Below are 143,814 nucleotides of genomic sequence, written 5' to 3' on the forward strand. Positions count from 1 at the left end.
CGCCCTTGTTCTAGAAACGTCTTGTTTGCTGTGTCTGTCGGACAGCCTGGGGATGTGGAGTAGCTCTCTGTGGATACGGGTCTGAGGTAGTGTTTGGGAGACAAGAGGGACGGGGGGCTCCTGAAGCTGGAATGGGAGGGTCTGAGCCCTAGAAGAGCAGGGGGCAGCCCGGAGGCATCTCCATGGCAACTGAGGCTTCCAGGATGCCCGGGCTAATGGCCTGCTCTCCAGGCTGGGAGGGAATTGTTGCCGGGCGTCCTTGGGAACCACGTGCCGGCTCCAAGTCTCAGGGTGACCTGGAGCACACTGGCCCTCAGGCCCTACTGCCCCTGTGGGTCAAGGTCCTTCTCCCACTTCACTTGACCGCATCAGGGCAGGACTCCTCTCTGCCGCCAGCCAGCCGGTCCTCTAGCTGCTGCAAGCCGCTAGTTACAGCTCTGCAAGTTCCTTCACTACAAATCCATTAACTTGGAAGGAGCTATGGTGCACCTCCTATGCGTGGTGGTCTGGGATGCGGGATCCCACCTCCCACAGGAGAGGGGGCACCCAGGAGGGCCCTGCCCAGACGGGAGCAGCCAGGGAAGGGGTATGGAAGGACTGAACTCAAGCTGGGTCCTGGAGGATGAGGAGGAATGAAGCAAGGAGAGCAGAGGCAGGGGGACCAGTGTCCTTTGGGGGTGGGGGGCGGGACGGGGCTGGGGCATGGCGGACAGCGAGAGGGGGAGGGGAGGGCCTCGCGGTAAAGCTTTCAGGGAAGCCCGTCCACCGTTTGTGACCCCATCTTACCCTCCCTCCCCTTTCTCCACAGGAGAACCGATGTCCTTCAAGGGCGCCCGGCTCAGCATGAGGAAAAGAGGGAACGGCACGCCGGACAGCATCCGGACCCTGTACTCCAGCGCGTCTCGCAGCACAGACGTGTCCTACAGCGAGAGCGTGAGTTCAGCCTTGCCCCCCAACCCGCTGTTATGTCAGAAAGCATCACTTTGCAACTAGGATTCTTTGGGGACCAATACTCCTTCTTTAAAAAGATCATATCTCAACATATGGCATTTCGTTCTGTGGATTATTTTTGTCGAACATAGAGGCATTTTCTTTTCTGTGTAGTTTTTCAAACATTCCTGTTTTGAAGGTTGTGGCTGTAACCTTAAGTTGCTAAAGAATGCACTTGTTTTTGGCCTTTTTAAAAAAATAGCAGTGTTAATTTCTGCTGTAGAGCAAAGTGATTCAGTTACACATATATATACCTGCTTTTTCATATGGTTTTCCATTACTGTTTATTACAGGAGACTGGATATAGTTCCCTGTGCTGTACAGTAGGACCTTGTTGTTTATCCATTCAAGAATGCACTTGTTAACTGACTTTTATGAAATCCTAAATACTGCACTTTTAATATTCCTTTTATTATTTAATGCTTGGTGTTCTTGCTTCCATCCCTGTGGGTTCACCTTGGAAGTGATTCTTCTTTTTTTTTTTTTTTTAAACATCTTTATTGGAGTATAATTGCTTTACAATGGTGTGTTAGTTTCTGCTTTATAACAAAGTGAATCAGTTATACATATACATATGTTCCCATATCTCTTCCCTCTTGCATCTCCCTCCCTCCCACCCTCCCTATCCCACCCCTCTAGGTGGTCACAAAGCACCGAGCTGATCTCCCTGTGCTATGCGGCTGCTTCCCACTAGCTATCTATTTTACATTTGGTAGTGTATATATGTCCATGCCACTCTCTCACCCTGTCACATCTCACCCCTCCCCCTCCCCATATCCTCAAGTCCATTCTCTAGTAGGTCTATGTCTTTATTCCCGTCTTGCCACTAGGTTCTTCATGACCTTTTTTTTTTTCCCTTAGATTCCATATATATGTGTTAGCATACTGTATTTGTTTTTCTCTTTCTGACTTACTTCACTCTGTATGACAGACTCTAACTCCATCCACCTCATTACAAATACCTCCATTTCATTTCTTTTTATGGCTGAGTAATATTCCAGTGTATATATGTGCCACATCTTCTTTATCCATTCATCCGATGATGGACACTTAGGTTGCTTCCATGTCCTGGCTATTGTAAATAGAGCTGCAATGAACATTTTGGTACATGACTCTTTTTGAATTATGGTTTTCTCAGGGTATATGCCCAGTAGTGGGATTGCTGGGTCATATGGTAGTTCTATTTTTAGTTTTTTAAGGAACCTCCATACTGTTCTCCATAGTGGCTGTATCAATTTACATTCCCACCAACAGTGCAAGAGTATTCCCTTTTCTCCACACCCTCTCCAGCATTTATTGTTTCTAGATTTTTTGATGATGGCCATTCTGACCGGTGTGAGATGATACCTCATTGTAGTTTTGATTTGCATTTCTCTAATGATTAATGATGTTGAGCATTCTTTCATGTGTCTGTTGGCCATCTGTATATCTTCTTTGGAGAAATGTCTATTTAGGTCTTCTGCCCATTTTTGGATTGGGTTGTTTGTTTTTTTGTTATTGAGCTGCATGAGCTGCTTGTAAATCTTGGAGATTAATCCTTTGTCAGTTGCTTCTTTTGCAAATATTTTCTCCCATTCTGAGGGTTGTCTTTTGGTCTTGTTTATGGTTTCCTTTGCTGTGCAAAAGCTTTTAAGTTTCATTAGGTCCCATTTGTTTATTTGTGTTTTTATTTCCATTTCTCTAGGGGCTGGGTCAAAAAGGATCTTGCTGTGATTGATGTCATAGAGTGTTCTGCCTATGTTTTCCTCTAAGAGTTTGATAGTGTCTGGCCTTACACTTAGGTCTTTAATCCATTTTGAGTTTATTTTTGTGTATGGTGTCAGGGAGTGTTCTAATTTCATACTTTCACATGTACCTGTCCAATTTTCCCAGCACCACTTATTGAAGAGGCTGTCTTTTCTCCACTGTATATGTTTGCCTCCTTTATCAAAGATAAGGTGACCATATGTGCGTGGGTTTATCTCTGGGCTTTCTATCCTGTTCCATTGATCTATATTTCTGTTTTTATGCCAGTACCAAACTGTCTTGATTACTGTAGCTTTGTAATATAGTCTGAAGTCAGGGAGCCTGATTCCCCCAGCTCCATTTTTCGTTCTCAAGATTGCTTTGGCTATTCGGGGTCTTTTGTGTCTCCATACAAATTGTGAAATTTTTTGTTCTAGTTGTGTGAAAAATGCCTGTGGTAGTTTGATAGGGATTGCATTGAATCTGTAGATTGCTTTGGGTAGTAGAGACATTTTCACAATGTTGATTCTTCCAATCCAGGAACATGGTATATCTCTCCATCTATTTGTATCATCTTTAATTTCTTTCATCAGTGTCCTATAATTTTCTGCATACAGGTCTTTTGTCTCCTTAGGTAGGTTTATCCCTAGATATTTTATTCTTTTTGTTGCAATGGTAAATGGGAGTGTTTTCTTAATTTCACTTTCAGATTTTTCATCATTAGTATATAGGAATGCAAGAGATTTCTGTGCATTAATTTTGTATCCTGCTACTTTACCAAATTCATTGATTAGCTCTAGTAGTTTTCTGGTGGCAGTTTTAGGATTCTCTATGTATAGTATCATGTCATCTGCAAACAGTGACAGCTTTACTTCTTCTTTTCTGATTTGGATTCCTTTTCTTTCTTTTTCTTCTCTGATTGCTGTGGCTAACACTTCCAAAACTATGTTGAATAATAGTGGTGAGAGTGGGCAACCTTGTCTTGTTCCTGATCTTAGTGGAAATGGTTTCAGTTTTTCACCATTGAGGACAATGTTGGCTGTGGGTTTGTCATATATGGCCTTTATTATGTTGAGGAAAGTTCCCTCTATGCCTACTTTCTGCAGGGCTTTTATCATAAATGGGTGTTGAATTTTGTTGAAAGCTTTCTCTGCATCTATTGAGATGATCATATGGTTTTTCTCCTTCATTTTGTTACTATGATGTATCACGTTGATTGATTTGCGTATATTGAAGCATCCTTGCATTCCTGGAATAAACCCCACTTGATCATGGTGTATAATCCTTTTAATGTGCTGTTGGATTCTGTTTGCTAATATTTTGTTGAGGATTTTTGCATCTATGTTCATCAGTGATATTGGCCTGTAGTTTTCTTTCTTTGTGACATCTTTGTCTGGTTTTGGTATCAGGGTGATGGTGGCCTCGTAGAATGAGTTGGGGAGTGTTCCTCCCTCTGCAATATTTTGGAAGAGTTTGAGAAGGATAGGTGTTAGCTCTTCTCTAAATGTTTGATAGAATTCACCTGTGAAGCCATCTGGTCCTGGGCTTTTGTTTGTTGGAAGATTTTTAATCACAGTTTCAATTTCAGTGCTTGTGATTGGTCTGTTCATATTTTCTATTTCTTCCTGGTTCAGTCTCGGCAGGTTGTGCATTTCTAAGAATCTGTCCATTTCTTCCAGGTTGTCCATTTTATTGGCATAGAGTTGCTTGTAGTAATCTCTCATGATCGTTTGTATTTCTGCAGTGTCAGTGGTTACTTCTCCTTTTTCATTTCTAATTCTATTGATTTGAGTCTTCTCCCTTTTTCTCTTGATGAGTCTGGCTAATGGTTTATCAATTTTGTTTATCTTCTTGAAGAACCAACTTTTAGTTTCATTGATTTTTGCTATTGTTTCCTTCATTTCTTTTTCATTTATTTCTGATCTGATCTTTATGATTTCTTTCCTTCTACTAGCTTTGGGGTTTTTTTGCTCTTCTTTCTCTAATTGCTTTAGGGGCAAGGTTAGGTTGTTTATTCGAGATGTTTCCTGTTTCTTGATGTAGGCTTGTATTGCTATAAACTTCCCTCTTAGAACTGCTTTTGCTGCATCCCATAGGTTTTGGGTTGTCGTGTCTCCATTGTCATTTGTTTCTAGGTATTTTTTGATTTCCCCTTTGATTTCTTCAGTGATCACTTCGTTATTAAGTAGTGTATTGTGTAGCCTCCATGTGTTTGTAGTTTTTACAGATCTTTTCCTGTAATTGATATCTAGTCTCATAGCGTTGTGGTCGGAAAAGATACTTGATACAATTTCAATTTTCTTAAATTTACCAAGGCTTGATTTGTGACCCAAGATATGATCTATCCTGGAGAATGTTCCATGCGTACTTGAGAAAAATGTGTATTCTGTTGTTTTTGGGTGGAATGTCCTATAAATATCAATTAAGTCCATCTTGTTTAATGTATCATTTAAAGCTTGTGTTTCCTTATTTATTTTCATTTTGGATGATCTGTCCATTGGTGAAAGTGGGGTGTTAAAGTCCCCTACTATGATTGTGTTACTGTCGATTTCCCCTTTTATGGCTGTTAGTATTTGCCTTATGTATTGAGGTGCTCCTATGTTGGGTGCATAAATATTTACAATTGTTATACCTTTCTCTTGGATCGATCCCTTGATCATTATATAGTGTCCTTCTTTGTCTCTTGTAATAGTCTTTATTTTAAAGTCTATTTTGTCTGATATGAGAATTGCTACTCCAGCTTTCTTTTGATTTCCATTTGCATGGAATATCTTTTTCCATCCCCTCACTTTCAGTCTGTATGTGTCCCTAGGTCTGAAGTGGGTCTCTTGTAGACAGCATATATATGGGTCTTGTTTTTGTATCCATTCAGCCAGTCTGTGTCTTTTGGTGGGAGCATTTAATCCATTTACATTTAAGGTAATTATCGATATGTATGTTCCTATTCCCATTTTCTTAAATGTATTGGGTTTGTTATTGTAGGTGTTTTCCTTCTCTTGTGTTTCTTGCCTAGAGAAGTTCCTTTAGCATTTGTTGTAAAGCTGGTTTGGTGGTGCTGAAGTCTCTCAGCTTTTGCTTGTCTGTAAAGGTTTTAATTTCTCCATCAAATCTGAATGAGATCCTTGCTGGGTAGAGTAACCTTGGTTGTAGGTTTTTCTCCTTCATCACTTAAAGTATATCCTGCCACTCCCTTCTGGCTTGCAGAGTTTCTGCTGAAAGATCAGCTGTTAACCTTATGGGGATTCCCTTGTGTGTTATTTGTTGTTTTTCCCTTGCTGCTTTTAATATGTTTTCTTTATATTTAATTTTTGATAGTTTGATTAATATGTGTCTTGGCGTGTTTCTCCTTGGATTTATCCTGTATGGGACTCTCTGTGCTTCCAGGACTTGATTAACTATTTCCTTTCCCATATTAGGGAAGTTTTCAAGTATAATCTCTTCAAATATTTTCTCAGTCCCTTTCTTTTTCTCTTCTTTTTCTGGGACCCCTATAATTCAAATGTTGGTGCGTTTAATGTTGTCCCAGAGGTCTCTGAGACTGTCCTCAGTTCTTTTCATTCTTTTTCTTTATTCTGCTCTGCAGTAGTTATTTCCACTATTTTATCTTCGAGGTCACTTATCCATTCTTCTGCCTCAGTTATTCTGCTATTGATCCCGTCTAGAGTATTTTTAATTTCATTTATTGTGTTTTTCATCGTTGCTTGGTTCCTCTTTAGTTCTTCTACGTCCTTGTTAAATGTTTCTTGCATTTTGTCTATTCTATTTCCAAGATTTTGGATCATCTTTACTATCATTATTCTGAATTCTTTTTCAGGTAGGCTGCCTATATCCTCTTCATTTGTTAGGTCTGGTGTGTTTTGACCCTGCTCCTTCACCTGCTGTGTGTTTTTTTGTCTTCTCATTTTGCTTATCTTACTGTGTTTGGGGTCTCCTTTTCACAGGCTGCAGGTTCGTAGTTCCCGTTGTTTTTGGTATCTGTCCCCAGTGGCTAAGGTTGGTTCAGTGGGTTGTGTAGGCTTCCTGGTGGAGGGGACTAGTGCCTGTGTTCTGGTGGATGAGGTTGGATCTTGTCTTTCTGGTGGGCACATCCACGTCTGGTGGTGTGTTTTGGGGTGTCTGTGGCCTTATTATGATTTTAGGCAGCCTCTCTGCTAATGGATGGGGCTGTGTTCCTGTCTTGCTAGTTGTTTGGCATAGGGTGTCCAGCACTGTAGCTTGCTGGTTGTTGAATGAAGCTGGGTCTTGATGTTGAGATGGAGATCTCTGAGAGATTTTCGCCGTTTGGTATTACGTGGAGCTGGAAGGTCTTTTGTGGACCAGTGTTCTGAAGTTGGCTCTCCCACCTCAGAGGCACAGCCCTGATGCCTGGCTGGAGCACCAAGAGCCCTTCATCCACACGGCTCAGAATAAAAGGGAGAAAAAAATAGAAAGAAAGAAAAAAAGAGGATAAAATAAAATAAAATAAAACTATTATAATAAAAAATAAGAAAAAAAATTAAGAATAAATTTATTAAGAAAAAAATTTTAATTTTTAAAAATAAAAAATATGAAAAAACTTATTAAAAAATTTTTTTAATTTCTCAAAATAGAAAATAAGGAAAAAATTATTAAGAAAATATTTATTAGGAAAAAAAATTTTTTTAAGTAAAAAACAAACAAACAAACAAAAAAACGGACGGACCTAACCCTAGGACTAATGGTGAAAGCAAAGCTATACAGACAAAATCTCACCCAGAAGCATACACATATACACTCACAAAAAAAGGAAAAGGGGAAAAATTAATATATCCTGCTCCCAAAGTCTACCTCTTGAATTTGGGATGATTCGTTGTCTATTCAGGTATTCAACAGATGCAAGCACATCAAGTTGTTTGTGGAGCTTTAATCCGCTGCTCCTGAGGCTGCTGGGAGAGGTTTCCCTTTCTCTTCTTTGTTCGCACAGCTCCCAGGGTTCAGCTTTGGATCTGGACCCGCCTCTGTGTGTAGGTCGCCTGAGGGCGTCTGTTCTTTGCTCAGACAGGACGGGGTTAAAGGAGCAGCTGCTTCGGGGGCTCTGGCTCACTCAGGCGGGGGGAGGGAGCGGTACGGAGGAGGCGGGGAGAGCCTGCTGCGTCAGAGGCGTCGTGACGTTGCACCAGCCCGAGGCGCGCCGTGAGTTCTCCCCGGTAAGTTGTCCCCCGATCACGGGACCCTGGCGGTGGCGGGCTGCACAGGCTCCCGGGAGGGGCGGTGTGGAGCTTGCACACAGGCTTCTTGGTGGTGGCAGCAGCAGCCTTAGCGTCTCATGCCCGTCTCTGGGGTCCGCGCTGATGGCCGTGGCTCACGCCTGTCTCTGGAGTTCGTTTAGGCGGCGCTCTGAATCCCCTCTCCTCACGCACCAGGAAACAAAGAGGTAAGAAAAAGTCTCTTGCCTCTTCGGCAGCTGCAGACATTTTCCCGGACTCCCTCCCGGCTAGCACCGAAGCCGGAGCCTCAGCTCCCAGCCCCGCCCGCCCCGGCGGGGGAGCAGACAAGCCTCTCGGGCGGGTGAGCGCTGCTCGGTGCCGAGCCTCCGTGCGGGAATCTCTCCGCTTTGCCCTCCGCAGCCCTGTGGCTGCGCTCTCCTCCGTGGCTCCGAAGCTTCCCCCCTCTGCCACCCGCAGTCTCCGCCCGCGAAGGGGCTCCTAGTGTGTGGAAACCTTTCCTCCTTCACGGCTCCCTCCCACTGGTGCAGGTCCTGTCCCTATTCTTTTGTCTCTGTTATTTCTTTTTTCTTTTGCCCTACCCAAGTACGTGGGGAGTTTCTTGCCTTTTGGGAGGTCTGACGTCTTCTGCCAGCGTTCAGTGGGTGTTCTGTAGGAGCAGTTCCACGTGTAGATGTATTTGTACTGTATCTGTGGGAAGGAAGGTGATCTCCGCGTCTTACTCTTCCGCCATCTTGCCTCGTCCCGGAAGTGATTCTTGAAGTCCTTTTCTTCAACTCTGTGGCCGGGGGCTCATTCTGGGTCTGCATTTGTTCTTGCCGTAGCTTCTAGCTGTTCTCCGTGGCACCTGTCTCTCCTCCTTCCAGGCCCGTGTCCATGCTGCCTTCAGGACATAGAGACACACTGAGCTGTTGCTTAGGGGTGAGCGGACTCGGGGTGGTGGGCCCGGCAGAAGGCTTCCCGCTGTGCTGCGCTGCCTCTTCCATCCCCCAGCCACCTCGAGTGGTTCCCGCAGACTTTCTGTTCACTCTCACGTCCTAGCGAATACTCTCATTTGTCAGGAAATAAAGACAACGTTCCCGTCTGGTACCAAGCTTCCACCGACTAGAGTGTTAAAAGTCGGGGCGGTGGCTAACTTTGGAAAAAGGAAGGAGGAGGGACTGGGCGGGGGCTTCTGGGGTGCTGGGCATGTCAGTATTTTGATCTGCTGGGTGGGGTTCTCGGGGGCGCCCGTGCACTTGCCACTCCCAACACCCTGCGCCTCCTTAGATTTTGCACCTGCCATCACCTTGACCCTGGTCCGGTGAGAACACAGTGGGCAGAGGGCGCTGGTGGCCTCTCCAATGCTCCCTCCACCAGCTTCCCGCAGTGACAGACCTCTGGGAGGGCAGAAAAGGCCTTTCCGGATCACACTTGGACGCAGGTGTGGGTGCCTCTGGGAGACAAAGGCTGGCTCTCCCTTGCCCTGCTCCTTTGGGCTCCCATGGGATTTCTGGATGGATTTCCTGCTCCCCTCAGAGATGCCAGCTGCCCTGTGGGTAGAATTTCTGAGATCACCCAAGTACATCCCAGTTATGGCAGGGGGCAGGGGGTCCTGTTTGCCCCTGAGAATAATTACACCTTTGCAAAGTACATTTTTCAGAGGGAACTTTTTTTTTTTTTAAGGCCTTTATTTTTTAATTAAAAAAAATTTTTTTTGGCCACGCCTCATGGCATGTGGGATCTTAGTTCCCCGACCAGAGATCTAACCCATGCCCCCTGCAGTGGAAGCGTGAGTCTTAACCACTGGACCGCCAGGGAAGTCCCCAGAGGTAACTTTCAGCAACAAGGCAGTTTTTATCACCACCCCTCCTCCACCATCATCGATTTCACAAGCTTATACATATAAGCTTATACTGTTGAGTTGTCTTTATCTGTGTTAAGTAGACTTAAAATTAGTGAAGAGCTAGAAGATATTCTGAGGAAGAAAGGGCATCACAGGTTTTCAAAATTCTTCACGTTCAGATGAGTGTAGGATTTATTTTTGCTCTCTACATTTTTATTATTTGTAGAAAAGAACATGCAAATGTAAATTCCCAGCCTAAGGAAGAATAATAAAATGAACATGCTTGCACCCACCATCAGCCCTTTTCAGGAGTCCCCCACGTGCCCTCCATGCTGAAGGCGACAGCTATCCTGAATTTTGTGTTCCCTGGTCCTGCTTTTATTTATAAGCTTATGATTTGAATATATGCCCGTAAACAATACGTGGCTTTGTTTTGTCTGTTTTGATATTTGTGGAATTACACAATAAGTATTCCTTTGTGAATTCATTTCTTGCTCACCATCCTGTGTTTGTGGTCCCTCTGTGTTGCCAGGTGTCATGATTCACTCCTGCTGGGCCACGCCCCATCCTGTGCAAGTTTGTCCCGCCTAAGCGGGGTGAACATTTGGGTTTCAGGTTTTGCTATTAGGAGCAGGGCCACTCTGAACCTTCCTGGATGTGGGATGTTCTCTCTGGAGAAGGTTCTTCGGCTTGAGGCCGATGGGTAAAGGTGAACATCTTTCCCTCATGGGAACTGGGGTTAAGACACAGGACTTCTGGGGGAAACCTGGGGCACGTGGTCCCCATGCTCTGATGTCTCAGGACGTACGTTGGTGGTGGTAGGGGCTAGCAAAGGGGGAGACTGCTGAAGGCGTGGTGGACCTTCTTCCAGGAGAGGGACTGCCGCCTCCCTTTTCGTGGTGACCTCATTGTGGGGGGGTGAGGAGTCAGGCCTGGCTTTGGTGCAAAGCCGGGGTCAAACCCACATGACATTGTCTGAGAACTGCTGGCGCCCGGTGACCTAAGGGAAGTGGGTTTGGGCTGCCAGCCCCACCTCCACGGAACAAGACAAACCCCTAAAGCTGGCAGCGCGGTGCCAGGCATCTGAGCTTGCAGGTCATTCACGGGACACAGGAACTATCTCTAGGGGACAGTGGTGGACAGTTTCCCAGAGTGGTCAAGCCAATTCACTCACCGCCCATAGGGGGCTGAGGCCCCCTGGCTGGCTCTTCACTGGCATTTGGTGCCAATGGCTTCTCAATTTTTCCAGCCTGGTGGGTGTGTAATGGGATGTCATTGTGGTTTCACTTCACATTTGCCTCATTACTGACAAGGTTGAGCTCCTTTTCACACATCTGTGTGTCCTCTTTTATTTAATGCCTGCTCATGTCTTTTGCCTGTTTCCCGAGAGGTTGTCTGTCTTATTCTTAGGGACTTATAGTCTTTTATATATTCTATTTACCAATCTTATGATGATTAATATATGTTGCAAATATCTTCTCCCACTTTGAGGAGTGTAAATATTTTCGAAGTATTCTTCAACTGTCTCCAATGGGTTTGTTTCTGCCAACTAAAGGGAAGCGTTCCATTGTTTGTCAGAATTAGGTCCCGGATATGCCTTACCACCTTGCCCATGGGGGGACAGATGCAACTCTGGAAGGAGCATTTGGAATATATCTTCTTTTAAAAAGCAAGCGTAAGAGGAACTAGAATCTGCAATAAAACATTATTTATGCTAAACTATCAATGTATGCTTATATTCCCGCAGTTGCCTTAGAGTCAGAAAAACATACTTTGTATGTATATAATGACATTTGTTACAAGATGATGCCAAGTAACTTTTAGAAAAATTTGTATTTAGTTATAAAAATGTAAACGTATGCCTCTTTTTACAAACTTTGTGTACTCTAAAGGCATGAATGGATGCTGGTTGCTATGGATGTGTGGTGAATCCTTAAAACCTTTGAAGTAGGTTTAAGTCATTCATGAAGAGCAGCAGGGGGTGAGAACAGATTAGTGACGTGTTGTTCCAATGTTCTTTCTCCAAAGGACTTGGTGAATTTCATTCAAGCAAATATTAAGAAACGGGAATGTGTCTTCTTTACCAAAGATTCCAAGGCCACGTAAGCAACTATTTTGCCTCCGTTTTTTGCTACCATGTTCAAAAATAAATTATTGACAGCCATGCCAACTGACAAACAAATTGCTCACTAGTTCATTATTCAAGTTGTTTGCATCTGCAATTCTCAGAAACGGTGTGTGAACAGGAAGAATTTGGCAAGCAGCTTGTCCCTGGAGAGGTATCATTTCATTTCATATTTTAAGCTTTGTCACTAGTTGGTAAAGGCTCCAAGACAGGCTGTCGCTCTCTTTGATATTCCCACGAGCCTGGGAGCCCACCGGAGTGGCCATGGCAGTGAACCTTGTTGTTTCATAGCGGTTGGCGGGAGACCCCAGACATGCGCACATGTGGCAATCTGACTGGCTCCTCTGTCAGGCTGTTGACTGTGGCCCTTCCCATCTGATCGGGTGTTCATCTTCTCTGAATCTCGTGTGTTTTGAAACATCGAGGCTGAGTCACAAAAGCCTTGGGGAGCACCTCCAGTAGCTCTGCCCACAGGAGGTCCTCAGTGAATGCTACCTAGTGGGCTAGTGATAAGTGGACTGACCTCTGGTGTTTCCCACAGAAGGTGCCCTGGGATCTAACGAAGTGATTTTAGTCCTCCCTCCCTCTCATCTTTTTCCTCTCTGCCCCCTCTCTTTTGCTTACTGGTGATAGGAGAGAGTCTAGCTGTTAATATTTTTTTTTTTTTTTTTTTTTTTTTAGGGGAGGGCTTAGAGGGGTAAGGGGTGGGGGAAGGATGTGTGTGAATTCCTGGTAAGGGAAGGGGGGCTGAATTCCATTTTTTTTTTGAAGTGCAAGCTTTTTTTTTTTTTTTTTTTTTAAATTTATTTATTTATGGCTGCGTTGGGTCTTCATTTCTGTGCGAGGGCTTCTCTCTAGTTGTGGCAAGTGGGGGCCACTCTTCATCACGGTGCGCAGGCCTCTCACTATTGCGGCCTCTCTTGTTGCGGAGCACAGGCTCCAGACGCGCAAGCTCAGTAATTGTGGCTCACGGGCCCAGTTGCTCTGCGGCATGTGGGATCTTCCCAGACCAGGGCTCGAACCCGTGTCCCCTGCACTGGCAGGCAGACTCTCAACCACTGCGCCACCAGGGAAGCCCTGTTAATATTTTTTAATTGAAGTGTAGTTGATTTACAAAGTGGTGTTAATTTCAGCAAAGTGATTCAGTTATGAACATAGATACCTTCTTTTCAAAATAGTCTTCTCCACTATGGTTTACCGTAGGGTATTGAATATAGTTTCTGGTGCCATGGGGTACGACCTTGTCGTTTATCCATTCTATATAGAATAGTCCAGCTATTAATTGATTGTTTACTTGCTGCTGTAGTTTGCAATGAAAGCGCTGACTCTGTTGAACGGAGGCAGTGCACAGAGGAAGGCAATAGGAGCAGGAGCCTTAGAATCAGCGTTGGGTCCAACCTTGGCCCGGCTGCCTGCTCACTGCATGAACTTGAACCAATTATTCTCTTTTCTGAACTGAATCCTCTTATCCTAAACCGCTGGCAAGGTACACCTCCTGGGTTGTAGTAAGGGTGCAGTGGGACGATACATAAAATTCCTGCCACAGAAAGTTCTCAATCAATGTGTTTTCCTACTTTGTACGAATTAGAAAGCGAACGTTGGAAAAACTAAGAGATCTCTATTTTGTCATTGGTATAAACTTAGTCATTATGAGTCATTTTGACAGAGTATAAGCTCTGTGAGTCAGCTATTTATTCCCCACATGTTTCCCTGAAAGATTTTGCTGTTAATCTATTTGTTTGACTGGTAGAAAACACTGTTTGGATTCGTTCACTCATTCAACAAATATTTATTGGGCATTGGCTATGTCGTGGGGACTCATGTACTTGACTACTAATTCTACAACTGCCCTGCAAGGTAGCTGTTATCATTTGACTGACAAGGCAAGTGAGGCCTGGAGGGGCTCAGTGTTTTACCCAGGGTCACACGGCTGGCAGGGGATAGATGAAGGATTGAACTCAGTTTTCTGATTCCTCCTTGTGCATTCCTTTTATGCCCAGCTCCTGCCCCTTCTAAGAACAATCCCGTCTCGGGCCGACTGTAATCGTCAGCACCTTGTCAGCTGCAGATATCCAGTCTAATTGGCCTAAGTGAGCGGTGATTGTAACGGGACAGCCACATCCAGGGCTCAGTGTCACTGAGACCCTGCCTCTTTCCACCTGTGGTTCTGTCCTTCTCTGGGTGGGCAGGCTCCTTATTAGTGGGGGCAAAATGGACACCACAACTCTGGCTGACACCTTTTCAGCTTCCCAGTGAGGGGAAAGAGGGCCTTGTTCCTAGCAATTCCACCCAAAGTCCTGGGCTCATGTTCATGGCTCTTATTGGCCTGGCAGGGGTCAGGCGCCCACTCTAATCCCTGCAACTGGGCAGTGGAATATGTGACTGGCCAGCCTTGGGTGTTGTGTCCACATGGACCTGGTGTGGAAAGGATGATTCCTCAAAGGAAAATCAGGGTGTTCCTACTAGCAGAAGGAGAAGTGGATGCAAGGTAGGGAAACCTATGGCTGCCCACCTTATGGTGCTTGACTACCACTCAAGTCTGGCCCCAAATAAAGGGAGATGTGGTGAGCAGTCCCTGCCCTCCACAACACCAGCACAGGACGGGAAAACCTCTGGGTCTTCCAGTGCCCATGTCAGAGGGGACCCAAGGTTATAGACCAGAGTCAAGACTCTATAAGATTTTAACTTCTTGTATTTATTATTTTCATCTCTCCATCAGCAGTGGGGATGCTCTGCGTAATCTGAATTACTCATCGGACAAGTGAATCAAGGGAAATGACTAGTAATAGTGATACTGTAATTTTGCAGCTACTTGCCACATCAGCTGACATAGGCTGCCCCAAATCTCCCCAGAGCCGCTTCACATGTGCTAAGCCCAGACCACTCATGTTTCTCTACTTTAAACCCTTTCGGATGTCTGTTTCTTGTGTGGTCACTAGGGAGTGACGCCGGACCATGGCTCCTATTGCCAGGTACCCTCTGAGGCACTGCTGTCCAGCTTTGGGGCCACCTCCTGGCACTCCTGAGGCTGTAAGTCCCTGGATCTGGGTTTATTCTCTTCAGTTCTCACTGCCTCGGCCAGGCTGGGTTCTAGGTAGAAAAAGGAAGAACACTACTTTTGCTGTAACGGGCTCTGTGTAATGGAACTTTCTATTATTACTATGATGGAAATATTCTTCTTTTAAATTAAAAAAACTTAAAAAAAGTTTTATTTATTTAATTTATTTTTGGCTGCATTGGATCTTCGCTGCTGCGCACAGGCTTTCTCTAGTTGCGGCGAGTGGGGGCTACTCTTTGTTGCGGTGCGCGGACTTCTCATTGCGGTGGCTTCTCTTGTTGCGGAGCATTGGCTCTAGGCACGCGGGCTTCAGTAGTTGCAGCATGCGGGTTCAGTAGTTGTGGCTCGCGGGCTCTAGAGTTCAGGCTCAGTAATTGTGGTGCACGGGCTTAGCTGCTCCACGGCATGTGGGATCTTCCTGGACCAGGGCTCGAACCCCTGTCCCCTGCGTTGGCAGGCGGATTCTTAACCACTGCACCACCAGGGAACTCCCAGAAATATTTTTTATCTGCATCGTCCCATATGGTAGCCACTAGCCACGTGTGACTAGTGAGCATTTGAAATGTGGCTAGTGCAACCACGGCATTGAATTTTCAAATTAAGTTAAATTAAATTACATTTAAAGTAAATTGCCACACATGGCTAGTGGCTACTATGTTGACAGTGTAGCTCCAAAGGATTCAGACTTGTCCCGAGGGGTAGAACTAGCGTCCTGATGCTCTCCCGTCCTCTCCGTCTCCCCTCTCTGTCACTCCTTTGCCTCCTCCATGTATCTGTGCTCCTGACGCCTCCTTGGCATTCTTGCGGCCTCTTCTCCATTTGTAAGCCAGTTCATGTAAATTGGTGCTTGGAGGGCTACCAGCCCCATCATCAAGATGGAGACAGAGGTCACCCGAGACACACCCCTACCCTTGGAAGGGAAAAGGGCTCGAGAGTCGGTCTTCAGTTGTAGCAAAGACAGGTGGGGCAGGGAATTCCCTCCCCGATCCTGCAATGAACTTGGGTGGGTGTGGACAGACCCCAAAGGGTAGTGGGACAGTAACAGCTAAAGAGAGAGGGGAGGAAGCCAACTTGGACCCTAGTGAGGAGAACCCTGAGACCACTGGGCGCAGCCTTGGCTCAGGAAGTGCCCCCGGGCTTAGTTAGAGAAAAGGCTAAGGCCATTGTAATCAATTCTGGTTGACTTTTTTTTTTCTTGGCCAAACTGAGTGATGCCCCAGGCAACTGTTCTGGAAGAGGCAAGATTTCTGGTGGAGGAGTGACTTTGGATCCAGGTTCTAGCTCAATTTTTATAGCTCTAGAAAATATTGAATATTTTGATATATATTTTTGAATATAGATAATTTCCATACTCTATAGTAATTAAAACTTTCACTTTCAAGGAACCCAAGCTAGCTTAACCTAAATGGGGAGATTTACTCTAAAGAAATAGAAATGCCATGCAGAACCTGAGAGAGAGAAGTGGCTGGGAGTCTAGAATTGTTAGGACCGTGGCTGGAGCATGTGAAGGCTCAAGAAGTCTTCTGTTTGTCTTTTATCCCCACCTCTCCCTGCATTCATGCTTTCTTCTTTCTCAGCGGAGATACAATTGTATTGTATTGCCTGGATTTTCCATGTCACAGGGGTAAAACACCAAGATAGTTTTTTTTTTTTTTTTAAATTTATTTATTTATTTATTTATTTTTGGCTGTGTTGGGTCTTCGTTTCTGTGCAAGGGCTTTCTCTAGTTGCGGCGAGCGGGGGCCACTCTTCATCGCGGTGCGCGGGCCTCTCATCATCGCGGCCTCTCTTGTTGCGGAGCACAGGCTACAGACGCGCAGGCTCAGTATTTGTGGCTCACGGGCCCAGTTGCTCCGCGGCATGTGGGATCTTCCCAGACCAGGGCTCGAACCCGTGTCCCCTGCATTGGCAGGCAGATTCTCAACCACTGCGCCACCAGGGAAGCCCCCAAGATAGTTTTTAAACAACCAACTGAGATGATGAAAATAGTCTGAAAATTAGATGTGATGGTGAAATCTCTTTTTGTGTTTATTTAAGCTAATCGTGTGTGGTCTATTCTAAGAAACGTGATGAAATATTTAAGCAGGTTTAATGAAAGCTATTCCTTCCCATCAATATCCTTCCACTCAGGGAAAATGTGTGCAAGTGTGGCTATACCCAGAGCCAGCACATAGAAGGCACCCAGATCAACCAAAATGAGAAATGGAATTACAAGAAACACACCAAGGAATTTCCCACTGATGCTTTTGGGGATATTCAGTTTGAGACTCTGGGGAAGAAAGGGAAGGTAAGCAATGCTTTCCTACTTGAACTAGCTAATCCATATGCTAACATGGTGTGGGCTACCTTGAGTTACCTTGCATTGTCTAATAGTACGCATGGAGGCAGGAGAGATGGGTAGTCAATCCAAAAATGATTGCAGAAAAAGATAAATCTTGTGAAAATCAAAAGCTGTGATTAGATTATGTGCCATGGCAACACTCCACGGGTGATGACTGGCTTGTCACCGAGGGTCCTTTATCCAGGCACAGGGCAGGCTCATGTGACATCCACACTGGCCCTCACTGCTACAAAAGGCCCGACAAATAAGCTTGTGAATCTTCTGGTTTAGTTTTGTGTGTGACATGCTTGAGAATAAATGTGGCCTTGAATAAGGTGACATTTTCCTCTACACAATCACACTGCAGGCTCTTACACAGGATTCTACAAAGATGTTTAATGATTATGTCCAATGGAAAAAAAAAAAAGCACAACATGAGAGTTGTGAGTTAAGTTTTATTTGGGGCAAAATGAGGACTATAGCCCAGGAGACAGCATCTCAGATGGCTCTGAGGAACTGTTCCAAAGGGGGCGGGGGCAGTGTTATCTATGATTTTAGTGAAGGGGGGACGTGCAGTCAAGCACGCATTTTGGCAGAGCTTTCTTGCTCGTCACAAGGAGCAGATGTCTCCGTTAACAGTTTTAGTGCTTTTCCAGATACGAGGAGATGCAAGAATTTGGGCTCATAAAATCTCCTGAAAAATATCTAACTATCTGAAGGCCTGTCCTGCCAGTTTTTCCCAGAGCACAGAGGGCCTCATTCCTGATCTCCACCCTGAACTCCTTTCAGGGGGTGCTGAAGGTCAGCGACTGCAGTGGCTGTTGACTTCATCCTTGTAGAGGCAGATGGCAATGCCAGTTTTCAGTTGGCAATTATTAACAGTCTCCTTAAATCCTCCTGTGTCCTTCGTGCCAGTGACACAACCGTCCTCAGGCAGCTGGAAGCTGGGCCTTGACTCCTCACCTCCCCAGGCCCTGCTGTTGCAGCCCTGGAAGGTGACCCGGCTCTGTCCACTCTGTCTGTTCCCAAGGCCTCGGTCCCAGGACGGGCCACCACTATCTCACCTCCCTGCATCTCTCGCTACCTGTCTTGTCCCATAGTCAACACTACCGCTGCAGGACTCTCTCACATGTGAATCCCATCCGGCTTCTACTCTGCTTAGAACGCCTCACACGTGCTCCACTCCCTTTAGGATAAAGTCCCAAGTTCTCCAGCCGGCTTGGCGGGGCGGGGTGGGGGGAGGTTGGTCCCTGCAGGGGCACCCACAGCCGACCCCACTCCACTGTCTTCCTTCCACTTCCCCAAGGGGACGCTACTCGGCTGCAAGGCGCTCCCCTCTCCCCAAGGGGCAGGTAAACCGGGCTAAGCCCCACCATCAGGAGAACACCTGCGATACTGATGCTTCCCCTCTTCCCCACAGTATATCCGACTGTCCTGCGACACGGACGCGGAAACCCTCTACGAGCTGCTGACCCAGCACTGGCACCTGAAAACGCCCAACCTGGTCATCTCGGTGACCGGCGGCGCCAAAAACTTCGCCCTGAAGCCGCGCATGCGCAAGATCTTCAGCCGCCTGATCTACATCGCGCAGTCGAAAGGTGCGTCGGTCCCCGTTGCGTCCACGCGGCTGTCGCTTCTGCAGCCACAGGACCGTCCCTGCGGCGGCGGGGACCTTGCGCCTGCGGGTTTGTCCATCCAGGCTGCGCAGCGTCTTCAGAGACGGAACGAGATTCTCCTTTGCAATCATGCGCAGACTCCAGATGCTCTAGAACTGTATGATTAATCATTATCTTAATTAAAAGCAAGATCCTTCAATGAAGGGACAGACCGGGAGCTCTGGCCGATGGTGAGGGGGTAGGTGGAGGGTGGGGACACAGTAGCTCTTTAAAATCAGCGTCAAGGAGCTTCCTTGTGGGTAATTTTATGTTTCTTTTAATCTAAAACGTTCATTTTGTTATTTTTACATGTGAACTTTTACCCAGAGTGTTCTGGCGAATCTAAAAGGAAAGTTTCATTCGCTTGCTCTTTGGTGTGTTTTGGAAATAGTGTTAGTGCCTGGCAGGTTGTAAGCACCAGGTAACTGTCTGATGGAGATCAAAACAAATAATCGTGGCTTTGTTATTTGAAATATTCAGCTTATTTTTTTTCTTTTTAACTTTTTATTATGAAAAATGTCAGACCTACAGGAGAGTTGGAAGAATAATACAAGGAGTATCTGTACCCCCTTCACTTAGGCTCACCAATTGTTAACATTTTCCCATATTAATCTTCTCTCTCTCTGTAAATATCCAAATATTATGATTTTTAAAAAATCACCTGAGAGTAAATTTCAGGTATCATAACCCTTAGTGCCTAAATATGTGAGCCTCCCTGAAGGACAGGGGTATTCTCTCAGATAACCCGATACAACTAGCAAACCTGAGAAAGTTAACCTTGACCAACACTGTTATCTAACAAACAGTCCTTGGTTTAGTTTTGCTAATTATCCTAACAATGTCTTCAGAGAAAAAAAATTTGTTTTCTCCGTCTGGATTCCGATCCATTTAGCTTTTCATATCACAGGAAACTGAAAACCTTTCTTTCGTCTGGAACTACTCTTTAGCTTTTTTCAGTCTTTCAGGACATTTTTGAAGAGTATGGGCAAATTGTTTTTGCAGCCTTACTTCCATTTGAGTTTAACTAGAATGTTAAACTCTAATTTCAAGATTAGATTCCATGTATCAAAGCCTAACCTTTATTTTATTAATTTATCTAAGGCTAGCATTTTTTTTTTTTAATATTTATTTATTTATTTATTTATTTATTTATGGCTGTGTTGGGTCTTCGTTTCTGTGCGAGGGCTTTCTCTAGTTGTGGCAAGCGGGGGCCACTCTTCATCGCGGTGCGCGGGCCTCTCACTATCGTGGCCTCTCTTGTTGCGGAGCACAGGCTCCAGATGCGCAGGCTCAGTAATTGTGGCTCACGGGCCTAGTTGCTCCGTGGCATGTGGGATCCTCCCAGACCAGGGCTCGAACCCGTGTCCCCTGCATTGGCAGGCGGATTCTCAACCACTGCGCCACCAGGGAAGCCCCTAAGGCTAGCATTTTTAAAACTTCTTTATTAAGAATATTAGTTGACAGAACTAAGGAAGCATGTCTTGCTTTAGATACGTTTTTCCTTAATGTCAAGAAGAAACTGTGGCACCCCTCCCCCATTTATTCTTAATTTCCTGACCAGTCAGAGGGGACCACACAGTAGGTAGTTACTTTGTTATGAAACCCAGCAACTCAACTTCCTTACTACTAGATCTGAACATACATAATTAATTCATTCAGCAAATACTTCTTAAATGCCTGCTATGTGTCAGGAATTGTTTTAGGTGCTGGGAATAGAGTAGAACAAAGCAGACAAAAGTCCCCGGGCTGGGACATCTACTTAGATGAAGTGAGGGGCCAGAGCAGGGAGGTTACTTGTCTCCTTGTGGAGAACTACTGTGCCTCCCATTGCCTCATTTGAAAGGGGGATGTTGACAACTGAAATCTGTCTGCAGGAAGGAGGCTGGCTGCCAAGGGGTCTGGAGTTCACCTCCAGTGAGAGCTGGCTGAAGGAATTGGGTCTGAAACTTCTAAGAACTACATCACATTTACCTTAAAATATTGGAAGGACTTTTATGTGGGAGAGAACTAAATTAGTTCCTCATCAGGAAGACTGTAACAAAATTAGAGAATGGAGACAAAAATGAACAAAAGGACTTTCTAACAGCTGGGGGAGGGGGCTGCTTCGGGACTCCTGAGGCTTCCATTACCAGAGCTAATCAGGGGAGGCTGGTGACCCAGCCTCAGGCTGGATTCCTGCGTGGGTAGCATATTAGCCTAGGGGCATTTCCAACTTTAGATTCTATTATTATGTGAGATAATATTTTGTAGGTATTATTTACTTCAATTCTGAAAACAAAAACAAAACTGTGCAACACCTTTGACACTGCAAAAATCATCAGATAAAAACCTTAAAATACCAGTGTGCAAAGCTGTGCAATTGTGAAGTTAAATCGTAGGCACCAGGGTCAGGCCAGGAAGATCACCAGGATCCCTGAGGGGGCTCCGGGAGCAGACCGCTCCGCTTTCCATGATGACATTGCCGAACGTGCTCAAAGGCTCAGGCCAGGCATTCATTACCCATTAAAAGATCTACCCGAGGCTGGTTAAAGAGGCAGGTTCTCTGGTCCCACCTCCCAGAGAGTCTGATGATGTGGGTCTAGAGTGCGGTCCAGAATCCGTATTGTTTTTAAACCAGCATCTCTTAGAAACTTGGAGATCTTCTTCTCCTTCCTTTCTATACGGTCAGAGGTCAAGCCCAGTCCAAAGTGTGGCCAGTAATGCCGCGTCCTATCGCTCACGGGTGGGGCTTCTTTAGGGGTCGAGCAAAGGATGGGAAACTTATGCAGAGCCAGCTGAGCGTTTGTTCTTCTCTCTTGTCGACAGGTGCCTGGATTCTCACTGGAGGCACCCATTATGGGCTGATGAAGTACATTGGAGAGGTAGTGAGAGATAACACCATCAGCAGGAATTCAGAAGAGAACATAGTGGCCATCGGCATCGCGGCTTGGGGCATGGTCTCCAACAGGGACACCCTCATCAGGAATTGTGATGTCGAGGTATGGGCTGGACATGAGGGGTCTGCGGGGTCACGGGGGAGAAAGACCACGGCACAGGGCTCTGGCCTGAACGCTGGGGCTCTGGGATGGAGTCAGCTCATAAGGAAGTTGGCCTTACAAGGTTCCTTTGGAACCTCAGGAATTAAAAACAAGGATGACATAATCAAAGAACTCCTGGGAAGGAGTTACCAGTGGATGTGTTTTGTTCATTAAGATTTGTTCCCAGCAAATCCTGTTAGAGTCAGTTCTTTAGTTTTTTATTCGCTGGTATTAAGTGCGAGGGCAAAGTATGTATTTAATTGCCTCTTTTCATGGTCCCGTAACTATGTGCTCCTCAAGGGCTAGGACTCCATCTTATTCGTTTTCTAATCCCTGGACGCTGTTTTAGGTCTTGGCATATGATGGATTACAGACAAATATGTGTGTGTGTGTATCAATGTCTACCTCTACCTTATCCAGACACACACACATACAAATGTATGTGTCTGGATACACACACAAACACACACACACTTTCCTGAATGCTATCAGTTTCAATGAATTTATACTAAAGAGCACAGGGCAATGGAACAAGAAATGGATTAGAATCTGATTCTTACACGCCACCGGTCATTTACGTGACAATAAGCAAGTGATGCAACCATTCTGAGCCTTCATTTCTTCATATTTAAAATGATGGCCTGTACTATAAGACCTCTAAGACCCTTCTGCACTTAGGAATCTGGGAAGAGCATCAGTGTAGTTGAACCCAAAGGGTTACCCTTAATATGAACCTGTGAAAATGTCATCATGCGTTTTGGCCAACAAATAAACCTCAAAGACAAGTCTCTCTGTGCCTTTCAGGGATATTTTTCAGCCCAGTACATTATGGATGACTTCAAGAGAGACCCTCTGTACATCCTAGACAACAATCACACCCACCTGCTGCTCGTGGACAACGGCTGCCATGGACACCCCGCAGTCGAGGCAAAGCTCCGGGATCAGCTGGAGAAGTACATCTCCGAGCGCGCTATTCAAGGTCAGTGTTGAGGAGGTGGGACCTTAGACAAACATCCTAACAAGAGCAGCAGCAGCAGCACCAACAATAGCTCCCAATTATTGAGTAAAGAATGGTGAACTCACCCAATTAGATGTTCTATTGCCAAAGAAGTGCTGTTACATCTCTTCTTTAATATACTAGAGGTGCTCCTGCCTAGGTAACTCTGATATGTACCCTTCAACGTGCTGGAACACTGACAAATGCTGCCTCGTCCTACCCTGGTTTGTCCCACCCAGTATAGGGAACCTGCTGTCCATTCTGCTCGACAACATTTAAGAACAAAGTAAAATTCGCAATGGCAAATTTGCGCTGACAAAGCAATGCAGTTAGCTAGGATAGAGGCGATAAAAACCAACCCACTAACTTAACAGTTAGATGGTGGTTTACCTCTTTGGTTATTGGCTACTTCTATATACTAGAACCACCTAAAACATTGGTTTCAAGGGGAGAATGCAGCAGTTGAGTGAAAGCCTTTATTTGTTATGGCAAGTGATAAATAACTCTCTCTCTTCCTATTGCTGAGATGTGTCCTGTTGTGGAACCAGATTACCTCGTGATCTAGTGATAGACTCCGTCACAGGGACTTGTTGGAGATAATCTCAACCTTTTTCCTTTCTCAATGGGACGCATACAAAGGAAGACATTTATATATGCAATACTCTCACTGGAAAGAACACATACTTATGCAAATTTTTCACCCACTCAAGAAAGCATAGGATTATGCAAATGAGTGAAAGTGTAATTATTCTAAAGATAAACTTGAACCTGGCCTTATGTATATTAGCAAAAGTCAGTCATTCACAGACTTTGGCATTTTAAATATCAGCAACAGATTGCAATGTGACCCGTGTCATGCTATTACTGGTTTGGAGCACAGGGATGAATCCATTGTGATCAGCTGGTAGATGGTCAAGTCTGTGACATCTGCAGCCATCACCCCACACCCTGGGCTCATGGGGTCCACCACTTCCTTGAGGTAGGTGAATATTTCTGATGTGCCCAAAATAAGTTTTACGTTTTATATTTTACAGATTCCAACTACGGTGGCAAGATCCCCATTGTGTGTTTTGCCCAAGGAGGTGGGAAAGAGACTTTGAAAGTGAGTCTTGGTTTGGTTTTCTAGAAGATCAGTCAACAAGCTTACTCAACAAATTTGCATTTTCAGGGCTTTGGGGTTCACCTAATCTAACACGACTAATTTCTTTTCTACAGCAAGTAGGTAGCATTTTCCCAATCACACAGTGTTGCCCTAACAGGCTTAAGTTGTTTCCTCAGCTGAGAAAATTTAGGAAGAGAGTTTGTAGCAACATGAATAGTCTGTGCACTTACTGCTCTCTTTGGCCATCAACCTGCCAAAGGGAAGGCTTGACATGAACTCACAGGACTTAGTGACCATAACCAGCGCATATGTTGGAAAACCATGGCCACCCCATGATCATATACACCTGGAGTTACATGAAATTTCTGGCAGAGTTATTTGGAATCATAATCTAATGCTTCTCTTTGTTTATTCTTTTCTATAACAGTGATTCATTCATCCATCATTCATCAACATGCATTCATTCATCAACAGGTATCTATTAAGCACCTAAAGACTTTTCAGAGAGAAATTAAAATAGAGATGTTTTTTCAGTGTGAAACAGTCAGTATGGAAATGCTTGAAGAAGCAGTCACATTACAGAGGAAGAGAGATGGAGAAAAAGTAATTGAAGATGGTTACATTTATTATCTCTCAGATTTTAGATTTAGAATTATGGTTTCTAGCAAGCTGCTCCTGGCCTAGAGTACTGCATTTCTATAGCATTTCCCACAAGGTCTGTTCAGCCAGTTCACAGCCCACAGAACCCACAGGAGAGAGGAGAGAGGGAGGAGAAACTGCTTGCTGAACACTTCATCCCTTCATCCTTCACCTCACTCTCTTATCATCCCCACTTCCGCCCCAGCACAGCCCCGACACCCACCTGTAGCACAGGTAGTGAGGTGAAGATGGATCTCACCCTGATTTGAGGAAGGCACCACACTCTTTATGGCCAAGGTCTTCTCTAAGGAAGACATCACTCCTGGCTAAAGGAAGGGGCTTCACAGTTTCTTCTGTACCCACGTGTACATCACTTTGTTTTGTTGTCAAGTGATTAAAATTTTTCATACCTGGTTCTCCTATGCTGGTCTCTGTGATTTTTATCAAGGAAATAAAAATGTGGTAGGTGTTTATCCAGAAAGCAAATATATTTTTCTTTTCTTTCAATGGAAGGAGCAAGGGAAATTATTTGAAGAGGGAAATATGTGAGTCAACATAACAAAAAATGTATGGCTGCTGCTGTGAAGGTATTTTCATACCTTAAAAGTACGAATATTGTTAACCTCCATCAGAAAAACTATCAACAGCAATGCTGAGTACCATCTTAAGAGCTGTCGCTCAAATCTACGATGTCAGTATTTGGAATGATCGATTTTGTATAGAGGCATATTTTAAAGCACTTATTGATGGAAAACTTGCCAGTCACACGTGTCCTCATTATGGAATTTGGTATTAACATAGGATGTAAGACAACTGGCTTACATTTCTGATGCTTAAAGTGGTTGCGAACATTTGGTTTGCTTCTGATTGAACATAACCCCCCCACTGCCCCGCCAAACGATGAAGTGCAGAGATGTGTCGATGTGATTTGTTAACCAGCTTGATTAGAACCTCCATCCTGAGCTGGGTTCTGTTGATCATCTGGTCAACTCTATCTCCCTTCTCCCAGGCCATCAGCACCTCCATCAAAAGTAAAATTCCCTGTGTGGTGGTGGAAGGCTCCGGGCAGATTGCCGATGTGATCGCCAGCCTGGTGGAGGCGGAGGATGCCCTGACGTCATCCATCATCAAGGAGAAGTTGGTGCGCTTCTTACCCCGCACGGTGTCCCGGCTGCCTGAGGAGGAGATCGAGAGTTGGATCAAATGGGTGAGTTGTAGGGAGCAAGTTCCTGGGAAGGGAGAGCGCTTTCAGTGCCCAACTCCACTAGCAGCTGAGGGTCTTTATACTTTCTCAGTGACTTCGAAACTGCACTCTGGCCCAAACCAGGTTTTTTTGCTGGAAATTGAAGCTCATATAAGTTAAATGACTTGCCCTGTTTCCATACCTCATAAGGGGTAGCAGATGGGGCTTAAATTCCAGTCTGTCTGTTTGCAAAGCTGATAGTCCTTCTTTTACACCCTGTCAACAAGCATTGAGCTTCTGTGTTTTGTAGGTTATCAACAGCGGCGAGGAAAAAAATCCCTGTGATGCTGTTTTAGAAATGCAGATTCTAAATTGAATCTATGTCTAGTGGAGAAGCTGTTACTACAGAATAATTGCCTTTCTAAGTTAACTGACCTGTGATTAATTCAGAATCTCTCACCTTTCCTATTGGATCATATAAGAAATATGTACTAATCGAAATATCTCATGCTTCTTATTGCTAAGCCTATAAAGCATTTTAACATAGTGCTATGCTTTCTCACCTTTCTCTCTTGTTTCGTGACTGGTGTTGACTTGAAATGACTTTCATTCTGTTGACTGTTCAGTTTGTGATAAAGCTCACATTAATATCAGTAGGTACATTCACATCAGCTCATTCAAAAATGGCCTTTGCTGTTTGGATATTCTTAGGAGCATGTGCTGCCACTTGGAAATTTTCCCATAAAGGAAATGACAGGCTGTAGACAACAAGAGTTACTTTAATCATACAGCCCATTTCATCATTAGAGTGAAAGGTTGAATTTAGTATAAATAATTTTAAAAGTTCTTTAATTAGCTTGGTATTTCAGCAGTATTTAGTTGTGGAAGAGCCTCAAAGTGTCAAGTTTGGCAAACTGAAATCCTGGAGTAGTGAAGATTATCTGGCTCATGGTAGCCTTTGTCATTATTTTTTTCGTTTACTGAAGTATAGTTGATTTACAATATTGTGTTAGTTTCAGGTATACAGCAAAGTGATTCAGATACATATATATATATTCAGTCATATGTATGTATATATATATAAAACTTTCTTTTCCAGATTCTTTTTCATTATAGATTATTACAAGATATTGAATATAGTTCCTGTGCTATACGGTAAATCCTTGTTGTTTATTTTATATAGAGTGGTGTGTATTGGCCTTTGTCGTTATTTAAAGCAAGCCCGGATAAATCAAATTCTTGTAAATAATGAGAAAAATCAACCCCGCCTTCTAGGCTGACAGGTACTCTGTACGAAATTAACACACAGTGAGACCCTATTGGTTTTGTTTAATTTCACATGAGTAGGCAGTTGGGCGATAATCCCGGTAAGGTACAGCAGGGTCGAAGTGACCAGGAAACAAGTCCTTTCTGGATTAAGCCTCATTACTAAGACTCAGGTTTAAAAAATGCACATGAATCTTCAGTCTGTAGCTGAGAGTCAGTGTTGGTACTGAACGATGCCCTGCCCAACAAATGCGTATATGATGTTCCTACTTGAGATACTGCATTTTGCAGATTTTACTGAAAAAGGTGAAGCTGGTGGTTTTACATGAAAGTTTTTGCTGGGATTTTCTTGTATCTTGGCCAAGTCCAGTTGAGAGACAGACACAAGAATTAGGTAAATAGAGAGATCAAAATATCAGCTTCGTTGGTGATGAAGGCCAAGTTGAAAGATGTGGCTTAGGGGTGCAGTCACCATGGGCCTCCTTACACTGAGCCCCAGAAAGAGACAGATGACCCCACCCAGAAAGAGGCAGCCCTGGATGACTGCTGGCCCCCATCTGTCTAGCCCTAGCCTAGGCACGTGGCTGACAGCAGACACCAGAGCCCTAGCACCCTGAAAGGGGCAGATCCCAACGGAGAAGCAGGACAGGACTGGCTGGGCAAGGCCAAAGTCATCAACTGGCTGTGTCACTCCCCTACCCGGAGTAGCAGTAAGTGAAGGGCTGGGGGATACCTAGGGACCTGATTTGGATGGAGGTCCCTCTGCATGAAAATATGTGGGTGAGGAAAATATGTATCACCCAAAGTAGTTATCTTCAGTTCTCCATGTATTCAGACCTAAACAGTTTGAGTCATTCCAAACACATCAGGGGGGCAATCCCAAAGCATAGATATCAACCTAAGACCTTGTGTGTCGAGCAATGTCCTCAAGGTAACTTCCTGTGATGGATGGAAGAAATTCGGTGGTCCGTTCAAGGATGTCCACAGAGGAAGGAATAGACCACTCTTAATTCACCCACCAAAGATGGCCCTGGGTCCATTCTAGTGACTTTTCTCTTACTCCTTCTGCGAGTTGGCTTGTTTAGTCCAGACCAGGTCATGTCCAGAGGGCCATGCCACCTTACGGGTCCCCATATCCTTTATGAAGGATTTTGATTTCTGCTTCAAGAAAACTGATAACAGGAAAGTCATCTGAAGCAGGCTAAATGTCGGACACATTTCACTTCCTTTGATTGTATTATTCTTTCTGGGATTCACATCTAATTCATATTCATATGCTAATGATTTATCATAATTATAATCAAGTCAACCAGAAGACATACAACAATAATAAAAATTAGTCTGGCATTTTGATTATGCACTTGTATGGGGTTTTGCAGTTGGTAGAAATTTCCCAGAAGACCAAGCCCAAGAGTGGAATTATTAATTAATGAATGTATACATTCAATCAAATTTTTTTTTGAATTTTGTTTTATTTATTTTTTTATACAGCAGGTTCTTATTAGTTATCTATTTTATACATATTAGTGTATATATGTCAATCTCAATCTCCCAGTTCATCCCACCACCACCCCCACCCTGCCACTTTCCCCCCTTGGTGTCCATATGTTTGTTCTCTACATCTGTGTCTCTATTTCTGCCCTGCAAACCGGTTCATCTGTACCATTTTTCTAGGTTCCACATATATGTGTTAATATACGATATTTGTTTTTCTCTTTCTGACTTACTTCACTCTGTATGACAGTCTCTAGACCCATCCATGTCTCTACAAATGACCCAATTTCCTTCCCTTTTATGGCTGAGTAATATTCCACTGTATATATGTGCCACATCTTCTTTTTTATTTTTTATTTTTTTAAAATTATTATTTTATTTATTTATTTATTTATTTATTTATTTATTTATTTATTTATTTTAGGCTGTGTTGGGTCTTCGTTTTTGTGTGAGGGCTTTCTCCAGTTGCAGCAAGCGGGGGCCACTCTTCATCGCGGTGCGCGGGCCTCTCACTATCGCGGGCTCTCTTGTTGTGGGGCAGAGGCTCCAGACGCACAGGCTCAGTAGTTGTGGCTCACAGGCCTAGTTGCTCCGTGGCATGTGGGATCTTCCCAGACCAGGGCTCGAACCCATGTCCCCTGCGTTGGCAGGCAGATTCTCAACCACTGCGCCACCAGGGAAGCCCTGCCACATCTTCTTTATCCATTCGTCTGTCAATGGGCATTTAGGTTGCTTCCATGAGCTGGCTATTGTAAATAGTGCTGCAATGAACATTGGGGTGCATGTGTCTTTTTGAATTATGGTTTTCTCTGGGTATATGCCCAGTAGTGGGATTGCTGGGTCATATGTAATTCTATTTTTAGTTTTTTAAGGAACCTCCATACTGTTCTCCATAGTGGCTGTATCAATTTACATTCCCACCAACAGTGCAAGAGGGTTCCCTTTTCTCCACACCCTCTCCAGCATTTGTTGTTTGTAGAGTTTCTGATGATGCCCATTCTAACTGGTGTGAGGTGATACGTCATTGTAGTTTTGATTTGCATCTCTCTAATAATTCGTGATGTTGAGCAGCTTTTCATGTGCTTCTTGGCCATCTGTATGTCTTCTTTGGAGAAATGTCTATTTAGGTCTTCTGCCCATTTTTGGATTGGGTTGTTTGTTTTTTTAATATTGAGCTGCGTGAGCTGTTTACATATTTTGGAGATTAATCCTTTGTCTGTTGATTCACTTGCAAATATTTTCTCCCATTCTGAGGGTTGTCTTTTTGTCTTGTTTGTAGTTTCCTTTGCTGTGCAAAAGCTTTTAAGTTTCATTAGGTCGTGTTTGTTTATTTTTGTTTTTATTTCCATTACTCTAGGGGGTGGATCAAAAAAGATTTTGCTGTGAATCATGTCAAAGGGTGTTCTTCCTATGTTTTCTTCTAAGAGTTTTGTAGTGTACTGTCTTACATTTAGGTCTCTAATTCATTTTGAGTTTATTTTTGTGTATGGTGTTAGAGAGTGTTCTAATTTCATTCTTTTACATGTAGCTGTCCAGTTTTCCCAGCACCACTTATTGAAGGGACTGTCTTTTCTCCATTGTATATCCTTGCCTCCTTTGTCATAGATTAGTTGACCATAGGTGCGTGGGTTTATCTCTGGGCTTTCTATCCTGTTCCATTGATCTATATTTCTGTTTTTGTGCCAGTACCATGTTGTCTTGATTACTGTAGCTTTGTAGTATAGTCTAAAGTCAGGGAGTCTGATTCCTCCAGCTCCATTTTTATCCCTCAAGACCACTTTGGCTATTTGGGGTCTTCTGAGTCTCCATACAAATTTTAAGATTTTTTGTTCTAGTTCTGTAAAAAATGCCACTGGTAATTTGATAGGGATTGCATTGAATCTGTAGATTGCTTTGGGTAGTATAGTCATTTTCACAATGTTGATTCTTCCAATCCAAGAACATGGTATATCTCTCCATCTGTTTGTGTCATCTTTGATTTCTTTCATCAGTGTCTTATAGTTTTCTGAGTACAGGTCTTTTACCTCCTTAGGTAGGTTTATTCCTAGGTATTTTATTCTTTTTGTTGCAGTGGTGAATGGGATTGTTTCCTTAATTTCTCTTTCTGTTCTTTTGTTGTTAGTGTATAGGAATGTAAGAGATTTCTGTGCATTAATTTTGTATCCTGCAACTTTACCAGATTCATTGATTAGCTCTAGTAGTTTTCTGGTGGCATCTTTAGGATTCTCTATGTATAGTATCATGTCATCTGCAAGCAGTGACAGTTTTACTTCTTTTCCAATTTGTATTCCTTTTATTTCTTTTTCTCCTCTGATTGCCATGGCTATGACTTCCAAAACTATGTTGAATAATAGTGGTGAGAGTGGACATCCTTGTCTTTTTCCTGATCTTAGAGGAAATGCCTTCAGATTTTCACCATTGAGAATGATATTTGCTGTGGGTTTGTTGTATATGGCCTTTATTATGTTGAGGTAGGTTCCCTCTATGCCCACTTTCTGGAGAGTGTTTATCATAAATGCATGTTGAATTTTGTCAAACGCTTTTTCTGCATCTATTGAGATGATCAAATGGTTTTTATTCTTCAATTTGTTAATATGGTGTCTCACATTGATTGATTTGCATATATTGAAGAATCCTTGCATCCCTGGGATAAATACCACTTTATCATGGTGTATGATCCTTTTAATGTGTTGTTGTATTCTGTTTGCTAGTCTTTTGTTAAGGATTTTTGCACCTGTATTCATCAGGGATATTGGTCTGTAATTTTCTTTTTTTGTAGTATCTTTGTCTGGTTTTGGTATCAGTGTGATGGTGGCCTCATAGAATGAGTTTGGGAGTGTTCCTTCCTCTGCAATTTTTTGGAAGAGTTTGAGAAGGATGGGTGTTAGCTCTTCTCTAAATGTTTGATAGAATTCACCTGTGAAGCCATTTGGTCCTGGACTTTGTTTGTTGGAAGATTTTTAATCATAGTTTCAATTTCATTACTTGTGATTGGTCTGTTCATGTTTTCTATTTCTTCCTGGTTCAGTCTTGGAAGGTTATACCTTTCTAAGAATTTGTCCATTTCTTCCAGGTTGTCCATTTTATTGGCATAGAGTTGTCTGTAGTAGTCTCTTAGGATGCTTTGTACTTCTGTGGTGTCCATTGTAACTTCTCCTTTTTCTTTTCTTCTCCATTTTTTTTTTTATTAAGTCCTCTCCTGCTTTTTCTTGATGGGTCTGGCTAAAGGTTTATCAATTTTGCTTATCTTCTCAAAGAATCAGCTTTTAGTTTTATTGATCTTTGCTATTGTTTTCTTTGTTTCTATTTCATTTATTTCTGCTTTGATCTTTATGATTTCTTTCCTTCTACTAACTTTGGGTTTTGTTTGTTCTTCTTTCTCTAGTTCCTTTAGGTGTAAGGTTAGATTGTTTACTTGAGATTTTTCTTGTTTCTTGAGGTAGGCTTGTATTGCTATAAACTTCCCTCTTAGAACAGCTTTTGATGCATCCCATAGGTTTTGGATTGTCATGTTTTTATTGTAATTTGTCTCTAGGTATTTTTTGATTTCCTCTTTGATTTCTTCAGTGATCTGTTGGTTATTTAGTAGCATATTGTTTAGCCTCCATGTGTTTGTGTTTTTACGTTTTTTTCTGTAATTGATTTCTAATCTCATAGCGTTGTGGTCGGAAAATATGCTTGTTATGATTTCAATTTTCTTAAATTTACCAAGGCTTGATTTGTGACCCAAGATGTGATCTATTCTGGAGAATGTTCTGTGCGCACTTGAGAAGAAAGTGTAGTCTGCTGTTTTTGGATGGAATGTCTTATAAAATATCAATTAAATCTATCTGGTCTATGATGTCATTTAAAGCTTCTGTTTCCTTATTTATTTTCATTTTGGATGATCTGTCCATTGGTGTAAGTGATGTGTTAAAGTCCCCCACTATTATTGTGTTACTGTCAATTTCCTCTTTTATAGCTGTTAGCAGTTGCCTTATTTATTGACGTGCTCCTATGTTGGGTGCATATATATTTATAATTGTTATATCTTCTTCTTGGATTGATCCCTTGATCATTATGTAGTGTCCTTCCTTGTCTCTTGTAACATTCTTTATTTTAAAGTCTATTTTATCTTATATGAGTATTGCTATTCCAGCTTTCTTTTGATTTCCATTTGCATGGAATATCTTTTTCCATCCCCCCACTTTCAGTCTGTATGTGTCCCTAGGTCTGAAGTGGGTCTCTTGTAGACAGCATATATATGGGTCTTATTTTTGTATCCATTCAGCAAGCCTGTGTCTTTTGGTTGGAGCATTTTATCCATTCACGTTTAAGGTAATTATCGATATGTATGTTCCTATTACCATTTTTTTAATTGTTATGGGTTTGTTTTTGTAGGTCCTTTTCTTCTCTTGTGTTTCCCACTTAGAAAAGTTCCTTTAGCATTTGTTTTAGAGCTGGTTTGGTGGTGCTGAATTCTCTTAGCTTTTGCTTGTCTGTAAAGCTTTTGATTTCTCCATCAAATCTGAATGAGATCCTTGCCATGTAGAGTAATCTTGGTTGTAGGTTCTTCACATTCATCACTTTAGATATATCATGCCACTCCCTTCTGGCCTGTAGAGTTTCTGCTGAGAAATCAGCTGTTAACCTTATGGGAGTTCCCTTGTATGTTATTTGTCATTTTTCCCTTGCTGCTTCCAATAAGTTTTCTTTGTCTTTAATTTTTGTCAATTTGATTACTATGTGTCTCAGCATGTTTCTCCTTGGGTTTATCCTGCCTGGGACTCTCTGCACTTCCTGGACTTGGGTGGCTATTTCCTTTCCGATGTTAGGGAAGTTTTCGACTATAATCTCTTCAAATATTTTCTCGGGTCCTTTCTCTCTCTTCCTTCTGAGACCTCTATAATGTGAATGTTGTTGCGTTTAACGTTGTCCCAGAGGTCTCTTAGGCTGTCTTCATTTCTTTTCATTCTTTTTTCTTTATTCTATTCTGCAGCAGTGCATTCCACCATTCTGTCTTCCAGGTCACTTATCCATTCTTCTACCTCAGTTATTCTGCTATTGATTCCTTCTAGTGTATTTTTCATTTCAGTTATTGTATTGTTCATCTCTTTGTTTGTTCTTTAATTCTTCTAGGTGTTTGTTCTTTAATTCTTCTAGGTCTTTGTTAAACATTTCTTGCATCTTTTCGACCTTTGCCTCCATTCTTTTTCTGAGGTCCTGGATCATCTTCACTATCATTATTTTCAATTCTTTTTCTGGAAGGTTGCCTACCTCCACTTCATTTAGTTGTTTTTATGGGGTTTTATCTTGTTCCTTCATCTGGTACAAAGTCCTCTGCCTTTTCATTTTGTCTGTCTTTCCGTGAATGTGGTTTTCCTTCCATAGGCTGCAGAATTGTAGTTCTTCTTGCTTCTGCTGTCTGCCCTCTGTTGGATGATGCTATCTAAGAAGCTTGTGCAAGATGCCTAATGGGAGGGACTGGTGGTGGGTAGAGCTGGGTGTTGCTCTGGTGGGCAGAGCTCAGTAAAACTTTAATCCGCTTGTCTGCTTGTCTGGGTGGGGCTGGGTTCCCTCCCTGTTGGTTGTTTGGCCTCAGGCGACCTAGCACTGGAGTCTACCTGCTCATTGGTGGGGCTAACGGTGGACTCTGGGAGGGCTCACGCCAAGGAGTACTTCCCAGAACTTCTGCTGCCAGTGTCCGTGTCCCCACCGTGAACTACAGCTGCCCCCTTCCCTCCACGGGAGACCCTCCTACACTAGCAGGTAGGTCTGGTTCAGTCTCCTATGGGGTCACTGCTCCTTCCCCTGGGTCCTGATGCACACACTGTTTTGTGTGTGCCCTCCAAGAGTGGAGTCTCTGTTTTCCCCAGTCCCGCCAAAGTCCTGCAGTCAAATCCCACTAGCCCTCAAAGTCTGACTGTCTAGGAATTCCTCCTCCCATTGCTGGACCCCCAGGTTGGGAAGCCTGACATGGGACTCAGAACCTTCACTCCAGTGGGTGGACTTCTGTGGTATATGTGTTCTCCAGTTTTTGAGTCATCCACCCAGCAGTTATGGGATTTGATTTTATTGTGATTGTGCCCCTCCTACCATCTCATTGTGGCTTCTCCTTTGTTTTTGGTTGTGGGGTATCTTTTTTGGTGAGTTCCAGTGTCTTCCTGTCGATGACTGTTCAGCAGTTAGTTGTGATTCCAGTGCTCTCGCGAGAGGGAGTGAGTGCACGTCCTTCTACTCTGCCATCTTGAACCAATCTCCAATCAAATATTAATTGAGCAACCTCCCAGGGTAATTGTGGGTGACCTCACTGATCATGTGGACAAAGAGCCCCCAAACCTGACCTCATGGTTTCTCATCCTCTTCAAGAGACCCTGTATTCTTCCCCACTGGGACCAGGCCCTCCTCCCCTAGCAGTGCTCTCATGGTTATTCTGCTGTACCTACTCCCCACCTTCTCAGGAACTTGACCCTTCAGAGTCTCCCAGTCTATCAGCCAACCAAGGTATCATTCATTCATTCATTCATTTCAAACACTTGGATTTGTTTAGTTGTTATTTATTGAGCACATACTGTATGCCTGGTATTGGAACAGGCATTTCAGAAAGAATAGTATACACAACAGGGAGTGCTTGTCCTCAGAGAGAACACAGAAATTGAAAAAAATTCATGTTGAGTGATTACAATACAATGTATTGTATAGTTTCAAACCAGAAAGGGTGTTCTGAAGAAAGTTAGCATGGATACACAGGGCTTGAGCCAAGGGAGCCTGACCTGGTGTGAAAGGCCTTTCAAGGGAGGGCTTCTCAGGGGAAGTGGCGTGGGAGCCATGTCTGAATGATGGGTGGGGTTCAAGGGTGAGGGCTGGGGTTGTTTGGTGCAAAGTTCCTGAGATGTGAGGTAAGCATGGCTACTGAGGAGTTGAAAGATGGCAATGAGGGCGGATACTGTGGGTGGAAACTGGAGGACTTTTGAGGGTTTTGTTCTTGTTCAGGTGTAGTGGGAAGTCACTGCAGGGTTTGAGGCAGGGTGAGGTGTGATCCAAGTGTATTCAGTTAAGGTCACACTGGCTGCAGTGGAGGGTTAGGATCCGAGGAGGTGAGAGTACGTGGGTGGGGAGGGGGGATGAGGTAGGCGCCCCTGCAGCATCTCTGGGTCCCATCAGTTTGCTCTGTATCCATATTCACCTTCCCCTTCTTCCTTTTCATTTTGAAGGAAAAGATATCTCACCCTGTCTGTGCTGCTTACCCCCATCTGTGCCCCAGAATTTTGGGACCTAGACCCCTCCCTTCCTGTCATTTCTGGCTGGACCCCTTTCCTCTGCCTGAACAAAGGCTGCCAGCGTAATGAGAGGGCTCTTCCCCTCCTGCTGTCAGCCCCTCCTCCTCTCTCCATCAAACCCACCGTGACTTGTGTTTTCCTGCCGTTTTCATTTATTTCCTCGTCACCCTCAGATGTCCTTTGAACTAGGGCCTCCGACACTATTTTTCCCAGGAAACTGCAGCCTTGAGGTCACCTCCTAAAGTCCAAATCCAAGAGCTTTTCTTTTTTCTTTTTTTTTTAAAATTGAACTATAGCTGAGTGACAGTATTGTGTTAGTGTCAGGTGTACAGAAAAGTGATTCAGTTATATATACACACACACACACACACACACACATCTTCTTTATCCATTCATCTGTTGATGGGCACTTGGGTTGCTTTCATGTCTTGGCTACTGTAAGTAGTGCTACCATGAACATTGGGGTGCATATATCTTTTTGAATTAAGAGTTTTTGTCTTTTCTGGATATATGCAAGGGCCGTTTTTAGTCCACATCTTCACCCTTCCAGCCTGACCTGAGGCTTCCCTCTCCATCCAGCTGAAACTCTCTGTAGTTTCAGGCCCTCATTTCCAAATGTTGCCAGGAAAACCCACCACCATCTTGAACTCAATCTAACCACAGCCAGACTTGTTTCCTTCTCCAGAAGGAGCTCTTCCTTGCCAAGCTCCCACCAAGCTTGCCAATGCCTGAATCCGTGGAATCCAGGGCTCTTCCTCTCCCCAAGCTCTTGAATCTTAAAAAGTGTCTTAAAATTAAACTTTACAGAAAAATCACAAAGGATAATATAGTGAATTCCTCATCTCTTTAGTCAGTCACCAAATTGTCTTGGCTTTTGTTCACACTGAAATTTCCTTCCTATAATCTAAGCCCTACGTCCACACTCGGATGATTTCTGTGGTCTTCTGTTGTCTTTTCCGCATTTATTCACTCATTCAACAACTGAGCACCTACCATGTGTTACACACACACACACACACACACACACACACACACACACACTCATCCCTAGTCAATGAGTCTCTCAGCTTTTTTTTTAAAATTAATTTTTATTGGAGTATAGTTGATTTACAATGTTGTGTTGGTTTCTGCTATACAGCAAAGTGAATCAGTTATATATATACATAAATCCACTCTTTTTTAGATTCTATTCCCATATAGATCATTATAGAGTACTGAGTAGAGTTCCCTGTGCTATACAGTAGGTTCTTATTAGTTATCTATTTTTATGTATAGTAGTGTGTATATGCCAATCCCAATTTATCTGTCCTGCCCCCCTTTCCCCCTTGGTAACCCTAATTTTGTTTTCTACATCTATGACTCTATTTCTGTTTTGTAAATAGGTTCATTTGTACCATTATTTCTTAGATTCCACATATAAGCGATATCATATGATATCTGTCTTTCTCTGTCTGACTTCACTCAGTATGACAATCTCTAGGTCCATCCATGTTGCTGCAAATGACATTATTTTGTTCCTTTTTTATGGCTGAGTAATATTCCATCATATATATATATATATACCACATCTTCTTTATCCATTCTTCCATTGATGGACATTTAGGTTGCTTCCATGTCCTGGCTATTGTAAATAGTGCTGCAATTAACATTGGGGTGCATGTATCTTTTTGAAGTATGGTTTTCTCTGGATATATGCCCAGCAGTGTGATGCCTGGATCATATGGTAGCTCTATTTTTAGTTTTTTAAGAAACTTCCATGCCGTTCTCCATAGTGGCTGTACCAATTTACATTCCCAACAACAATGTAGGAGAGTTCGTCTCTCAGCTTTTTGATAGGGACTTGTTGATATATGTGCCCTTGTAGAGCCAGTACTTTATTCTCATTGTGTCAAGGGCTCACTATTCCAATTTAGAAATTAGATGCTGTGGGTACAGGCGCTGTAGAAGAAGGAAGGAGATTTGGAACATTCCTATAGGTGGTCTTTAAAAAATGGAATAAAATATTCCTCACCAAAAGAGAGTTTATGCTCCTTGTGCCTGAAATCAGTTGGCTGACAACTCTGCTCTTTAAATCTTGCAGCTCAAAGAAATTCACGAAAGTTCTCACCTATTAACCGTTATTAAAATAGAAGAAGCTGGGGATGAAATTGTGAGCAATGCTATCTCCTATGCATTGTACAAAGGTGAGTAATATTAGCTCCTGTAGAAGTTTCAGCTTTGTGTTGCTTTCTGTGGCTTTTAATGGCTTCCATTTATTTTTTAAAACAGCTTTACAGAAATATAATCTTGCACTTAATTTTGATTATCATATATTAGAAGTTGGAATAACTAGTATTGACCTGCTGAGTTAAATCTCCTTGGTTGTATATATTTAACAGAACAAGAATTTTTATGTCATCAAAATATCAGTTAAATATGATCACAGTACTTTCCAAAGAGCTGTCTCTAACAGTGGTTTAGAATCTTTATCTGAGTCTCAGACACTTTGAGAATATGATAAAAGCTATAGACCTTTGTCGTAGGATTCCACATCTGTGTACACACGTACACACACACATAGATCATTTTGCGTCCAGTTTCAGGGGTTAACACATCTCCTATGCTTACGAATGAACCTGAGTTTTAAAATCCTCATGTGTGAACTTTGCTGTCTGAGAATCCCATCAAGGTGGAATTACTTGAAGTAAATAGACCCCTGGCAAAGACCACGTAGAGTTGAGCCATCTGATTAATATATTTAAGGCATGCAGAGCAGGGCAAGGCACAAGAGAAGTGCACTTTAAGCATTAGCTATTCATTAGAATCATTCTTGCTCTGCTTGTCAGAAATTTGGTTGTAAGGATATTTATTAAAATGGGACTATATCTGTAGAGATACATAGGTACAGAAATTATTAGCTCTGAAAAAGACAAGTGGAATATTGTTATAATAGAGCTCATTATGTCATAGATTTAGATAAAGTAAAAGTCAGATGTGGTCCTGGAAATGTGCCATTTATGGAATCTGAATCTATGGAAAAATATCAATATACCATAGTTACACTGTTAGGATATGAAATGGAAAGATATTATCACCTAAACTGATCCACATTACATACCTTGGGACATATAGAATATGGATAAGATTGAGTGAAAATAAACTGTCAGTGAAATGACAGCTCTGAGTGTCTGATTCTAAGAGAACATGCTTAGAATCTCCTTTGATAAATGGCTCTGATAATTGGCCATATGGAATGGTTCTGACTCTCTTGTTTCTGGGTGTTTGGTGAGTTGATTTTTTCCCCTGTCCTCTTACAGCCTTTAGCACCAATGAACAAGATAAGGACAACTGGAATGGGCAGCTGAAGCTTCTGCTGGAGTGGAACCAGCTGGACCTAGCCAGTGATGAGATTTTCACCAATGACCGCCGGTGGGAGGTACATAGGAGGCCCTCCTGGGTTATTCCAGTGACAGGTCTGGTCCATTTCTGACAGGGTCTTTGCTCTTGAATATTGTAAAGGATTGTTCTGTCCTGGTACATCGGTGTTGCCAAGGCTCACTTTCCTCATCTGTAGTAGGGGATGATAACATTGACTTAGTAGGTTGCTTGCAAAGAGATAATAAAAACAAATACACTAATGTAAGGTAACATCAATCCACCATTACCATCCAAAGTTTATAGCTCTTCCGCCATGATGTGAGAGGCGATTCTCCATCGAGGTGTTGAGGTGCAGATTTCCTCCTGGGAGTTGATGGACAGAAATGTGGGGAAACTAAGTGCAGGATGATTGAAAGGGGTTTATCAGAAGTAACTCTACTAAAAATCCAGACAGCGGTACTCATTTTGTGCCCTGCCCCACCTTCTTAACCAAGTTCTCATAAGAGAATTGTTAACAGTGAGACGCATAAGAGAAAAATAGAACAAGTTGATTAAAGACATACAATGAATATCTTAGAGTTAGAAAATCAGGACTCCCCCAGGCAAACGAGTACCTCCAATATGGAAGTTCTATGTCCAGAAAATCTGTATTTTTTTCCAGTAGAATGACTTTTCTCACTTTGAATTTGATGAGAGTTGTAAGACTGCATTTTCCAGCAGCATCCTCATGGGTACCACTAAAGTGAGATCCGCCTTAGGAGCTCTGTTTTGTAGGAACAATTATAAACCATCACACTTGGATCTGCAAGGTGGAGGCTTCTTTGTTTTAAGCTCTTCAGTCACTGGTGGGCAGTGAAAACACTTTTAGGCCTATCGTTGTATAATCAAAGATGAAGACTTCATTTATCCTTACATGTGATCAATTTTACTAATAGAATCCAAATAAAGTCATGGCTTATGGGTTTTTAAATTATTCATTCCTTTAGCAAACATTATCTTTGGTTTTTGCAGTATAATGAACCCTATCTCACATGGCAAGCCTTTAGTTAGTTGAGGGAAAACAGAACTGTATGTAAATCTAGGTAATTGATTCAGAAATGAACCCCTGTGTGTGAAATGTTCTATTTAAGTGACATCAGATGGTACAAATAAACATAAACTCAGGCATGCATTGAATAGTACATTTAATTTTATTAACTCAGCTAAAGATAGTTGAGTGAAGGACATAATGGTTGAGAGTATGGACCCTGGAGCCAGCCCATCTGCATGACTTAACCTCTGCAAGTTACTTAACCTTCCTCAGTTTCCTTGTACAGTGGTGAATTGGGGTCAGTTCATACTGGTTTTAGCAAGAGCTGATTGCTAAAATTTTTAGGGATTTTTGAGTCGGTTGTTAAATACAGTCATTAAAAATCAAATACTATACTCTTAGAACTAAATAAATTTTATTAAAAATAGAAGCAATAAATAATCAAACTCGTCCCTTTCTAACTATTTTACTGCATTTACTCTGATCTATACTCTGGAGGTTATGTCTATTGTATCTGCATTGTGGAAACACCATGCTTGCTACTCTGTGTTGGGTCCCAATTGTGCATTCAATGATGTCACATGGTAGCCGAAGACTGGCCATGTTGGGAGCATTTACACTGTAGCAATGGTCAAATACCACAAATCAGGGCTTATTATTTTCTTCCAGAGTGTTGGTTGTAAAATATTTACCAGCACACCACTGCTCATCTGAAAACAGAGATGGTAATAATAGTGGTAGCTACCTCATTGGATTGTTATGATGATTAAATCAGATAATATTTCTAGAGTGCTTAGAACACTGGCACATATTAAGCCGTATATAAGTCTTTGTTTAAAAATAACTAAAAATCTTTGCATAACCTTTTGTAGTGCACAAAGCAGCTTCACCGTGCTAGTTCACTTGGCCGTCATGCCAGCCATCACAGGGATTATCTCATTTTGCTGGTTAATAAGCCAGGGCTCCATGGGTACCACAGGAGGGCCATTCTGATGGTTTTTTGAGGGCCTGCTCTGAACTTGAATCTCCCAAGGCATCTTGACCTGTGTTGTCTCATTTCATCCCCACAAGCACCTATTTTACAGACGAGCAAACTGAGGTTGAGACACAGTCTTGTTCGAGGTCGCACATAAGGTAATGGTAGAACCAAGCTTTGGGAACAAACGTGTGTCTGACTGCAAAGTTGTTCTCTTCCCCGTATGCCAGTGGTTCTCAGAGGGTGGTCCCTGGACCCGGGGCAGCATGAGAATAACCTGGGAACTTGTCAGCAGCGCAGATTATCGGGGCAGCCACCTCCTTGTGTCCCTATCCCACCTGGGGCCACCGCGTGGGGACTCAAGGGACCCTTGGCAGTTGCCTCTGCAGGCAATGTGTGATCCCAGAGAGACCAACATCAGACAGAAACAGAAACCGCTAATGCTGCCCCTGGCAGCGGATATTCCCCTGAACCAGGGCTCAGACAAGTAAAGTGAGGACAGTGGGCTGGGTGAGCAACAGTGAGGCTATCTGGGGGCCCAGGGCTACAGTGCCCAGGCTCCTGGAGCTGCCCCAGCTGGCTCCAACTGACGGTTCTCTGTGTCGTCAGAGCTTCTGGTATTTACTTGTGAATCTGGATTTTAATGCTGGCAATGTGGATTTTTATGAACTGTCTAATTTTTAATGTTGGCAACAGAATCAAATTGTAAGAAATAGTATGGAGGACAATCAGAACATATCTGAGAGCTGGTGTGGCCCGTGGACCACGGGTTTGTGTCTGAAGTACACATTAATTATCTTTATTAAGATTCTTAATAAGCTTCTATGGGATAAGGATTATCAGCAGCCCAGACAATAGAGGTAAAGATAAATAATAACCAGGTATCACTGTCAAGTGTTCCAGTGACTCATGGTTATATAACATGACCAGGCCTTTGCCTCATGGCATGGGAAGGGCAGTGGGGCGACCCCCTGGCACAGAAGGAAGAGTTGGCTGGTGGTTGGCTCACAACTGGTGTCCAGTGTAGACCTCAGAGAAATGGTGCGAGCTGTACCATGAGCCCACTGCCCCCTAATGGAGCGAGTGCTTCCTTTATGCCGGACACTGGGATCAATTCTTGATCAACATCATCCCTTTTTTTAATGTAATTTTTTTTTTAGAATTTTATTTGATGTGGACCATTTTTAAAGTCTTTATTGAATTTGTTACAATATTGCTTCTGTTTTATGTTTTGGTCTTTTGGCCATGAGGCATGTGGGATCATATCTCCACAACCAGGGATCAAACACGCACCCCCTGTATTGGAAGGCAAAGTCTTAACCACTGGGCCACCAGAGAAGTCCCTCAACATCATCCTTACGTGGGTGTCATTATCTCCACTTTACAATAGCAAGAGACCAATTCCCATCCAAGCTCACATCTGGCTGATTTCAAAGATTCCACCTCGCTGCTTCCCCCATCTCGATGTTTGAGCTGTAATCTAATATTGTGTTACAACTGAAAAGATAAGTTTTATTTACCTCATGGTTGAAAATTTGATGTGGCTGAGAAAGAAGGTGCCTTGTTTTCTTGATTGGATTTAGGCTGTGCGTTCTCTCTCTGCTCTTTCTCCTCAGTCTGCTGACCTTCAGGAAGTCATGTTTATGGCTCTCATAAAGGACAGACCCAAGTTTGTCCGCCTCTTTCTGGAGAATGGCTTGAACCTGCAGAAGTTCCTCACCAATGACGTCCTCACCGAGCTCTTCTCCAATCACTTCAGCACCCTGGTGTATCGGAACCTGCAGATTGCCAAGAATTCCTATAATGACACCCTCCTCACGTTCGTCTGGAAACTGGTTGCTAACTTCCGAAGAGGCTTCCGGAAGGAAGACAGGAATAGCAGGGATGAGATAGACATAGAGCTCCATGTGTGTACTGTCACAGTTGTCTGCTTGAATTCTTTGCTCTCTTGAGTCTTCCCTCAAAAAATCTCTCTACTTCCATCTTTCCTACTCCCTACCTCATTGCTATCATGTAGTTAACATGTTGGGGTTGTTATTTTTTCCTACTGTCTTTATTTAAGCTAGCAAGTCCTAGCGAGGTAAAAAGTGGTGCATTTTCTTGCTTTATTCTTTGTGCTATCTTTACAACTAGTTATTGCAGTCTTTCCTAATTGCAAAGCTTGGTGTGACACACTTTCTGAAGGCATCTAGCAGGGAACGGGGACAAATGACTGGCTGCCTGATCATGTCTTAGCCTTTTGGACATGATCTGCCTAAAATAGTTCTCTGCTACCTATGCAAAGAACTGGAGAACTGCCGAGTTTCCTTTTGTGAATAAAAGGGGCAGTGAATCTTTGTAAAGAGATAATCTAGGTTTCCATTTGAGAAGGTGTTGTGGATGTACCACTTATATTCTCTCAAGATTTCCTATTTTAAGGACAGGCAGGCCCAGTTTCTAGCACCTGCAACTCTTTACTGAAGGTCTGCTCTGGTCAGAGCCCAGTGACTGCCAGAAGTTGGTGTATAAATACCTCAGCAACCCCCCTGCTCAGAGGAGATAATTCTGAGACCTGTGTCCTACACTGGCTCCAAGGGTTGCCTAGTGGGATTAATCTCTGGTTATTTACCATGACAACTTGTTGGTCCTTTCTTTTCCAATCTCATTTCCTCAATTTCCTAGTGGTTTTCCTGGAATCATGTCCAAAATCAACTACTTGTCTCAAATGCTTGATTGTTTCTGGGAAAACTCAAACTAGGTCATTATCTTTTATAGTTTTAGAATTTTATTATGTATGTGTTGCAAAAATCTAAATGAGCTAGGTGTTTGAAGGAATTGGAAATGTTTAAAAAGCTGTTTGATGCTATTTATGTTAAAACTCTCCACAGTATCCATAACTGTGCCAGAAACATTTTGGATCTTGGTAAAACCTGTAGGGAAGATTAAAAGGAATATATACATAGAGTTGTTTTCTATCTGAAAAGGTTCCCTTGGAAGATATTGGAGCATGAATAGGAGCTGGGATTCTTAGTTGATGTATTCGGAATTGTAACTTTGAATAACACTCCAAAGAAATAACTTTAGTTTTACGTTGTGATAATTGAACTTCAACTATTGGAAAGTTAGAATTCAGTTAGAACGATTTTTCTAGATGAGAAAGAGATTTCTATGATGAGAAGGAACTGCTTTCTCTTCAGCCTGTCAGAAGTCATTCAGTTTTTAAATTGCTGTCAGCCCATTTTTTCACCCTTTATACCTTTCCATCTACTTGTACGTTGTCTTTTATGATAGATCAAAGATTCTGTTGAAACTCACATCACTGTTCTGTGAAAATGGATTCAGACACCAAGTTACAGAGCCCTCCAAACATGGGGCACTCTCCTAGGGCATCCTGACCCTGTTTTCATTCTTATACTAGTGTGTCTGCCAAAATGATTCTCCATCTGCATGTGCTGACCCCCTGCTCTAATCCCTCCCAGGACGTGTCTCCTATTACTCGGCACCCCCTGCAGGCACTCTTCATCTGGGCCATTCTTCAGAACAAGAAGGAACTTTCCAAAGTCATTTGGGAGCAGGTAAATGTCCAAGTCTGCGGCAGATGTATGCTTGGTTGTGATTGCTCTGACCCTTTCAAACCTCACATACCTAATCTAAAACGTCCTCAGTAAAATGGAATATTTGATGTCGGTGGATATGGTTGTGCCTGTTTCCATGTGAACAGGGGTGTGTTTGGGAGGGGAGGTCCTTGGAAAGTTCTGGGCTTGGTGGGTAATCCAGGAGGCACCTGCTTCTTAGGTTTGTGTGGATGTGTGATTGTCTGCCAAGTGGAGGAGGTTTTAAAGTTTAATTTAAAATTAATTTCTAACTTTCTTGCATTATAGGTAGGAAGTAGGGCCTGTACAAAGCCTGCTTTGGGAAATGTTTGAGATTTTTCATTGTGATTCCACACATAATGATTTTTATAAATGATTTATGAACAGTTGAAAAGAAGCTGCATTCTCTGTTTTTAGAGCCTAAGATTAGGTATTGAATATTGATTGACACACACACTCTCACTAACTACAGTTGTCAGTCTTCGTGTCCTTGACCACTTTCCCCCTCTGAGCTGTTACAGCATGATGGTGGGTCATCAGGCTTCCCATTGCCACGTCTAACTATCAACTTCTCCTGCATTTATCTTTTTTTTTAATTGGAGTATAATTGCTTTAAAATGTTGTGTTAGTTTCTGCTGTACAATGAAGTGAATCAGCTTTATGCATACCTATATCCCCTCCCTCTTAGACCTCCCTCCCCCCCCTTCCCCCCCCCCCCCATCTAGGTCATCACAGAGCACTGAGCTGAGCTCCTTGTGCTATACAGCAGGTTCCCACTAGCTATCTGTTTTACACATGGTAGTGTATTTATGTCAAACCTAATCTCCCAGTTTGTCCCACCCTCCCGTCCCACCCGTGTCCACATGTCTGTTCTCTACGTCTGTGTCCCTATTCCTGCCCTGCAAATGGGTTCATCTGTACCATTTTTTCTAGATTCCACATATATGCATATACAATATTTGTTTTTTTCTTTCTGGCTTATATCACTCTGTATGACCGACTCTATAGGTCCATCCACATCTCTACAAGTGACCCAGTTTCGTTCCTTTTTATGGCTGAGTAATATTCCATTGTATATATGTACCACATCTTCTTTATCCATTCATCTATCATTGGACATTTAGGTTGTTTCCGTGTCCTGGCTATTGTAAATAGTGCTGCAATGAACATTGGGGTACATGTGTCCTTTTGAATTATGGTTTTCTCAGGGTATATGCCCAGTAGTGAGATTTCTGTGTCATATGGAAGTTCTATTTTTAGTCTGTTAAGGCATCTCCATACTGTTCTCCATAGTGGCTGTATCAATTTACATTCCCACCAACCGTGCAAAAGGGTTCCCTTTTCTCCACGCCCTCTCCAGCATTTATGATTTGTAGATTTTTTGGTGATGGCCATTCTGACTGGTGTGAGGTGATACCTCGTTGTAGTCTTGATTTGCATTTTTCTAATAATTAGTGATGCATTTATCTTGATATTTTCTTTTTGTATGTTAATTCCATGTTCAAGACTGTAAGTATATTCAGGTTCAAGACTCCTGGTGCACATGGCAAATTTTACTGGGAATCATTATGAACAGTTCAGATTTTTACCTTTTCCTGCTTTTGCCATCAATCTGTGCTTGTCTGACTTTGATGTTGACTCGACTGCAAGGGATTACGAATTAACTGTGACATTCTCACCCCTCTGGAAGACCAGGGGCTGTACTCTGGCAGCCCTGGGAGCCAGCAAGCTTCTGAAGACTCTGGCCAAGGTGAAGAATGACATCAATGCTGCAGGGGAGTCTGAGGAGTTGGCAAACGAGTACGAGACCCGAGCAGTGGGTAAGCCTCTGGGAATGGGAGCCGTGGCCGGCACAGCCACGCTAGGTGGCATTTACTGACTTTTCCAAGAATGAAGGTGGTAAAATATAGGCTCTCTCATCCCACAGCTGCCCAGGGCCACACCCAGGCCAGGTCTAAGTAACTCAGCACCATAGGAAATCCTCGGGGTGTTTTGTTTGGGGGATGCTATTCAGAAACCTTGACACGTGTGAGGTTTTACCTGACGTGCAAGCTAACAGGTTAGCCTGCCAGCTTCCTATACATATACTGACCGACGACCCCAGGCCCCTGGGTTAGGGACACAGATGGTTTATTACTAACGGCAAAGGCGGCAGCCAGAGCAGCATCTTGGGTTGGTCCCTGTGCCTCGATTCCCCACGAGGTCACGTGAATAAGGGCTGGTGTTGCTGGTCCCACATCTCCCCAGACTTAGGAGGCTCAGAGCTTCTATAACACAAGGCAACAGGCGAGCTGCCCAGCTCCCCTCAGGGCGATGTTTCTCATCACCTGGAGCGGAAGAGGGCAGAGGCCCCGCTGAGTGTGACGCTCCTGAGACATCTGTCCTCTGTTCGCTGTTCACCTGCCCTTGAACACAGCTTGCTGTTGCCCCTGCTCAGTGGGCCCGGACCAGTTGCCTCGCAGCAACAGAGAATTTTAGGCCGGCTCAGTTTTCTTCTTTCCACTGGGGAGTTTTAAGTTTGCAAGGTGGCATGTTGCAAAATGCAGGCATGTTTGTCTGTTGTCTGATCTCATGAAGAAATGTTCATGCATTTAGCCTCTCTGTGTTGGGAAAAAGGTGTCTGATTAGTTCTTCTACTATATTAAAAATTTCAAGGTATTACGTTGTTTTTGGATTGACTTCAGCTAGGCAATGGCTCCGAGCATTTCGACTTTTAAAAGATTTTCTCTGAGGAGCTGCACACCAATCTGTTTGTCATAAGGTCTCAAAATATAAGCACACCCTCAATGCAGTAGGCCAGCGTTGTTGTTTTTTTTTTAAGTTTTTTTTTTTAATTTTTATTTATTTTATTTTTGGCTGCGTTGGGTCTTTGTTGCTACGTGCGGGCTTTTCTCTGGTTGCGGCGAGCGGGGGCTACTCTTTGTTGCGGTGTGCGGGCTTCTCATTGTGGTGGCTTCTCTTGTTGTGGAGCACGGGCTCTAGGCACACGGGCTTCCGTAGTTGTGGCACATGGGCTCAGTAGTTGTGGCTCACGGGCTCTAGGCGCGCAGGCTCAGTAATTGTGGCACACGGGCTTAGTTGCTCTGTGGCATGTGAGATCTTCCTGGACCAGGGCTCAAATCCGTGTCCCCCGCATTGGCAGGCGGATTCTTAACCACTGCGCCACCAGGGAAGCCCTGGGCCAGTGTTTTTTATTACGTCATTTTGGCTTTTTTTTTTTGCACTGTGCCTTAACTGCAAAGAACCTCACCAAGAAGGCACAGAAGTTAAATGAGATGGAGGGGGGCTCAGGGTCTGGATCCCCTCCCCAGTGGCTGAACCCCACCAAAGAGGGCATTCCCCACGTTCACTGCAGCTCAATTCAGTGGGCATTTCTGGACACCCGCTGCCAGGGGGCGCTGTGCTGTGTGCGCGGTGCCCAAAGAAGGTCCCTTTGTTCAGTGGAGAATCATACTGTACTGGTGTTCTCTTTGCCTTTTATAATCCAGGGTGCTCGCAGCCAGGCTTTCGTGGAAGTCAGGGCGTGGCTGGTGGGCCCGGGGGCGGGAAAGTTCTGTGTATTGGCGAGCCCTGCCTCCCGTTTCCCTCTCTCTGGGGACACTGTCACTTAGAGCTGTTCACGGAGTGTTACAGCAGCGACGAGGACTTGGCGGAACAGCTCCTGGTCTATTGCTGTGAAGCCTGGGGCGGAAGCAGCTGTTTGGAGCTGGCGGTGGAGGCCACGGACCAGCATTTCATCGCTCAGCCCGGGGTCCAGGTAAACAACATGCAGTCACCAAACATCATGCCCAGAAATGGGCCTTTCCATCAGCTGGGTCTCTGGACCCAGTGTATCTCTAACTAGGTGTAGGGATGGGCCAGGTTACATGAACTCTCTGAGCCTTAGTTTCCTTATCTGTAAAATGGGCATAATAGGGGGTAAAGGAAGGGTTGCTGTGAGGATTCAATGAGATAATATGTGAGTGGGGCCAGCCCTTTATGGTAGCTGTTACTGTTAGAACTATTACTAGTAGTAATGGCAGCAGAGAAACTAGTATGAAGTGGGTTCAGCCAGTGTAGACGTTTTCTGCCCCAAGTTACATTAACAGCAGTTTGCACCTGGTATCTCAGGTTTCGGAAGGGAGATTTTTTCCACCCATCATCCCAGCTGGAGGGGTCTGGTGTGAAGGGGAGGAAGATGGGGAAGAGATGGATGGACTGACACTTGTCTGCATAGCCCTTGTACACGCGATCACGCTTCATCTTCACAGCACGTGTGCAGGTCGACATCATCCCATTTTACTGAGGAGGACTCAGGAGCTCAGAGAGGTTCTGGAATGTTCCCCAGGTTGCTGCTAGGAAGTGGCAGGGCTGGGATTTGATCCCATGATGATTGCCTGCCTTATGGACTTTCCATCATACCATGCAGCCAATAACTGGCACAGTGTTTACAAAAGAATCCGTTTGCTATTGCAGCCAAGTGTATTCAGTGAGTGTGGCCATGGATGACAAGGGACACACAGGGGGCCTTGCTGTTGTTCTGGTTTAGCCTCTGCATCGTAGTGGGCTGGAGGGAGGCCAGTGCTGGGGTCAGGGTTGCCTGGGAGACCCGGCCGGCTGCCACGGCTGCCTTGCTCTGCTCATGGCTCTGCTCACAGCTTCTTAGCCCCCAGACCCCTTCTTGCCGGTGTCCCAGAGCTTTGGGCCCTGGGGAGGTTGACTCACACTCCCGTCCAAGTTCACCAGGCCTGGCGGTTTCCACCAGATGCCGGTTCAGCGATGTTTATGGAAAGTCTCCCTGCCCGGCCCGCGGGACCAGGGAGCGTGGTTGCTCTGGGCAGGCTGACGTGTGGGGTCAGATGTCACTGGTGGCCATGGAACCCGAGCTAGCGCGGGAGATTTCTGTGACTGAGGGCCTCGTGGTGCCGCTCGGCGATGGCCTGGTGGGCTCATCACCCCGGCAGGATCGGGACAGGGAGGAAGACTGGACCTTACTTGTCTCGGTGTGCCCCACAGAAGCGGACCGCCACACAAGGATTTGACTGCAAGTGGTTTATGCTGGACTTGAGTCCAGGAGGTGCATGAGGGGAGTGGAGGCCGAGAGGCCGGGGAGAGAAGGGAAGGAAGCAGACACAAGTGTGCTAAGGAGAAGTTGCCTTCTGGGGGCTCCTGGGAGCTTCGTGCCACCTGCCCCAGTGTTGCCCATCTGAGCATCTACCCACCAACTGCAGTTTGCGGTTCCCTGGGGGCTGCCCCTCAAGAGCCAAGTACACTCCCGGCCCCAGAAGCCCAGGCAGAGCGGGGCAGGGCTCTCGGGTGAAGCCGTCCACTCCTGGAGGGATGCACCGGGGTATGGATGGGGCACCCGGGTCCCAGCCCTACAGACCATGCTGGGAAGGCCTCAGGTCCCCCCCTGCTCTACCACGGAGACACACCGGTCCCTTCTGATTGACATGATATTTTTGTTCTTGTGGAGTTTTTTTTTGGCCGTGCTGTGCGGCTTGCGGGATCCTAGTTCCCTGACCAGGGATTGAACCCAGGCCCTTGGTAGTGAAAGTGCGGAGTCCTAACCACCGGATCACCAGGAAATACCCAATACGATCTTTTCTGAGAGCCGCGGGGTCCTTCCGTGTGACCCAGCATATGCCCACCCCTTCTGTGTTGACTTTCGGTGCCGCTGTCAGAAACAGAGCGAGTTTCTAATTCCTGCCTTCGTGGGAGGCCCTGTTCCACCTTTCAGGGGCTGATACGGTCTGGGGAAAGCTTTTCCATGCCTTTTTAGCTCAGATGGGTGTTGAGACACCAGTGGTCTCTCTCTTGCCGACTTCCTTTCAGTTTCCTGACAGGTGTCACCTGTCTGCCTCAAGAAATGAATCCTTGGGGCCCCGCAGGTAGCACTGGATGTCGTGTGAATTTGTGATCTTTCAGGGAAAAGGAGCTACAGAGGTGCTTGTTTAAACTTACACAGTAAGAATTAGAGTTGGTTAAAATTCATAGGTTTAGTGAATTTGGACTCATACACCTCTGTTTTAAAGTTCACAGAACGCAACGTAGAAAAGGACTGAAAATCAAACAGAATTTTATATGGTTGAATCATAGCCCCTTAAAATCCAGGTAACTAATATAAAAGAATAAGGATCTCAATTCAGAGAGTTATTTATTTTGGAGAGGTTTGAGGGCTGGGAAGAAAGGTCACACACCATCCAGCATGTCATTGCATTAATAAGGACCTGTGTCCTTTGTCTCTGTTTCCTGTAGAATTTTCTTTCCAAGCAATGGTACGGAGAGATTTCCCGAGACACCAAGAACTGGAAGATTATCCTGTGTCTGTTTATTATACCCTTGGTTGGCTGTGGCTTTGTATCATTTAGGTATGAAACCAAGGCACATAATCGTGTGTGTGAGTGTGTGTATACATACATCTGTGTGTGTACAAGCATCTGTGCGTGTGTACATACATCTGTGTATGTACATGTATCTGTGTGTGTGTACATGCATCTGTGTGTGTGTACATGTATCTGTGTGTGTGTGCTCTTGTGCAAAGGATCATAAGGCCTGGAAATTATGATGTTCACTCTAGTCCCTGCACTTTAGGTCTGGGATCTCCGTGGGTTTCCCCCAGGTTTGATTTCAAAGAGGTAGAAGTGGGGTCATGTCTTCAATATCTGAGGCAGAATTTGGATCTATTAAGCATGAAATGCCGAGGCTGAATTTTGGCTGGGTCAAACTTAGAACACAATTTGGACACCACCTGTCCCTGGCCCAGGTGTGGGTCTGTGTTCATCTGTGTTCAGAAGGAGAGGTGTAGCCCACGCAGTGATGTTGGCCAGGACGGTGACCCTGCTGTCACCTCTCGGTGCAGGAAGAAGCCCCTCGACAAGCACAGGAAGCTCCTGTGGCACTACGTAGCCTTCTTCACCTCCCCGTTTGTGGTCTTCTCCTGGAACGTGGTCTTCTACATCGCCTTCCTCCTGCTCTTTGCCTACGTGCTGCTCATGGATTTCCACCCCATGCCGCAACCCCCGGAGCTGGTCCTCTACGCGCTGGTCTTTGTCCTGTTCTGTGACGAAGTGAGACAGGTAGGTCAGCCCCGACGTGGGGCGCCCCCTCCTTTCCTCAGGGAGTGGCATCTTCCTAATGCCAAAGGGGAGCAGAAGTTGCTCCTCAAGTTCCAAAGTCATTATTGCCCCCAAATAAATGTTCTCATTTGGTGGCCACCCATGAACAGGAAGATGCTCTTCCATGAGATCTCCAAGCCCAAGCTTTGCTCTCTAATTAACGTTAATTGGTGGAGATGAATTACTCGGGAATGTGTTCAAAGAGCAGGTTGACCTTGGACTTTTAAATCCACTCCCATCGGGCTTCCCTGGTGGCGCAGTGGTTGAAAGTCTGCCTGCCGATGCAGGGGACACGGGTTCGAGCCCTGGTCTGGGAAGATCCCATATGCCGCGGAGCAACTGGGCCCGTGAGCCACAATTACTGAGCCTGCGCGTCTGGAGCCTGTGCTCCGCAACAAGAGAGGCCGCGACAGTGAGAGGCCCGCGCACCGTGATGAGGAGTGGCCCCCACTTGCCACAACTAGAGAAAGCCCTCGCACAGAAACGAAGACCCAACACAGCCATAAATAAATTAATTAATTTAAAAAAAAAAAAAAAAAGACACATCAAAGAGAAAGTTTGGCTTTTGCAGAGGAAGAGGATGAAAGGGTGAGTTTGGAGGGGTTTGTCTGGCTGCAGGGGGAAAGCCCTGCGTCTCATCCTGTTTGAGAGACCAGCAGACCTCTCATCCTCTGTGGACGGGGAGGCCCAGTGGGGCAAATAAGTCATGAGCACAAATAAGTGTGCGCGGGCTTTCTCTAGTTGCAGCGAGTGGGGGGCTAGTGTTTGTTGAGGTGCGCAGGCTTCTCATTGCAGTGGCTTCTCTTGTTGCGGAGCACGGGCTCTAGGCACGCGGGCTCAGTAGTTGTGGCTCGCGGGCTCTAGAGCACAGGCTCAGTAGTTGTGGCGCACGGGCTTAGCTGCTCCGCGGCATGTGGGATCTTCCCGGACCAGGGCTCGAACCTGTGTCCCCTGCATTGGCAGGCAGATGCTTAACCACTGCGCCACCAGGGAAGCCCAGATGTTTGTTTCTTATTCACATTTGATCCTCGGGGCCTAGCACAGGAGCGGGCGTTGTCGTGTTTCTGGCAAGTGCGTGTATCTTTTTTAAAAAAACGAATTGACAAGGCAGGGTCTTCCTGATTCAAGCCCAGAGATGTGCCGTGACCGAGAGTAAGGGGGGAACCATGAGGCCAGCACCGGGCACGTGGGGAGGAACCTGGCAGGAGGGGGCTCAGACGTACCCTTTTTGAGCAGAGGGTGCTGTTGGCAGCTTCTTGGAACGGCTGGTAAAAAGTAAAAAGTTCTTCTCCTGCTTCTGGCTGCCCCTCACTCACGCTCCCAACATTTCTCCCCTCGTCCTGCTCCTGACCCTGCCTCCTGGCTGCATTAAAGCCACAGAGTCCAAACGTCATTTGTATCCTCCAGGAATCTAAAGGAGCCTGAGGTCTAGAGAGACGACTTATCCTGGGTTGTTTTAGGGGCAGAGCTTGGCCTGGAAGGAGGATGCAGGGAGAGTCATCTTGGCTTAAGCCAAGCACTTCATTCACGCAGTCTGTCTTTCAACAAGTATTTATTGAGCACCTACCACAAGCAGTGTCTTAGACCCTAGAGATACAGCGATGAACCAAACAGGCAAATATCTCTGTCCTCATGGACTTTCTACCAGTTAGCGATGACCGGCAGGGTCTTTTCTGGGAGCTTTCAGGGAGAGGAGGTGAGCGCCGCCAGTAGCACTGAATGAGCGAGTCTTGAGTTGACGGGGAGGTTGGCCTAGAGGACTTGGGATAGTAAAATCTGGAGTCTTTACGTCACAAGCATCTCCCTTCAGATTCGGATGTACATTTAGCTGCTCATCCCTTATTCGGGTCATGCAGGAAGGAGACTCAGGACAGGTGCATTTTTGCAGGGAGAGGGGCCCCCGGCAGGCGGAGTGTGTGGAGCTTTGCTCAGGAGAGACACAGGGCAGGGACACTGAGTGGGACAGACGGTGGGCAGGAGCCTCAGGGGGACGTTCTGGGTTTCTGATATGCTTCCCAGTTACTCCCCAGGCCTGATGTGATGCCCACAGGGTCTGGCTGAGTCCCGGCTGTTCCACCTTCATAATGGGTGGTATTTCATGATGCTAAGGATGTGTAGCTTTGTCCAAGTGTGTCCTCTGTTTCTTTGTAAAAGTTATTTTTTATTTATTTATTTTTTAAGTATTTTTAAAACAATTATTTATTTATTTATTTATATATATATTTTTGGCTGTGTTGGGGCTTCCTTTCTGTGCGAGGGTTTTCTCTAGTTGCGGCGAGCGGGGGCCACTCTTCATCGCGATGCACAGGCCTCTCACTATCGCGGCCTCTCTTGTTGCGGAGCACAGGCTCCAGACGCGCAGGCTCAGTAGTTGTGGCACACGGGCCTAGTTGCACCGTGGCATGTGGGATCTTCCCAGACCAGGGCTCGAACCTGCGTCCCCTGCATTAGCAGACAGATTCTCAACCACTGCGCCACCAGGAAGCCCTTAAAAGTTATTTTTGAAGGGGCAGTTTTTTTTTAACATCTTTATTGGAGTATGATTGCTTTACAATGGTGTGTTAGTTTCTGCCATATAACAAAGTGAATCAGCTATACATATACATATGTTCCCATATCTCCTCCCTCTTGCATCTCCCTCCCACCCTCCCTATCCCACCCCTCTAGCTGGACACAAAGCACCGAGCTGATCTCCCTGTGCTATGTGGCTGCTTCCCACTAGCTATCTGTTTTACATTTGGTAGTGTATATATGTCCATGCCACTCTCTCACTTCGTCCCAGCTTACCCTTCCCCCTCCCTGTGTCCTCAAGTCCATTATCTACGTCTGCGTCAGGGGCAGTTTGAATTCAGCAGTCCTGCATATTAAGGCGATGGTGAGGGACGTGCCTGTGCTTAAGGTCAGGAGCGTGGGGTCAAGGCCACCCCTGCTGACTGAGAGCAGCTCTGACTGTGTGGTCTGTGAGCCCCATCTTCACAACACAGCCTTGCCGATTCCTGTCATTACAGGACTCTGACACTTGGGGTCGCTGTTTCCCTTTCGGGTCTGCAGACTCAGGCCTTTGGAATGCTTCGTGTGGTTGGTTTCCTCAATCAGTTCTGCCGGCCTGGCACTGTCTTAATTAACCTAATTCACACTTGTTAGCGAAAAGCAAAACCAGGCAGGATGTTACCAGCTTCAGATAGTGTCTGGGTGTCAAATGCATGCTTCTCAGTGTCTCCCTGTGTCCCCTTGCCCAGAAGACAGAGGTTGCTATGTTAATTGGAATTTTTAACCAAGGCAATCAATAAGTGCAAACATGGTTGCTAAATAACTCTTAGGTCTATTAAACAGACTGTGAATGTTTATTTAAAATGAGGTAAGTCCCAGCGTCCCTTCATGGAGAGCACATTCAGTCTTGAGGCCCTTGAATCCCCAAATCCTGACAGATAGGATGAAATATGCTGCCGGTATTTTATGAATATAGCCAATCGCTGGCGTTCCATTCAGAAAAGAGGCGGCTATTCCTTTTTAAAAATGTCTTCTTACTGCAACGGTGCCTCCCAGCCCCAGCCTTGATCTACTTACGGTTCTTCCCGTCATGTGGCCCGAGGCTGAGCCAGGTTGGGGCTGCCCCGTGGCCCTGTGCCTACCTGCCTCTCAGGCCAGGGTTTCAAAGAGGGAAGCAGGTGGCAGGTAGAGCCTGTCCCAACTACCCTCGCCTTGCAAATGGCTCTCGGTGGGTGGTGATCAGTTTCTCCGGGCCCACCCAAATGGACAGTTAGGGATCCTGACTCGATTTCTGAGCCCACGCGTTCAGCCATCCCACAGGGAAACACGGTCAAATTGGGCTGCTCACACCTGGGGGATTTTAATATTTCCTTGGTACTTGATTTCATAACGCCCTCACCCCTTTGTCCACTAAAGTTGCTGTTTGCATTTATAAATGAGTGAAAAGAAGTACTTGTTGAGAAACCGATGATGTTTCTTGAATCTCTTCCAAGTCTAAGATTGTGGGATCTCTGTGGGGGGGGGGGAGTCTAAAGAAGCAGGGTGATGCTGGAGAGAGGAAACCACGTTTCAGAACCCTAAGACCCATCACTTGCTGGCTTTCTGCCTAAGGGCAAGTTCCTTTGTTTCTTTTTCTTAGGCCTTGGTTTCAGGTGCAGAATAGGAAATAAGATATCTTAATAGCAGGTGGACCCATGTTGACGGTTCATTTAGTAGATTTGAAAAGTGCCAAGTACCTTTGATGACACATCTTTGCTGTTGTTTTCCTGCCTTGCACAAGTCTGGTGGTTTCCTTATCTGAGCTCACTTGGACCTTTGATCTTACCTCCCCTCCGACCCTTATCACGTTTCATTTTAAACATGTTTAACATCTGTCTTTGCTGTGGGCCAGTAGGTTCCTTGAGTGTCGACATCACACCCAATCCGATGATGTCTCTGTGTCCCAGGAGCCCAGAACAGGTGTTTGCAACCCTGTGCATTCTCAGTAAATATGTTTTGAGTGGATGGACGAATGAAAGGGTTAGATGACCACCCTGGAATCCCCCAAATCCAGCGTAGGGATTGCCAGAGAGGCTGTCCAGATGCAGCCTTCTAATGGATACTCTTATCCCTCTTTAAGTGTTTTCCTGACATGCTTTCTTCTGAGAAATCATGACTGATATATACAAATCATGATGGAAGGATCACTGAGGCACACTCTTCCTGTCGGTCATTTCTGTGACCACGTTTGTCCTCCTAGCTGCCACACATAGCACCTGTGTGCAAAAAAAAAAAAGTTTTAAAAACTTTTAAAAAAGTTTCTTTAATAAGATGTTTTATTGCCATGTGCCAGAAAATTTTTACAGTAAACACACAATCTGTGATGACGGCAGTATGGATAACACCCTCTAGAGTTGTGCAGTGCACAGCCTACACCACTGTATGTGGCAGCCATGGGGAGGGGGGTTCCACCTTTGCCCACACAGGTTGTACTCACTCTCTGCAGGTTTCTCTTTAAAAAACAGTTAGGATCCATGAGTCTTTTTTCTTGACTTTGTTAGCAACACATGAATAACAGCACAGCAAGCATGCAACCTACTTTCCAATCCCCCTGGAACAACACAGGGCAGTTGCAGGGCATACTTGGCACATTATGGGCTCAAAAAGGATATGGAAAGAAGTTTGTGAGCAAGAATAAATCTGGAAGCAGTTGATGTTTCCAAGCTGCTGTGTCCTCTCTCTGTCGCTCTCTGTGCTGCAGTGGTACATGAATGGGGTGAATTATTTTACCGACCTGTGGAACATCATGGATACGCTTGGGCTCTTTTACTTCATAGCAGGGATTGTATTTCGGTAAGTAGTCCTCACCACGTTTTCAAGTTTCAGGTGTTTTTGGATTCTCTTGGGTGGAAAGGCGGAGGAAAGACATTTCAAGCCCAAGATAAGAAAGAGAGGATGAACTGTGGTCCTGTTATTTTATGAATATAGCCTATCTCTGGAATTCCATTCAGAAAAGAGGTTGCTATTCCTTTTAAAAAAATGTTTTCTTACTGCAACGGTGCCTCCGAGCCCCAGAATTGGTCTACTGACGGTTCTTCCCATCACGTGGCCCAAGGCTGAGCTAGGCTGGGGCTGTCCCATTGCCATGTGCCCTCCCCGCCCCCATTTAGAGATTATTACAAACGCCCATTGTCTCTGCCTCTTAGAGACACAGCTTGGTTGGCGTAAAGCTGGGTCTCCTCTCTTCCCCCCTCCTGGTGATCTGTAATTGAAAAAGGGTTCTTCATGGTTTTTCTCTTTGTGCTTATAGAATTTGGGGAGAGAATTAGAAATCGAGGAGAGAATGATGAAGGTGTTAAATATAGCACAGTGTTTTCGTTTGGGGCCACATAATCTTCTAGCATACACTTAACTTCAACTTAAATGCTGGTTCTGGAGCCTGCCCTCCCAGCTACAAGATTTCCTCAATCCCTGAGCCACAGCGTGTGATTAGAAAAACCAGGTGAAAAGTACGGTTGAAGGCAAAAAGCAACATGACTCCACATGATAGGGAAATTGGGGTGCATACAAACCTTGGCCCACCTTGTCCAGCCCTGCTCCTTTCCGGCCTGCCTTTCCCAAATAGCTTCAAGGTGAAGCTCGTGGTCTATTGGAGCAGAGAAGCCTGACTATTAATATTCACACCTACCCAGAATGAGATGCTTTACAGTGAGTGCTCACTCTACAATATGAACGGGGTAAGAACTCAATTTCCTCCTCCAAAAAAACCTCCCTTTCTGCTTGGGTTAAAGGCCCAGCATTTTTTTTTTTAAGTTTTTATTTTATATTGGCGTATAGCTGATTAACAATGTTGTGATAGTTTCAGGCGCCCAGCAAACCGACTCAGCTATCCATATACATGTATCCATTCACCCCCAGACTCCCCTCCCATCCAGGCTGCCACATAACATTGAGCAGAGTTCCCTGTGCTATACAGTAGGTCCTTTTTGGTTATTAAAGGCCCAGCATTTGAATCACGGTTGGATGTGATTTCTAGAGCATTCCAGTTAGAAAGCACATATGGCTTTCAATGAACATGCCAGCAGGAGTTTAGCTAATCAAATGATCTGGTGCAAACGAGGTAAGTTTCATTCGGGGGAACCTGGCAGGGTCACGTCCCAAGTGGTCGGGGTCATTGTAGAGGCCTGCGAGCCAGGAAGCTAGCGATGTCGGGATTGGGTCCTGCAGGAGTATTTGGGATGAAGGACTAAAGTGTCCTGCCTCTCCTGGAGTCCACGAGGGCAGTAGACGTGGCCTTTGGTTTTCAGTGGCTGATGGGCCGGTGATGTCCCTCGTCTATTTCCACTTACTCTCAGTTCCCAGGCTTTTGGCTGTTTCTTCACGTTTGGTTATTTTTAAAAGCAAAACTTTGATTGTAAATCAACTGTACTTCAATAAAATGTAAAAAAATTAGCAAATAAAATCCAGAAATAAATAAAAATGATAAAAAAGCAAAACTCTGAAATATTTTGTCAGCATCTCACAGCTTCTTTCCTCTTCTTTCCACAGGCTTTACCCTTCTAACAAAACCTCGCTGTACTCCGGACGAGTGATTTTTTGCCTGGATTACATTATATTCACGCTAAGGTTGATTCACATTTTCACGGTCAGCAGGAATTTAGGACCCAAGATTATAATGTTGCAGAGGATGGTAAGAATGAAGAATATTTGTAGTTAGTTGTCCTTCTTCCAGCTGCACCCAGCGTTCCTTTCATTGTTGAGAGGAGGATTTTGTGCATAGAGTGATGGCTGCATTTCACAATCAGTAGGGTTTACTTTCTTGATGTGTTTTCATCAGGGGCCCCTTCCAGGTTAAAATTTAACAAAAGATCACTGTTAGGAGCAAACAGCATGACTCAGTGCGTTGCTAAGAAAGTTCTCTAGATTTTTACATGTTTCCAAGTGCTTTCACTTGAGTCTTAACAACTCACTAGGAGCCTAGGCGGGAGAGGGACTTTTATACCCATTTTACAGATGCGGACAGTCAGGTTCAAGAAGGTTAATATGTTTGTCTGGAGACATGCAGTGAGCTAGAAGCATAGCGTGGAGTGGAACTTTCATCTTACAACCATGCGATACAGACGTCGGGAAAGCACTACCAGCCCCGTTCCACGGGGACAAATAACAGAAAGATACACACTGACGATGTTGCTTCTCTCAGCTTGTTTTCCACGTGACCCAAACCTCCCGTGTTTCTGTCTTTAAATCAGATGGGCGTTTGGATGAGCTCATCTGGAGGTTCCTTTCCAATGCTGAGCTTCTTCGAGTTTGTGGTTTTAATTCAAAGCATATCTGGGGCATCAAGTCACCATGAAGTCATGCTATGTGTGCAAAACATTAAAAAAGATAAAACGGTGCATTCTTGTCTAAAAAGGAGAGCTTTTATTTTCCTTAAGAAAAAAAAAAAAACTAAGGCAAGAGCTTAAGGGTCTGCAGAACGTGGGCTGGAGAGGAGGAGGCGGGGTCCAGAGTTGGATCCCTTTCCTGCTCCCAGGCTGGTCTCATTCAGAAAGTCTCTGCTGCTGAGCTGGTTTGGGGACCTGCAAGCAAAGATGCATCCGTCAGTTTTAGTGCTGGGAAGGAGGTGCCCCGAGACCCAAGGGTGATGATGGCCATTTTTAAAAATTAGTGATCAAACGCTGGGCACCTTAGGTTCCAGGGTCCCGGAGCCTCTGTCCTTCTCCGTGGTCAGCGGAGCGGACAGGCCGCCCTGGTGCAGTCCTGACTCCCCTCTCCTGTCCTCCCGTGACAGCTGATCGACGTGTTCTTCTTCCTGTTCCTCTTTGCCGTGTGGATGGTGGCCTTCGGCGTGGCCAGGCAAGGGATCCTCAGGCAGAACGAGCGCCGCTGGAAGTGGATTTTCCGCTCGGTCATCTATGAGCCCTACCTGGCCATGTTCGGCCAAGTGCCCAGCGACGTGGATAGTAAGCCTGACGTGGCCTGGGCGGGGGGCAGCTGGGAGGCGGCAGGTGCTTCTAGAACCCGCATCCGAGACTCCTCACTCTGACCCTGGGGACTGTCTTAGGAGCAGGCGGCTGGCATCTGGCCAGCACGAGGCAGCGGGCACTAACCCTCAAGGCCATTTCTTTCTCCTGAGCAGGATCTTACGTCCACCTTGTGAGCTGGTCCCCAACATGTCAGCCTGCAATTTTTAAACCTTTTTAAAAAGAGTGTTTCTCATGTTTCCAACAGCAGCGTGGCCGATGAGAGCAGGGAGCCTCACTGGGGTAGAAACGAGTGTCGCGAGTCCGTCCTGTACAGCAGAGTGACGGCGTGCTCATTTAGTTCAAAAAGTGCAATATTGAAAAATTTTTGCACTGGAACCTGGAATTTAAACTTTCAGCGTCAGCCTTCTGCCAGCTATCTTTCGGAGGCAGGTTAATGGTGGCAGGGATGGCATTGATTTGGCCACACCCAGTTGACATAAGGAGAGTGTCGGGCATGTGCAAACTGGTGTGTGTTTTGGATAAACTGTCTAAAGCATCTCTGGGATGCTGACAGTAGCCTGGGCTTGTAACGTTCGGTCCTGCCACGGGAAAACTGCCCCGATGTTTGCCTGGCCTTATGCTCTCATTTCTCAGCTGCTTGGTGTTTTCTCAATTATCTCCGTGGCCGCGTGTGGTCCTTCTGGCCTCTTCTGCTGCAGCCTCTTCCAAGACCTTAGAAACAGCTCTTTTCCGTGCAACGATGGGAAGGCACCTTGTTATTATTATTTCCCGTCTGCACACTGTACTTGCCATTTTACAGAAAAGTGAGTGTGTGTTGTCCTCACAGCAATCTCACGTGTCGGTGGTTTTAGTCTTGTGAGGGATCGCTCACAGTAACTAACCTAAAGAGCCAGTGGCAGCTGGGGTTCAAATCCTGGTCCAGACACGTGTGTGCTGTGCGCCCTGGGACGCAGCTTGGCGTCTCTGCCTCTCAGTTCCGTTGCAGGTAAAATGGGTGTAGCACCGTCTTTTCTGCCGGGCGTCTCACCGACCGGCAGGACTGAACTCAAACTCACAGGCTCGGATGAAGATCTGTAGCCCAGAGCGACTCCCAGAGGGCCAGACACTCACATCCATTGCCTTCTCTGAGATTCTCAGACACACCTCTCCATCCTCCCTTCCAGACTCAGACCTTCTGCAAGTCCCCATTCTAGGATCTGTCACCACCGGTCTCACAGATGTGCAAAGCAGAAGCCTCGATGTCACGTCCTTGACGCCTCCTATGACTTCCTCCCCCACCTCCAGTTCATCAGCTAGTTTTGTTGATTTTATCCCCTAAATGTCTTTGAAACCCAGCCACTTTTTACCATCCCCACCACCACTACCCTAAGCCATCCTCAGCGCCTGCCCGCATGGCTCTTAGTCATAACCTCCTCACATCTCCCTCTGGCTCCTTGTGATCTGTGCTGCAGCCAGAGTGATCCTTGAATGAAGAGAATCTGATGTGTCACACCTCTGCGTCAAGCAGCCTAACGGCTATCCGTTGCTTTTAGTATAAAGATAAAAAAGTTAACATGCTAACTGCACATCCTATTCTCTCATTTCCACAGACCTTTCCAGTCCCCCTACCACAGGGCCTTTGCATGTGCTGTTCTCTCTCCAGATGCTCTGGGCACCCCATCTCTCCCCATTCACTTAGCTGGCTCCTACTCATCCTTCTGTCCTCAGTTCAGAGACTCTTCCTTCCTGTGGAACCATTCTCAGATGAGGTGCCTCAGTTTGTGCCCACGGGGGACACTGTACATGTCCTTCTTAGCATTTCTCAGGGGCTGAAATGTTCAATTTGTGTGGTCAATCATCTGCCTATTCTTCCAAAGAGGTTGGAAGCTCCCTGAGGGCAAAGACCATGTTTACCTTGCCTTCCTTTTTATCTTCCATCCTAGTGAAGTCCTGGCTCCTAGTAGCTGCTCAATAAGTACTTAAAATTTTTTTATTGAAGTCTAGTTGATTTACAATGTTGTGTTAGTTTCAGGTGTACAGTAAAGTGAATCAGTTATACATATATTCACTCTTTTTTAGATTGGTCATTACATAGTATTGAGTAGAGTTCTCTGGGCTATACAGTAAGTCCTTATTAGTTAACTATTTTATATATAGTAGTGTGTATATGTCAGTCCTAAGGTATCCCCCCATTTCCCCCTGGTAACCATAAGTTTGTTTTCTACATCTGTGACTTTATTTCCGTTTTGTAAATAAGTTCATTTGTACCATTATTTTTTGGTTCCACATATAAGCAATATCATATGATATTTGTCTTTCTCTTTTTAACTTACGTCACTCAGTATGACAATCTCTAGGTCCATCCATATTGCTGCAAATGGCATTATTTCAATGCACTGTTGTTCAGTCAATAAATACTTAATGAGTAGGTGAACGCATGATTCTGAGGCTTACCCATGATAGAGTGCCTTGGAACAATGCCCAACACATTGCATGATCATCACACCTTTGTGGTGCTTTAGCACTGCCCCCTCCAGAGGGTCCTCACATTGCCTGTCTGTTGCTGTATCCTCAGGCACCACGTACGACTTCTCCCACTGCACCTTCACTGGGAATGAGTCCAAGCCCCTGTGCGTGGAGCTGGACGAGCACAAGCTGCCCCGCTTCCCCGAGTGGGTCACCATCCCCCTGGTGTGCATCTACATGCTCTCCACCAACATCCTGTTGGTCAACCTGCTGGTCGCCATGTTTGGGTATGTGCTTGGCCATGCACTGGCTGGGGGTCCACGCCGTGCTGGGCCCCGTGCCAGGCCAGGCTGGGGGAATCGGGAGTGAAGGAGCAAAGGTCCACCCTTGAGGAGCTTATGACAGAGGTCTTATGATAGGGGATTGGTGGTCTGGGGTGGGGAGAGACCTTGAAGGGACTATGTTAAAATATAGCGAGTCCTATAAGCGGTAACGTAAGTTTCTGGACCCCGAAGACAGGTGCCTGTAACCCCCTCCAGCACGTTCAGACTGCATGTTTAGTGTCCATTGAGCAACCTCCCCCGAGCGCCGAGATGCTGGCCTGACAATGACTGTGGCTCAGCTCGGCTCCCAGGTTCTCATTTTCTGTGGACTCCGTGGGATGGATTCTAGGGCTTAAGGGACTCAGCTTTTAGTTAGCTGCTGCTTTAAAATATTTAGTTTAAGTACAAATCAAGAGAGCAGAGTCAGGAGAGCAACTCTCCTTTGGGGCTCATGTCTAATGAGGTTGGCCTGAGAACACGATGGCGACTGAAACAATTTTTTTTGCTTTTGGCCATTCTCTTTAATCCATTTAGAAAATCATGTTTATCTTGCCCCTTTGTCTTTCTTAGGAGCGTTTCAAAGAACCCCATGTGGTGGGTACAGTGGGGGTACCTTAATTGTATGCTGTTGTTGTGAGGTAGGGGGTTATTCTGGGTACATGAATCCTGGCATAGACAGGCAAGCAGTTTAGAAACAAAATACGAATTTAAAAAAATTATTAAACTTTGGAGTGAAAGAAAAACCATAGTTGAAACCAGAAACTGAGAAACTATGAAGGAGAAGAAAAACACATTTAATTTTGTTAAACAGGATACCTCTGATGAAGTCATGTGATAAATGATAGACTGGGGGCAATGTTTGCCTCAGGTGAACAAAGGCTTCTCATTCTTACTATAGAAAGAGCTCCTGCAAATCTGTGAGAGAAAGATGAGCCAGTAGAAAATGGGCAGAGGAATGCAATTCAGAGAAATTCAAATGGCCACTAACTGTAGGGGAAGGGGCTCAACCTCATGGGAGGGAAAGGTCAGCTGAAACCAACAACGAGGTGCTGGTTTAGGATCCATCAGGTGAAGAGACATCACAAGAAGTGCTGGAGGTGATGCTGGGAAATGGGCACTGCTCTGGGAATGTGAATTGTCTCCCACTTTTGGGAAAGTGACCTGAAAATAGCTATTAAAAAATATGCAAACCTTTGGCCCAACTCCTTCATGTCTGGGAATCTTTCCTAAAGATATCTAGGCAAAAAACGTTTATTAGATCATTGTTAGATGCCTATCAGTAAGGGGATGGTAAAACAAAGCATGTCATATCCATACCACGGAACATTATGCAGCCCTTAAAAAGAAAAGCTGAGATCTATATTTATTGACTTGGAAGGAAGACATTTTGTTAAATATAAGAAGCTCAGTGCAGGCTTATTTTTATGGCATAATCTTATTTTCTGACAGTAAAAAACAAGAAATCTTTAAAAGGCAAGTATATATTTCACTCAACACAATGATCACATATTACTTCCATAATTTAGAAAAAAAAATCAGAAGATAGTCATCACATAGAGTCCTGAGGGGCACCAGGATTGTAGACGAGGGTCATCTTTCTTTGTCGGTCAGTGGCCTCCCTTTGAGGGAGGCTGGGTGGGGGGCACCTGTGCCTTTGGTGACACCACGCATCCAAGGGACTGAGCCGTGAGTGGTCATCTGGTCTTCAGGTGTACAGTGATGTCCTCCACTAGACCAGCTTCTACACTGTGGCCACAGTGGTGTTTCTAAAATGTCACTTCTCTGCTTAAAATTCTGGAAGGATTTCAGTATTTCCCCATAGTGTTCAGGGTAAATTTCAGCCTCCTCAGCTTCCTCCAAGGCCATCGACCTGGGCTTTGAAAACACCTTCAGGCTTCACCCCTGCTACCTGTCCATCCCTAAACAGGGTGATCTGTCGTGCCTGACACTTTTGCAAATGTCACCCCTCTGTCGGCATGACCCGTTCCATCTTGACCGTCTCCTCCCCATTCCTCTTGCCCTCTAAGGAGTCCAGCAGCATCCTTCGTCCGAGTGGTCCTCTTGCCCTCCCCACTGTGCAGAGAGACCCTGTGGGCCCCCTTCACAGCGATAGCTTCCTCTTCTTCCAGACCGTAAGCTCTGGAGAGTGGAGATCGTGTCTGTCTCAGCACCTGGCCCTTCCTGCGTTTGTTCCATGAATGAAAAGAACAGGATTCTTTCTGCTTTTAGTTCGTTATTCAGTTTTAGTTAGGGGAATAGCTTCCTGGTCTGTTATTCACCGAGTAATGTCAATGGTGAATGTCAGACCAGTGAGGGGTTCATCACATAGATGTATAACATCTGTTCTGTGCCAGGTGCCTGGGCCATGGAGATCATGTGGCCCTTTGTCCCACTCAGCCTTAAAGAGGGAATATGCACCCCCCCAACTCCATCACCGCCCCTAAAGGGGGGCCTGGGAAGGACTCAGGAATCCAGACGCCTATACTGCTTACGGGAAGCTGGACCATGTCAGGCTGCCAGAGGTCCCCAAGTCTGAGCTTGCAGAGAGAAGTGGCAGAGATGGGTGGTTATGTATCCACGTGAGGGCAGAGAAGGGAGGACCGATTCCCAAACTTGAAGCAAGAGTGGGGAGGGAATGAGATGATTTGGGGTCCTATTTTATAGTGATAACCTATCCTATCAACCTTTACATTGACCATTGGGTAGTCCCTGTAAAAACTGACCACTAATATAATATCTACAAAAATTAAACAGAAGGGCCGACAGCTCCCAATGCGACGGCCTTTGAGCTGCACGAATTCAGTAGATCTCAGGAAGCAGAGTGGAATAATGCTTAGAGCTCTCCCGAGTCTGTGTGCTGTGAACTGTTCAGCAAAGCCATTCCTGAGGACCGTGTCAGTTTGTAATTCATTATCCCCATGAGAATCATAAAATGATAGAATTTGGAGCTGAGAGGGACAGGAGTCCGGCCTGTGATTTTTAGGTTGAGGAAGGGAAAGTTGGGCAGCTCAGCATCTGTGGCCCTGGCCGCACTGCCGTCTGTCTTGCCTGTGTCCATTCAAGGCTTGAACTTGGGTCTCTTCCCTGCAAGGCCCGAGCCATCGGGCCACACCCCACTGTTGCCTCATTCAGTGTGTAAGTGTGACCACTGGGGAACTTCCCTTCCCCTGGGGGATCCTTAGATTCATCTTGGGCTAAGGCAGAGGCCTTTTTTCTGTTAATACCTGTCTGAGCAGCTAGAGCAGCCCCCTTGCCATCCTTGAGCTAACTCGTCAGGACACTGTTTCTGATGGTTGTGATGGGTATTCTGGGTTCACTCCAAGCCGACAGCTCTGGGCTGTGACCTCTGTCTGGCACTGCATCAGAATATTCATGTAAGAGCTTAACCGTGCACAATGGCAGCCTTTTGAACTGTAACATAAGTGTACACTTGGGAATTTTAAAGTAATATTGGAATGCTCTCTAGATGGTATTCAGCAGGGAAAGGAAATGGGTGTAAACATCTGCGATTATTCCACATTAAAATTATCGATCGCAGGCCCTATGTGGCTTATCAGAGGCACGAAGTGATCTTAAGGTCAGTAGATGACTCGGGGTCGTCTTAACACGGAGACGTTAATGCTTTCAGGCACCGTGTCCTGAAGATAAATTCACCCAAGGCATTTCTGCTGGAAAGGACTCATCAGACATGCCCCGTCTAAGATAATTTCTAAGAATAAAATATTTTTCTAATCTTAGGAATAATATATGTTCATTATGAATATGTAGAAAAGTAGACAAAAGAAAATATCTCCTGGTACAGATTAAACGTTCGGGTGACTTCAGCAGTCCCGGGCAGGCTACTGAAATGGGATGAAAAGAAGAAAAAGGGAGCAGATAATTGTAACAATAACAATAGCTAATATTGATACTTTTCTGTGCTAGGTACATCCAAGTGCTTTACATGTGCAGTCTCATTGAATTAGTCATCATTTTTGTTTAGGTGTGGCTTTATAATCATTCATAAATGAGGAGTTGGAGGCAGAGAGAGGTTAAAGTCTCTGCTATCTGAGCGGAAGATGGGCACATAGACAGTCATATAAGATGATGTGAAAAGATACAGTACGATACGAGCGGCACGAGAAACCTATTCACAGAGGACTCTGGTGCAGAGTCGGGGTTATTAATTGTGACCCATCTTGGGGTTGGGCAGCAGCAAATGGAGGAGACATCTGCTCAGAGGACCCTGTGAGCATTGGTTGGAGAGGGAGAGAAGCAGAGGAGATAAAGCTGTTCTGGGGAGAACTAGAGACTGCGGATGGGGGCAGGTCGGCAGGGGCTGGGTTATGGAGTGTCTCTCATGCCGTGTTAAAGAATTTGGACTTTTCCCTGCAGGTGAAGGGAGATTTCATGGGTCTTTACACAGGCAACGGCACGATCTTAGTTGTGTTACTTTGACAGAAACATGCTCAAAGTTAGCATTTCAAAAGTCAGCGCAGTGAAATCGCTGGCTGTCTCTTACTGTTAGCGTTGATGGTTTTTTGGTGCTGCAGAGCAGGAGGGGAACCAGGATGTGTGGAACGTTTTAACGTGCCCGCTGGGGCACCGAGTGGGTGCAAAAAGTCAGGGTCATCAGGGTTCACTGGATATTGCTGCAGTGTCTGGGAAGGAATGGCAGATGGAAAAATGTATGAAATCTGTGAAAAGCTTGGAAGAGGGGTTCACCTGATTGCAGTCTAGCTGGCAAGTTTCTCGTATTTCAATTTCTTCTAAAATTCTGCCGTTGTTTTAGCATCTCCTTTTTCTTTGTGGATTTTTTGCAGACTTTTCATTCTGTTCTGTTAATCAGTCTTTCTATTTTGGTTTTTACTACCAAATGGCTTTAATTACTGATTTTAAAAAACCATTTTAACATCTGTTGTATGAGTGCCCTTCATTATTCTTACTCAAAACTTTCCTGGCTTTTCCTATATATTTAATCATGTGGCTCATCTTCTGCAATCCTTTTTTCTTTCCTCTTCCAAAAAATTTCTTTAATGGATTTTATTGTGATGATGTAAACTTTGTAGAGCCATTTAGGGGAAGCTGACATCTTTAAAAAATGCCAGAAAAAATGGCGTGATTCTCCATTTATTCAAATACATATAGTTTCCCAGTAAACTTTTATGGCTGTATTCACATAGATATGGCCGATTGTTTGTTACATTTTTTTTTCTTGCCATTTGTGGTTGTGAGTGAGATATTTTTTCTATTATGTTTTTTCAGTAACTACTTTTTGATATGCAGGAAGGCTATGAAGTATTGCTTACTTATTTTGGAACACGTCTCCTTACTGAATTCTTTTTTTTTCCCCCCTCTCTTTTCCTTTTATCATATCATGGAAGTTTCCTCCTATTTCTTATTTATTAAGCTCCTTCCTTCTTCTTCTTTATTTCTTCTAATCAGAAATGGATGTTGCATGTTGCCAGAAGACTTTCTAGAAACAATTTAAATGGTATTTGTCCTTTTGATCTATGATGTATTATGAAAATGATGAATTATATAAATGACCTTAATATTGAGTCATCCTTTTGTTCTTTGGTCGGGCATATTACTCTTTTAACGTACTGCTGAATTTCATCCATGTACAAGGCTATCTGAATCCTAAACATTTATCTCTTGGTAACATTTTCACTGTCTGTGGGTGTCTGAGGGTTTGTCTCTCCTGCTTCCTCTTCCTCTCATGCTTATCTGAGGTGTTCAGCTGCTCTTAGGGGACAGAGCTCCCACCAGCTGGGTAGCTGAGGGCACAAGATAGCACAGGAGATGTCAAGTCAAAGGGGACCTTGCAGAGTTCCTCTCAGGGGAGACGCTAGATGGCCAGTGGTCGGCAGGGGCAGTGAGAGCCATCAGAGTTGGGTGGGCGAGAGCCTGAACACGAGAGTTGGCCCATGAGCTGCTCTGGACATTTGGGTTCGCTGAGGGGGGTGAGGTTGCAGTGGTACCAGAGCTCAGCCTGTCTGCTCTAGAAATGGAAAACCATGTCTAAAAAACATTAAAATTATTTGAGCAAAGCAGTTGGAAGCAGTGCCCAATTATCAGCCTTGCCTGGGGAACCCTCATGTCTTGTTGGCCGAGTCTGGATCTGACTCTAGAGAAAAAGAACAATTTGGAAGGTTTGGGGTTGGATTTCGCCTCCAGGTCACATTTTGCCCATTCCTGCTGCTCTCTGGGGAAGGTGGACGTAAGTAAATAAACCTCAGCATGACCAGCCCCGGAAATGTGTTATTTATGCAAAGTGGCTTTTGGGTATTAATGTCCAGTAATCAACCAGTTCACCCACACCCCACTGGGATGCGGATAAGGGCTTTTACCGTTTGCCCAGGAAAGGAGCGCTGCCCACTGGATGCACGTGGACCCAGAGGTGCAGAGGAGCCAGAGGTTCCAGCAGGAGGCTCCTTGAAACCTGCTGGGTTGTCCTGAGGAGCACACGGGGCAGTGATGGGAGGCGGAGTTCTTCAAAATAAAGAATGATACAAACACCACCCCCTGTTGTGGGCACTGGCCTAAGTGCATTCCAGACCAGGGCTTGGCGGCTTTTTCTGTAAGGGCCGGCCAGGGTCTTGGCTTTGGCCAGATGTGCAGAAAGAAGCAGTGCTCGGCAACCCCGCACCCGTCCCTGCCTCTTTGCTCATGGGCCCTACAGAACAGGTTGGGTGTTAGATTTGGCTCCTGGGTCACAGTTTACCAATTCCTTTTCTAGATGACCTGGAAGACTTAAAATGTTTTTCACTGCCTCTGAGTAACCAGTTAAGCTAAAACACGAATCTCTTCCCACTAGGAGGACCCTTCTTGGCCACAGTTCCACTCGAAGCTCCCAAGGAAGGGAGGGAGAAGCCACCTTCCCCAGCTCTAAGCATCTGAGTGTTCCTCCCTTCAACAGGAGCTATTAATTCCTTTTGGATAAAACCTCAGCAAACAACATTCGATGCCTTAAAATGAATGCAATTTGGGTGTCTGCTGAGTTTTAGGGGGCAGTCAGTAGGATCCATTTTTGGCTAAACACGTAAGATTTTAAGATGCTCCTAGGGGCCCATTTGAATGGTGATACTTGTTCTGGAGCAAAGTATGTAGTAAAACGTGATCCCTGGCAGGTTCTTCGCCTGGACTTCATTAACCTGGGCGTGCCTGCCGTCCTCTCTTATTGCAGTGACAGAAGCCTGCAGTGTCCTTTGCAGGCACAGAATCAGCAGGGACTGGCGAGGACAAATAATGATGCTTGGTATTCGCCTTGGAGCAACCTGACCTACATTTGGAAGACACAACAGGCTCACTGCCAGATTCAGTTTGCTGCAGTCTCATGCATCACGGTCCTGTCTGCTTTTCACCCAGAAAATCTACCACATAGAGATGACACTTGAATCAGTCAAGAAACCATTTTACATGCCTAGTAAAGGAGTTTACGTATAGTAGATACTCAACAAACATGAATTCCCTTTGCTTTAAAGACCACACTCAGTTGAAGAGGCACTTTCTGGGAAAGCCTGCCCTGATCAGACCCCAGGACCTGTTGTAGAGCTCAGAGGGGTCTGATTCATCAGTAAACGCCAAGATAAGCAGAACCAAGCTTATAAGCAAAGCCACAACCATGATCTGTGTAGGCTAGTTGCTCAAGTGTATGATTCTCACTTGGCTAAAGATATTTAACTCTTAGGTTGTAGTGCGCTAAGGGGTAAGAGTGAGGTCTCACAACAAATGTATCCCATTTCTCTGCCTGCAAGGTTTGGCCTCTGAAGTTTTGGCCTCTGATGTTCTTACCCAGAATTTGGAGAATTTAATCTATCTGCAGTCAGGATTTGCTGTTAGGCAATTTTAAGGGGTTTGTTGCTGCTTCTCTGGCTCTTGAAGGAGTGATTTGATGTTAGCAATAAAAGTATCTCAGATGATTGAACTTCAACAAATGGTAAAATGCTTCACAGTTATCTTTTACTAAGTAGTCCAACCCGATCCTTTTGAAATGGAGCACGGCTCAAAGCATTCACGCTCTACGTCATGAGGTGGCATCATGTAGTGACAGAGCAAATAGGCACTGGGCTGGATTTCGGGGTCCAAATTTTGGCTTCATCACCTGCCAGTCGGGGGACTCAGACAATTTACCTACCCCTGTTGTGCCTCAGTTTCTTGATCTGTTAATCACAGATGATAATAGCACTTAACGTGCTACAGAGAGCTGTTTGCAGACTAAATCAACTCATACAAGTAGACTGCTTAGAACAGTGTCTGGTATGTAACAAGTGTTAGCTACTTAACAATCTTGGTTTAATTTGTAACAGATAAGTCAGTGGTACAGTCAGACATTTTCCGGATAAATAGACGTTTTCCTAATTCTTTGTTATGGGATCTATTTCTCCCTGTGAATTGTGATTTACATAGTGAGATTGGGTTGTGAGTACAAGTTTGAGCCTCATTATTTTCACTCACATGTAAGCATTTGCCCAAAATATAAAAGTTAGTCATAAACATATTTTTTAACAGCAGCTGCATAGTGTAATCACATTGATTGGCCATAACTTGTGATATATTTTCTTAGTGTTGAACATTTTGGTTGTTCCGTGCTGCTGGGTGGAAAGTGGGAGCAGCTATTACTCATAGTGCTGTGGCAGACATCGTGTGTGATATCCATTTCTATATTTTCTTTTCTCAGTATCTCCTTATTCTTAGGTTAGATTTCCAGAAGTAAAATCAATGGGTCAAATGGATAAATATTTTTAAGGCCCCTGATAAATATTAACAAACTGCTCTCCCAGATTGTTTATAATTAAACTCCCACAGTGACGTAGGCAACTTACTCCTTTGAGAGTCGCCACCTTGGGCCTCTCGGTATCGAACACAATACCAGACTAACGGGAAAAGGGAATCCTTGAAAGGTCTTGAAACACGCCTCTACCGTGTGGGCGCTTGGCGGGTCCTTCAGCCATGCCCTGCCTGCCCCTTCGCAGGCAGGAATCATTTTAAAGTTCATTGGACAATCTTTTGTGATTAAAAAAAAACAACAAAATAACAAAAGCCAGACCCAATTTTGGCCCAGCATGAACAGAAGGGTGCCTGAGTTGTTCAGGCCCCGATACCACCATAGATTCTTCTCTCCTATGGCAGTGAGAGCTTGGTACCTATATCACCATATTCGGCAATGAAATGACCAGGCCTATGGAAAGCTGAGGCTTGACCTTCTCTCCCCTCCCGCCAGCTACACCGTGGGCACTGTCCAGGAGAACAACGACCAGGTCTGGAAGTTCCAGAGGTACTTCCTGGTGCAGGAATACTGCACCCGCCTCAACATCCCCTTCCCCTTCGTGGTCTTCGCCTACTTCTACATGGTGGTCAAGAAATGCTTCCGGTGCTGCTGCAAAGAGAGGAGCACCGAGTCTTCCGCCTGCTGTGAGTGGCTCACCCGTTGTGCTGGGGCTTGAAGGCAGGGATTCATTTTGGGGAAGCGTGTCTGGTCCACATCTCAACAGGAAGGGTTAGTCGCGGCTATTTCAGCGCTCACAGGTGTCTGTCTGTAAAGTTCAGGCATCGAGCCTCCCAGTGACTTACTCGAGAGGAAGAGTAGATTTTTTTTTTGAATTTACAGAGCACAATATTAATATTTTAGTAGACTTTACAATACTTAGGGCAGTTGTCCATGTCCACAGGGTTTTTTTTCTTGTTTTTTCTTTTTTTTAACGGTAGTGTTATCATAGCTGTTTTATTTTATTTTTTATTGAAGTATGGTTGATTTACAATGTTGTGTTAATTACTGCTAGACGGCAAAGTGATTCAGTTATACATAGATAGAGAAAGCCTTCGAGATCTGCCAGAACGGCCTTATTCCAGGGGGCTCACTTTGGGATGTACAGAATAATGATGTAAATAGGCTGCTGAGCCAACAGGATTCACGGGATGGTGTCAAAATGTGACTTGGTTCTTGCTCTCTGTTGCTTCCGTGACATTTATTCTCTGGGAGATCTTAGCTTTGATTCCGGCAGGGGTCATGACTTTTCTGGTTGTTCTTAGAGAACTAGAAAAGCTTATGATGACTTTACTTGGTAACACAGTCTCAATTTAGAAATTAGGACCTGCAGTCCAATAGATTAACCAGCCCATTCATCGTCATTCAGAGGGGAGACTCCCCTTACCCTGAACCCCCTCTCCGCCGGTGGAGCTGTCAGGAAGGATGGGCTGCTGGCTTTTCTCTCTTTCTTATTCCCTTCCCTCTCGCTCACTCACCAGCTGCTGTTCCTGACCTTCTCTGGGTTGGAGCACAGGGAGAAGGGAGGGAAAAGTGCAGAAATCCTGTTTAGAAACGGTGGTGCTGTCCTGGGCTGGCTCTGTGCTCCCCGGCCTGGTGCATGCTTAAAACTGACCCTCTGCTGTGTGGGCGCTTGGCGGGTCCTTCAACCATGCCCTGCCTGCCCCCTCACACCAACCACAGCTCCCGGGACTTGGTGATGCTCTCTCCGGGGGCCGCTGCCCCACAGGAGCCTCTGGTTTCCAGGGGTGCGCTCTGCACAGACTCTCCCTGCTGGGGACTCTGGAGGTTGTTCTCTGTCTCACGTGGTCGCCCACCTCCTCAGCCCCGACAAACTCCGGGCAGACGGTCCCCACCTAGCCCCTCTCCTTGCCCCTGCTGTGGGAGCCGGAACCTCTGACCCTTGACCCTCAGTCACACCTGGGTCCCCATCGTTTTGGCTGCAGGGAGCACACATCTGGCTCTCTTCCCCACGACCTGAGGTTTACTTAACGCCCCTTCCTGGAGCCACTGAGCCGCACAGACCTCCCTCACCCACAAACTTGTTTCAACCAAATTCAGCACAAGGGAGGGAGAGGCCTATTTTCATTCATCTGGATGTCTGGATGCAAAGGAAAAGATGGAAAGGGCACCACTGGCTTGTACGCTTTGTCTTCTAACCTCAGACTTGAGCTGGGGACTCCGTCTCCCGGTGGGTGGATAGGGGTGCAGCCGCAGGACTGACGTCTGCACGGCGATGGGGCCCAGGCACTTTGGGGTCCACACAGCTCTTTTCATTTCTTTTAAAAATCAGAAGAAAAAGAAAGAACTTTTAGGTGACTGAAAACCTATTGGTATATACTTGTCCTTATACCAACCCAGTCATATAATCTTTTTCATATTTTCTTGATCCGGGAAGGGGCCCACAATGGCAAAAGTGCCGAGGGCCTAGGGTGGCTGACTTGTCCTGGTTCGCTCAGAACGTCCCTGTCTCAGCGCTGAGGGTCCTGCATTCTGGATGTCCACTTAGGGTGACCGACTTGTCTCAGTTTGCCAGGGACCATCCTTATTGTAAAATTACAAGCCCTGCATCTCAGGAACCCTGTCAGTTCAGGGGCTGCTGGTCACCCTAGCAGGGCCCACAAAAGTCATCAGTGTCCGCATGTGCTGACTAGGTAGGCAGAGTTAATGACTCAGGTTGGACCCAGCCCTGGTACCTGCGGGATTTCCATCCTCAGTCCCATTCTTGAGAAAAACAAGCAGATCTGAGTCTCTAAGCAGATCTGTTGTGTCTTATTGTGAAACAACCCTTTGAAATCCGGTTCCCTAAAACTACCACCGTTTATCTGCCCAAGACTCCATGGGTCAGTCCTGCACTGGTCTCTGCTCCTTGTGGTGTCCGGCTGCTGGCAGGTAGGCTGTGGGCTGGCTGGTCCCAATGTCCATGTGTGCTCACATGTGTGGGGTTGGCTGGGCTGTCATCAAGCAGCCTCAGTCTCCTCCAGCTCAGGTTCCCACAATTGGAGCCTAGACTCCCACAAAAAGCAGAAACTGCATAGCCTCTGAGGCCCTGGGCTCAGAAAGTCAGATGACATCACTTCTGCCACATTCTATTGGTCAAAGCAAGTCACAGGCCTGCCCACCTCAAGGGAGAGCAGCCTACACACGGGGTGGGCAGAATCTGTGGCCCTGTTTTGCCATTTATCACAGCAGGCATCCCCTGAACAAGCTGGATGAGCTGATCTCCGGAGAGTGCCCTCCCCCTGCCCCTACCCCCACCCCGCCCCACTCCCATGCTGGTCTATCAAGAGAAAGCAAGCTTCTTACCGCCCTCCCCACCCAGGCATCACAGCTGAGCTGAGTCCTTGCCATTGGGGGAGGTGTGCATGCGGGCTTATCTCTCATTAACTCACCTGCAATATTAAACCTAGATCTGACACACTAGAAGTGAAAACATTTCTCTAGCCAGATTGATCTGACACACTAGAAGTGAAAACATCTCTCAGTCCAGAATTATCTTTGATGCCTCGAACAGTTTAAAATAAAAATTTCTGAGCTATAATGGCTATAACTGTATTCACCATGGGGAAATGCTCAATACCTAGGCTGACCCTATGTACATATACAGCCCTATTTGCTGTGCTTTTCTTGAGCCTCAAAAGCTTAGACAATTGAGCACGGATCTTTAAGAAACAGCTTCTTGATCTTTCCCAGTCCTTTGCTGCTTCTTCTTTGCCACTTTCTAAAATGATATATTTTCATGAGCAATTGGAATATCTGCTATGTTTTCCTTCCTTGAAATAACCTTTCCTGAGCACTTCCTTTCTGAGCAGGATCTGTGATAGATGTGGATGGTATAGAAAAGTACAAACTTGGTTCTAGAAAATGACCTTCAGCAATTGGGACAGAAGTGGGTGCCTCAATGTTTATGAACTATCCAGTTAGTCCTATCACTTAGATTCTAGGCAACCACCAAGAACCAATGAAAAAATTCTCATGAAATGTCTAAATAGAGTGATAAAAAAGGAAAATCACTGCGTTCTTATAAATTCCAAAAGCAAGAGCCTACCAACCTCATTTCCTGCCACCGTTGTCTTTGGAAGATTTTTGTAAAACCCACCCCACATTTTCTGCAGATCTGGGTTTAAAAACAGAGGGAGTGCAGGGATGGATGGATACGGTGCGTGGGAAAGACAAGCAAAGCATGAAGAGGGGCCTTCCCTACCTGAGCACATGAACGAGAAATACTGTAAAAGTATTACAGGAGGCGTTCATTTCTTTACACACATTTACTCTCAGTTCTGTGGATACAGCTGTGAACACAGCCATGTGCCATGGCCTGGAGGGATGCCAGCCCTGGGACGAGATGGTTAGTGTCACAGGGAGCCTGCCAGGCCGGGAGTGAAAGGGACCTGGGGATCATTAATTCACAAATATGCGTCAGGTGCCCACCATGCGGCAGCCAGGCACTGTGGAAATGGTGCTAGCGGCTAACCTTGCCCTCAAACAGGGCTCATAATCTCAGGAGAAGAAAGAAAACGAGAAAGCCTTAATAGAGAAGCGTAGGAAGCATGAATTTAGAGAATGTGCAGGGTGCCATGAGAGCCACATTGTGGACACTTACACCCCAGACTAGAGTGAGTCAGGGGAGACTTCCTGGAGGAAGGGGACATTGAAACTGAGACCTAGAGGATGAGTTGGAATTAGCCAGGCAAAGGCGTAGATGCCGGGAGGGGCCCAGAGAGTGAGGAGAGTTCAGAGAGAGAAGTTACAGAGGTCAGAGGACAGGTGGGAGGGGTCCGGGGGGCCAAGGGTTGCAGGGAGACTAATGAAAGACCCTGGTCCGTGTCCCACAGCCAGATTCTAGCTGCACACAGTCTCCTGCCTCCCGTCCTCTGCCGGCTGTGTCACAGTGTACATCCTGAGTCCCAGGGGAAGGAAAAAATGCAGACAGAAGACACGATAGTGCAAGAAATGGTAACATAAATCATGAAACACCCTTTTGCTGATGGAACTTATTTCCCTCAAGATGGAAGTGAACAAAGAAACTCCCAGGGCCAGTAGCAGACACCCTCAGATCACTATGTAAAATGATGCTTCTCAGATCCTGACATTCGTTCTCCTGACTTGGGGAAGAGCCGTCAATTCAGGGTTTGGAGAGTGGGGCAGGATCTTGAGATGTGGCCCCCGAATGGATCACTATGGGTAAAAAGAAAAGTCTCTGTTAAATAGCAAAAAACTGGGTGTTGGGGGCAATTTGGGAAAGGGATAATCTAAGGGAGAATCCAGTACAAACAGTGAAAGGAATACCGTTAAGCTGGTCTTGTCTCCAGCTTACTGATTTTTGTCAGGATGCGTTCGAGCTTGTCTGCTTTGTCTGTGCCTTGTTCCTGCTGTTTACTGTGGTGTGTCTCCCTGGGGCTGCTGGGTGTGTGTTTATGTGTTGCCCTCTGGTCTTTTCTTTATTGCACCTGATAAAATGGTCACCGACTACCATTATGGGATTCATGTTCTGTATTGGGCCAATCATTCCTGTCCCTTTAGTGTATCCCCAATATTTTGATGATTCAGAAAGTAAAAATATGAATTTTACTAACCTAGACACGATAATTGGTGGTAATTAAGAAAAATTTAACTTGCCAAGAACCATCATTTTTTGTGGGATTCCTTAACTACACAGAAAAATGGAGGAAAGATACTCAGGAATATGACCTTAAATATTAGTCATAACTTACTTCTGTGTTATCCCTGGAGCCATGATCTCCTAAAGTTTGGCTTTCAGAATGTAAATGTACCAACGACCCCCATCTCGTGTCTCAGTTTAAAGAATCCTCATCGTCAACTCTTTTAACAGCATTATTTCAAGACATTAAATGTCACTTTGGGGAATGTCATTAGCTATCACACATATGTAAATGCCTTTCCTAATGAAGAAAGGTGTTTTGACAATTTGGATAAGTTGCTGTCTTTCCCCTCATCATTTTGCCATGGAGGACAAAGTGAGTCATTTCTAACTAAAAGAATGAAGAGTCTTTATATCTGGGATGGGAATTGAAAGTTGAGACCTGGAATTTGTACTCAAAGACCACACCCAAAGATCAGAGGTGCGTAATGAAGTATCTCAGAACTATCTTTGAGTCCGTTTTGGAGCCATGTCATGGATGAGTGTCTATAGAACCTGAGGGAGGGCTCAGGGGACCAATCCATGCCACAGATTTGGAGGCAAATGCAAAGTAAATTTAGGAAATGTATTGCTGACTAGAGGCTCTGGCAAAAAGTTTCATACTTTTTCCTGAATCGTTCCAGAGAACAAAAACAAACGATGGATAAAAGTTGTGGGGAGGAAGATTTGACGCAGTATAAAGGCAAAGCAATGTCTAACAATTAGTGCTATCTGGAAATGATGTGATACCCTGTGAGGAAGTGAATTCCCTATCACTAGTGGGATTCCACTTGGGGGTGGGTAGGTAGAGGGGCCATATGGGATGAAGGTCCACTCTCCAAAGGTACATTGTGTTCAGCCCAGGATCAATGGAACCAGGAAACTCGGTGTTATAGGTAAGGACAAATCAGTCCTCCAGATTCAGGATGGGTTGAGAAGGCAGAACGAAATGCATTACATTCCCCCCAAACTTATTTAACGATTAAGTACAAGAAAGAACATAAAAATGAAAACAAATCCCCCAACCTGGCCAGCAAGTGGATGAGAGCTTCAACTAGAGAAAGCAAACAGGTCAGAAATGAGACATGTTAATCTGCACCTGTGTCCCTGATAGGCCCCTGGGAAAGTGATGCTCTCACAACAATCGGAGAAACAGACAGCGAGCCATGGATGCTCTCTTCTAACAGTTCTTAGTCTCAGGAAGGAATAAAGAAATAGGGAGAATGGGAGACCACAGGACAGGATCCTTTAGTCACTGGGCAGTGATGACAGAAGACAGGGAGCCAAGAGCCCCAGTTTACTCCCTGGAGACTTCTGGGGGGACCTGGTCACCACCTGCTCATTTGTTTCTCCTTAGGGATGCCTAATTCCAGAACCACAGCATCCTGTGGTTGTCGAATCCTCTCATGGTAATTCATTTCCTACCTTTACTTTGCATTTGCCTCCAGTGATAGGACAATCATGGGGTTTAAGCTTAAAATTGCTCTTCTTTAGAGGAAAATGCAAGATTTTTCAAATAACTTTCAGAAAAGGTAGAATCCAAACTTCCATTTTTGGTACTTTTTTGGTGACATCGTCAAGTAATAGTAAAAAATATGCTACCCAGTCATTGAATTTTTATAAAATTTGCTGTTTTTCATGATTGAAAAAGTAATCCAAGCTCATTTACAAAATGTTCAAAAAACACAGAAAAGCACAACTAAGAAAGAGTAAGAGCAGATGTAACCCACCATCCAGAGATAAATGTTGATAACATATCAGTATTGATTCTATTATTCTTGTGTGGGTGTATGATAATTTGACTGCTCTGTGCATACACATTCAAAATCTAATTTGTTCATTTAACTAATAATCTCCCAGAGGACATCTCCCATAGCCATAAATATACATCTTTATGACAATTTTTAACTGTGGAATATTCCAGCCTATGGGTATACCATACTCCATTTAACCAATCCCTTGTTAAACATGTAGATTGTTTCTCCTCTTTTGTTATTATATATGACATGATATGAGAAACAGTTTTATGTATTCATTTTTGAGCATATCAGTGATTTTTTCCTTTGAGTTCTTTCTAGAAGAGAAATTTCTAGATACAGTGTATGTACTTTTGATATGTCTGCTCCCCTTCCCATCCCTCATTCCCTGAGGCTGTAACAACTTACAGATTTTCCCATTATGTGGGAAACCTGTTTGTTTACATCTTCTCCAACAGAGAGTACAGTCATTATTTTAGACTCTGCTAATTTTCCAGTTTGGTTGTGACAATGCTATGTCATCGTTTCAATCAGCATTTCCTTGACGGTGAGAGAGGTTGGACATTTGGTCATTGGTCATTCTTGATCTTTAGCCACCTGAATTCAGGAGCATCTATCCTTTCCATTGATTATTAAGTACGCCTATCGGGCTTCTACATACATTTAGTTTGAGGAAAAGACATTGGAGATGACTTTGCTAGGAAAAATCCACTTGAAAGAAATTCCATTAGGAATTATTTTCTAAAGTGAATAACCACCATTTAAAAATAAATCTTTATTTGCTATATAGGAATTGCTTCAATCCTGCCACTTTCATATGTCTTTGACTCCCAATTAATTCTTTTTATATCTAGGAAGATCTTAAAACAGTTCCTAAACTCTAACATGTAGATGAACACATTTAAAAGTAAACACTAGATACATTTATTCCAAGTGGACACCTGCATGAACATATGTGCTTTTCTTTCCCTGTGAATTCATATGGAGGATTGCGGTCCATTGCACTAGTACCTGAAACACAGGTGACAGGTTGATTCGTTCCTTTGTTTGCTTGACATCTGAAAGGTTAAGGCACTGTAAAAAAAAAAAAAATGAACTAAACATCTTGCTGGAACATTCCCCTAATTTTGCAGCACACTGGGCTTAGGTGAGAGGAAAAAACTAAACATCAGAATTATCCTTGAGGTCTACACCCAGACTGCATATTTCAAGAGGGTAAGAATGATGTCCAGGGATGATTTTCCTCTCCTCCAAACTTTCTACCCCCGTGTTAGGTTGAGAATAGACAATCCATCAGTAATTATCCAACTGAATGATCAGAGTAGTATTCTGACGTCATCAAAATGGAACAGGAGCACATAAGAAATGTGAGAACAAAATTCACTAGTGAAATGATTTTGTTAAGTCACAAGACACACACACAGGCTGTGGATGGATCTCTAGTTGGAATGAAGATTGCATTCCTCTTTCATGCAAGCTCCCATTCCTCATTGTTAGCAAGAAATTCATTGATATTCCATCGTTCTGCTGCTCTCACTAGTAAGTAGCATTAGTCAGATCAGCCTGTGCAGAACGAATCTAATTCTCTTGGTTCCAGAGTATGGCAAAATGCCTAGCAGGTATTGATTTAGGAGGGAAAGGGGGCAAATGAAACAATCTGAATGTTTTTCTTTGTCTCATTATTCAAGGTTTCAAGAATGAAGACAACATGACTCTGGCATGGGAGGGTGTCATGAAAGAAAATTACCTTGTCAAGATCAACACAAAAGCCAGCGACACATCAGAGGAGTATGCCAGTCATTTATTCCTGCTTTGCGAGCCTCCCCTTGTGTACAGGAGCTGGCAGAACACGGGCAGCTTATTTGAGCAAACTCTGTAAAGAGAATTTGCAGCAGAGAGGGATGGCACCAAAAGGTTATGGCTCAGGCAACTGAAGGTGACAAACGCAAAAGGGTGTGTCAGCCTTTCAGGAAGGGCAAAACCCACCCACCTGCCATCTGATTGTCCTTCTGATTGAAGGGCAGAAAGAGGGATTTGGAGCCTGCAGGGCAGGGCCGTGGGACCAGGTGACAAGAGCCTGGGTCCCTGTGCCACTGCTGCAGAGGTGGATTCTAGGAAGACCCAAGGATCATGGGGAACAGAAGTTACCTTGCAGGGTCTGCACATGTATCTCTGTGAGGAAGAAGCAAGAGATTAGAAGATGGCAAAACCCTTTGGTTGATCTCTTACAGACAGTTGTCCCTGAGAAGTTCTGAACGCCCTTTATGAGTCGCATGGAGTTGTTGTGAACATCCCATAGAACTAGCTAAGTCACTGACTCCCTAGATGGTCCATGAGGCATGTGGGATGCAGGGCATCCGGGAGTGTGCCCTTCGTCTTTAAAGTGGGGTTAACAGGGTTAATGGTCAGAAGTCACTCTTACAGAGAGCTCCAAACACACCTCAGAATTCAGTCTAACAAAGAAAGCGTAAACATAAGAACAACGAATCCCTTTGTTAGGTTCAACACAGCTATTGGGAGCAGGGGATGCGAGGCATGCTTTTTCTCTTTGAGTAACAAAGCAGATGCCCTCCATTCTCCTCCATCCCTAGACGCAGAGATCTTAGTTTTGGAAGGAAGGGACGGACCTTACAGGTCATCTTCCACCCCCCACCCCCCACCCCCATCGACAAAGGTAGCATCTATTTGCTGTCCTTCCATCTGGGGTGAGAGTGGAATTCTGCTTCGCTTGGGTATTAGGAAGAAAGTCAAAGTGGTAAAAGCAGGTGACGTTGATTTAGTTGAAGATGAAAATGATCTGTATTTTGTTCTTTAAAAGACTGCGAAATGGAGCCTAATAGCCCTTTTTGTTTCTCTCTCTCTCTCTGTTCTCGCTCTCTCTTTTCTTTAACTTCCTTGAAGAATGAGGCATCGTTTTAGACAGCTGGATACAAAGGTATACGTCTGTTTATAGTTTGGGAATTATTTTTTTAAATCTCCATTATCTTTGAGCTTTCAGCTAGAAGCCAGTGTCCAAAAATAGATGAAGTTAATTGTTTAAAAAAAAATGGATGTGACCCTGTTCTATACTCAGCTTTCTTTATTCACTGCATAAAGTCGGGGTGCTGGAATGGAATTGCTTCTCCGATGCTCCCAGCCCCACGGGAATAGTCCTGAAGTCCCATTTCCACGACTGTCTCTGTCTAACCCAGGACCCCTCCTTTCTTTTTCTCTCAGGTGTAAGATGCTTGCAGTGACAGGGAACACCAGAAAGGCTCAGAAAAGCAGGTTGGGAGCCTAGAGACTCTATGCCAGTCTTTGCTGCCACTCTAATTTGTCATCCACTTCATTTGAATTGCGACTGCGTGAATACGCACGTGAATTAGACGTAGAGAGAGTATGCCCACCTCCACCCTGAGCTGGGTAGCTGGAAATTATGATTTGGTTCAGCAGAAATGACAATCGATTCGTAAATGTCGGCTCCCTGTTAGGCTCTGAAGAGGAGGTGATATCCATGGCATTTTGGGGATGGCGTCCTGGGTGACAGAGTCACATACCACCACCCCCCCCCCCCCAGGGCTGTGCGGTTCCACGGCTTGACGATACCCCATCAGGGGTGGCGGGGTCTCCAGCACCCAATTCCTTGCCTATAGTAGGGTCTCAAGGAGCATTGAATAAATGAACAAAAGGTGCTCTTCTCAGAGCTCTAAGATCATTTATTCGGTTCACAATTTCTCGTATATGTATTTATGTGTTAGTTACCAGCAGCATTTAAGAGATCTGAGGCCGTGTTTCCATGGGCCTCCCTTCCTGAACTCTGGTCTTGTGCAGGACGGTGGGCTGATGCCTGGTACCTTCCTACTTACCCCCCACCCCGCCCCCGCCTTAGCTCTTCTCTTCCTTCCTCTCCTTCCCTCCCCTGGAGCTGCTTGCTCCATATATTGGACTCAACCACTCACGATGATGGTACATTCTGTGCTGACAGTCGAATGTTTCCATCACAGTTTGCTTTAGTTCCCTATTGCTGTGCAACAAACAACCCCACAGTTTAGTGGCTTCCAGCAACCATTTTATTTCACTCTTGCTCTTCTGGCTCAGGGGTTTGGGAAGGGCTCAGCCGGGCAGTTCTTCTGCTTCATGGGGTCTTAGCTGGGTTTACGGGGCTGGATTCAGCTGGCGGCAAGGCCAGGATCTGGCACCTCAGCGCTTCTCCTCATGGCCTCTCTCTTCCACGTGATCTCTGATCCGTGAGGCTTGGGGGTCTCGGGGCAGTTCCCCTTTTTCCATAGGGACTGGCTTCCAAGTGTGAAGAAACAGAAGCTGCCATTGCTCCTAAAGGCGAGACCTGGACCTGGCATGACATCACGTCCACCAGCATCTATTGATTAAAGCGGCCCCAGGCTGGCTGGGATCCAGGCGGGGGAGCAGTAGACCCCACCTGTTCACGTTCCACCTCTTGATGTGGGAGTGACACGTGGGCAAGGAGAAACGTGGCAGCCATCTTTGGAGAACGCCATCACACAGGAGTATATCTTGTTACAGCTGCTCTCCTTCTGATGTTGTCCTGGTACTGAGTTTTATTTGAGGGGCTGGGAAGACTCCTATGTTCTTAGAGTTGAGTATCTGGACATAAACAATCATGCCAGGATGTATATCATGATTATAATCAGTGAAGAGGGGAAAGAAAAGTGCTGGATATTTTTAAAAATTAGAGAAAATTTAAAAAATGTTAGAATGCATGAAAGGAAGCATAAGGGATAGTATTCTAACACTGAGTATGTATATTAGATAACTATAAAATGTAATACAGAATATATATAAAGCCTTATAGGATTATTCACTTTCTCTACATCATACATTTATATTTAAATATTTTGTCTGCTGCATCGGTACCTAAGCTACATAGCTCGTAATACTTACTGAGCACCTGCCATGTGCCAGGCATTGGGCTAAGTGCTGTCAACGCAGACACGGGCCCCACATTTCATGAATGGATCCCTTGTTAAGTGGTTTGGGTGTAGGAGCATTTTCCAGCTGAATTATGTAGGATTAAATAGCGATAACACTTTTCGTAGCCCTATCAGGTGTATGTTCCAGACTGCCCGTGTCTGCATTACCGGGGAGCAGGGTCAGCAGCTGTGAAGGCCCTAAGCCCAGAGATGCATGGAATGTTCTGGGCAGCTGGAGAGGGATGGCGTGGACCAGGGGAACACCGAGTAGGAAGAAAGGGGGAGGCTGGGTCGTCCTTGGCAGGAACTTGCTGGCCTCTTTAGGGTTGGATTTTATTCCCATGCAGGGCAAGCCTCTGGGGACACATCTGGGAACATTCCTTTCAAAGATCCCTCTGAGTGGTCAGAGTGGCCGCGTAAGAGGGGCTTACACAGTTTGGTTTGGGGAATAGAGGTGCTAGGGACTTGTCTAAGTGTGTGTGTAGAGAAAACAGTCTATTTTTGTTTGTTGTGTTGAGTTGTTTTACTTGCGGGTTCGCTTAAGGTGGCTTTGGAGGGAGCCGATGGAAAGTACACTTGGGGCTGGGCTCAAGCTTCTGCAAGACTTTCCACTGCCCCTGCTCTGGGGTACGCAGAGCATAGGCAGGATGGCAGCAAGGGGATGGGGCAGAGCGGGACCTGGGTCGGAGGTCAGCCGGAGATCCAGGTACTGGAGCAGCTGAACTGACTCCCAGGGACCAGGGAGGCCTCCCAGCCAGTGTGTGTCTGGGTGCGGCGGGGCGACCCTCTGGTGGGGACAGTGGACCCGAGCATGGCGGTTGTGGGCGTGGTGCCGAGGGGGTCACAGATGACTGGAGTCCCAGTTGGGGGCTGTCCACACACACGTGCGAGCCAGGGCTCTGGGGGGTCCTCAGAGGAGTGACTGCGGGTCCAGCCCCCCTGCATCTCCCTGGCTGTGGAGCTCCACCCCTTTGTTGGTTCCTGCAAGAAGTCCACCTACACCATGCCTTTTGCAGGTTTTAGTTGAATTTGGGCAGATCCCAGGGAAACCCCAAACCACACAACACTGAGACATGGGCCACCACCCACAGGATTTCACTGCCTCTCTCCCTGCTTCTCTCCTGCTCCCCTGCCCTCTCTCCCCTTTTTTTCCCCTCCCCCTTCCTCTACCCCTTCTCTTCTGAACAACAAAAAGTCTCTCCTTTCTATCCAAGGAGAATTTTAGGGTTGGCCCCTTGTTTCTTCAGCAAGCTCTTGGTGTCTTAAACCCTACTAAACATCATACTAAAGTCCTTTTACTGTCAACCAATACAGAAATCTCTCCAAAGCCCCTCCAGTGAAAAAAAAATTCTCCGTCTCATTCTTACACCAGAAAACAAAGTTATTCACATTGACCTTAAGTCTGTAAGTAGGAATCTTACTATGCCTTCTTTATTTTAGGCAGCCATTAGCCCTTATGGTGTCTTTTTGTCCTTTTTGAAAAAAGAGTTAAATGAAGAGGTTAATACTGGAAATAAGCCTAAGTTAAACAGAAAGCTTTCCTTGAGTGAGTGATATAGCAAGTTGGAAACCAACTGTACAGAGATTGTGTTATGTCTACAGCTTTTATTAAGTGTAAAAATATAGCTTGTAATTTAAAGTGATCTTCACGCATCTTGTGTAAAAACTTGTGAAATATGCATGTATTGAAAATAATTTTATCATGCTTTTTACTTAAATTGTTTTGCTACTTATACTGTTTGTGTGTGTGTGTGTGTGTGTGTGAGGGGAGACACTTTATTTGCAAAAACTTGATTAGTATTGTATCACATTATTTTCATTATATTATACTTTTATCAAAGCAAAACTTTATTGATACCTTATAATTTTATTAGTTACATATAACATTTTTACTTCTATATATTACTTCTCTGTGTTGTAATCTATCTTTTCTATGTAGGAATCACTAGTGATTTTTATTTGAGTAAAGTTAATCCTAATTCGTGCTAATGATTATTTGCTTGTGATATGATTTCAGAAAGTTAGTAATGGACAGAATCTGAAATATCACCTGGAGTCTGCCATACTCCAGGCATGAACCATACTTGCTATTTCATATATAGTACATCTATTTCATAGAAAAGCCATAGAGTCATAATTTAAAATTTAAAGTTAGAAAATTGATCTTAAGACCAGTTTTATTTTTTCCCCTTTCAAGCTTAATGATCTCAAGGGTCTTCTGAAAGAGATTGCCAATAAAATCAAATAAAACTGCATGGACTCTAATGGAGAAAAATCTAATTCTAGCAAGGTAAGTAATTTTAATAGCTTTTTTTTTTTGCTCTGAAAATTTACGTATTTTAAGACTAATTAAAAAATCATGATATTTTCTCAGTTACTTTCACATATGATCAGATTTGAAAATAAGGCATGGTGTAAAAAATTCGAACAATATAGGTATATAGAAAAGAACAAGTAGAAGCCGCCCTCACATTACTTTCCCTGTCTGCTCTCCTGCCTGAGGTTAACACTGCTAGCAGTAGGTTACAGTATCCTTTTGGATCTTAAAAAAAAAAAAACCAAAAAGCTTCCAAACTATACAGCTATTTTGGCATTAACTGAATCAAGGTCACACTATTCTAAGACCTGGTAATTTTTTTTTTCTTACATAACTCTAGATCATGGGTATCTTTACAGATCCATGCCTCAGACATGTACCTCATTCTCGTGATACATCATTTCTGTTTACTGCTATGAGGAATGTACAGATGTATGGGTTCTTTTGGTTAGTTTGTTTTAGATATTTGCTATCATCAAATGCATGTTGATCACATTTTACTACCAGAAATGTTTTAGTAAGGCTTTCAAGGTTTTTAGCAATAGCTCATTTGCACAATAAAAACGTAATTCAGTTAACAGACAAAATTGAAGCCAAGGCTTTGCTCCATATCTTACCATTTGCTTTAATTATGTTTTCCCGTTACCCGTCCAAATGCTGAAACAAAATGTTGTTAGGGACTTGTAAAGCTAGGAGAAAACAGCAGTGAGAGATCCATTTGATTAGAATTTTTTGAGAAAGTGAATGGTAAGGAATGGGAACAATTAAGCCTCCCTCCTTTCCTCCCTTCCCTTTTTGTGTTTACTGACTGCCTTCTAAGTGCTGGCAGTACTGTGTTCAGACCGTGATGAGGCTCAGATGCTGATTTTTGCCTTTGCATAAATCCTCACGCTGCAGAATTTCTATTCACAGGGTGACTGTGTTATAGGGGTAACTGTGTTAGGGTCCTTTCAGTATATCTGGTAGCTCAATACTTTTCCTTGAGTTCTGACGATTATAGATCAGGTTACAAGCCCTCTATCCTGGAAGACTTTGTAAGAGCAAGATTGATGCATATTGCATTTGCATATTTATTTGCATATTTATTTTCTGTGAAGGCAGGTATAGTCTCCCAAGCTGCTCAAGAAAACACACCTTGTATATTTAGGAAGAATGTATTTCAACTCTTCCATCACGGTGTTTCATGAACACAATATTATACTTTAAATTATAATTTGAGTTTTGAAGCATTTATTTTGTTTGATGAATGAACTGAAATATAGGAAAAACAATTAGGAAGAGATAAAACAATTTAAAATGATTTTTAAAACGCTTAGAGGTGTAATAATTAGAAAAGATTCAAAATGAGCTGTACGCATCCATCTCTTAAAGCTCTCATCTTGTCATCTCTCCTTCTTTTTCCAAGTGTTGACTATGAGGAAAATGAGCAGACAGACTGGTTTCTTAGCAACTTGATCTTTGCTTAAACTTAAATTGTTATTACTATATGGAGAGTTCATTAACTGTTGAATGAAGATGAATCGGGAGAAGGACGTTACTTCATGTGCAAGTGGGCATCTTTAGAAACAATGCATTTGGCATGTCCAATTTGTTGGTATACTTTTTACTTCTGGATATAAGATCCATTTTCTTTTTGTGATGTCATCTGTTTGGCATATCCTTAAGAGGTTCACTGAAAATGTAATTTTATAGGCAACCACCTACATGCTGCTAAAATATATATTTTTTTGATTTTTTAAATTGAAGTATGGTTGCTGTACGATATTATATAATATAGGTGTACAGTATGGTGATTTGCAATTTTTAAAGGTTATACTCTATTTATAGTTATTATAAAATATTGGCTATATTCCCTGTGTTGTACAATATATCCTTGTAGCTTATTTTCTACCTAATAGTTTGTACCTTTAATCCCCTACCCCTATGTTGCCCTCCTCCCTTACCTCTCCCCACTGGTACATGTTGCTGAAATATTATTCTTGTACTGTCTCTCTGATACTTCTTTCTCTAGAGGGGTGAGGGTGTCTTTCCTGGGGGTGGAGGCAAAAAAGAGAATGCCAGCCTAAGTGGGTGTGAGCTGGCACCAGTGGAAGTAGGGCAGGAGTGGACATCTGGGGACAGGTCTTTGCCAATTTGCCCATCTGGGCTTTCCATCTCAAATCATCCTTTGATCCAGTAACTTGGGATGGGACGTTTGCGTATATATTTTCTTTTCTCCCACACTAAATTTGAAAGGAAGTAAGAACCAGGGTGAGAGAAAGCGATTTGTTTTCTCATACCCTTATACCTTCCCTGAGAATGGGGGTGGGATGGGGGTGGGGGAGTACTTCCCTGGGGACACGGGAAATTGTTTGATCCCTACATAATAATCCATTGATTCTTGTATTTGCTACAGCTAAATTCTAGTTCATTTCGATAAATTATTGTAGTTCTTAACTTTCTTATCAACTCATCCTTTACTTATCAGAAATCGCTCAGCAACTAAAGCACTTGGAAACTTTCTGGGTCTTTGAGGTGAAGTCTTAACCATTCAACCAGAGTCATTCTGTTCACACTGGCAAACTGGTCAGAACTCACATCTTTAAGAGAGAAAATGGTCTTGTAATTACTTCAATACCAAAAGGCAATCTCTCAATTTTTGGTAGTACATTTGGACCCGTTACCAGTATATTACCAATGTATGTTGAGGCACGTCGTATCCTGAGAATGAAAGTGGGAAATCATTCTTAACACAGGGCTCTTCCTTTGTTTTCACAGGTGGTATCAGACATCTAAATGGAAAAGATTCAAGGGATGCTGCTGAAGTTTTGTTCCCGTCTAAATGAGAATTGTTCAGGCCCCTGGGTGCACAGCGATGGTTTTAATCACCCCAGTGTGCTCAATCTGAGAATAAAATGTGTTCCTGATTTCACACGAAAGATGGATGTAAAGGAAGAACATCTCCTACAACTTGCTTCCCCTGAAGGCTGCCCTTTTACTTTCTGAGTCTCGGTGGCCAGAACCTGCTGTTGATAGTTTAAACTGTACTGTGTCTTCCTGTTTCCTTCTCTCTTCCTCCTTTGACCCATGCATATTAGAGAATATCTCTCCTAGGAACTGGAACCTCGTCATGATTTTCCTCCTGTATTGTTATTTTGTTTATTTCCGATTGATTCTCCATTCTTTCTTTTCTTTTTTTTTTTTTTTTTTTTTGTATAGTGTGACTAATTAACTGGTGTATTGTTAAAAGTCTCCCCAGTCAGGTCAGATTCTAAAAACATGCTGCAGCAAGAAGACTCTGCTTTCTTCAGGAGAAACTATTTTCATTTCTCATTATGCTTTTATTCATTAAAGCAGGTGATAAGACAGCATCTTCCTGTCTCACACTCACCAGGAACTCCACTCGAAGGGAATATCCCCTTCCTAACAATGTGAAAAGGCACCTAAAAATGAAATCTTTAGAGGTGCATCTGATTTTGTTTTCACTGGGTGTTCCTCTTTCTCCTCCTATTTATTATTTTCCTATTAAAAATAATTCGTGGATATTATAGAAAATTCATGGGTATTATAGAAAACACAGACTACATGGAAAAGTAGAAAATATAGTCTCACTACCTAAAGGTAATCACTGCTAACAAGTCAGGTGTTTTTCCAAGTCTGTTTTTTTTCTATGCATGTTTTATTTCTCTTTTAAAATTTTACATAATGTCATCATACCACGTATACAATTTTATATACAATTTTTCAGTTAATAGTTTATCGAAGATGTTTTCTTTTTACTCACTATCTTCTTAAACTTTACATTAACAATTGCATGTTGTTCAGTCTCTAATGATTTCCACTATGTTGGTCATTGAAGGTGGTTTCTCATTGGCCAGTTGGATGAGCATCTTTGTGCCAGAATCTTTTTCCACAGTTGGGAAAATTTCCCATGGCTAGATTCCCAGGAATATGTATTGATTATCAAACTATTTACAAGGCTTTTTCATAAATGTTTAGCAAATAGGAATTATTAACTTGATATAAGATATGAGATACATGAACCTAGAACTCTTAAGATAAAATATTATATTTAATCCTTAGTTTAGGAAGAAACCAATATACTTACTTCAGTATTATAGATGGTGAAGGCATTAGTATAGAATTGGAAAGATTATATTCTTGAACACTTGTAGTCCCAGCTTTGTCTGGAAGTGGTGTTACCTTTGCCCAAAAGAGATGCGCTTGGAAGTACATAAAGTCATTTAAATGTCCATGATTAGTTTTTCCACTTTGAATAGAATATACTCAGTGGCTAAAGAAAATCCTAGAAGGAAGCTGTTAAATGATTATCTAATTAGAAAAACTACAAAAGCATGAACCAAAAAAGCTTTTTCTGTTTTGTCTGGGCAGTAGTTAAAATGACTACTCACAATATTCATGATGTTTGCAGGGAATGAACACAAATAAAAGGTGTCTTTTTACTTAGACCTCGTTAATGGTCTAACAGGGCATCTTATTCAGTAACAGGATTGATCAGTTCATGGTTTTGGATGCTGAAAGTAGATGCGATAAAATTAATGACAAACATTGTCAACGAAAGGAATTTTCAAGTTTTCTCTGTTAGTGAGAGAATTTCACGTTTGTTTCACCATGGCAACTAGAAGAGCTGCCTTTTCTGAAGCCACCAAGAAGAGACTTGTGTTATCTCCATGGTGACTGGAAAAAACAAAGTATATGGCCCTGAACATAAGATTGTGCAGAGAGTGACAACTGTCCTAACCACTGACTTTCAATTCAAGTGGTGAATTTGAATAAAATCAGTAAATTAAATTGAAAACCTACCAGAAGACAAAACTTAGCATAACTATTGGCTGATACCCTTAATTGTACTTGTCCCTACATTCACATTTCCACTGACTGTGTTTTTGTTAGTGTAAGAAATAGGCCATGTGCACATCAGTATCATGAGTAAAAGCAATTCTCCCATTGACGCTGATGACAGGGAACTTGAACAATACTCGGCATTCACTTGTATTGGAGAGGGAACTGCCCAGTGTTTGCAGCTCAGCTTGTCTGGCAGACGTTTTTGCAAGGTGACTCTCCATGATTTTTGTGTAGGCCAATTCATTGTTTTAGGTGTAGCTCATGAAAATAGCACATGTCTTGGATGCACCTCTCATCAAAGGTGCTCTGTCTTGTACCTGGCACTAAAAGTGTCCTGTGCACGTGTACGTCACTGATAACGCTGCAGCTTGGTTTAAATGAGTGGGTTAATGAATTAACCAAGAGGAAATGTCATGGGTTGCCTTTGTCATTCTACTGAGAGTGAAAAAAATACAATTCCTTCCTTCGTCCAGATGCATTTCTATGGGGATTTGATTCCCAGAGTCACGTGAGGTGACTTCGCTAAGCAGATGACTAGAACATTCTGCGCGAATGCAAGCAGAAGAATGTCCCCCGTGGTTCTGGCTCTTGCCAGCCGGGCCAGATTTGGATCCCATGGTTAGGCACCCATCTGTAGCCCAAGGGTCTCCAGCTTCTGTGACTTGGAGCTAGCCCCCTATGTCACCAACCCTCAGACATGCATAGCAGTTTCTGAGATTACAGGGGTCTCCTGTGGCCTCAGGACCTGTCTTGGGGCCAACATGGCGTCTTTTGTCCACAGCCCCGTGTGGTGACGGAGCCTCAGGCCCAGACTGAGGTACATGGTTTCCTTGCTGAAGGCAGGGTCCTCCAAAGCCACCTTGGTTCCAGACAGAACTGGGGAAGTGTGTCTCCCTCCCGCCACCCCTTCCCCTTCTTGGTCCACGTGGGGGACTGAACTGTGTGGTTGTCATGGAGATGGCCTCTGCCCATGGCCTCCGTCTCAAAAGGAAAAGGCTTAGAAGTCGGGCCGTTGGTCGAGCTGGAGCTGGATATCGGAGACAAACGTCCCACTGCCCTTCCCGACCCCCCATCCCATGCACGCCTTTATTCTCCTGAAGATGAGAATCGTGAGGGGAAAAGCAGCCTTCGGTGGCCCACCCCATCCATCCATCAGACCTCAGCAGATGTTTCTGAACCATAGTTCATTTAGGATCAAGCTGGGGCTTTGGGACGGCACGCACACATTTATAGCCTCAATTTTTTACTCAAAGTTTTTTTCCCCCGGCAGAAGTCCTGTTTGACTAGGAGAAATTTCCCTCATTTTTTCATAATGTGCAATGTATTGTCACTAAGTGTCCACTGTGAGCACTTCCTGGGGACCCAGAATAAAATAAGTAAAAAATAAAAATTAAAAAAAATCAAAACGGAGCAGGAGGATCTGCCCTCCACCGTCTTACGATCCATTCGAGGACATCGATTTAAGAAGCAGGAACTTGACGCTACAGACAGCATGCCGAGCGCAAAGGCAGTGGGGTTGCAGGCCCAGGAGAGACCTGCGTGGGTGGAAGGGTTCAAGAGGCACCTGCTTGTGCGGCAGAGGCAGGAGGTTGGCTTCCCCCGAATTCCTCCGTGTCTGTATCAGATAAGTGCCTTGAAAAGTTCCCTGAGGTAGAGAGTGAGGCCCAAGTGTCTAAATCGGGTCACCAATTGATGTGCACACGCAGGGCTGAGGTGTCTGAAGTCGCTCGGGGGAAAACTGAGGCAGATTTATTGAGATGGGACACAGCAAAAAGGTGCAGGCTAGGAGGGGCGTGTTAAGGGGTGTGCAGGGCGTAGTTCTTGGGAGCCCCTCCCTGTGAGGGTACCAATGGTCAGGAAAGAAATATACAAACCAGGAAGCGATCACGGCAGCAGACAGGGCACACGTGGTCATCTAGACTACGGACCACATCATGCCTGGGCGCCACCCTCGGGCTCCTGTCACACTGGACCACAGCAGTATCCTTCCAAGATGTGTCTCCGTCATTGCCCTCATGTCGCCTCATGATTCTCGGCACCGCCTGAGAGCTATCTTCTTGATGCTCCCCACGGAGTATCCTGCGCCCTGCTCATGAGTCTTCGGTGGGTCCCCATTTAATTTCTGCCCAAATCCCAAAAAGAGAGCTTATGACATGGGCAGCCTGCCCCTCATCCGCCTCTGCAGACACGTGATGTGACCTCCCTGCCTTGTCCCCAAACTCCATGTGGCTGTCCTGTTCTGAGCTGAATGCTGTGTCCTTCTCCCAGCCCGCTTCTTACCACTGGCTGCCCAGCATTCTGCATCCCAGGAAAGCCACACTGCTTATGTGGTCCTGCCTTCCCCCTGGATTTTTTCACCTCTTTTGTCATGTGCCTTAATGGGTCTTCTAATGGGTAGCAGTGGAGTGCCACAGTTTGGAAATACAGGACACATTTACCTTGCTGTGAATCCCACAGCTTCACTGCTTGCTGGCTGTGTGACTTTGGGAAGGTTACTTAAACTCTCTGTGCCTCAATTTACTCATCTGTAAAATGACTCCTTCCCCTGAGAGGGGTGGGAGGATTAAGTGAGATAACTGAAGAGGTGCTAAGGGCCTGGCTGGCACTTCCTAGCTGCTCAATGAAGGTTAGCACTCTTTATTGTCACCACTCTTAGCTGCTCCTTTGTTCAAAATCTCTTCCACCTTTCTTTCTGGTGAACTCTTACTCTATCATCAGGGCCCAACTTGGGAATCACCTTCTTCAGAAAGCCTGCCTTGATCCTCCGCTCCCAGAGCAGCTCTGTCCTAAGAGAGCTTCCCAACTCTTCTACCTCCTGGCTGTGCAGAAGATGAGAACATCTGTGGGTCACCTGCGTGCTAGAGAGGGACTTCTCGAGGCCACAGGCCCTGGCCAGCCCCATCCCCCTCCGGCAGCCCCGAGCTGAAGGATGGGCACCTCATTCACTGACCTCCTGCCTGGCCGGGCATCCTGGCCGGGCATCTGTGGTTAACAGTTCCCACCATGCTCTGTTTTGGGTCTCCCTGCCTCCCTCGCTGTGACATTCGGGAGGGAAGGGCTTTGTGTTCCCAGTTTGTTTGGCTCACTGCATTGAGATGATGCCTGGTCTATTGCTGGAGCTCCATCAGGCGCCTGTGTGGTTGGATTGAATTAGTCACCACTCTCCACGTGCCCAGTGGTTTCCTCATTAGTGTTTCTCCTCTTCCCTTCTTGGCTGGTTCAAATATGACTCATCCCCAATTAAGCACCTTCCTGCCCTTTTCTTGCACCCCAGGCAGAGGTCACCAGTCCTTCCCCATGTGAGTTTGGAACCTGATTTATAAACTTGACTGCAGCCCTTGCAGCCTGTCCATAAGGTGTCATGGTCATCGTGTAGGGATCTGTCCTCCCACTGGATTAGAGCTCTTGTAGGACAAACACCAGGTCTTTTTCACCATTTCATTGATTTGTGCACTCAGACACATACACTGTGTGCCTTACCATGCTTGGATATCACCCTAACCCTGTCCCCGGGGATCTTACTGTCTGCAGGGAGTCCTGAGTCTTGGGTGATGACCGGGGCTGTAGTACAGGGGTCCAGGGGGCAGATACGAGGGGTTCCCAACCTAGCTCTGGGGGAGGGGGCAGGAGGAATCCCCAGAACCAGCAAAGCGATAAAGAGGGTTAATGCAGGGCAGGTGGGGCTTGTTTGAGGCAGAGGGAACACATGCAGGAGGGGGAGAGTGGTTGAGAGCATAAACTTGAACCAGCTCGCCCGGGTTCATATCCTGACCCTGGAGTATACTTAGACCCCGACCCACCGATGTTAGCCTTGTACCTGTGGGTCCCTTATTAACTTCCTTTAAGTTCTGAATTCTGTGTTCTCGGCACAATGTTTCACCATGTGGTGATCCTGTGAAATTTGCCCTCACGTGGCAGGAAAGTTTTTGCTGGGGAAAAATGAAAACGAGCAAACACCTCCAGGGAGCCAGCCTCATACAGATAAAGAGGATGCGGGCTTCCTGCAGGGGTGCAGGGGACCCGGTGTAGGGGGAACTAGGGCACGTCCTCAACACCTCCTTCCCACCTTCAACCCCAGGGTGAATTCTTCACACAGAAGAACACTTGTTTTTATTTTAAAAATAAGCAAAAAGGATATGGCTCCCAAATTAAGAGAGTTAGTATAATGTGTACACACACACACATATGTATATGTATATGTATATATATATATACACGTAGTGATGAGGTGGGGGAACAGTGTTTGCAGTAATTTTGTGTGGATGGAAGTGAAACCTCAGTTGCCATTCGCCTTTCTGCTTTTAAGTGAGTACAAAAGAACAAATACGTAGTGTTACAGCCCTGCTGTGACTCAGCTCAACGGAGCTAAATAGCGATGGTCTCTGTCCTTGTTTCCTCCTGCCCTTCATCCTCCCCCCAAGGCTCTTCCAGCCCCTTCCTTCCTCTTTGTCTCCCTACTTTCAGTTCGGCGCTGGCAGATGGCTCTGATGTCTACTTAATTTTTCTCAGAGATGGGTGAAGAATAGAAGCAAGGCTGCCCTTCTAGGCTGATGGAGAGGGCTTTTGCCTCCAATTTCACCTCTCGCATCCCCTGGTTCAACCTCCAGGCACAGACAACCCCCCCGCAAAGTGAAAATCCCCTGGGCGCCCTCGGCTTTGCCTTGAATCTGCTCAGCGGAAGCTGCAGCACTCTCTTATTATTCCAGAAATGGATTTTCTTTCAAGCCCCACTGTCAGTTTCTTTCAGGCAGATCAGGCAATTTATGGATGCTTAAGGAGCCGTGTGCCTTCAGTGACCCAGAACTGAAGACACTCGGGAGTCCTGGCGCTGGCAGCAGCACCCCCGTGGGTTTCCCTAACAGCCCAGCTCCCCCGGGACAGCCCAGCCACAACCAGCACCCTCACTCCCTGCAGGCCTCCCCCCACTCTCTACCCATCAAAGCCCCAGGCTGTGACCCCTGCTGTCCTTGGAGTGTCTGGAAGCAAGAGACTCGCATTCCAAGTGAGAGATGTTTCCAGATCAGGAGAATAATCTCCTCCCACTCCTGAGAGCACGCTGTGTTCCAGCTCCAGGATCCTGGGCTGTGTCCCTTCTTCATGAGCTTTCCTCTTTGGATCCTTCTGAAATGAAGTGACACAATTTCTCCCCCGATTAAAAAGAGAGCCTTTCGTATTTAGACTTGAGGTGCATTTGACTTGGATGCAAGCATTTTTGAGTTCAGAGAAAGGAGATAAATTCACTTGCATAAGCACTCACTGCCTCTGTATCCAGAGTGCTCAGATTAATTATCAAAGAATGTGGACACCGCGGCTGAGATGCAGCCCTTAAACTTGCCTGCGCTTCGGTCTCCTTATTAGAAAAAGGAGAAGTTGAGCTAAACCCTTACCCAGGTTCTCCCCTCTCTGAAACACCAGCATTTGCTGCTCCCTGGACAGGTGAGCAGAGCTCGGCTTTGGCCAGAACACTGATGAGCTTTCTCTTCTTGGTCATTCCGATTGCTTCGAACTGATTTCTGTAAGTGTGACAGGGACGAGAGGATGGAGATGAAATGTGGAGTGCTGGCAGTGTTCTTCCCTCTCACCATCCGCCCAGCCTTCAGAGGGTTCCTCAGGGACCCTCACATCACGCCTCCTGTGGGAGTGACCCGGGGGATGGGAAGATGAGGGGGCAGACACCAGGCAGGCCAGAAGAAGGGAGGAGGGAGGCTTGGATGTGAGAGAGCGTTTATGGAGTGTGGAGGGACTTTGGGTCCTGGCCAGCGAGTGTGTGCATGCGTGTGTGCATGTGTATGGGTGTGCGTGTGCATGCACATGTGTGCGTGTGCATGTATGCAGTGCATGTATATGGGTGTGCATGTGTACGTGAGCATGTGTGTGCATGTGCATGGGTGTGGGTGTGCATGTGCATGTGTATGGGAGTGCGTGTGCATGTGTGCATATGCATGTGTGTGCGCATGTGTGCATGCACACATGTGTTCGTGTGTATGGGTGTGCGTGTGCGGGTGTGCATGTGCATGTGCGGGTGTGCGGGTGTGCATGTGCATGTGTGCATGTGTATGGGTGTGCGTGTGCATGTGTATGGGTGTTCATGTGCATATGTGCGTGTGCATATGTGTGCACGCACATACAAACCATCTGGAGCCCTCCTTGTTTTCCTCCGTCCCACCACTCTCTGCAGTGGCCACCTCAGACCACCGTGAAACCTCCGGCTCCCCCTCTACCTCCATCCCCTTCTTTGCTCTTGGCAAACAGCCTGACTTCCTACTCCCCCCACCCTCACTCCCATGGGCGCTCACTCAGCCCCCTCTTCCAGATTTGCAGACACCCCCGCCCACCGGGCCGGCTTTTCTCCTTCCTTCCCACTGCGCTTTTTCTTTTCCAAGTCATTCCTTCCTCCTGCGCTTTGGACTCCATCCCCCGTGCTTCTCAGGAACCTTCTAGGATTGGTTACTCCTCCTCCTCACTTTTCCCTTCTCACTGGAAGTACTTCCACTTGCTTCCACCTTTCCTATCCTCAGAATAGAGCACCCCTGCCCTCCGTCTTCCCCCGGGCCTCCTGTCTTCTCCCTCTCACAGTCTGAAATCTCACAGATGTTCCCGGACTTACAGCATCTGTTTCCCTCCCTCTTGCGCACGGCTGAGCCTCCTCCAGCCGGCCCCACACCCCTCATCTCCCGAGGGTCATCACTGGGCTCCGTGTCTTCCATCCGGCGGCGTTTTCCTGTTTTCCTGTGACGTCTCTTCTCTTGGCTTTCTGGAACCGCAATGTCGGGTTTCTCCCTGCCTCTGTCAGCACCTTCTCAGTGGCCTTTGAAACTTGCCCTGCTCTACTCCTCTCTTCACGTTGACTTTCCTAGGCTCCATCCGCGGCTCTCTCCTCCTGTGCCCGGGTCCCCTCCTTCACACCCACAGCTTCAGCTACCATCCAGATGACGCTGATTCCCAGGTGTACGGCTCCAGCCCGTGTTTCCCACATGAGCTCATACCTGCTCATCCCACTGCCTAGCTAGACTTTCTCCTTACCTTCACTAATGTTTCCTGCGATTGTGCCAGACAGAAATCCTAGCATCACCACTGATGCTCTCTTTCCTCCCAAGTCATAGCCTGTCTTTGTACCCCCTAAGTATCTTGAGTCTAACCATGTCCCTCCTTCTCCACTTAAATCTAACTTTGCCTCACCTTACTACCCGCATCCAAGCCACTGTCTTCTCTGCCTGAACCGCAGTCATAGATTCTGACCCCTCCCGGATCACCTGGTCACCTCCTCGAAATTCTTCTCTGTATCGAGACCAAGGTGATCTCTTCAAAATGAAAACCTGCTCATGTGATGCTCTTGTTCAAAACCCTCAAATAGCTCCCCATTGCTCTTGGGATAATGACCCAGGTTGTTAGCAGAGACTGCAAGGCTAAAGCCTGCTCTGGTCCCAGTTATCTTTCTACAGCATCGTCTGATACACGCTCCCTGAACTCTGACACTATTGAGAGGGAAGAGGGATGCTATTAATGATTAGTCTGTGACAACAAGCGTGAAACAGTCAACAGCCTTGGGAAAACTGTGTGATTTCCCCACTCAGGGCTGACATCCTCCCTCCGGCCCCGGGGCCTTTGCTCGTTCTGTCCCGTCTGCCTGGGAGTCTCTTCCTTGCCTCGTCACACTTTGTAGCTCCCACTATGATATATATATAACTCTGTGATGCCATTGAGCCCTCCTCTGAGGTCTTCGTCACTGTTGCCGTTTTGCATATATTTATGTGATCTTGGATGTACACTTATGTTCCTGGCTGAAACTGTAATCTCCCCGTCGTCAGGAACCGCGTCTGGGTTTGCTCCCTGATGTATATCCAGCAAGCAGCTCAGTGCCTTGCATGTAACTGCTAAATGATGTTCAGTGGGTGAGCGAATGGATAAATCAGGTAATTGCTGGGAGACAGTTACCCATTGGTTTATCTTCTTTCTGCCCCTCCGCCTTTGTTTCTGACTATTCAAGGATTATCGTATGGCAAACAGCCTTGGAGACAGAGATAATGTCTCCCTTCAGAACAAAGGACAGGCACACTAAGTTTAGTAAAGACAATGTCTTCCTCTGGAGAAAAGGGCAGGCAGCCCACAGCCCCTTAGAAAGACTCGGGCTCTCCAAATCAGTGTTCTTCTTCTGTAATGTGATTGACCACATGCGTAGGTATCACCTGGTTCTTTTCATGTTGTCTTGTGGGAATTGGGGCTCAGGTAACCAGAGCAAGAAATGCTGATACTTTGGCTACTGCTGTGACTGATGAATCCCTCGTCTCTGACACAGGGGTCTTGGGTCCTCTCCCAGCATCCACGCCAGTCCCATGTTGGGTGAAATCTCAGACTTTTCCCAGGGCTTGACATTAACTAGAGTAATTCTATTTTGTCCTTTCTGTATGTTTCTTGGAGTTCAGTACCAACACGTGAACAAATGAAGCGTGAATGCCTTGAGTACCATCCCTTTATCCCTTTTACACAAACGGCATCCCCGGGTGACACTGTGAAGTCAGCAATGTTTTCCTCTCTTTCTTATATGTTCTCTTTTTCTCCTTCTGGTTTTGTAATTTTTTCCCTCCTAGGTCTTTGGTCGATATTCTCTTCCCTTTCAAGTGGTTAAACTAATTCCTCCTACATTGTTAGACAAATTTTATAGAGGACTCTTAAAGAGGAAACACATTCAAGGTTTAGTAAAGTCTAGAAGAAAAAACCTTGGATTAGAAGTTAGGAGACAACTTTTAGATTCATTCGGGACGAACTAGTTATCCGAAATTGGACAAGTCATAAAACTTGTTTCCTCATCTGAGCTCACTCACCCATTCATTTAACAAATCAGCTACTGAATTATTTGAAATAAATGACAACATTGCTGCCTTTCAGCGGACTCACCCTCTAACGAGGGAGGCAGACAAGAGAACTTAAGATCCTAACACAGTGAAAGATATGATAACAGAGGAAATTCTGGAGAGCCACGGCAGGGCCCAGGGGCTGGGCATGGGCACACGAGTGGTCAGAGTGAGCTGGGGCCTGAGCCAAGTCCCGTTGGCTAAGTGATTGGCCATGAAGAAGGCCAGGAAGGGGGTTTTAGTCAAAGGAAGGAGAAAGTCCTTCCAATTTCTGTTGAGTCTTTTCCTGACTTAACTTGCTTACTAGGCTCTGCCTGTACAAACCTCTTGTGGTGTCTCTAAGGGAGAGTCTTTATCATGTCGAGGGTCACGGCAAGTGCACTTAGTGGACGGCAGTATAAGAACGCTGCGAAGGGCCCAGCTCCACCGCCAGCATAACCCTACTAAATGGGCCTAGGCTTCTTGTCTGTCAAAAGGGGATCCCATTAGGATCCCACACGGGGTGACGGTGGGGATGTGATTGTTCGACACAGTCCTTGGTTCAAGGCAAACATCCAAGTGCCTGCATCAAAATGGGGGCGGGGGGATACTTTGGAAATCATTCTTGTACTTTCTTTTTTGTCTCTTTGAGAACATGACCATTTCCCCAGTTGGCCCAGGATTCCCATCTGCCTGGGGTAAGAGGCGAGATTAGAAACATCTCAGAATCCAGCAGGGAGGCAGAGGGAATTCTTGGTTTCTCCCGTGCGTGATAGGATTAGACAGCAAGAGGTTAGCCCTGGAAGGCAGGACATTGTCTAGAGGTGGAATTACAAATTCTTTATTCTCCTGTTTTGAGTCTTCTCCCACCAACACCTTCCTCACAGTCTTTAGAAGGAAGACAAGGGCGATTCAGGGCATCTGGTGAGAAGGTGCAAGATTGTCATTATTATTTACATCTATGTGAGTCAATAAGAAGAGTTTAACAGGCTCCTTCACCTGGGGTTGGCTGCCCCGCCAGGAACCAGCAGGAACACAGAGGTGTGTTGGCCCCAAAGAGCTCCTTCTCTTCCAATCCTTCAAAGAAGCGTATGCTTAGAACATGACTGTTCTGAAAATATCCATACCTTATCAAGTAGAAACAAAAAAGTAATATTTCTTATTCATTTCAGAGAGGTACAAAGCAATCCCAAGAATTTGGAAGCATCACAGAAGCTTTTAGATAAATCTTTGGAGTGCGTTCAATGGTTGAGCCTGCAAACATGTCCACTGATTTACATTTTTTAAAGGGAAGTGTGTTATTTTAAAATTATCTGGATTCCTTCCATTGTCATAGAAATGGTATTGTGCTTCCAAGGGGTTGGCACAGGGTTAGGTATGGTTAATGGACAGGTAAAATTCTGCAAATCATCATTCAGTGGGGCTTACTGAGTTCTTTAGTTTTCTTTGCTCTTAAGGGGTGCTTATCTGTTGGTTGTGAAAATGGAAACAGACAAAGGATCTGCTCCAGGTCTGAGTACCTGGAGTTGAGTGGCAAAAATGCCAGTAAGGCAAGTCATCGCATTCATCCCTTTTCTGCAGAGGATGACATGTGGAATTGTTGTGCATTTAAAAGATAAAGAGATGATCGCTATTAAATATTTGAGGTATTTCCTCCTAGCCTTGACATTTTAAATTTAATTTCTTTCCTTTTCAAAATAATATTTGACATATTTTAAAAAGCCAGAAAGCTTCACTAGGCTTGTCGTGAAAAATAGCCATCCCTGCCCTACCCCACCCTAAGCACTGAGGCAAACACTTACAAGCCTTTTGCCTATTTGTTCTGCTTTTTTGTTTTCATATTTCTGAATAATTGGCGTATACTGCTATTTCTTAATTCTTGTGACTTCATCTCGTGGAAGATGAGGACTCAGTTCTTTTCTTCCCCGTCCCCACCCTCACCTCCATGCAATAAACACCTCTCTGACCCTCCATCCTTCCAACTGTTCTTGTTCAGTGTGTATGTGATTGTGACCATATAAATATCATTCCCAGCAACACCGCATTTCCTTTTGTGGTTGTCACTGGTGCTCTGTGTCAAATATTGGGGTGACAAATATTTGGGTTTCTACCTTCAGGGTACATGGCAAAACTTTTTTCCTGTTCCCTTGAACTTAGGTGGAATCATGAGACTGGATCTGGTTGATAGCTCCAGAGTGTGAATTGCCCGTGTGAAATTCTCCACGGCTCTCTTTATATTCGTCGTTGCTAACTGCCATTGTTCAAGAAGATGGTTGCTCATCAGACTGGGTCCTTTTGTTACTATGATGAGTAAAGCTCCTTTTCAACCAATACTGAGCATAAGCAAAAGATATTTTACTGTTTTAAGCTACTGTGATTTGGGGGATGTTTGTTACTGCACTGTAACAAAAGTTTTCTTAACGTATACATCTTTCTTGAACAAATGCTTGTTTTCCCTAGAAATAACAGTGCCTCATTTAAAGTTTGCTTAAGTTTCTCTGTACCCATCAGAAATACACTAAAAGTATAAATCTCTTTCTTTGTCAAGGTCTCTTAATTTCTTCTTTTCTTTGGGATTCTCCATTGAAGGGTTGCCTCCAGCCCCCTACACAATGGTCTTCCTGGAGATCCCCTTCATCTCAATACTGTGGAGCATAAAACCCCAGGTTCCTGCAACTCAAGATGGTAAAGATTATTCTTACTACTCCAATATCTATTCTCCTAGTTAATGGATTACATTTCCTAGCCTCCTTTGCAGCAGGTGGGCTCTGTAAATTATTTTTGGCCAAGGAGATGTAAGCCATAATGGATGTGACCTTTAGAAAGTGTTCTTAAAGAGAAGAGGCTCACCCTTTTTTGTCTTTTTCTTCATCATGCTGCATGGAATAGAATGTGATGGCTGGAGCTCCAGCAGCCATTTAAAAAAACTTTTTATTTTATGTTGGAGTATAGCCGATTAACAGTGTTATGATAGTTTCAGGTGCACAGCAAAGGGACTCAGCCATACATGCATGTGTATGTATCCATTCTCCCCCAAACTCCCCCAGCAGCCATATTGGATCATAATGACAAGGGCCTCTTGAAGGAGTCTAGGTCACTAATAATTAATTACAGAGCCACGAAACAAGCACTGGTCTGCGTATTGCCACACTTTTATTTATTTATTAATGTGAGAAATAAACGTCCATCTTATTTAATCTGGCATTAAATTTTGGGGCACATGAGAATGAAGCTGATTCAAACTGATCTTTCCTTTTGCTTAGTTAATTCCCTTGTTCTGGTGAAGCACATCCTCTTAGCCATGGCTTGGTCAAGAAATAGAAGTGATTTTCTATATTCCAGGTACAAAGAGTTTTAATACAATAAAGAAATTGTTAGATCATTACTTCACAACTTTTATATCAAAATTCATTCCAAATGGATTAACTATTTAAATGTAAAAAGAGAAATCATAACACAGGTAAACATTTATGTGATTCTAAGCTGGAGGAAGAACTTCTAAAGATGACACTAGTAGAAACCAAGTTGAGTGGGTTTAAAATAAAAATAAAATCATTTGTAAGATGTAAAACCCTGAAAACAAAATAAAATAATAAATGAAAATGAATAGGAAACTGTGATTAAAACTCAGGGTTGCTGATCAAGGTTCTTTCCTTTCACCAGGATTTCTCAACCTTGGAGCTACTGACATTTTGGACTTGGATTCTCTGTTATGGGGGAATCTGGCCTGTGCCTTGTAGGGTGTCCAGCAGCATCTTTTGCTTCTACCCACTAGATGCCCAGTGACACCCTCTCCTCTAGCTGTTGACAACTGAAAATGTCTCCAGACGTCAAATGTCCTGGAAGACAAACTCACCCCCGGCTGAGAACCATTGCTCTACACCAGTGATTCTTACATTTGAGTGTGCATCAGATTCCCCAGAGGATTTGTGAAACACCGATGGCTTGGTCTTCTCCCTAGGGTTTGTGATATAGTAGGTCTGGGTTGGGGTTTGAGAATTTGCATTTTCAGTAAGTTCCCAGGTGATACTGAAGCTGCTGGTGTGGGGACCACACTTTGAGAACTTCTGATTTCTACTACTTTGCTTGCAAATAAACATGCTGTCCCCTATAAAGTAAAAGTAACAATACTATTCACATTTCCAGAACATGGAAAAGGATGAGTATCAGCCATCCTCTTGACAATGGAGTTCAGGAGTTTAGAAACCAGGCTATTATGAGAAATTAGAAGATAGCTGCAAAATCTGTGGTTTATGAATCAGATGAAGATTTGGTTTATACTTGCTCTAAATTTAGTGATTTTTTTCTCAACTAATATTACTGTAGAGATGAGCAAGATGAAAAGAAACTATCTTAAGAGAAATGATCAAGATGATAGCAATGAACTGTATTACTCTATGATATGGATGTCCACCCATCTTTACTCAACCTTTTCCCAGTTGCTCATTAAGCTTCCTGTGATAAATTTTATATAAATTTCCAGAGGCTGCATAAGAAAAACTATACTCTACTCTTCACTTAGTGACACAGAATTTTATTTTTTAACATCTTTATTGGAGTATAATTGCTTTACATTGTTGTGTTAGTTTCTGCTTTATAACAAAGTGAATCAGCTATATGTATACATATTTCCCCATATCCCCTCCCTCTTGCATCTCTCTTCCACCCTCCCTATCCCACCCCTCTAGGTGGTCACAAAGCACGGAGCTGATCTCCCTGTGCTATGTGACTGCTTCCCACTAGCTATCTATTTTACATTTGGTAGTGTATATATGTCCATGCCACTCTCTCACTTCGTCCCAGCTTATCCTTCCCCCTCCCCATGTCCTCAAGTCCATTCTCTACGTCTATGTCTTTATTCCTGTCCTGCCCCTAGGTTCTTCAGAACGTTTTTTTTTTTTTTAGATTCCATATATATGTGTTAGCATACGGTATTTGTTTTTCTCTTTCTGACTTACTTCACTCTGTATAACAGACTCTAGGTCCATCCACCTCACTACAAATAACTCAATTTCACTTCTTTTTATGGCTGAGTAATATTCCATTGTATATGTGTGCCACATCTTCTTTATCCATCATCTGTCAATGGACACTTAGGTTGCTTTCATGTCCTGGCTATTGTAAATAGTGCTGCAGTGAACATTGTGGGCCATGACTCATTTTGAATTATGGTTTTCTCAGGGTATATGCCCAGTAGTGGGATTGCTGGGTCATACAGTATTCTATTTTTAGTTTTTTAAGGAACCTCCATACTGTTCTCCATAGTGGCTGTATCAATTTACATTCCCACCAACAGTGTAAGAGGGTTCCCTTTCCTCCACACCCTCTCTAGCATTTATTGTATGTAGACCTTTTTGATGATGGCCATTCTGACCAGTGTGAGGTGATACCTCATTGTAGTTTTGACTTGCATTTTTCTAATGATTAGTGATATTGAGCATCCTTTAATGTGTTTGTTGGCAATCTGTATATCTTCTTTGAAGAAATGTCTATTAAAGTCTTCTGCCCATTTTTGGATTGGGTTGTTTGTTTTTTTGATATTGAGCTGCATGAGCTGCTTGTATATTCTGGAGATTGCTTTGTCTGTTGCTTCGTTTGCAAATATTTTCTCCCATTCTGAGGGTTGTCTTTTTGTCTTGTTTATGGTTTCCTTTGCTGTGCAAAAGCTTTTAAGTTTCATTAGGTCCCATTTGTTTATTTTTGTTTTTATTTCCATTTCTTTAGGAGGTGGGTCAAAAAGGATCTTGCTGTGATTTATGTCATGGAGTGTTCTGCCTATGTTTTCCTCTAAGAGTTTGATAGTGTCTGGCCTTACATTTAGGTCTTTAATCCATTTTGAGTTTATTTTTGTGTATGGTGTTAGGGAATGTTCTAATTTCATTCTTTTACACATAGCTGTCCAGTTTTCTCAGCACCACTTATTGAAGAGGCTGCCTTTTCTCCATTGTATATTCTTGCCTCCTTTATTGACGATAAGGTGACCATATGTGCGTGGGTTTATCTCTGGGCTTTCTATCCTGTTCCATTGATCTATATTTCTGTTTTTGTGCCAGTACCATACTGTCTTGATTACTGTAGCTTTGTAGTATAGTCTGAAGTCAGGGAGTCTGATTCCTCCAGCTCCGTTTTTCTTTCACAAGATTGCTTTGGCTATTCGGGGTCTTTTGTGTTTCCATACAGATTGTGCAATTTTTTGTTCTAGTTCTGTGAAAAATGCCATTGGTAGTTGGATAGGGATTGCATTGAATCTGTAGATTGCTTTGGGTATTATAGTCATTTTCACAATGTTGATTCTTCCAATCCAAGAACATGGCATATCTCTCCATCTGTTTGTGTTATCTTTAATTTCTTTCATCAGTGTCTTATAGTTTTCTGCATACAGGTCTTTTGTCTCCCTAGGTAGGTTTATTCCTAGGTATTTTATTCTTTTTGTTGCAGTGGTAAATGGGAGTGTTTCCTTAATTTCTCTTTCAGATTGTTCATCATTAGCATATAGGAATGCAAGAGATTTCTGTGCATTAATTTTGTATCCTGCTACTCTACCAAATTCATTGATTAGCTCTAGTACTTTTCTGGTAGCATCTTTAGGATTCTCTATGTATAGTATTATGTCATCTGCAAACAATGACAGTTTTACTTCTTATTTTCTGATTTGGATTCCTTTTATTTGTTTTTCTTCTCTGATTGCTGTGGCTAAAACTTCCAAAACTATGTTGAATAATAGTGATGAGAGTGGGCAGCCGTGTCTTGTTCCTGATCTTAGTGGAAATGGTTTCAGTTTTTCACCATTGAGAACGATGTTGGCTATGGGTTTGTCGTATATGGCCTTTATTATGTTGAGGTAAGTTCCCTCTGTGCCTACTTTCTGGAGAGTTTTTATGATAAACCGGTGTTGAATTTTGTCAAAAGGTTTTTCTGCATCTATTGAGATGATCATATGGTTTTTACCCTTCAGTTTGTTAATATGGTATATCACATTGATTGATTGGCATTTATTGAAGAATCCTTGCATTGCTGGGATAAACCCCACTTGATCATGGTGTATGATCCTTTTAATGTGCTGCTGGATTCTGTTTGCCAGTATTTTGTTGAGGATTTTCGCATCTATGTTCATCAGTGATATTGGCCTGTAGTATTCTTTTTTTGTGACATCTTTGTCTGATTTTGGTATCAGGGTGATGGTGGCCTCATAGAATGAGTTTGGGAGTGTTCCTCCTTCTGCTATATTTTGGAAGAGTTTGAGAAGGATAAGTGTTCGCTCTTCTCTAAATGTTTGATAGAATTCGCCTGTGAATCCATCTGGTCCTGGGCTTTTGTTTGTTGCAAGGTTTTTAATCAGAGTTTCAATTTCAGTGCTTGTGATTGGTCTGATTATATTTTCTATTTCTTCCTGGCTCAGTCTCGGAAGGTTGTGCTTTTCTAAGAATTTGTCCATTTCTTCCAGGTTGTCCACTTTATTGGCATAGAGTTGTTTGTAGTAACCTCTCATGATCCTTTGTATTTCTGCAGTGTCAGTTGTTACTTCTCCTTTTTCATTTCTAATTCTGTTGATTTGTGTCTTCTTTTTCTTCTTGATGAATCTGGCTAATGGTTTATCAATTTTGTTTATCTTCTCAAAGAACCAGCTTTTAGTTTTATTGATCTTTGCTATCGTTTCCTTCATTTCTTTTTCATTTATTTCTGATCTGGTCTTTATGATCTCTTTCCATCTGCTAACTTTGGGTTTGTTTTGTTCTGCTTTCTCTAATTGCTTTAGGTGTAAGGTTAGGTTGTTTATTTGAGATTTTTCTTGTTTCTTGAGGTAGGATTTTATTGCTATAAACTTCCTTCTTAGAACTGCTTTTGCTGCCTCCCATAGGTTTTGGGTCATCGTGTTTTCATTGTCATTTGTTTCTAGGTATTTTTTGATTTCCTCTTTGATTTCTTCAGTGATCTCTTGGTTATTTAGTAGCATATTGTTTAGCCTCCATGTGTTTGTATTTTTTACAGTTTTTTCCCCTGTAATTGATATCTAGTCTCAGAGCATTGTGGTTGGAAAAGATACTTGATTTCAATTTTCAATTTTCTTAAAATTGAAAATTTCTTAAATTTCAATTTTCTTAAATTTACCAAGGCTTGATCTGTGACCGAAGATATGATCTATCCTGGAGAATGTTCCATGAGCACTTGAGAAGAAAATGTATTCTGTTGTTTTTGGATGGAATGTCCTATAGATATCAATTAAGTCCATCTTGTTTAATGTGTCATTTAAAGCTTGTGCTTCCTTATTTATTTTCATTTTGATTGATCTGTCCATTGGTGAAAGTGAGGTGTTAAAGTCCCCTACTGTTACTGTGTTACTGTCAATTTCCTCTTTTATGGCTGTTAGCATTTGCCTTATGTATTGAGGTGCTCCTATGTTGGGTGCATAAAAATTTACAATTGTTATACCTTCCTCTTGGATCGATCCCTTGATCATTATATAGTGTCCTTCTTTGTCTCTTGTAATAGTCTTTATTTTAAAGTCTATTTTGTTTGATATGAGAATTGTTACTCCAGCTTTCGTTTGATTTCCCTTTGCATGGAGTATCTTTTTCCATCCCCTCACTTTCAGTCTGTATGTGTCCCTAGGTCTGAAGTGGGTCTCTTGTAGACAGTATATATATGGGTCTTGTTTTTGTATCTGTTCAGCCAGTCTATGTCTTTTGGTTGGAGCATTTAATCCATTTACATTTAAGGTAATTATCGATATGTATGTTCTTATTACCATTTTCTTAATTGTTTTGGGTTTGTTATTGTAGGTCTTTTCCTTCTCTTGTGTTTCCTGTCTGGAGAAGTTCCTTTTGTTGTAAAGCTGATTTGGTGGTGCTGAATTCTCTTAACTTTTGCTTATCTGTAAAGGTTTTAATTTCTCTGTCGAATCTGAATGAGATCCTTTTTGGGTAGAGTAACCTTGGTTGTAGGTTTTTCCCTTTTATCACTTTAAATATGTCCTGCCACTCCCTTCTGGTTTGCAGAGTTTCTGCTGAAAGATCAGCTGTTAACCTTATGGGGAGTCCCTTGTATGTTATTTGTTGTTTTCCCCTTGCTGCTTTTAATATTTTTTCTTTATATTTTATTTTTGATAGTTTGATTAATATGTGTCTTGGCATGTTTCTCCTTGGATTTATCCTGTATGGGACTCTGTGCTTCCAGGACTTGATTAACTATTTCCTTTCCCATATTAGGGAAGTTTTCAACTATAATCTCTTCAAATATTTTCTCAGTCCCTTTCTTTTTCTCTTCTCCTTCTGGGACCCCTATAATTCGAATGTCGGTGCATTTAATGTTGTCTCAGAGATCTCTGAGACGGTCCTCAATTCTTTTCATTCTTTTTTCTTTATTCTGCTCTGCGGTAATTATTTCCATTATTTTATCTTCCAGGTCACTTATCCGTTCTTCTGCCTCAGTTGTTCTGCTATTGATTCCTTCTAGAGAATTTTTAATTTCATTTATTGTGTTGTTCATCATTGTTTGTTTGCTCTTTAGTTCTTCTAGGTCCTTGTTAAACGTTCCTTGTATTTTCTCCATTCTGTTTCCAAGATTTTGGATCATCTTTACTATCATTACTCTGAATTCTTTTTCAGGTAGACTGCCTATTTCCTTTTCATTTGTTTGGTCTGCTGGGTTTTTACCTTGCTCCCTCATCTGCTGTGTATTTCTCTGTCTTCTCATTTTGCTTAACTTACTGTGTTTGGGGTCTCCTTTTCACAGGCTGTAGGTTCATAGTTCCCATTGTTTTTGGTGTCTTCCCCCAGTGGGTAAGGTTGGTTCAGTGGGTTGTGTAGGCTTCCTGGTGGATGGAACTGGTGTCTGTGTTGTGGTGGATGAGGCTTGATCTTGTCTTTCTGGTGGGCAGGACCGAGTCCGGTGGTGTGTTTTTGGGTGTCTATAACCTTATTATGCTTTTAGGCAGCCTCTCTGCTAATGGGTGGGGCTGTGTTCCTGTCTTGCTAGTTGTTTGGCATGGGGTGTCCAGCACTGGAGCTTGCTGGTCATTGAGTGGAGCTGGGTCTTAGCTTTGAGACAAAGGTCTCTGAGAGAGCTCTGGCCGATTGTTATTATGTGGGACTGGGAGGTCTCTGGTGGTCCAATGTCCTGAACTTGGCTCTCACACCTCCAAGGCTCAGGCCTGACACCCGGAAGGAGCACCAAGACCCTGTCAGCCACACGGCTTCAAGCTCTCTTTGATCTCTAGAGCAGAATGCTGGCTAAATCCAGTAGACCAAAGTGAGCAAAGCTCTTCCTCTCACTGGACAGATTCCTGGAGTCTCCCTCTCTGAAGTGTTCTGAAGAGCTACTAAAGGAGGTGGGATGACACAGAATTTTTAACACCTTAGCTAAATAATTTTTGTTAGAACAGCAGAAAGCTGCTGGAATTATTGCTATGTACATTTCTGCAGATCGGAAAAAGAATAATGAAAGAAATAATTATGGCTTGAATTTCAATGGTTGGCTTCTATTTATTCTTCTAGGTTTACCAGTCATGACGGAGCTCTGCAGAGGCATTTTTAGTAGTAATCGCTTTTTAGCACTAATCAGTGGCTGTTCTGCATGCCCGGTGTCAATGTTTATTATAACCAAATGAATTTGAGAAATAAAATGGTCTATCCTTGCATCAGCAAGCTACAAGCAAAATCAATAGCCCTGTGCTGGCAACATTATTTTATTGTTGTCTCCTTAATCTCCTATACTCTTTTGCAATTACTTTCATTATTACTGCTCATTTAATGAGACCCTGGAGTTTGGAACCAGATGGTGCGGTTAGTTAAATCTGGAAGACTTTAATGGAATTGAGTTCAAACCAGGTTAAGAGTAACAGAATCACAAATCTTAGTGGTCATCGTCTCATAGGCATTGATTTGTGTACATTTTATGCACCAGAAATCAGTGCAGGCTTCAAACAGAATGACTCAGATTGAGGTTCAGAGAGACCCAGTGTGCTCACTCACTCATTCATTCATTCACTCATTCATTCAACAAATATTTAATCGTGTTCCTATCTGGGTACTGCAGTATGGCATCAGCAAGACAGGCACATTTCCTATCCTATGGAGCTTATAGTCTACTCTAGGAGAAAGAAAATAGCAAACAGACAAGCAAGATTACTCTCCCTTGTGTTAAGTGCTAGGAGGGAAGAAGCAGGGAGTTGAAGTGGGGGGAGAGGAGGTGTGAAGTTCAGGTGGGTGGTCAGGAATCTCCAGGACACCTGTGTGCAAGAAGGAAGGTGGCCCAAGATGAGGCCAGGAGCTGCTGGACCCAGAGATGCTGCATGGGCCAATGGGCATTTAGGCACTGAGATTTTCTGGGGATTTTAAATACACCTTTGTGCCAAGGTGCTGATGAATAAGACTTGTAGGAAGAACACCTTTTGGGTGAGGGCAGTAAATATTGATGATTCAGACAGTATGTAAAGTCAGAAGCATGATTTTAAACCTTTGTGCAGAGGGCAGGGAAAGCAGAGGGAACATTTTGATTAAAAATGCCTTACGTAGTAGCAATAATTAAAATTTTGTATCACTCCACTTCCTGTAAGGCATATCTTTCTTGTTAAATCTACCCAGCATCTCTTCTTCCCTGTCCCCCACCCCCCACCTCCTCCTCCTCCATGTTGGTAACAAGGCCCAACCTGCCTCTGGTGAACATCCCTGCCCCACACCACATCCTTGGTAAATGGCTGCAGTTCTCTCCCAGTGGTTTCCTGTCTGCTCTTTCTTCCTGGCCAGAGTCTCCTTCTCTCCTGTTGGGCTCTTCTGCATCTGTCAGTCAAAGAGACACAAGACCACCAAAGTCAGGAGGACTGAGCAAACTGCCAAAGTCTCCACCGTCTCCCAGAATTCTCATAACAATTTATGCTTCCCTTGTTGGCACTTATATTTGCCTTGTTTAAGCAGGGTGACCTAGATGATTTGTTCATTTTGATGTTCTCTGGACCTCTTGCCTTTTACACAGCAGATACTAAAAAATATTTATTGAATTGAATTCTTACCAGCAGTTGCTGTTTATTGAGCCATTAATTTGCCAAGCTTTCTTCTAAAGGTTTGTTATTTAATTTTTATGTGATGCTTAATTTTATGTGTCAGCTTGGCCATGGTGCCCACATATTTGGTCAAGCATTATTGTGCATGTTCCTGTGATAATTTTTAGTTGAGATTAACTCTTAAATCAGTGGACTCTGAGGAAAGCAGATTGCTCTCCGTATTGTGGGTGGGCCTCACCCAATCAGTTGAAGGTCGGAATAAACACAGACTGATCTCCTCAGCAGGAAGGAATTGTGGCAGTAGGTGGCCTTTGGACTCAAAACTGTAACTCTTCCATGGGTCTCCAGCCTGCCAGCCCACGTTGCAGATTTTGGACTCACCAAGTCTCCACCATTGCATGAGCCAATTCCTTAAAATCAATCTCTCTCTCTCTCTGTGCCTCCCTAATAATACACCTTTACATCTAACCATTTATGCCCATTTTATAGGTGAAGAAGCTGAGGTTCAGAGACATTGAGTACCATGCCCAAGGGTACATGCCTGACAGGTATGGAGCCAGGATTCTGATCCAGGTATTTCTGAGCCCCAGGACAATACAGCTTCTTATGTGTGAATTCAAGGAATGAGAGCACCATGAGTTGCATGTAACACAACCTGTATTTACTATAAAGTGTCTCTTCTTTTTAATGATTCACAAACTACCTTGGGATCTTATAGTGCATGAGACTCATCAATATGCAAATACCTTATCATCCAAGTGAGATACGAAAACGCCCATTAGCAGAGAGGGTTGGTGGACACAGAGGCATGTCACTGTTTTTTATTGCACGTGAACTTGTTTGGCATATTTAAGTCCTGCAGATTAAATTCTCTCCTTTCCAGTCATAATTTCCAGTCTGATCATGAAATAACCACACGATTTTTATGAACAGTCAACTGCAGGATCTTTAGGAACATGAGAGGGAATTAAATAGACAATAATGTAAAATTAACTGTTTTGTTGAAAGTAAGGTTGCATCCCTTCCCTCCAAAAATGAAATGAAAATAAAGAGAAATAGGCAGTCCATGTGGATGAAATTAAAATAGAGAAGAACAAACAGCGCATGTGGAGTCCCCGCCTCTTGATGGCTTTTGCTGCAGGCTAAAGTCCCATGTTGAGGTCCAAACTTCAAAAGTGGCCTCAAACTGTCCCCTTTCCCTAGGAAAAGGCAGCAGTAAATATTGACTGCAGGATCAATTGTCTCTGTTGAAGCCGCAGTCCGCTTCAGTCGGAGAGAGCAAGCCAGGTCACACTTGATAAAGAGCTGCTTTCAGGACGACTGGTCACCCCCAAACACATAGACACAATCTCCCAGGATCGGAACTGAAATTATCCTTCCCAGAATGGAGAAGATGGTGATGAAGGTGTTGATTATGTTTGTCCTTGGAACGAACTACTGGTTCCACTACTGTGCAGGTAAGGAGCTCGGGGACAGGCCACCTTCCCTTGATGATGTGAAGCTGTCCTCATCCATGCATCCTGTCTCACTGTGTCCCCATGTGTTTGTGAGTCCAGGTTTTCCCGTGTATGACTATGACCCGTCTTCCTTGAGGGAAGCTGTCAGCGCCTCCGTGGCAAAAGTGAATTCCCAGTCGCTGAGCCCCTATCTGTTTCGGGCGTTCAGAAGCTCAATTAGAAGAGTAAGTGCCCGGTATGTCTTCTCTAGTCCTCTTTATACTGCTTTCTGGTTTTTTCTTTTGTCCTTTTTTGGGTTACATGTTAAAAATTTTCCAGTGTAAAAAGATAATAGCTACTCATCTCTTTCGCACTCTTTTTTTTTTTTTTTGATAGAGAAAGGATTTAATTATAATTATTGTCGTAAAGCTCTCAAAGCTACTTCGGATGCCTGATTCTTCTTGCATTTTTCTTCCCTCTGGCCTCATTTCCTATTTCCAGATGTTACCCTCTGCACATCCTGCTTCTGGACCCAAAGCCCCCATGGTTCCTTTTGAGATGTTTTATTAAAAACTGCTTGTTTATTAGAAATGAGACTTTTTCAAGTTCAGCAGTTCTGCTCCTAATACTTATAGGAAATAAATTCTGGCTTTGGAGCCAAAGAAATCCACTTTGCTTTGTCAATTCGGTAATAGTCTGTTTCCTGTTAGCTTGGGGAAATGGGGAAAAGATGAATTTTCATGGGCTTCCAATGACTAAGGCCGTGATTGGCAAAGAAAGAAACACAGAATTATCCTTCCAAGGAAATGAGAAACTAGACTGCAGGTCGCTTCCCTCCCGGCTGGGCCCCGGGTGATTTCACTGCCTGCTCATCGGCCCGTGCAAGGGGGGGGGGGAGCAGAGATACCTGCCAGAGAGTTTAGGTTAAGATGGGCGGTGAGGAGCTTCTGCAAAGTTCCTGGTCCTACAAATGAGAACTCGTTGCAGACAGGCCGCCTGGGAACTGCGAACTGTGGAGATGTGGCCAGGGGTCCAGGCAGCGGCTGCTTCCTTGCAGAGGCCAGAAGGCCATTGCTTCCGCTCCACCGTCACGCCCACCTCTCCCATCCCTGCCGGGCATCACCTTAGCGCACACCTGGTTTGTCCCCTCTCCTCCTGTGAAGGGCACACAGCTCATGGCTCCGTAGCTCCAGTCTCCAAATACGGTACATTCATCTTGACCCATCTCCTTCATAAACTAGCTCAGTTTCTTATTTCCAGATTCCCAGGAAATTAATTGAATTGTCCCAGTTGTCTTTTCTAATTGGGTCATTGGTCTCGAAGAGGATGCTTTAGCTAGCCCAGAACCAGGCTGTTGTGGCGAGACTGGGGTCACTTGGCCTGGCTGTCGCGGTGCGGGAGCACGGCGAGATACATGTGGTCAGCTGCCAGGCCGGAGGGCGAGTTCCTTCTGGAGGAGGACTGGACAGAATGAAGAACCCCTCCCTCGTACACTGGCTGTTTGGGCTTCCATCTTTTGCATTTAATGAAATCCACGCGTGGTGTGAGGCAATCGGTGTCCTCTTGCCAAGCTTGCAAATGAGTTTAGATTTATTTGTAATTTAGCTAGTGCTTGCTACAGAAGAAAGTTTGTAGTTAATTAAGTGAATAAGAGCATGAGGACAGGTCCCGAGAGAACCCGTTAAAAGTTAGTAGTTAATTAAGTGAATAAGAGGACAGGTCCCGAGAGAACCCGTTACTGACACCATGGAAATCTGGCCAGTGGAGACGAGCTAGCGTGAGGTATAGTCATCCAGAGAACATTCCAGCATGTGGGCCATCTTGGTATCAGACACCTGAGCCCAGACACACAGGCACCTGCAAAGAAACACATGTATGTATGTGGGCGTGTGATCCTTAGTGAGAACACAGAAAGGAGGTGCCCCTCCACATCCTGTACGCTGCTCTTCTATCTGGAATTCTGCCTATTCTTGTTTCTTTCCAGCTTTTTCTCATTATTCAAATTCATTGGCCAAGTTACATTCACCATGTCCCTTCCATGAAAACTTCCTTTGTTTTCCCAACGGAGGGAAAATCCTCCTACTTTGATCTGTCCTAGTGATACATCTTTCTTCTTAGAAGTGGTTCACATTTTGCTTTATTGCATGCGTTAGTCATGCCTTCTATAAGCGCCCTAAAGATGGCCCCAAATATGCCAATTCCCTTCATAACAGTAGCCATGAGAGATCCACTCAGAGCTAAGCAAAGTCCTCAGGAAAGAGATGAGGGAACAGATCAGATCACTGGCCCTGAGGGTGCAAAACAATTCACAAAATAGTAATACAAATGAGCTCGAAACATTGGGAAAAATATGTCACTTCTCCGACAGCCAACAAAATCAGAATGAAAATAACCAGGGAATAGGTGAAAGGGAAATCTCAAACACTGCTAGAGAAAATGTAATTTGGTAAAATTATCTTTGCAAGCATGCAATTTGTTAAGCATGTTTATAAACACGTTAAACATTAAAAATAGCAAATATTTATAACATTTGATCCAATAGTTTCATTTCTAGGAGTATGTCTGAAGGAAATAAGTGGTTTGGTCATGTTTGTGTATGTGCAGGAGGTTTGGGGGAGAGTTCAGTGGGCTTAGGGAGAGGGGTCTGGCCCCGCTACTTTATCCCTGAGTTTGCTTCATAAGCCCAGTGGTTCTCGACCCCGCTGCACATCAATATCATCTGGGAGATTGAAATACTCCTGATGTCCAGGCAGAATGGTGACAAATTAAATCCCAACCCCTGAGGGTGGGGCTCATATTCTTACATGTTTCCTGGTCATTCTAAAGTGTAGTCAGGGTTAAGGACCACTGGGTTTTACCAGGGACTTGGATCAAATACTCTTGCAATTGATTGGAAGTAACTTAACTCTTGGGCTCCAAGTTTAAAAAGGATGGGAAAGCATGGGGAAATGTGACTTCAGCCACGATGATTTCCTTGTTCCAACATTGACACTAGGCACACACAGACTGTTCCCTCAATGTACACAAGCAGAGAAAGGAAAGGTGGACGCAGGCCCTGTGTTGGGGGTGAGGAACAGAGAGGCCGGACCAGGCTGTGCTCCCATGGAGCTCAGATACCACTGCAGAGAGAGAGGGGAGGGAGAGGAGGGGAGGGGATGAAGGGAGAATGGGGTGCAAATTATATAAAAAAGTGAAAGTAGTCTCAGAGAGTGGAGAGTCCTGTGGAGAAAATAAAACAGGATGATGGATGGGCCTGGGCCTGGGCTGGGGTAGCTGTCAGATGGGACAGAAGTCTCCAGAGAGGAGCCATATTTGAGCTAAGACTCACTCAGTGACGAGAACCTTCAGCCGCGGGAAGACCTCCTGCAGGGGGTAGTTGGGGGGAGGTTTTAAATAAAGTGCAAGAAGACCTTCTAAGATCTCTGCAGCTGTTGTGTGGAGTGGATGCCAGGAGGAAGTCCAGACAGCAACTGTGGGAAGCAGATGGTGACCAATGGCAACTGAGCCTCTTAGTGTGGGGAGAGTGAGCAGTAGATGGATTCTGGGACATTTGGGGCAAAGCCACGGAAGCGTTGGGATTCTTTATGTGTCTATGCCCATTTCTGTCCATTTTTACTTTTCCTCTTCTTTGCACGTTTTGCTTTTTGGCTTTCTACGTTATGCTAGGCAGCTATACCTGAGCTTTACTTTTTGTCCAATCATAAGGGCTTAGTTTGAAAAACCTAAATGATCACTGTGTTAGTCAGGCTTCTCCAGAGAAGCAGAGAAGAGAGAGGGACAGAGACAGAGACAGGGAGAGATTGATTTTAAAGAATTGGCCCACACTATTGTGGAGGCTTGGTAAAGCCAAAATCTGCAGGGTGGGCCAGCAGGCTGGAGACCCAGGGAAAAACTGACATTGCAGTTCAAGTCTGAAGGCCGTCTGTTGGCAGAATTGCTTCCTGCTGAGAAAAAGGTCAGTCTTTGTTCTAGTCTGACCTTCAACTGATTGGATGAGGCCCACCCACACGAAGGAGGGTAATCTGCTTTCCTCAAAGTCCATCACTTTAACCTCATCCAAACACATCTTCACAGAAACATCCAGATCAATGTTTGACCACAGATCTGGACACTGTGGCCCAGCTAAATTGACACATAACATTAAACATTGTACTCTCCAAAAGGAATTGTTATGGGTTTTTTTATGGCTTGTATATTTTTTTTTCTTTTTGAAATAAAAAAATCAAAATATACTCATTATAAAGAGTCACAGGATACAAGAAAGAGAAAACCAAAAGTAACATTCATTATCCAGCCCTCTGAGACACCCACTACAAACATGTGGCAGGATGTCTTTTTGGATTTTTTCTCTTCATATGTGGGTATAAAATATATTTTTTTAAAAAAACAGGACCACACTGTAACACCGATTGTAAAGGACCATGATTTATTTCAGCCATAACGCTGGGTTTGGGATTTTCTCCAGTTGATTCCTTATGGTTGAGTATTTGGATTGTCCTACCTTTTTCAAAGAACACAGAGCAGAAATTCACTGGCTGAAAGTGAATTCAAATGAAAAAGCAGAGCTATTTGACTTTTCTCCATATTCTGGAAACGCTGCTTAAAAGTGCTTAGAGATGCAAAAAGTTTGCAAAATCATCTCGCAGTTAAAATTATCAGTACTCAAACCCCCTGCATTTTCATCTTTTAAACTAAGCTTTTGTCCTGCCAGTTTGCTTTCATCAGGTTGCTTTACGAAATTGTGGAAGCATGATCTGGGTGGCGGGGGGAGAGCCTGCTTGATGAGTTCCAGCTGAAGAGGTTTTAATTTTTTTAAGAGATTCAGATTTAATATCTAATATGTAAAAATGATCAGTAAACAGGGTCATAAACAATGGCAAGGCTGAGTTTTTAATCCTACTTGTTTTTAGAAAACTTGGCTTGTATCAGCACTCCTCATCCTGCGTCAGAAAGAGACACAAAGACGCCCCCTCCCGAGCTTGGAGCTGGCCACTTATTTCCAAAGCAAACTGTCCCGTTACTCCCTACCTGAAAGAGGTCTGTGCTGTCACAGTGCTGTCACCACCTCTCTCCCGACTGGGCAGTAGGTGAATGTGTGGGTTGACTCCAATTTGCCAAAGGATGGGCTCAAGAACTCAAAGGGAAGGAGTTTTGGGAGCCTGGGGTGGGGTCGGGCCGTGGAGCCCACCTCCCTGCTGCCATCTTGCACCTGTCCCCGTGTGCTCTCCTTGTAGCAGCCACGGTGACTCAGATCTTACCTCTTAGAGGCCTCTGAGAACTTCTCATTGCGATGAGAATGAACTCAAAACTCGTTCCCACGGGCTACGAGACCATTAACTATCTGGCACACTCCTTTCCGACTTCAGGGTGTTTGGTTTTCCTCTTGTTCATTTTGCTTCACCACCACTGCTGGGCTTGTTCTGCCCCAGGACATTGGCTCTGCTTTTTCCTCACATGATGGGCTCCTTCCCATCCTTGAAGTCCCAGCTTAAATACGCCTCCCTTGGGAAGATTTCTCAGGCGCCTTGTCTAAACTATCCGCTCTCCATCCCCACTGCCACGTTGCTTTTTTGCTCCTAACCCCATAACCACCTGGAAGGTCCTTGTTCAGTTTTCCGTAGTGTGTTTGCGGTGTGGTGCCCCACCACCCTGCCCCAGGTGGAATCTAAGCTCCGTGGGGTCTTCCCTGCTGTGCTTCGGGTGAAGGACACACAGTGGGCATTTAGTTAAGTCAGGAGATGTCCGTGTCATCAGAACAGCACACCCATCAGGAAGTTTGGAAGGTACCCCCAGTATTCCACCCTTGGTGGAAAGGAGTGGAAAACTGTGTAATCTTGTTCATAGATCCTAACTGATCAACCGGGAAGCTGGGCTGGTTAACACTGTACAGCAGAGATGTACTTGCTAGTTACTTATTTCAGGCATTATTAAGAAAGTATGGAGCATTCTTTTAGGAAAATGACACTTAAAATACTTTGATTTTGCTTTGGAAATAAGTGGCCAGCTCCAAGCTCGGGATGGGGGCGGGTCTTTGTGTCTCTTTCTGACACAGGATGAGGACTGCTGATACAAGCCGAGTTTTCTAAAAACAAGTAGGACTAAAAACTCAGCCTTGCCATTGTTTATGACCCTGTTTATTGATCATTTTTACATATTAGATATTAAATCTGAATCCCATAAATACGTTGACACTTAAAATAAGTTGATCCTTGTTATTTGCGGCAGTTATAGTCCATAAAGACTCTGCGAACGCTGGGTTAGTGAATCCCGAGCCGTTTATCCTGGGGAAATTCAGGGTTAGGTTTCTGAGAGCCTCTGGTCACAGTATTTCGGTTAACTGATCAATATGTGCCCTTGTTTTATGTGTGTTTCCACTTAAAGACTTATTTAATATACATGGTGACTCGTTACCATTGAGCTCACTGCACCAGCGCTATCCCGCAGGCCTGAACAAAGCTCAGCTAACACATGTATTTTCTCCGTCAGGCATATCATAGCCTTCCTGTGCTTAGGAAACTAGACAGCTTGTCAGCACTAGGCCTGGGGGCCAATTTAAACAGCAAAATCACCAAGGAAAAGCACAAAAATGAGAAAACCGTGACACAAAATAGACCATGAAATTGACTTGTGTACGGTCCGCTTGCTGAGACAGAGGCTGAGCGTCGCCTTATCTCACCCCGGTCGGGACCATGTGCATGTGGCGACTCAAGTTCTTTGCCGCCCAGCGTGTCTTCATGAATGGCTGTGAGGGCACCCAGTACTGATTGGGGTAGACGTACATTTTAGCAAGTAGACAGATTTGCAAATACGGAATCTGTAAATCCTGAAGCTTCATCGTAAATGTAAGTCGTCAACAGCAGTGCTTAGCGTGGAGTCAGGACACCCAAGTTCTGGTCCTATTGTCTCAGTAAAGTCTTGTGAGCCGTTGGTAAAGCACTTCTTCCCCTGGTCTTCAGAATGAGGGTGAGGAACTGGGTGATTGCAGTTGAAAGCTTTAGTGGTGGGGTATTCTGTCACTTTTTCTCCTCGTGCAGGGAGACACATTTCTAACGTGTGACCTTCAGAAACACATCTGTGGCAAACTGACGCTTTGTTTTCACGAAGGTCAACATGTTGGATGAGGACAGCTTGACCATGGACATAGAGTTCGGCATCCGAGAGACGACGTGCAGGAGGGGTTCTAGGGAAGACCCCGCCACCTGTGACTTCCAGAGGGGCTACTACGCGGTAAGAGTCGGGGGAAAGGCCACCAGCCCAGAAAACAACGAGAGGGAGCACCTGTCTTCCTACATCACTGGGACCTGATTCAAAGCCACACCGAGGGCTTGGCCACCGCCTGGCTTCTGACACCCTTGGAGGCACCACTAACTGTGTCCATCCTGTCCCCTGGGCAGGGGCAGCGTGACTCAGTAGTCGAGGACCCAAGCTCTGGAGTCCACAGTCCTGAGTAATCCTGGCAAATTATTTAACCCCTGCTGCCTCAGTTTTCTGCTGTTTAAAAATAGGGATAATGATGGTTCCAGGCAAAGTGAATACGAAGAGGCCAATAGCCAAGAAAAATCCCAGAGACATTCCAAATTCTATTTTAAATGAATTCAAAATGCTAGCTGTGTTCCTGGTGCGAGGTGCACTGTTTTATAATTGACTGTTATATAAAATCTGTCTCCTCCACCAGCTTGGGCTCCGTGGGGGTCAGGACCACAGCGTGGTCAGTTTCATTTCCCCAGTGACCAGCACATGGCCCCATGCTTGGTTAACCCCAGGGATGGGAGTCACCCCAAATTCAGTCTCCCAGGCATTCTCGTTCAGATGTACGAGGTCTCAGGGTTTTGTTACTTTCTCATTGTGATGTCTGGGTCGTTACACAGGGATGTCGATCCTGAAAAGAGGACCCGTTGTTTTGTTGTTTCATGAGACTTTTCGCTGTGGCTCTGTTTCACAAAGGTCCCAAACCCAAGTGTCACTAGCATTTGTTTCTAATGAAATCTGAGGCCGAGGGAGAGCAGAGCAGAGTCCTTGGGAAACCTTCCCATTTCTTGTTGTTCAAAAGGGAAACCATTCGAAGGAGCCCACTCAGTGCTCAGGAAGGGAACGTTAGCTTTCCCTCAGGACTTGTAATGTAGCAAAAGCCTAAGAGATATTTAAATCATCATTTGTTTCTGCTTAGGTCTTGAGAAATTTTCATTTTGGAAAAATGAAATGTCTCTGTGAATTTTTCCTTTCTGTCTGCATCATTGTGTCAAGCCCTATGGTGTTGCCTGCATTCTTAGATAGGTCCTAACCATTTTTACCAGCTGCCGGGCATAGAACTCACTGTTTCCCCTTTCCCAGCCGGTGGCTGTTTGCAGAAGCACCGTACGGGTGTCTTCTGAACAGGTGCAGGACGTGTGGGTTCGCTGCCACTGGTCCTCCAGCTCCGAGTCTAACAGCAGTGAAGAGGTAAGTGCAGGGGCTCGGCATCCTTTGGGACAGCACCTACCTCTTAGGGTCTGCGTGGGTCTGTGACAGGCAGGCCGGTGTGATAGAGTAGCTGGAGCGTCACTCAGGTATAGCTTTGCTTACTCAGCTGGCATCTCCCTTTTACACCTACAACCTCATGTTCAATATCCCTTACTTCTTCCAATTCTCTCTCTTTTCCTAAGATTTAGGATGTGAGCTTAAAATAACAATGAGAAAATCTTCAAAGTTTTAGATCTAAGTATGCATCTCACTGCCTCTGTGGTTTAGTGGAATGAAGAGGGGCATTTTTGATACATCAGCGTTCATTTACCAGCTCTGTAACCTAGGTCAGGACATTTAATCTCCATGATCTGAAGCTTCTTCATCTGTTAAATGCCAGTAATAAAGACCACCCGATAGGATGTTGAGAAAACCAAGTAAGTCGATGGACGCGAAAGATCTGGTCCAGAATCTGACACGTAATAGATGCTTGGTAAATGGCAGGACACATCTTTTTTCCTTGAATTGCACTGATATTCACCTGCAATAATACTGTGAAATCAGTAATATATACATTTCTGACTTGGAATTATATTACTTATTTGTCTGTGTATTGACTGCTTTCCTTACTGGAATGTACATCAAATGAGGGCAGGGAATGTTTGTTTTGTCATCTAGGACAATGTTTGATACAGGGTAGATGCTCAGTCAATACTTGAATGAATACAAGAAAAATGAGGAAGAAATTGTCAAGAATATGATATGAGGAGGAAGTTTCTAGACTCTAATTTGGGATAAAAGCATAACTATTACGTTATTTGTTTATTCATAATGGATAATATCTTTGACTGCTACTTAAAAATGTTTCTACCATTATACAGCCAAATCTGTCCAATGACATCTTTCTCTACTTATATTTTTATTAATTTTTTCAAGATTTAAATCTGCAGTGAAAATTACATGAAAAGAGTATACAATTTCAACTTCAAGAATTACACAAAAAAGTAATGTTCCTCTATTATGAACATGCCCAGGTCTTACATATTTTATATGGAAGTCCATTTTAGAATTAGGAAGGAGTGAGAAACTCCTGTTGCAGGGGTGTTTTCACTGTTGGAAGGAGAATTCTGCAAAAATGTTCAGTTGAGCATAAAGTTATTGATCAATGTCGTTCTCACCGGCAACGTTTGAGGGTCAATCCCCAGGAGATTTCTGGATCCAGTCTCCTTGATGCTAGTTCAGGTACCCAGGGCCTCAACTCCAGTGAAGTATCCAGGAAGTGAGATGTGCTTCACAGCTGACACAGTGGCGCACGCCTGGCCAAGCTAACCCAGAAGTGACAGGGACCAAGCATCATGTCACAAGCGTTTTGTGCATATTGATTTTGTGGTTTATATGGGGGAAGCTAGGAGACAGTGGAGAGCAAGAGAAGCACTGCTCTGGCTCTTGTGGGGTTTGTGGATGAGTCTGGGGGTGTCCATTAAGCAGGGGTTACCCTGACTACCAGGCAAGCTTTTGGGAGCATGTAGCAAGAGGATGCAATAGCGTGTGGGGTCAGAGCGAGCTTTCCCCGGGGGGCTGGAGGGTGGGTGACCTCAGGACAAAGGGCACAGGGTGTGGAGGGGAAGGAGGAGGAGATTCCCAGCACAAGGGAGAGCATGACGGAGTTCCCTGATGTGTGAGAGAAGCTAAGCTGATGGGTAGAAATGGACAGAAATCCATCATGACTGGGAGAAAAATATGAGAAGAGAGGCATAAGGGTGGGGCTGGAGAGGACACCAGCCTGGTCAAGGTGGACCTCATGGGTCATGTCAAGGGTCCTTGGCTTGGGGCTATTCAAGGGTTATAAGTAGGGAAGTGACAGAATAGATGAAGAACAGACTGGAACTAGGTAAGAATGGATGGGGGCACTGGGAGGCTGGCAGGGCAGAGAGAGTGCCAAGTAGAGCTAGGAGTTAGTGGTGAATGTCGAGAGAAATGGATGCCTGTTCTCCTATGACCTTTAGCACATTAGAAGTTAATAAGTGGCCCCCTAATTTAACCCCTCTTCCATCTCTGATTTGGAAAGTTGATTCTGATTGTTTGCACAACCCACAAACCTATTGCAACTTTCTAACTGCAGACTGAAGACTACTCACTTTTCTTCCAGTCACAAGTTTTGTAAGAAGACTCTGATACTAAGCTAAGTTAGTCCCGGAAACAAACAAGATTTTAAAATAAACTCCCAGGTTGCTTTGCCTCAAAGATTAGGAGATCATAAAGGATTATGAGCAAAGAAAAAATTCCTTAAATTAAAGGATTCTGCAATTCGAAAGAAAGAGAAGAAAGCAGATGGAGATTTAAAGTAATTCCTGGCAACTCTAAAATAGATTTCTTACATGAAACAGAAGAAAAATTAGACGACAGCTGTTAACCATTTTCAGTGAAATAAATGATGATGCTACAAACATGAAAGACAATTGACTGGAATGGATTTAGACATAGAACAAATAAATCATCGTTGGAAGTAGGGAATAAAAGAAAGAAAACTGAAAAAAAATATCCCAGAGTAATGAACATAAAGGCCACTTGAAAAACATATGTAGATAGTAAAAGAATTTCCAGAGAAAGGAATCTAATGTGAAGAAAGATGGAAGCCATGGAGAATAAGACCAAACATCCTAATTATTACGAAATAGGACTTAGCTCAAATGGAAAATATCTGGTAAGAATACAATGAGAGAAAACGTCTCTAATATAAAAACATTCGGGTTTTCCACTACATAATTTTAGTAAGTATAAATGCTTTTTTCAAATCGAACAAATAAATTTCTAAATTGCTAATATTCTCCTCTCTTAACCAAATAAATGTTTAAATTATGGGCAGTTTTTATTTTTACTTTTTTAATTTTCAAAAAGAAATATGTAGAGAATAAACGATTTCTATACGGCACTTCAGTCAACCACATGATGAAATGCTAACATCTGTAGGATGATGAATGGACTTGATTTTGGACAAATCCTTCTGATTTCAAGTGGATGAGATGAGGTTTGGCTAGAGTTTCAGCCATGAGACCCAAAACAGTGCAAAAGGAGAAACTGAGGAAGAGTGAACAGGAATTCTGAGCTCGGGGGAGGAGAGTTACAGGCATTTCATTTATTTACTCTCTTCCATTTCAAATGACAGAAATTCAACTAGAAGTGGCCTAAGCCAAAATGAGATAATTCCCTGGCTCACATTCCCAGGAAGGAGAGGGAGGAGTTGTCCTCTTGGACAACTCAATCTAGTGACTGTCAACACTATCTGTGCCACATTCATTTTTTTCCTTCTCCGCCCCTCCTCCCCTTACTGCAGATGAGTTTTCTCCTTGTAGCAGAAGGCAAGACTACAAGCTACTCCAGATTCATATCCTCTAAACTTAGGAGGAAACAGAGCATTTCTCTCTAGCTCCAGCTGGAGGTACCTCTTGGTATTATTCCCATTGTCCTGTCTTAGGTCATGTGTCCCTTTTTTTTTTTTTTTTAATAACACTGTTATTGAAATATATTGGGTTGGCCAAAAATTTCGTTCGGGTTTTTCCAATGTTACAGAAAAAGCCGAACGAACTTTTTAGCCAACCCAATAATTCACAGACCATACAATTCACCCTTTTAATGTGTACAGTTCAGTGGTTTTTAGTATATTCATAAGGTTGTACAACTCTCATCACTATCTAAATCATGAACATTTCGTCATCCAGAAAAGAAATCCCAAGACGCCTTACCCTGTTCCTCATTCTCTCCAGCCCTTAGTAACCACTAATCTACTTTCTTTGTCTATAGATTTACCTTTTCCAGCCATTTCATATAAATAGAAACATACAATATGTGTTCTTTTGTGACTGGTTTATATTAGTTAGCATGTTTGGAGGGTCATACATGTTATAGCATGTATCAGTACTTCTTTCATTGTTGAATAATAATCCATTGTATGGATAAACCACATTTAATTTATCCATTCATTAGTTGATCAAAATTGGGGTTGTTTCTACTTTTTTTTTTTTATACATATCTTTTTTTAAAAAAAATTTATTTATTTATTTGGTTGCACTGAGTCTTGGTTGCAGCTGGCGGGCTCCTTAGTTGCGACATGAGAACTCTTAGTTGCCGCATGCAGCATCTAGTTCCCTGAGCAGGGACGCAACCCAGGCCCCCTGCGTTGGGAGCGTGGAGTCTTAACCACTGCGCCACCAGGGAAGTCCCTGTTTCTACTTTTTGACTATTGTAAACAATGATGCTGTGAGCATTCATGTGCAAGTTTTTGTGTGGGCATATATTTTTATTTATCTTGGGTATTTACCTATGAGTGGAATTTCTGGGGCGTAAAGTAACTCTATGTGTAACTTTTTGAGAAACTGCCAAGCTGTTTTCCATAATAGCTGTACCATGTTACATTCCCACCAGCAATGTATGAGGGTTCCAGTTTCTACACATCCTTATCAACACTTATTATTGTCTGTCTTTTTAATTTTAGCCATTCTAGTGGGTGTGAAGTGGTGCATCATTATTGTTTTAATTTGCATTTTCCTAATGAGCAATGATTGACTATTTGTGTATATTCTTTGGAAAAACGTCTACTCAAATGCTTTGTCGGAATTCCCTGGCGGTCCAGTGGTTGGGACTCTGCGATTTCACTGCCACCGAGGGCGTGGGTTTGATCCCTGGTTGGGGAACTAAGATCCTGCAAGCTGTGCAAAGTGGCCAAAAAAGAAGAAAAAAAAAAATTCCTTTGCCAAATTTTAAATTGGGTTATTTGTCTTTTTTTGTTGAGTAGTAAGACTTCTTTATATATTTTGTATATAAGTTCCATATCAGATACACAATTTGCTGATATTTTCTCCCATCTGTGAGTTTTTTTTTTTTACTTTCTTTATGGTGCCCTTTGAAGAACAAAAGTTTTAAAGTTTAATGAAGTCCAATTGATCCATTTTTTTCTTTTGTTGTTTGTGTGATTCTTACATTTAGATCCATGGTCCATATTGATTAAGAAGGGGTCCAGCCTCAGTCTTTTTCATGTGCATACCCAGTTGTCTCAGCACCGTTTATTGAAAAGATTATTCTTTCCCCCACTAAACTGTGCCACCTCCTAGACCAATCACTCTCCCAAAAGCCAGCAGACTAACTGGCTGTTCACGATGGAGAGGGTAACAGGTAGTTGGCCCAGACACCTGGTAGAAAGGTTGTGAGTCAAGCAGCCACCTTACTTTGTGACTATGGGCTTTCAGTGGCTTCATGAAGACTACTCGTGCACACTTCTTTTTTTTTTTAATTGAACACATATGGGGACTTCATAGAGAGAAAACTCACAAATTTGACCTAAACACAGTTGATTTGCAAGTCCATATAACGAGGTTCCGTCTTTCTCGTCCACAACAATTGGGAGTCATTTTGAGTCCAGTGGAAACGTTTTTAGACAATTTAAACTTCATGTAAGTTGCTTTTCCCCACATGTTTTTTTAGACATACATGTTCAATACCATATAAAGTTATTTAATATAATATATTGCCTTATTTCATTACAAATAAATTATATAATACATCTGAGTCTTCCTGATAATATTTGCATATTTTGCAGTGTCCTTCTTTTTTCTCTCTTTCATGTGCTGATATATACTAATGCCTACATTTACTTAGATGGTTTGGGGGGATATCTTGGGATCCTCTACATCAAGAAACAATTATCTGCTTGGTAAGTTGAGATCTGTTCTTTTTAATATACATATATATATATATATATTTTGTGAATCAACTTCATATTGAAGCTCTCTATCAGGGAGTCATTTAAAACTAGAAATATCTGTACATAAGCTTTGAACAATTACAGAAATCACAGAAAATAAACATTTGCTTTTGCTCCTTTCTTAACATTAGGCAATAATGTTACAACTCTTCATTTAGGCAGCTCTATATTTATGCAGAGCCTTTCCATATATGATTCCATTTCATGTCCCAACATCTCTGCCAATTAGGCAGGACAGGTGTTGGTTTTTACCATAAGAGGGTCCCCCAACTAAACATGCTTGTTCCCTCCTGGGTGCATGACCAGTTTTAGGAGCCAGGTATGCAACAATGTGTAGGTGGAAGGATCTGGACTAAACCTCCTCTGACTGGCTGGGGCTGAATTCTGTAATCCTCCAGCCATGAGACCAGAGGTGACCATCCCGTTCAGAATCTTGCTTGGGGGAGGGAGGGCTTTCTTTTTTTCCCTTCATTTGAAGTGGTCTCTCATTTGGGTTAGTGTTCTATGGCTTAGGAAACATTTCTGCCTATTGGCAAAATAGGTAAATAGGAGGATTTTTTCTATTGGAGCTAATGGCAGCAAAACTCTTTGGTGATCTCTCACTGCTTCCTTGCTGGAAAAGCGTATTTGTGGCATCAGTAATAAAATCATAGAACATTCCAGAAGTGGGCAGAGGGGGCCTGCCTTATGACTGTTACTGTGTTACAGGTCTCACTCCTGACAGATCCAGAAGTGAGCCATTTTATGAACGGTCACTTGGTAAGTGGTCCTGTTTTCTTCTGTAGGACACCAAACACATCCTTTTCTGATCAAGCCAGACTCTGCTGAAGCCATGTCATAAGAGATAAACCCCTGAAATGCAAAATATTTTAAGGGAAAATGAAAAAAAAAGAACAGTCCTTCATAAACCAGTTTTGCAAATCATTGAAAAGCTAACTTTGAGGCATCAAAACTCACTTGAAATTTGTCAGGAATCAAAATATCAAATCTAGCTGAGGAAATCAGCACTCACCTGCCTCCTGTCCCAATCTGGAGCATTTTCTGAGAAACCCAAACTCTTTTAAACTTCTCTTTGCCCTCCAACCTCAACTGTACTTTTCAGCAAGCAGACAGAACTAACAGTTATTTAGTTTCTCCCTTTTACGATCAGTTTTCTCATTTAACCTTCATGACAGCACTGTAAACCAGGTGTATTACCTGCTTACACAGAAGAAATGAGTAACAACTCATGTTGTTTGTTGTAGACACAAAATACTACCTCTCTACTAATTGCTTGACAGTTTTCTCCTTCAACTTCACAACCATCTTGAGAGGCAGCACTATGTTCCTTCCCATTTTGTAGATGGGCAAACTGAGGCTTAATGAGTTTCTGTAACTTGTCCACGGCTACACAGCCAATGTAGGACTTTGATCCAGGTAGGGAGGGGCAGAGACAGGACTTAGAGACAGACCTGTCAGACTCTAAAGCCTCTGTTTTTTTCTTGCTGCTTTACAGAAGAGTTGTGAAATTTACCCTCTGATCGGAGTTCTCCATTAAAATGAATAACACAGATATTAATGTTTCATTGAGCTCTTTCATTGAGCTCCTCCTTAGGCTTTTTCCTAACTTATTTGAAATACTAAAGCTTACAGTCTGAGGCTTGCTTAAAAAAAGGCCTGTGTTTAGACCTCCTCCAATGTGCCACTTTGGGAGAAATATAGTTATTCTAACAATGTGACCACTGCTGAGAACATTTTTGAACAATTTTTTTAGGAATTAACTTCTGAGTCTAGGGGTCATTCTTTTGAATCTCTGTAGTGATGGAAAACATGTGCTCTTGGATTTAATTTTGGAAATAAATTCAGTTAATCAGATTAATAACCAACTTGGGTGCATTAGTCATCTATTGCTGTGTGTCAAATTACCACAAAACTTAGCAGCTTAAAACAACAAACATTTATTATCTCACAGTTTCTGACGGTCAGGAACCTGGAAGTAGCCTAGCTGGGTGTTTCTGGCTCAGGGTCTCTAAAACGTTGTAGAGAAGATGTTGACTGTGGCTGTGATCTCATCTGAAGGCTTGGCTGAGACTGAGGGATCCACTTCCAAGGTTACTCACATGGTGGTCGGCAGGCCTCAATTCTTCAGGGGCTATTGGAATGAGGACTTTGGTTTCCTACCATATGGTCCTTTCCACTGGGCTGTCTGAATGTCCTCAAAACATGACAGCTGGCTTCTGCCAGAGAACATGATGAGAGAGAGAGAGAGAGAGAGAGAGAGAGAGAGAGAAAGAGAGAGAGAGGAGAATGAGCAAGCAACAGAGAACCCAAGACAGAAGGCACAGTCTTTTATTACCTAATTTTGAAAGGGATATAGCATCACTTCTGCATAGTTTATTAATCACGCAGACCAACCCTGGTCCGATGTGGGAGGAGAATACCCGAGAGTGTGAATACCAGCAGGCCATCTCTGAGGCTGGCTACCACACTGAGAAAATGTCATTTGGGACAAAAAAAAATATTATATGGATATAAATTAATGCGACTGATCCTTTTTATATTCCTTGGAAGGTAATTCCAGAGCTGAATTCTAAAAACATTTTGGGCATTGGGACCTTCATTGATGCAGAGGTGCAGCCAACTCAGAGACTGCTTTGAACATGACAATTCAATTTAATTCAACAAATGTGTGTGACAAGCCCTGGGCAGATCCCTCAGAGGACTGAAAGATAAATGTGACAGTCCCTGCCCTCGAGGGCTTACGGCAGTGGGTTCAGCTGTCACACTGTGCAGGCGAGAGTGAGGGAGAACTTGATAAGCAAGATGAGGTCATCGTGTTCTTGGGTAGCCTCTTGGCAGGAGGGGCTCTGGGGGTGCTGGTCACAGTCTTTCTCATTAATTTATAGTCACAGAGTCCATGTTGGCTTAGATTTTGATGTGAATGACAGAGCCTGTATATCCCCTTTCTATCTTCAGAGATCATGAGAAGGGGCTTTCCTCCTGGAAATAGAAGGGACCTGAACCTGTGGCCCAGAGCAAGAGTAAACACTGGCTTTGAGTGACAGCCTTGAGGTAAGGGGACACAGCTAAAAACACGTGTATTTAGAAATAGAAGCTACCAGCGGGGGGGGTTGGAGGGTGGGGATGCCTTAAAGCTGCTGCTCCCACACCTCCAACGTCTGTAGTCTGCTCTTCAGCTCCTGTCTGGCCTCTCACCTTTTCTTCTCTCCTCCCAGATACTGATCCTCGACTGTCTCTTCATTCTCGCACCCTCAATCTTTTTCCCGTGGCTTTTGTACGTACTGTGGTTGATGTTATCAAATTTCTCTACTCTAAGAACAAAAAACAAACCACAAACAGAACAGCCCCCTTTCTTTGACCCAGTCTCCCCATCTCAGCAGCTGCCTTCCCTCCCTTCTTCCTTCTCTGCTCAGCGTCTTGACAAAATTGTGGTCTATGACTGCTGCCCCCACCTTCCATTCACTTTTCTGCGTTTTGCAAACTGGATAGTAATCTTTCAGATCTCTAGCATCTAATCTGCCTTCCTTGTCTTGATCAGTCATTTCAATCCTGGTGACCATTTGTCTGGTCTCCTTTGCCCAGTCCTTTCCTTCTTCTATAGATTACTGTCATCTCTTCCACTTGCCTGACTTGATCACTGATGTACAGTTGCTTCCAAATACACATTGCTCACCTTACTCTATCCCGAGATCCAGGCTCTTACATCAACCGCCCACTGGATGCAGTTGCCGTGAGCATCCCTGAGCTCCTGAAGCTCAACTAGCCTCCTGTTCAGCTCCCTGTCTTAATAGAAGACATCACCATCCACTGAATTTTCTCCAGCTCAAAATTTTAGAGTATCATTGGCTCTTCTTTAAAATTTTTATTGAAGTATAGTTAATTTACAATGTTGTGTTAGTTTCAGGTGTACAGCAAAGTGATTCAGTTTATATATATATTCTTTTTTAGATTCTTTCCCATTATAGGTTATTACAATCGTTGGCCCTTCTTTACCCTTCGTCTTCTCCCGACATCCACAGGGGTCCACACATTTTCTCTGGCTTTAGCCCATCATTTCACCACTGTCACCACTGACCTGTTGCCTGAGATCTTGCCTCGGGTCCTGATTCCACACTGTCCACCTTGCACGCTGCCCTCAGGTTTATCTGGGAATGCAGAGGAGACTCTGATCCTTCTCCATTTAACCCCCTAATGCTCACTTCATTTATATAACAAAGCAGAGGCAGACCCTGAGCCAGGAGGAAGAACAGCCTATTTGCCCCAGTGCTGGAGGCTGAGTCCTGGTTTTGCAAACCCACACTGAGCACCACTGCCTCTTGCATATATAAATCCCCAGCTACTAGGGACCAGAGCCAAGGCAGCTCTGTCTTTTTAAAGGCTCCCAAGTACTAAAGGAACATGATGAAAGGCACATTTAAAAGGAATCTTTGGATGTAATTATAGGTATGGATTCAGTGTACATTCATTTTTACATACACACACATGTTAATCATGAAGCTTGGGCTTTCACGGGTTTTACAGTTTACATAACACTGTATGCCTTCAGGATAAAGTCCAAACTCCCTAGCGTGGCCTGCAAAGGCCTTCGTGGTCCGGCCCCTTCCCACTTCTCCAGCCTCATCTCTCCCAAGGCCACCAGCCCTGAAGCTCCTGCAAAACTGAAATACCTGCAGTTCTTCCTGCTCAGACCTCTACCTGGAATGTCTACCTGGCTAATTCCTCCCCCTCACTTACATCTCAGCTCAGTGTTTCTTCCCCAAGGGGTCTCTCCACGTCAGAGACACATCCCTTTGTGGGCCTCCCTAAAGCCCTCATCACAGGGCACTGCAGTGACCTGTTCCCTCTCTGCTCCGTCTGGTTCCACCAGTCCCCCCGAGGCGAGGAGGGAGATTATTTCTGTCACCGGCATCTCCCATGACCCCGCACAGAGCCGGGCACCCTGCAAGCATTCTAGAAGTATTTTTTGAGTGGATGACAGACTCTCACTTTGGGTTCTTGAGCTTCTGTTATCAAAAAATTCAACTAAGCCTAGGATGATAAATTTTTACCCACCGGAATTTGAAAGAGGTCAACTGACATTTTACTAAAATCGAAGGGAAATTTACCAGTGAGGCTGTGTTGGATAAAAGATGCAAATGGTAGGTTTTCTTTTGAATCTATACACACCCTAAAAATAAAAACCAGCTTCAGGCTGAAATCAAGAAAGTACTCATCACAAAGAAGCAGACTCAGCATATTCTTTTTTTATAAACTTAAATCATTTCTTTTTGATTCACAGAACATCCTCAGTGGGAGAAAGTAGAATTCTCAATGGACTGGCTGTATGTTATTTATTAATGATTATATTGGATGGATATATATATATATATATATATATATATATATATGTATATATAAACGTATATATGTATGTATATGTATACACATACATATATCCCAATATAAATTTATGATCTGACTTCTGTAAAGAAATTGATCACTTAAAAAAATGTCTCCTTAAAGGCAGCACAGACTAAAGACCAAGCATTGCGGCCCTGGACTGGACATTGACCTTGATGTCCCAGCTATATCCCTGCCCTCCCATGACCCTCAGCAGGGCTGGTTTCCACACTGTGCTCTGAGTTTCCTAGAATCCTAAGATAAGGCCAGCACAGGGGGTCCAGTGAGGAGGCCAATCCACTGTGTCTGGAATCCGTTTCCAAGCTTTCTCTGCTACTTAGGAGCTGTGAGAGTGACGTAGTCCCTAAACTCTCGGGCTCAGTTCTCCAAAGATTTATGATTCTTATTTTATTTGCTTTTGTCCCTGCTAGACCGTGAGCTCTTTTAGGATGTGTTACCTTGTCATCTTTATTATTTTAGTTTAATAACATGAAAAATATGGTTAATAATATGTCTATACTAAGTTATTAATAACGATATCCGTTGTCTAGTTCCTAATGCTAAAAATAGTGCCTAGACTATAATAAGGGTTCCCTCAGGTTGAAGGGAAGGGATGAACCAATGTGGGAACAAGTTCAGGACACCTCTTTTCAAACTGTGGATGGCATGTTTCCAGTGGGGAGCTTTCTGAAGGCAGAGACTTTGGCTCATCGAGAATCACAGAATCCTCAGAGCTTAGCTCAGTTTCTGCAACAAATTAGGAGCTGAGGAAGTATTTTTGTAATTTAACAACCACTGTTCTAGGATTCTTTCAGATTGCTAGAAAATCATTTAATATGTAGGTGTGGGTAGTGAAAGGGAGTATTTAAACAGAGAGGTCTGAGATTTTTTTTCTTATTTGCTACCCTAAAATAGGAACAGGGGAAAATCAGGTCCCAGCTCTCATGTCGAAAGAGATCTGTTTGAGAGTCTCACACTTTCTTGATCTTTATAGCTGGCCTAGTTCTGACTTTTGCATGACGTAGTGGCCTGAAGACCACAAACCACACTGCCGTCACCCAAAGCACAGCAGCGTGAGTGATACTCTTTCCTTTTTGTGCAATCATCAATTAGTGTGGAATTCCTAGGCTATATGTCCAAGAGCAGCAAAGGAGGCAGTTCTTAGACAGGTCTTTTGTCAATAACTGCATGGTGAAAAGAATCAGTCTCCTGATTTTATCAGTTTGTCCAAAAAATATTCATCGAATCCCCACTTCATGCCTGGCCCTGCACCCATGAAGATCAGAACTCTTAAGGGTGCCTGGGTCTGTGTTTGGACCCTCCACCTACGTTGCCTTATATAAATCTTGCAACCATCTAAGTGAAGTTTTATCACTGTATCTCTGTTTTGTAGATGAGGAAGCTGAGGCCTTGGAGGCCCCTCCTCTCAGAGCTGGTGTTGGATTAGGATTAACTCCCGATGTCTGTCTGTCCCCAAAGCGCCTCTTTTTCTTCCTGGATTACTTGACCTCATGTCAATATCTACACATTTAGAAAATAGCCCAAGAGGGCAAAACCTCAAGGATCATTTGTTTAAGAAACATCTGTCATGTGTTGGGTGAAGGACCTACGGAGTAAAGCACACCTGGAAGGCAAAAACCTGAATTGACTGGCAATGTTGACAGCATACCTACCCGCCAGCGACTACGTAGGAAGGTGACCCTAAAACCTGGGCCTCTTCCGTGAGCCTGTTGAGTGATTTCAATATTCAGAAATGAAGCTTATTAGTCACAACCTCTTGTCATGATCTTCCGTGACAGCCCACCCACTGGGGGAGCCAGACACCCTCCCTCCCTGCCCCCCACGCATAAGACAGACAAGCCCAGCCAGCGCCCGGAGGTGGAAAGCCGGCCGAGTGTGGCTGGATTTTCTCACCCCCTGCTCTGATGCTCCATCGCTGCACGTGCCTACCAACTGCCCCACCAAGCACAGTGCGTTCTCCTTACTTACTGTAGTGATGTTCTATAAAGTTGCTGCAGACGCTGAATCAGCAAATCCTGAACCATTGCTCCTGTGGGAAATACACAGTTAGGTTCCTACCAGCCTTTGGTCACATTTTGTCCCGTAATCAGTATGCTTGTTTTATGTGTGTGTCTGTTGAAAGACGTCTTATTGAATACATACGGTTGATTCATTGACATTGAACTCACAGCCAATGGCACTGTCACTCGTGCCTGAGGGAAGCTCATCTCGTGGATGTATTTTCTCCGCAAGGCACGTCACAGCCTTCTCGCGCTCAGGACGCTAGAGCACTTCAGGACTACACGTGGGGGCCATTTTGAACAGCAAAATCGCCAAGAAAAAGTACAGACATGCAAAAAACATGGCACTAAGTAGACCGCAAGAGGACACTTGTTTACGACATGGGATCAGAGACAGGGGGCAGATGGCCTTGAATGAGCTCGCTTGGGAACGTGGGCAGGTTTCTGTCACTCTGTGAACATCCTAGAATGACTCAGAAGCAGTAGGAGTATTGATTTGGAGGTTACAAGTAAATATGAGCAAGTAGACAAATCTCTGTGAATGATGAGTATCTACTGTACAATGGGCTCCCTACCCTTAGTTTATCCCTAGTTTCTCTGTAATCCCTCTTGTTCCTTTCCATCTGGTCTTTAAGGAAAAGGCCTCTGTACCTGCTGCCTCCACGGCCCCCCTCTCCCTTCTCTCAGGGCACTGGCTCTGCCCTGCTCTGTATCCACCCTTTGTTCCTGCCTGGTCCCTGTCCATCCCTTTCCTGCTGAACCTCGTGGCAGAATTTGATGGTGATGAGAACTCCCTTCTTCCCTGAAATCCTCTGGCCTCTGAGACATGGCCTCCTTGGCCCTCCTCTTGGCCAAGACGTCTCTGCTCTTCATGGATCTCTCTTCTTCCTCCTGCTCCTTGAATGGTGGTGATGGTCACCAGGGCTCTAGCCTTGGCTCTCCCTCCACTCACCGTCCTCCCTCTCCCAGGTCATCCCAGGCACCCCAGGGCTTTGAGGCCCACCTGTCTGGGGACTATGTACACACCGTCCCTCTAACCTGAACTCCAGGCTTGATTAAACAGCACCCGGATGTTCCACAACATCCTCAGAATGGAATTCTTCCATTCGGAACTTACTCTTCCTCCTGTATCCAACTCAGCCTCCAGCTCCCCAGACCGGAAACGGATTTGTCTTGGACCTCCTCCCTACCCTCATCCAGCTGTCACTGTGTCCTGCCTGACCGTCCTTCCTCTGAAATGTTTCTTGGCTCTGACCCTCCTCGCCATGTTTTGGCCTCATCACTCTAGCCTGGGGTGGTCAACATCTTCCTGATGGTCTCAAAAGCCACCTCTGTACTGTCACCAGAGTTATCTTAACATCAGTCCTTACAGGTCAAAGTCCTGATCACCTGGGAGGTGGAATCTAAACTCACTAGTGATTTGGGACACGAGAAATCGGGCACTCCCCGCAATGGTAGGGTCCCTGTCTGTGTCCCTGGTTTCTCTTGGCCTTTGCTTCACATGGAAGACTCACACATCTGACTGTTCCATGGCCCCCAGTCTGGGTCTGACCTTCACTCCCAGGCCCAGTAACCCTGCCTCCCAGCTTGTGCTTGGAGTCTAGCTCACACGTCTTCTGTAGAAACCTTTTTCCTCAAGGTTTCCTGCATGTGGGAATCTAGAATTGCGTTTACCATTCTGTCCTCTGACTGCCTCTGTCTTCTCTACTTGCCTGTGATTTCTGTTTTCTTCTTTTGGAGATTGGGGCTATGCCTTATTAATCTTTATAAGCCCCGGTGGATACTCAGTGCACACATGTTTATTGAATGGATGAATAGACGGATGAATGAGTGAATGAATGAATAGTCCTACCTCCAACCCCAGCCCTCAAAAGACCACAGCTACAGCCAGTCTCTTCTTAAGTGGCTTGATTGATTCCCTCCCTCACAGCCTCCCACCACCAGCACCTCCTTAGACCAGACTGAGTCCAGGACCTGGCTGCAGCCTTTCCTCGGGGACACTCTGACCCTTCCCTTTTTGAGACTTGACCTTCCTTTCTGGGCCTTCATCTCCATTCCTTGGACTCCATTACCTCCTCTTCTCCCTGCAGGTGTCTCTCACCCTTTTCCTTGTTCAAGGAACTGGCTGCTTTGCATAGTTGCTCTAGTCTCTGGTGCCCTCTTGGATTCCTTTTCGAATAGCGCCCAGGAATCCTGGGCCCTGTGCCTCCATAGTAAGAGTGTGAAATGCCACAGGGTCTAATGCTCCCCTTCTTCTTTCTTTTCACAGCAAAATGCATTGGAAGGAATAGAAGGTCCAATGAAGAAAGATACTTTACAAATTGTGTGATTTTTCTTTTGATCAGTTCCAGTCGACAATAAATGGCTTACTTTTCCTCTTTCTTTCATCGCTTGATCTTTTCTTTTTTTTTTAAATAGGAGTAACTCTCACATTTTTAGATGAGAAGCTAATGCCATGAGGAGAGTTCACTCAGTGTGTGTCTCTGCCCACGGGCCTGCTGGCCCCCAAGGAAAGGCAGTGCTGGGCTGAGCTAGCGCAAGGTAGCGGTGCTCAGGGAGGGGACTGGCCGGAACGATACCCATGTACACGCTGACATCACAAATCAGAGTGTTCTGTTGCCAGATACACGACCCGACAGACTCCCGCTTCAGGTCCCATGACTATCACTAGGCAAAGACTGAACCTTGCAGGCTTAGTGTTTGTTTAATCCTATTCTCTGCCTCCAGAATAAAGTGACAGGAATGTGTTAGCCCAAATGTTTGGGAAAGGCTGATGAATTCAGAGACTGGCAAATTACAGAAAGGTAGGTTACTTTATATGCGGTTAATATCTTATTCTGATCGTTAAAGACATCACACCTTAATGAGGTGGATGGAGTTAGAGTCTGTCATACAGAGTGAAGTAAGTCAGAAAGAGAAAAACAAATACAGTATGCTAACACATATATATGGAATCTAAGGAAAAAAAAAAAAAAAGGCCATGAAGAACCTAGTGGCAAGACGGGAATAAAGACACAGACCTACTAGAGAATGGACCTGAGGATATGGGGAGGGGGAAGGGTGAGATGTGACAGGGTGAGAGAGTGTCATGGACATATATACACTACCAAATGTAGAATAGATAGCTAGTGGGAGGCAGCCGCATAGCACAGGGAGATCAGCTCGGTGCTTTGTGACCACCTAGAGGGGTGGGATGGGGAGGGTGGGAGGGAGGGAGATGCAAGAGGGAAGAGATATGGGAACATATGTATGTGTGTAACTGATTCACTTTGTTGTAAGGCAGGGGCTAACACACCATTGTGGAGCAATTATACTTCAATAAAGATGTTTAAAAAAAAAAAAAAAAAGACATCACACCTGTCCTCCATGGATGTTCAGGTAAGGACCAGGGTGCTGGGGGTTGCCGGGCAGGGGAAGGCGCCACGTAGAGATTGTAGGGATAGAAGGGGTTTCACAATATTGATACCAAAACCAGATAAAGACAGCAGAGCAGGAAACCATAGATCACACTCAGTTATGAAGAGGAGGAGGCAAAACTAATACCATTTGCAAAAGCTATGGCTGAATGCATGGAATATTCTAGAATATCAACTGAAAACCTGTTAAAAACAATATGACAGTTGAGTAGGAAGACAACCCCCAAACCTCATACATACTAGTCAATTTTATAAGATATAAGACAAAAGATGTTATAGTAACAATAAAAAGAATAATACCAACAAATACATTTTAAAAGAAATATGCAGAACACACACACAAAACCCTTAAACTCTATTAAAGGACGTAAAAGAAGATTCAGTAAATGGAAACATATCTTATTCTTTTTTTTCTTTTCCATTACAGTTTATTACAAGGTATTGAATATAGTTCCCTGTGCTATACAGCAAATCTTTGTTGTTTATCTATTTTATACATAGTAGTATGCATCTATTAATCCCAAACTCCCAATTTATCCCTCCCCCAGATATATCTTATTCTTATAAAGCAAAACTCGAAAGCCTAAAGATGTCAGTTTTTTTCTAAATTAATCTACAAAGTTGATATAATTATATTTGATTTAAAATGTCAACAGATTTTTTTTTCATAACCTGACAAGCTGATCTTAAAGTCGAAATAAAACAAGTCGATGGGAATAGCCAGGAAAGTTCTGAAAAATATAGAAGATCGATGTGAGGTGTGGTCTAGCCTTGCCAGCATTTATAAGCTGTAGTAAGCAGAGCAATTCACTGAAGGAGTAGGAAGAAAAAGGCAAATTGGAATCAAGGTACAAATGACAAGTAATGACTTAGTGTATTATCCTGACACTTCGTGGAAGCCATGGTAACCGATGTCAGTTCCAGTCTCACTGCGGGGGGACCATGTCTGGGTTTAGGGGTTCTCAGATCCTTCAGTCCTCTCTCTACTGGGTCATCAATTGGGGCCCTTTTCTAAGTAAGCGGCTTGGGGGACAAAAACCTCAATCCCTTGGGTACTTTCTTGGCGATTCCTGCTTTGGCAGAAAGCTCACTTTGCATAGTGGGAAAGTTGGCTCACTGGCTCTTGGCCACAACTGAGACTTCACGAAGGATGGGGGCTGAGTGTGGGACCCACATGCTCTGCTCGCTCAGGCGATGTTGTTCCTGAGAACAAACAAAGTGACCTCGTGTCTGCCCTTTGAATGGTGCAGCCCTGCCCTCAACCGTGGGTGGAGGAATGTGGTCACCACCAGCCTTCCCTCCTAGCTCTGACCTCTTTGGGAACCCTGAACAAGACCAACAGCAGTGAGCCTCTCCATAAAAATACCATTGTGCCACTTCTACACACATTGTGAAACGTATATCAGGTATTTCAGGGTATCTCCACCTCAAGATCTTTAACTTAATCACATCTGCAAAATCCCTTTTACCATGTAAAGTACCATGTTCACAGACTTTAGGGATCAGGACACAGACATGTTTGGGGAGGACATTATTTAGCCTACCCTGCAACCATGGTCAAATTACCGAACAGCTGTCGCCTATTGAACACTGCAGAACAGTCAGGCACTTTACATGTATCCCATCCCTTAATTCTTTTTTTTTTTTTTTTTAAATTACACTATACTAGGTGTGCTTTATTTATTTATTTATGGCTGTGGTGGATCTTCGTTTCTGTGCGAGGGCTCTCTCCAGTTGCGGCAAGCGGGGGCCACTCTTCATCATGGTGTGCGGGCCTCTCACTATCGCCGCCTCTCCTGTTGCGGAACACAGGCTCCAGACGCGCAGGCTCAGCAATTGTGGCTCACGGGCCCACTTGCTCCGCGGCATGTGGGATCCTCCCAGACCAGGGCTCGAACCCGTGTCCCCTACATTGGCAGGCAGACTCTCAACCACTGCGCCACCAGGGAAGCCCTCATCCCTTAATTCTTAAAACAGCCCTATTGGGTAGCTACTGATACTACCCCAGTTTGACTGACTGGGGAAAAGATGGCTTAGAAAAAAACTTCTCTCATGGCTAGTAAGAGGCAAACCTAGGGCTTAAATCCCAGCTTTCTGAATTCTGCACTCCCTTCCCTAAAAAAAATGGAAAAAAGAATTAAATCTTTGGAAAGTCAATCAATGGATTTGAAGTTCTCTTAGTAGATGTGAAACAAAGGGCATCGTCGCCAGACTGTTCTCTTGATGGACCACTCTGGCCGTCAGGGGCTGCCACGCATGCTTCTTACAAAGCCACTGCCAGTGCCCCCTGCATCCCACCTGCTCCTCTGATAAATGTGCATTAAGTGACTCCAGGGGCTGATCTAGGGAGCTTGGTTCTCTGAATCTGCCACAGGGACTCCAGGCGGGAGAGGGCGACGAATTGTTTTACCCCAAAGCATGCTGTTAAACGCTCACACTGTTGCCCGTCTATTTTCTTCTTCCCTAGACCAAAGGTCTGGACTTCTCAGCTGATGAAGTGAGATGAGCAGCTGGGGTTTATTGAAAGTTTTCCTTGCCCAGGACCCTGGCATTCTTTCTTTGGTGTCCAAATAATATTCTCTTTACGATCACTCAACAGAAAATTGGCATCCCTCAAAGCCAAACAAAGCCTACCTTGAAAGAAAAACCAAAATTCATGAACAGATGAGGCATCCAAGCCTTATTTTTCTCTGAACTAGGGTACTGGGGAGGTCATGGCTTGGTGAATAAAGATGAGAAAGGAAAGAAAAACAAGCGACCTCCCCAGGCTCCCGGAGCTGTGGGCACTAGGTGGCAGGATTGGCTCAGCACAACTCTGCGGGCCGGCTTGGTGTTGTCGCCAGGGCCTGGTAACTAGGTCACGGTGAAACTGGGAAATGTGTGTCAGCCTGTAGTCAGAAGCACAGGGGCTGTAGCTGCTGCTTCAGAGGCAGAGCTCAGCGAGGCCCCAGCAGCTGTTGCAGCCTGCCCACTTCTCCCCCTCTCCTCCTCCTCCTTTTTGCTCTGCTTTGTCATAGCGGGTCCCTCTCCTGTGTCCCCTGGCTGGGCCAGGACCTGCTGGGACATCACCCAGTTCAACACCGGTGGCTCAGAGGGCGGGTGTCGTTACTACCTCTCATTCCAAGGCCACTCATTCTCCACTCTAATAGTTAGCTTTTGTGGTAGCAAAACTCACATTCTCAAGGAAGTGTCGTTCGTTGTAAAAGGAAGCTCCACATTAAAACATAAATAAATAAAATTCACGGAAAATCCCACCCATGTACATTTGTCTCTCGAACTCCCTTTAAAATCTCTAAAGAAGGTGTGACACATACATACAATGGAATATTATTCAGCCATAAAAAGAAACAAAACTGAGTTATTTGTAGCGAGGTGGATGGACCTAGAGTCTGTCATACAGAGTGAAGTTAAGTCAGAAAGAGAAAAACAAACACCGTATGCTAACACATATATGGAATCTAAAAAAAAAATGGTTCTGAAGAACCTAGGGACAGGACGGGAATAAAGTCACAGACGTAAAGGATGGACTTGAGGACACGGTGGGGAGGAAGGATAAGCTGGGACGATGTGAGAGAGTGGCATGGACATATACACACTACCAAATGTAAAATAGATAGCTAGTGGGAAGCAGCCGCATAGCACAGGGAGATCAGCTCGGTGCTTTGTGACCACCTAGAGGGGTGGGAGAGGGAGGGTGGGAGGGAGACGCAAGAGGGAGGGGGTATGGGGATATATGTATATGTATAGCTGATTCACTTTGTTGTACAGCAGAAACTAACACAACAATGTAAAGCAATTATACTCCAATAAAGATGTTAAAAAAAAAAAAATCTCTTGTGGAATCTTCCTCTGACCGAGAGTGAGAAGGCTGGCTGTCCCCACTTCCTTTCTCATCACTCTCAGAGCATAACAAGCTCTCTGGTTAATTTTAGTCCTAAAACAGCCTCGTGTCTTTAATGAGGATAATGCCGTGTTACAGGGCATGGATGGGACTCACATACTGATGTACACATATTGGCCTACATCCCATGGCGTAGTCCAAACTCTGAGCCCAGCACCCCATCTTCTCTCCCGGCTGAGCCTGCGGTGGGCAATGGTGCCAGGGCATGGTATTCTGTTCTCATCCTGGCCCTGCAAGCAGAGAGGGGGGACTGGACAATTCTTAGGGGGCTGGGTGGCTTTGTGCGCTGAGACCTGGCATAGGCTAAGGCTGGTTTTGTTCTTCTACTTGGAGCTCTTTGGAAATGCCCTCTGGTCCCTCCCTCCTGGAGTTCCTTGGTCTTGGCCCTGAGCTCCATCTCAAATGGCCCCTGTGACCCCTTGCTCAGCCTTGGGGCACCCTGCAGCACCCGCCACTTCCTTCTCCAGGTTCCTCTGACCCCTCCGTGCAGCCATACTGGACTGAACCAAATGACCCCATGCCGGCTGTCCTGGGTTGAAATAGTGTTCCCCTAAAATACATGTCTACCCAGAACCTCAGAATGTGATTTTATTTGGACACAGGGTCTCTGCAGATGTAAGTAGTTAAGATGAAGTCATACTGGATTAGGATGGGCCCTAATCTTGTGACTGGTGTCCTTATAAGAAGAGAAAACACAGAGATGGAGGGACGACATCCACATGATGACCCAGGCAGAGGTTGGAGTGGTCCCTCTGCTGGCTAAGGAAGTCCATGGATTGCCGAAGCCACCAGGAGCAGGAAGAGAGGATGGACCAGCTTCTCCTTCAGAGTCTCCGGAGAGAACCAGCCCCGCCTCTAGAACTGTGAGAGAATAAATCTCTGTGTGTGAAGCCACCCAGTTTGTGGTACTTTGTTATGGCAGCCCTGAGAAACCAATGCACTGACTTTCCCCCTTAGTCCACATCTGGTCCCAGGAAAAAACCACGAGTTGTGTGCGCCCATCAACCCTGGCGAGCAGTATGACCTCCCACCCCCATGGCAGCCCTCCCCTGCTCCTGCCTTCAAAGACTTTGGTCAGCTCTTCTCTTGCTCTCACCACCTCCTGGGGACAGTTGGACCCCTGTCCACAGTCCACTTCCTCTTTCTTGCTGTGGATTAGACACCTGTCCTCAGTATCACCCAGCTTCATCTTGACCCTCCCCCGGGCTATGGGTTGGGGACTAGCATCCTCTCTCCTCTCCCCCAAGGGTGGGTGCCCACAGCAAGGCCACCATTCTCTCCAAAGAGATCTCTTCACCTGTATC

At 44.4% G+C, this 143,814-nt stretch overlaps 2 protein-coding genes across 3 annotated transcripts; both read left to right on the top strand.

Moving 5' to 3' along the window:
• Positions 1 to 816: 816 nt before the first annotated feature.
• TRPM8 (transient receptor potential cation channel subfamily M member 8) lies at positions 817 to 90,183 on the top strand. The gene is made up of 25 exons (XM_057551308.1): positions 817 to 933; positions 11,752 to 11,825; positions 17,037 to 17,193; positions 18,647 to 18,824; positions 21,687 to 21,859; positions 22,703 to 22,877; positions 23,930 to 23,997; positions 25,646 to 25,843; positions 37,919 to 38,021; positions 39,135 to 39,253; positions 42,818 to 43,108; positions 44,660 to 44,755; positions 46,464 to 46,593; positions 48,385 to 48,530; positions 51,011 to 51,123; positions 51,615 to 51,831; positions 57,101 to 57,192; positions 58,888 to 59,029; positions 60,131 to 60,302; positions 62,881 to 63,058; positions 72,300 to 72,490; positions 80,930 to 81,029; positions 82,143 to 82,176; positions 86,367 to 86,459; positions 89,244 to 90,183. The coding sequence occupies exons 1-24, from the start codon at positions 817 to 819 to the stop codon at positions 86,415 to 86,417; spliced, it is 3,315 nt and encodes a 1,104-aa protein (XP_057407291.1). The 3' UTR covers positions 86,418 to 86,459; positions 89,244 to 90,183.
• A 23,185-nt stretch (positions 90,184 to 113,368) lies between these two features.
• Positions 113,369 to 137,575, top strand: SPP2 (secreted phosphoprotein 2). Of its 2 annotated transcripts, XM_007184755.3 has the most exons (8): positions 113,369 to 113,617; positions 113,717 to 113,841; positions 120,701 to 120,823; positions 121,928 to 122,035; positions 127,688 to 127,742; positions 128,502 to 128,552; positions 130,749 to 130,844; positions 137,463 to 137,575. In XM_007184755.3, the coding sequence occupies exons 1-7, from the start codon at positions 113,545 to 113,547 to the stop codon at positions 130,832 to 130,834; spliced, it is 621 nt and encodes a 206-aa protein (XP_007184817.1). In that variant the 5' UTR covers positions 113,369 to 113,544; the 3' UTR covers positions 130,835 to 130,844; positions 137,463 to 137,575. The 2 variants fall into 2 exon arrangements, with proteins under 2 accessions (XP_007184817.1, XP_007184818.1); XM_007184756.3 differs by lacking the exon at positions 121,928 to 122,035.
• The last annotated feature ends 6,239 nt before the right edge of the window (positions 137,576 to 143,814 follow it).

This window comes from Balaenoptera acutorostrata, chromosome 8, assembly GCF_949987535.1.
Source record: "Balaenoptera acutorostrata chromosome 8, mBalAcu1.1, whole genome shotgun sequence".
Taxonomy (NCBI): Eukaryota; Metazoa; Chordata; class Mammalia; order Artiodactyla; family Balaenopteridae; genus Balaenoptera; species Balaenoptera acutorostrata.

Bases quoted from the DNA above. Each gene is read 5' to 3' on its own strand.
- SPP2 (XM_007184755.3), top strand. From the start codon at position 113,545: ATGGAGAAGATGGTGATGAAGGTGTTGATTATGTTTGTCCTTGGAACG. The intron at 113,842-120,700 runs GTAAGTGCCCGG...GTTTTCACGAAG, and splicing joins TCAGAAGCTCAATTAGAAGA to GTCAACATGTTGGATGAGGA. The intron at 122,036-127,687 runs GTAAGTGCAGGG...ACATTTACTTAG, and splicing joins AGTCTAACAGCAGTGAAGAG to ATGGTTTGGGGGGATATCTT.
- TRPM8 (XM_057551308.1), top strand. From the start codon at position 817: ATGTCCTTCAAGGGCGCCCGGCTCAGCATGAGGAAAAGAGGGAACGGC. The intron at 46,594-48,384 runs GTAAGCCTCTGG...ACTGTCACTTAG, and splicing joins GTACGAGACCCGAGCAGTGG to AGCTGTTCACGGAGTGTTAC. The intron at 59,030-60,130 runs GTAAGAATGAAG...CTCCCGTGACAG, and splicing joins TTATAATGTTGCAGAGGATG to CTGATCGACGTGTTCTTCTT.